Source organism: Schistocerca cancellata, chromosome 8, assembly GCF_023864275.1.
Source record: "Schistocerca cancellata isolate TAMUIC-IGC-003103 chromosome 8, iqSchCanc2.1, whole genome shotgun sequence".
Classification (NCBI taxonomy): domain Eukaryota; kingdom Metazoa; phylum Arthropoda; class Insecta; order Orthoptera; family Acrididae; genus Schistocerca; species Schistocerca cancellata.
In genome coordinates, this window is record NC_064633.1 from 60665521 (window position 1) to 60809699 (window position 144179).

The 144179-nt window shown below is 42.3% G+C and overlaps 1 protein-coding gene across 1 annotated transcript; it reads left to right on the forward strand.

Moving 5' to 3' along the window:
• Positions 1–32902: 32902 nt before the first annotated feature.
• Positions 32903–80180, forward strand: LOC126094931 (leucine-rich repeat-containing protein 52-like). Its single transcript, XM_049909578.1, has 3 exons — positions 32903–32940; positions 61063–61403; positions 77823–80180. Exons 1-3 carry the CDS (start codon positions 32932–32934, stop codon positions 78301–78303), a joined length of 831 nt encoding a protein of 276 aa, XP_049765535.1. The 5' UTR covers positions 32903–32931; the 3' UTR covers positions 78304–80180.
• Positions 80181–144179: the final 63999 nt, after the last annotated feature.

The following is a 144179-nucleotide window of genomic DNA, read 5'->3' on the forward strand; positions in this document are numbered from 1 at the left end:
CTGTTCAAAATTTCAAAAGATTCCTTCGAGAACTAAATTTAAAAAACACAGTCCTTTCGAAATCCCATGTATCTGAGGATCTTTCTGACTGTGACAACAATGAACTGAATAGCCTATTTAGAATGTACTGTGACAGGAAACGTAAAACGTAGATGAAATATCTTAACGAATCTGACACCATATTCTATGACTTACACCACACCACTACAAGAACGCCAAAGAAGGCCATAGGACGAAGTATAGAGAAATACAGAATAGAGATACCTCTAAGGTAGATTGATCTGCTCTGGAAGAGCAGAATAGAAACAGATTAGGAGCTGAAATCCTTAGCGAAAAATTTAGACAGAAACCTGAAAGCTAGCAGAAACCTTGAGAATGTATAGTTACTTCATCTCTGAGTGCGTGGCATATTGTTGGCGACAACGTACAGAAGAAGCGAAACGATTGATAGTTACAATTATTGTTCATTTGTGAACCTATAGAATCATAATCGCGTATTACCCTGATCAACCGTTTTTCAGTTTCTTTGTATCTGATATTCCTATACCTCACTGCAGCAACCTCCAAGTCAGTTTATTACAAATAAGTGAGGAGGAAATAACATCAAGTGTCGTATCAGCTTCACACACTATATAATCGATGGATTCAAGGATATGAAGAAAATTTTGGCAGAGGTCTTCTTAATAAAGCCTCCTCAGTAGTCAAAGCTGTGTCATTTGAAATTGGACATGATGTGTTTGGAAAACGGACGTTCGAAACCACGCTGTCTGAGTATCAGAAAATCTTGTTAAGGTAAGCTGCCGTGAAGTCTCTAAGCACACAAACTTTCCAACTTGCGCGGTAGTGTGGACAAAATACCACCTCCAACAACACACGTAATAACACCGAACAACAACAGTTAATAATCTCAATGAATAAAATGCTGGGGAATCACTTGAAGGAGCACACTAATTGCTGTAGTTAGTTTCGTGTTCCATGGACCATTTGTACGATAAATCGTAATGATGTGGGACGAGTTATTTTACATACACATCGCAAATTAATCTCTAAGTATGGCTACATGCTGCACACTCATTAGCTTTTTAGTTTTCTGTTTTTCGAATTATTAGTATTAATTAGACAGATGTGAGTTAGTAATTGCTACCTACCACCTTTTACACGTTACGATAATAGAATTTCCTCTACAGAGTGGAGGGAATTTTCAACGAGAAACTTTTTCAGTTTCTTTTAAAATTTTTCTGTGCTGTCTGTCAGGAATTTTAAATCACTGGGCTACTGACGAAAAATTTAATTTCGAGCAATGTGCTCCCCTTTTTGTGCTGGTGAATCCTTCATGTGAAGTAATTAACGTTATTTTTCCTCCTGGTATTTTAAAGGTTTTACAACATTTTTCCTTTTCAACTGCAGTGGGTTGCTTACAACAAGCTTCATGAGGGAATGAACATACGATGAAGCAGTGGTTGTAATGCCAACTCCTTAAACAGAGGTCTACAAGACGATCGAGGGTGAGTAGCACATGTTATTCTTCCACACGTTTTACAGCAAAGAGTTAATCCAAAACACTATTCGAGATGACATTTTTTGTAAACCCTCGTCGCCAGCTTCGTAAAGGCCTCGTCGCTACTGCTGTGGTGGCCGAGTTACCACCGTTGTTGGGGTAGGCCGAGCTTTATGGGTTCGTGAAACGGTTTCTGGTGCAGTGCAAAGCTAAGACAGTTTCTTCCTGCTACTATTATACTGCTATGCTCCAGGATCAGGTAACAGGATAGGAGAACGAAGGTTCTACAACACTCCAACTAATCAGTAGCAAAGTCACATAAATTAGTTAAAAATGTGCACTTATCTTTGTGACTTGTCGAATGGTGAAGTCTGCAACACTGCATGTAATACTCGTATAACACGAAAAAGGCCCTCAGTGGCTAAGTGCAAGTAATCGTAGGTAAACTTCACAGTACATAACTAATGTAATTTACAACAACAGTCTGTCCACTTCTAAGAGTTCACTAAACGACGTTGATGATCTGTAACCAAACGACGAGAGCTGCTCTTCTACACTCCTGGAAATTGAAATAAGAACACCGAGAATTCATTGTCCCAGGAAGGGGAAACTTTATTGACACATTCCTGGGGTCAGATACATCGCATGATCACACTGACAGAACCACAGGCACATAGACACAGGCAACAGAGCATGCACAATGTCGGCACTAGTACAGCAATGCAGGCTGCTATTCTCCCATGGAGACGATCGTAGAGATGCTGGATGTAGTCCTGTGGAACGGCTTGCCATGCCATTTCCACCTGGCGCCTCAGTTGGACCAGCGTTCGTGCTGGACGTGCAGACCGCGTGAGACGACGCTTCATCCAGTCCCAAACATGCTCAATGGGGGACAGATCCGGAGATCTTGCTGGCCAGGGTAGTTGACTTACACCTTCTAGAGCACGTTGGGTGGCACGGGATACATGCGGACGTGCATTGTCCTGTTGGAACAGCAAGTTCCCTTGCCGGTCTAGGAATGGTAGAACGATGGGTTCGATGACGGTTTGGATGTACCGTGCACTATTCAGTGTCCCCTCGACGATCACCAGTGGTGTACGACCAGTGTAGGAGATCGCTCCCCACACCACGATGCCGAGTGTTGGCCATGTGTGCCTCGGTCGTATGCAGTCCTGATTGTGGCGCTCACCTGCACGGCGCCAAACACGCATACGACCATTATTGGCACCAAGGCAGAAGCGACTCTCATCGCTGAATACGACACGTCTCCATTCGTCCCTCCATTCACGCCTGTCGCGACACCACTCGAGGCGGGCTGCACGATGTTGGGGCGTGAGCGGAAGACTGCCTAACGGTGTGCGGGACCGTAGCCCAGCTTCATGGAGACGGTTGCGAATGGTCCTCGCCCATACCCCAGGAGCAACAGTGTCCCTAATTTGCTGGGAAGTGGCGGTGCGGTCCCCTACGGCACTGCGTAGGATCCTACGGTCTTGGCGTGCATCCGTGCGTCGCTGCGGTCCGGCCCCAGGTCGACGGGCACGTGCACCTTCCGCCGACCACTGATGACAACATCGATGTACTGTGGAGACCTCACGCCCCACGTGTTGAGCAATTCGGCGGTACGTCCACCCGGCCTCCCGCATGCCCACTATACGCCCTCGCTCAAAGTCCGTCAACTGCACATAAGGTTCACGTCCACGCTGTCGCGGCATGCTACCAGTGTTAAAGACTGCGATGGAGCTCCGTATGCCACGGCAAACTGGCTGACACTGACGGCGGCGGTGCACAAATGCTGCGCAGCTAGCGCCATTCGACGGCCAACACCGCGGTTCCTGGTGTGTCCACTGTGCCGTGCGTGTGATCATTGCTTGTACAGCCCTCTCGCAGTGTCCGGAGCAAGTATGGTGGGTCTGACACACCGGTGTCAATGTGTTCTTTTTTCCATTTCCAGGAGTGTATCTTCCTAATGGGCTTCTGCCCGTTGTCGTCCGGTCATTGGCGGATTGTACTCGGCCGGCAACTGGCCGAGGCGAAGTCGATATCTTCATCCTCAGCGCCGGCCGCGGCGCTGGTGGATCTCGAGCAAGTGGCGAGTGTCTATGGCAGTGTCACCAGTTACCATCTTTGCGCCTGTGGTGCTTTCGCCCTGGCCGTTTCTTGTTCGGACGACGCAGCAACATCGTTGAATGAAAATATGCAAAATACGTTAACTTACTGATATGTCTGTCCCCAAGGTTTGCAATGATTCTAAATCCTAATGTGGTTGACTAGGAGTTATTACTGTCAGAATGTCCCGGTTAACATATTAAACAAATGCTGTTGAAGCAGAATTCAAAACTGTTTGGTGGATTAATATTTCTAGTGGTTGTTTAAGTCTTGTATAAAGGGTGCTGTTATGAGAATATCGTACTTGAAAGTTACAGGTGCAAAATTTTTATTCGGTGGCACGTGTAAGTCCTGTCCTTCTGTGTCCCGTCAGAAAAATAATTTTAATATGAGCACTAGGTGCCATTGTGCTTATAATTTGACCACTTGTGCTCTTGTTCACGACAGTGCCAAACTTAAAAATTAGGCGTACCTATTGGCTGCGGTAGCAAGGTTTAATTGCTGAAACAACTTTTCTGTGCTAATAGTGTTTCTTGGTGTTTTGGATCTAGGTGTCCTGCCCAGATTGCTGAGTCCGGTTACGCGACCAAGTTGGCTAAGCAGCTTGTGCTGCCGTAAACGGCCACACAAAACAAACCTGTGGACTCTTGATTCCTTTTCTTTCTTAAAAAAAGCAAGTTTTTTGCTCTTTATCGTAGTATTAGTAACTACAGTTTGTCCATTAGAGGAAAATTTGCAAAGAGGGAAACGAGTTTATTCATTTTATCAACAGCACGTGGTGGGGGCCAGGACTGACTGTTCAGGTGTAACTTGTTATATGCCAATTTGTTTAATGTGTATTAACCTGAAAGATTTTTAGTAGAAAGTTTGTGCCAAGTTGTTAAATTATTGCTTTCATACTTCTTAATTTGGCCTAATGGAGATGACGATCAGAGCAAGACAATGCTTGTGTGAAGGTTTTCCTTTGTTATTAGTCGTCGTGTACAAATCTTTCAGAAAGAATGACTCGATAAATTCAGTGATCAGGAGTGATGTTTGTTGCTGTTATCTGATAATTTGGTGCTAATAGTTGTCTAAAATTGTTTTTATAAAATTGAGCAATAATGGTATCTAGCTAAAAGCTAAAGGGGCAAATAAAATGAAGGTGGAACAATTACATTGTTCTTTAGCTCCTGTTAAAGCTTTTTTAAAATAAGGAAAGGGAGGGGAAGAGTTTTTTAGGAGTGTGACGTCTTGTAGGGGTGTTGCCTTGTACCTTTATTTAATGCTGATTTACCTGTAATCGGCTCATCATGTTGGATGTTAGTCAGTCACTGTTTATGCTACTGCCAGTGAAGCTTGTTTTGTGTCTTTTGGAATAAATTAGAGACTGAAACGTGGATCCTCTACTGGACTCAGTGTTTCTACTCCAGCATCCCTTGTGCCCCGCTCCCCTATCTACCAGTTCTAAAATGTCCTTTTTTCATGTTAAAATCTCATCAACATGCACACCTAAATTTTTTTTAAAATTCTAGACAATTTATTATTTTTCACTATATGTTACACTTACCATTGGTTTGGTATTTCTATATGTGCAGAACTGAGTATGTTGTGTCTGTTTAAATTTCAGTGTGACACTTTTAAGAACAATGTTTACCTTTTCTTCTGTTGCTGCATGTATGTTTGCAATGATTTTAATACTAGTCTCATCGGCAAAAAGAACTAATTCTGGTTGTTGTATAATAAGCTGCAGATGAAGCAGACCCTGTGGTACCAGACGGGCATGTGACATTCCACCGCTGGCGCAAGTCAGCACAGGAAAGTGGTTTGTGTACGCGTGTGTGTGTTTGTGTGTGTGTGTGTGTGGGCGTGCGCCAGTCGGCTGCATCCACAAAGCGCGATAAGATAAGCAGGCTCGGACAAGTGAAGATGTCTCAGCCATAACATGCTGTGTTACCCAGTCCTGTCACGAATTGAGCCATGTGTGAAGGGAATGGTCCTCAGAGGACTACTTTGCGTAACTCTGATCGCGAATTTTGATTATTTAAACTCAAAAGAACACGTTCTGTTTCCACACAACTAAAGCAACTACGTCTGACTCTGACAACAAATACCGAAGGAAAATAAAACACGAAAACTCATGTAAAAAAATTCGTAAATAATAAAGGAAATGACTGTAATTTTCATTAATTAAAACTTCCGCGCTGAATTGCCGTGGTCCATGTATAAAACGTGTCCTTCCAGACGTTTCCTTGCCTACTTTGTTTCGACGTTGTGTATCCTCGACTTATTTTCAATATAACAACGAGTTTTATGAACAAATTGATGGGGTGGCCATGGGTAGCTCTCTGAGCCCTGCTATTGCTAATCTATTCAGGGAATTTTTCGAACAACAAGTCTACAGTCGGCCAAAAAAAGCCCTTTGAAATGGTATGGATACGTGGATGACACCTTTGTGATATGGAAAAGACACTGGACTCGCATTCGGGAGGACGACGGTTCAATCCCGTCTCCGGACATCCTGATTTGGGTTTACCGTGATTTCCCTAAATCGCTTCAGGCAAATGCCGGGATGGTTCCTTAGAAAGGGCACGGCCGATTTCCTTCCCCATCCTTCCCTCACCCGACCCGGCGCTCCGTCTCTAATGACCTCGTCGTCTACGGGACGTTAAACACTCATCTCCTCCTCCTGATATGGAATCATGCTGAAGAGGAACTAAGTGATTTTTTGGTGCACATAAACAGTTTCAATCCAAAGATACAATTCACCGTGGAGAAAGAGAGTAATGGACAACAAAATTTTAGGATTATTTGCTTATTAAACGGGCAGACGGGACTGTAGGGCACAAGGTATATAGGAAAGACACACACACCAATCGTTACCTACATAAGTATTCGAATCATCATCCTAGGCAGAAGAGAGGAGTCATAAAAACTTTAGTGGACAGGGCTAATAACATCTGTGAGCCAATTTATTTGCAAGATGAATTAAGCCATTTGCGAACGGCTTTCTGCAGAAATGGGTATACTGGCAACGAAATAGATCGAGCATTCCACACTAGAAGAAAAGTGTCCGAAAATACACGACAACAAAGTTTTTCTTCCATTTATTCGTAACATCACGGACCGTATTGGGAAAGTTTTGGCTAAGTTTCAAGTGGAGACAATCTCTCGACCTACCAAGAAGTGAAAGTTTAAGATCGGTGAAAGACACACGACACCCTATAGCTACTCCAGGTGTGTATAAAATTCCGTGTAGCTGTGGCATGGTTTATATTGGAACAACTAAAAGGAGTGTTAATACCCGCCTAACGGAACACAAATTAGGACAAATTAACAAATCAGCTGTAGCGGAACACGTTTTCAAAGACGGTGATCACGAAATAAAATTTAGTGAGACAAACGTGATAGCTAAGACCTCACATTATTATACCCGCATGTATAGAGAAGCTATAGAGATCCACAAGCACGAAAATAATTTTAATAAAAAAGAATAAGGATTAAAACTAGACAAGATATGGCGGTCGACTTTGTGCCAACGAAGTGACAATCGATTAACTGTAATTGATAGAGATGGCACTAGCCAGACATAGTTTTAAAGTCGAAAGCACGTGATGAGTGGTGGCGCCATCTAAGCGCTCTATATAAGCGGGACCGCCAGCGCCTAGCAGCCAGTCGCCGACTCACCTCAGAAGATGTTGCCCGCAGTAGGCAACGAAACGTCAGGAAGGAGAAAAAATTTTATATATGGACCACGGCGTTTCCGGTCCGGAAGTTTTAATTAATGAAGACACCGGCCGTGAAAGCTTACATGTTATGATTTGGCTATACTTTTGTTGAGTTATAACTGTACGCGGCAAATAAACTTGCACTTGATCGTGAGTATGTCGTAATTTGACGTCATATTGGATGCCCACAGAGATTACGTAGCTGACAGCTGTCAAGTACGTAATTCCGGCCTGTAGCGTGCCTTGCACCAAGAGCTGCCGAGCCGCCCAACTGTGATTGGTCGGCGCTCGAATTTAATAGAGGACGCCGCAACTTAGAGGGGCTGGCACATACTTCAACAAAACACGTAAAAGTGCCCTATAAAAAACGCTACACGCATGCATGAGGACACACCCCTCCAAAGTAATACGTAAAATGCATGGAATAACAACTATAATAAAATAAATAAATAACACACAGGTAGTAAATAAGGGTGGATCATCAATGTCAACAAATACAGTAAACACGTTTCTCTTAAGGGGCTCCGGAAAGGCTCAAAATCATGAAAAGTTCAATTTTTACTTTTTTGCGTTTTCTGAATCTGCAGAACCTTTTAATAGATATATAATTTATTCAATTCCGAAGACTACAACTATTTTTAAATTTTTTTAAATGTGTTCTACATGGGCGTGACCCACTGTGGCGCTGTTAAACTGCTGTCAAATGGTGTTATTATTAACGTCCGTGTTCATCAGGTACATTTTAGTGATGTGAGATAAAGTATGTGTTGTGGCTAACCTGTGATGGTTAGCACCTGAACTGTTGAAAAAGTGTATTCACGGAAAAACTCAAAACCCCAATGAAAGTGTAAATAGTGTTATATGGTCGAGAATCCCCAAGATTGTATTTGTTGGAATAGAAACACTTCACTTTGGTGTGTATGATGCTGTTGCGACTTTCAATTATAGCAACATTGTAAGGTGCAAGGTATTTAGAAATATGGGAATGAAGATAGGTTCTAACATGGTACGAGCGATGCTTGCTTTAGACAAGGAACGCCTTCGGGCTGCAGACAGGGCTGTAAAGAGTCTAGAAATACAAGCAAGAGTAAACAGGAGGAGGAACAAGAGGAAGCTGGAGGAGGAGTTTGCAGAGGATGAAGATAATCTATCCTATGGACCTGGAATGCACTAAAAAGTTAATCCAATCTTTGTCGCTCGATTCCCAAAACTTTTATTTTCTCATACTAATTACATGTTTTCTAAGGATCTTCCAAACATATTTGTTTCAAACTTTCAGTAAATGTTACGCAGTACGTTCTGCATAATTTAACAGAGCCTTTTTCCAAAAAACTGTATATTTTTGAATATATAAATATAAAATTGCAAAAAAATGTTGTGAATTTTCATTACAATTGAAAAAAAATCATCTTTAATAACTGAACTAAAATTTTGTAAAATCGCTGTGTTAAGTTGTAGCCCATATTCCAATAAATAATCTGTAAAAAGTTCAACTTCCTACCTCAAATACTTTGTGAGGAAAGATGTAATTTATAAGCGTTATTTTAACATTGCAAGTATAGGGCGTTCCGGAGCCCCTTAAATTACATTGATTTCTAAAGAAATCAAATAATGACGAACGTTTGTCGCAAACGAGAAAGTAATTACAGTTGAAACTACACCAGATACTTTGAGTCGTTACAGGGGGAGAGCGCTTGACATTGCAGCTTATCTTTCTGTAGAGACGACTTGTGGCGTCAGCGGCTACTCGGTGATGCTGGCGGCGTAATTATTTTTGCTTTAAGAGCCATGAAATTACAGTGGATTAGTCCTCTGTCTTGGAATGTCATACTTTAGGCGGTAATATCATTACCCGTCTCATTCCTTCGGTGACAGGTCGGTAGGACGTAGTTGCTGCTGTATGAATCCAGGTTCGTATGTGAACGATAACAACGTTCTTTATTACCTGTGCAGTTTTAAAACAGTATAAAATACCCTTTTTACTCCGCCGATTGCGAAGTTATCGTCCGTTCGTTTTTAGGAATCGCGGCCGTGAATTCCCATTTCTGGCGAAAACAGTAGCACACATCATAAACAACTTAGAAATCTCCACGGCCACAGTTAACGTTCTCGCATGCGCGACAGCTCTTTAAATTGAACACGAGATAATAAATTCAAAGTAAATTAGTTGGTGCAACTCAGTTAAGTGAAAGAGGTACGGTTCTAACCGCGACAGTCAAGAGTCCATTCACAGAATGATTGCCACTCCTGTTTACAGTATTCGTAGCCTAACATTGTGTTTCATAACGTCCATGTCGAAATTTAGGTAATACTGTGACTGAAAAATGAAAAACTGGCCATAAATTTTCATGTGCTTTTGTGTGACTCGATTACACAACAGACACGATTACACCATGACGGTGCAAGCCCACACCGTTCAACTGCCAACTATCGATATCGCTCTCGCATCACAGTGCTGCATATTGCATTGGTTCCACAAGGCGAATTTTAGAAAACCCTTACAAAGATCATCAAAGATTCATTGACTCTTCTGCATACTTAATCGAAAGACATTCGTGTGGCAATATTAATAAAGCTAAACTAATCACATTGAAAGGAGTCTATGGAGTACGTGGGACCCGAATGTGATGATAATACTAATGTAAACTGAAATGAAACTCCAGAATGCGATTTTCACTCTGCAGCGGAGTGTGCGCTGATATGAAACTTCCTGGCAGATTAAAACTGTGTGCCGGACCGAGACTCGAACTCGGGACCTTTGCCTTTCGCGGGACATCCCCAAGGCTGTGGCTAAGCCATGTCTCCGCAATGTCCTTTCTTTCAGGAGTGCTAGTTCTGCATGATTCGCAGGAGAGCTACTGTTAAGTTTGAAGGTAGGGGACGAGGTACTGGCAGAAGTAAAGCTGTGAGGACGGTGCGTGAGTCGTGCTTGGGTAGCTCAGATGGTAGAGCACATGCCCGCGAAAGGCAAAGGTCCCGAGTTCGAGTCTTGGTGCGGCACATAGCTTTAATCTGCCAGGAAGTTTCATATCAGCGCACACTCCGCTGCAGAGTGAAAATCTCATTCTGGAAACATCCCCAAGGCTGTGGCTAAGCCATGTCTCCGCAATATCCTTTCTTTCAGGAGTGCTAGTTCTGCATGGTTCTCAGGAGAGCTTCTGTTAAGTTTGGAAGGTCGGAGACGAGGTACTGGCGAAAGTAAAGCTGTGAGGACGGGGCGTGAGTCGTGCTTGGGTAGCTCAGATGGTAGAGCACTTGCCCGCGAAAGGCAGGTCCCGAGTTCGATTCTCGGTCTGGCACACAGTTTTAATCTGCCAGGAAGTTTTAAAATGAAACTGTTATTTTGCAGCGTAAAGTAAAGCGCCAGCACGACAGGCAGAACGTTAGAGCAGAGAGGGCAGTGAAGAAGTCAGCCAATAGTATGCAGACCGACCCCTCTCTAGGACGACAACGAGACACAGGCAGCTACTAAACGAACAAAACAGAGCCCAGTTGAAGACTAGGAGGTCTACGAGCTCTGTGGCAGCGATTTAGGAACTGTATATTTCACTCGTATTAGGAATTGTATATACTGAAGAGATTTCTTATTTTGTCTGTCACCCATTGCTTGCGACACATCATTGTATTGTCATTTATCTTACGGTAATAAAAATTCATTAATACTATTTGTTTGAACTGTTGTCTAGTGATCCGAAATAGGTTTCCTGGGCACCCCGTATGCGACGAGTAGGCAGGACATTGACGACAAGAAGGTCAACTGATCCCGTAGCGGCATTCTGTTTATTGCTCATGGGCTTTTCTGTTTTACTGGCGCCTTAATTCTACTTTGTCTTTTCCTTGCAGGGGTGTATTTACTTGCTTTAATAGTGTCTCTTCTAGTGTTTTTGCTAATCAGTGTTTTCAGGTGGGTGTTGCAGATTTTTCTTTGCTTTTTTACTTATTGCTTGCCTTGTCTGCATTTGTTTCTTCCAATATGCCCACCCCACCTATCCCGCCCCCTGCTCAGGCGCCACAGCTGCAAGCATTAGATGCATTTCAGTTTCAGAGCCAACAAATTTCAAAGCTGCTAAACACGGTGCAGCAGCTACTGGCGAACGCAGTCCGCCCAATAGAACAACAAACTCACATACAGCAGCTCTAAGTGTTATACCGCATTTTCGGCAGTTTCATGAACAATAAGAGGAATGGCTTGAATGGTTGCAACATTTTGAAGCCCACGTAATATTTGACAACGTACCAGGTACTGTGCAGCTCCCCTGTTTATTTTCCACGGTAGGAAGTGCCGTGTTTAGACTCATTCAGGAGTTATTTCTCAACGCAACTCTGAGTGAATTTAGGTATGATCAGATTATAGATTCGCTAACTAACTGTTATGACCAACACGTGAATGTGGCGGCCGCTATTTACCAATTCTTTAATTGCAAGAAACAGTCAGAACAAACTTATCGAGTGTGGGTGACAGATTTTCAAGGTATGACGTGGAAATGCAAACTGAAAAGTGCTTGCGGCGCTTTATATTCAGATATTCTATTGCGTGATACGATCGTCTACAATGTACCTGGTGTCAGGGAACTTGTGGTATCGATAGCTACGATGCCACGGCTTAGGTTGGCACTACGACAGACTCCGACGACAGCGCCCTCTAGCCGGCGCTGGAGAACTCTACGGACATCGCTACAGATTCTCCCCATTTCATCAGGTGCAGACAGCCAGGAAACATCGCTTCAGCTTAGTTTGCTATTGAGACTTTGCATCAATTACGATGAGGCCACAATGTCGCACCTACGTGTCATCATCTAAAGTTATATAATATGTTTGCATATGTATACACACTAGTCTACATCTACATCTACATTTATAGTCCGCAAGCCACCCAACGGTGTGTGGCGCAGGGCACTTTACGTGCCACTGTCATTACATCCCTTTCCTGTTCCACTCCCGTATGGTTCGCGGGAAGAACGACTGCCGGAAAGCCTCCGTGCGCGCTCGAATCTCTCTAATTTTACATTCGTGATCTCCTCGGGAGGTATAAGTAGGGGGAAGCAATATATTCGACACCTCATCCAGAAACGCACCCTCTCGAAACCTGGACAGCAAGCTACACCGCGATGCAGAGCGCCTCTCTTGCAGTCTGCCACTTGAGTTTGCTAAACATCTCCGTAACGCTATCACGCTCACCAAATAACCCTGTGACGAAACTCGCCGCTCTTCTTTGGATCTTCTCTATCTCCTCTGTGAAACCGACATGGTACGGATCCCACAATGATGAGCAATACTCAAGTATAGGCCGAACGAATGTTTTGTAAGCCACCTCCTTTGTTGATGGACTACATTTGCTCTCCCAATCAATCTCAACTTGGCACCCGCCTTACTAACAATTAATTTTAGATGATCATTCCACTTCATATCGTTCCATACTCATACTTCCAGAAATTTTACAGAAGTAACTGCTACCAGTGTTTGTTCCGCTATCATATAATCATACAATAAAGGATCCTTCTTTCTATGTTGTCGAGCAGCCAAATAGATATGCTATTGCCGAACATTGCTTGGATACTGGTCACCCCATGTTATATAATAACACCGAGATATTGGCATGCACGTCCAGCTATTGGGACAGTGTTATTAGGGTGGCAGTTGAGATTAAATTAGCGAGCAACCTCGTTAACAGGGATGGAGGTTTCTGTTTAAACTCTGTTTGGAATCCGGCTCTCTCCCTTGTCAAAAAACAGAGGGACAGAGTCAATGCTACCTCACCAGCGAATTCATAGTCTCACTACCAATAGCTCTGACTTTGCTCATCTTTGGTGGCACTAGTGTTCAGTGTGTGTGTTATCTTTCCTGCTTCAGTCCTAGAACCGAGGTTTTAAATTTGCATGTACGCCGCCTGTCCGTTGCAGTTTGCCTTGAAAATGGCGGGGTGTTCTCCCGCCGAAATATCGGCGGTCGCTGAAAGTGTTACCTGGCTGAATTCCCGGAAGTTATTTGAAAGTTGTATACGCCAGGAGAAACTCAGGTCTCAAATTCGCCACTGTTATGTGCACGGTGATCCCCCCGTGCCTCTTCCCCCAGATTCACGGATACCGAGGACAGCGCGGTCACAGCAGCCGCCAGAGGGTGACATCACGATCCCGCGTAAGGACGCCATGGAGACGGAGCCTTCGCCTCCTCCACCTCCTCTCATCATACCGATGGAACTGGACCTGCCCACGCCGCCTCAGGAGGCGGACACGTACACCAGGGGACGTTTCCGCCAGAGCGAGGGCCGGATGGCGGGTACGACCGGAAGCCTGACCTCCCCTGCAGCCACAGCTTCCGGTGCAGCGCTGCATCCACACTCCTGGCTTCCCCGCCGTTGTCGAGCTCCATATACGACGACGGTCCGTCGCTTTGTGGTGGAGTGGGGGGTGAGGGGGGATGGGAGGAATGTTCTGCCGTAAAGTCAAGCTCCGGCTCGACAGGCAGCAACGTTAGAGCAGAAAGGGCTCTGAAAAAGACGTCAGCCAACAGCACGCTGACCGACACCTCTCTAGTACGACAACACGACGGCAGTGCCCTCAGCGCGGCCCAGTTCAACACCAGGCGTTCTACGAGCTCTATAGAAACGACTTAACAACTGTGTATTTCACTTGCATTACGAACTGCATATACTGCAGATATTTCTTAAATTGTCTGTCGCCCACTGCTTGCGAAACATCATTGTAAATTCTCGAAGTTAGGTATTGCTGTTTATCTTGTTTGTTTGTTGTTGTCTTCAGTCCAGAGACTGGTTTGATGCAGCTCTCCATGCTACACTATCCTGTGCAAGCTTCTTCATCTCCCAGTACTTACTGCAACCTACATCCTTCTGAATCTGCTTAGTGTATTCATCTCTTGGTCTCCCTCTACGATTTTTACCCTCCACGCTGCCCTCCATTGCTAAATTTCTGATCCCTTGATGCCTCAGAACATGTCCTACCAACCGATCCCTTCTTCTTGTCAAGTTGTGCCACTTCTATTCGATACCTCCTCATACCCATATAATCTTCAGCATTCTTCTGTAGCACCACATTTCGAAATCTTCTATTCTCTTCTTGTCCAAACTATTTATCGTCCATGTTTCACTTCCATACATGGCCACACTCCATACAAATACGTTCAGAAACGACTTGCTGACACTTAAATCTATACTCGATGTTAACAAATTTCTCTTCTTCAGAAACGCTTTCCTTGCCATTGCCAGTCTACATTTTATATCCTCTCGACTTCGACCATCATCAGTTATTTTGCTCCCCAAGTAGCAAAACTCCTTTACTACTTTAAGTGTCTCATTTCCTAATCTAATTCCCTCAGCATCACCCGACTTAATTCGACTACATTCCATTATCCTCGGTTTGCTTTTGTTAGTGTTCAGCTTATATTCTCCCTTCAAGACACTGTCCATTCCGTTCAACTGCTCTTCCAAGTCCTTTGCTGTCTCTGACAAAATTACAATGTCATCGGCGAACCTCAATGTTTTTATTTCTTCTCCATGGACTTTAATACCTACTCCGAATTTTTCTTTTCTTTTCTTTACTGCATGCTCAATATACAGATTGAATAACATCGGGGACAGGCTACAACCCTGTCTCACTCCCTTCCAAACCACTCCTTTCCTTTCATGCCCCTCGACTCTTATAACTGCCATCTGGTTTCTGTACAAATTGTAAACAGCCTTTCGCTCCCTGTATTTTACCCCTGCCACCTTTAGAATTTGAAAGAGAGTATTCCAGTCAACATTGTCAAAAGCTTTTTCTAAGTCCACAAATTCAAGAAACGTAGGTTTGCCTATCCTTAATCTATTTTCTAAGATAAGTCGTAGGGTCAGTTTTGCCTCACGTGTTCCAATATTTCTACGGAATCCAAACTGATCCTCGCCGAGGTCGGCTTCTGCTAGTTTTTCCATTCGTCTGTAAAGAATTCGCGTTAGAATTTTGCAGCCGTGACTTATTAAACTGATAGTTCGGTAATTTTCACATCTGTCAACACTTGCTTTCTTTGGGATTGGAATTATTATATTCTTCTTGAAGTCTGAGGATATTTTGCCTGTCTCATACATTTTGGTCACCAGATGGTAGAGTTTTGTCAGGACTGGCACTCCCAAGGCTGTCAGTAGTTCTAATGCAATGTTGTCTACTCCAGGGGCCTTGTTTTGACTTAGGTCTTTCAGTGCTCTATCAAACTCTTCACGCAGTATGATGTCTCCCATTTCATCTTCATCTACATCCTCTTCCATTTCTATAACATTGCCCTCAAGTACATCGCCCTTGTATAGACCCTCTATATACTCCTTCCACCTTTCTGCTTTCCCTTCTTTGCTTAGAACTGGGTTTCCGTCCGAGCTCTTGATGTTCATACAGTGGTTCTCTTACCTCCAAAAAGGTCTCTTTAATTTTCCTGTAGGCAGTATCTATCTTAGCCCTAGTGAGATAAGCCTCTACATCCTTACATTTGTCCTCTAGCCATCCCTGCTTAGCCATTTTGCACTTCCTGACGATCCCTTTTTGAGACGTTTGTATTCCTTTTTGCCTGCTTCATTTACTGCATTTTTATAATTTCTCCTTTCATCAATTAAATTCAATATTCGTTCTGTTACCCAAGGATTTGTACTAGCCCTCGACTTTTTACCTACTTGATCCTCTGCTGCCTTCACTACTTCATCCCTCAAAGCTACCCATTCTTTTTCTACTGTATTTCTTTCCCCCATTCCTGTCAATTGTTCCCCTGTGCTCTCCCTGAAACTCTGTACAACCTCTGGCTTAGTCAGTTTATCCAGGTCCCATCTCCTTAAATTCCCACCTTTTTGCAGTTTCTTCAGTTTTAATCTACAGTTCATAACCAATAGATTGTGCTCAGAGTCCTCATCTGCCCCTGGAAATGTCTTACAATTTAAAACCTGGTTCCTAAATCTCTGTCTTACCATTATATGATCTATCTGATACCTTGTAGTATCTTCAGGATTCTTCCATGTATACAACCTTCTTTTATGATTCTTGAACCAAGTGTTAGCTATGATTAAGTTGTGCTCTGTGCAAAATTCTACCAGACGGCTTCCTCTTTCATTTCTCTCCCCCAATCCATATTCACCCACTATGTTTCCTTCTCTCCCTTTTCCTACTCTCGAATTCCAGTCACCCATGACTATTAAATTTTCGGTTCCTTCACTACTGAATAATTTCTTTTATCTCATCATACATTTCATCAATTTCTTCATCATCTGCAGAGCTAGTTGGCATATAAACTTGTACTACTGTAACAGGCATGGGCTGCGTGTCTATCTTGGCCACAATAATGCGTTCACTATGCTGTTTGTAGTAGCTTACCCGCACTCCTATTTCTTATTTATTATTAAACCGTCCCCTGCGTTACCCCTATTTGATTTTGTATTTATAAGCCTGTATTCAGCTGACCAAAAGTCTTGTTCCTCCTGCCACCGAACTTCACTAATTCCCACTATATTTAACTTCAACCTATTCATTTCCCTTTTTAAATTTTCTAACCTACCTGCCCGATTAAGTGATCTGACATTCCACGCTCCGATCCGTAGAACGCCAGTTTTCTTTCTCCTGATAACGACGTCCTTTTGAGTAGTCCCCTTCCGGAGATCCGAATGGGGGACTATTTTACCTCCGGAATATTTTACCCAAGAGGACGGCATCATCATTTAACCATACAGTAAAGCTGCATGCCCTCGGGAAAAATTACGGCTGCAGTTTCCCCTTGCTTTCAGCCGTTCGCAGTACTAGCACAGCAAGGCCGTTTTGGTTAGTGTTGCAAGGCCAGATCAGGCAATCATCCAGGCTGTTGCGCCTGCAACTACTGAAAAGGCTGCTGCCCCTCTTCAGGAACCACACGTTTGTCTGGCCTCTCAACAGATACGCCTCCGTTGTGGTTGCACCTACGGTACGGCCATCTGTATTACTGAGGCACGCAAGCCTCCCCACCAACGGCAAGGTCCATTGTTCATGGGGGGGGGGGGGGGGACACTGTTTATTTTAATGTTATAAAAATTCGCCGCGAGGAGTGGCCGAGCGGTCTGAGCCGCCATGTCATGAACTGCCCGGCCACTCCCGCCGGAGGTTAGAGTCTCCCTCGGGCATGGGTGTGTGTATTGTTCTTCGCATAATTTAAGTTACTTTAAGTAGTGAGTAAGACTAGGGTCCAATGACATCAGCAGTTTGCTCCCTTAGAAACTGACTCACATTTGAACATTTGTTATAAAAATTCGTTAATACGATTTGGTTGAATTTTTGTCCAGCGATCCGAGAAAGCAGGTTTCCTAGGCATTATAAATGATGTAAATCTCTGATAGGCTTTAGCCGGCCGCTGTGGGCGAGCTGTTCTAGGCTTTTCACTCCGGAATCGCGCTGCTGCTGCGGTCACAGGTTCGAATCCTGTCTCGGGCATGGGTGTGTGTGATGTCCTTAGGTTAGTTACGTTTAAATAGTTCTAAGTCTCGGGGACTGATGACCTCAGATGTTAAGTCCTATAGTGCTTACAGCCATTTGAACCATTATTTTCTGATAGGCTTCATAAAGCGGGTCGATGACTGTGCACGACCGCAGAGCCAAAGTTACTGGTTCTGGTCTGAGATTGTAGTTTTGGAGTAAGAGAGCGCTTGGCGCACAGTTGTAGGTGGCTGTCTGGATGGAGCCTTAATCATTTTATAGCTATTAAGATCAGCATTTATGTATGTAAAAAGGCCACTAGGAGCCTCTGAGTGATATTTTCTATCATTTGTTTTACAATTAAAAGAAAACAGCCCTCGGTCACTAATTTTTAAGGAGGTTAAGAATTAGTGACCGAGGGCTGTTTTAATTGTAACTATTCACGTTCTACATCTACATTCTACATCTACATTTATACTCCGCAAGCCACCCAAAGGTGTGTGGCGGAGGGCACTTTACGTGCCACTGTCATTATCTCCCTTTCCTGTTCCAGTCGCGTATGGTTCGCGGGAAGAACGACTGTCTGAAAGCCTCTGAACGTGCAGCCATGTACAAAATTTTACATTTATTTTAAGTATTAAGATTGGTACATATTCCAAGTACAAGGCCACCTGGAGCCATTCAATTCTTGATTTTACTGTTAGGTTCTCTTAAGTAATTACATCGCAATATTGCACATACAAGGCCACTGAGTGCCACAGTACAATATTATGAAACAGTGATGTCCTCTGTCATGTCAGGTTATTCTATATCTAATTGGCAGCCTGATGCACACCTATTGATTTAGTCTTTTTCAGAATTCACTTTCAATTTTGGACACACTGATGTAAAGCATTGTTGCCTCATCGAGTCTGTAATTTCATTAGGATAATAAACTTTTCTCATCAGCTAGATTACTCGATGTTGATATAGGTAGAAACGGACATGTTTCACTACCTTACCATTGCTACCTTTTCATTCCTTCCATTATCCGGTCTCCTACCTCTGTTCATGGTACTGGAGCAGTTTATTGCTGGTATTCATACTTCAACATACAACCACTTATCATGACAGCCCACCAGCAGCTAATAGAGTGTAGTAAAACAGAGTAAGTATATTCATGTCGCAGTTCGATGTAGCAGTCAGATGGCGATCCAGTAACAGTAAAAAAGGTAAGGAATAGTTTTGGGTTTTTGCAGGTAACGACTGAGGGCCACGAGACGACACAATCTATGTTTCGTCGAAATAATCAGCAAATCACTTTTAATAAGCAGTATGCGAAGATTGAGAAAGAGAATTAATTTCAAAGGGAAGATTTCATTTGTTATTATTAATCAAGAGGTAGAAATCCTAGGTTCCATAGGTTATTGTAGAAAGGAAGGTTGCGTGACAAAAGAGATATAGACGAGACGGGAAGGTCTCACTTGTAGTGAATTCAGGCTACAGTACATATGACATTACGTGACAGTCAATAACATAAACAAATATTCCTGTAAGTGGAATTTAGTAGTATATTTAGGTATCAAGGACCTTTATACAAACTATGTCACTTTCTGTGGCCTTATCAGATACATTTCCTCTAAATAAATCATAATCTGGTGCTCATATAAATAATTACATAAAGGCACTGTTATATTACTTCACAGGTTGTGAATTCACAGTTTTTGAAATATGAAAGTACATTTTGACAAACTATGTCACTTTCTGTGACTTCAGTATGTTCGGTAATGTGGTCGTCAGTTACGAGTCATATTGTCGGTCGACTATACATTATGTTTGAGTTGTGTAGCACACTTCGTTATTGGTATTTAAGAGAAAACATTTGTATCTTACGCAGAGTGCGAATCGTTATGCTGACATTTGGAGTGATCTGTTTTTCCTATGTATGTATCTGATGTAAAAGATATCATGTTCAGTGCAGAAAAAAAAATTCGAATAGCGAAGTACATATAGTAAGCAGTTTAATGATGTTTCTCCATCCTTAGTGCTGCACTGTGTCACCTGTTATCAAAATAAACCAATACTACATTAGATTCCTTACATACTAAAATCTTCATTCCCCTCTCTCCTTTGTACCTCGTGTAATCTCTCTGCATAGCCTATAATAAAATATTCTTTGTTAATAATCGTCTGTGCACGCATGACTTCATATCTCTCTGCATTAACTATAATAAAATATTCGTGGTTAATAATCGTCAGCTCACGGCATGACTTCAACATCTCTCTGCATCTGTAAAATCGCGTCAGCTCTCGGCATGACCTGTAAAGCATTTATCCATATTTCTCCATATTCAATACTTATGTTATAGTTAAAACTACGTTTATTTTGGTGAACTATGACAACAATTCTGCATGCACGGGTTAAATAATACATCTAATTTCTACTACTGTATGAAAATCATTTGTACGTGTTATAGATTTACATATAAATTAGTCCTGTTAATTGCTTCTCTTACCTAACATAATGTGAAATAAATGTCCTGCGAGAACGCTTCTAAGACTGCTATTAATGTTCAGTGTATTTATCTGCGATCGAGTCGAGGTGACGTAAATAACCCATTAGTAGCTCACTGGGTTCGGGCTTGCTGGAATGTGTCAAAAAGCTCATTGTTATACTCTGTCTATATGTATCCCTGAAAGAAGGTTTTCTTTATGTTTGACATATGATGGTTTCCTCTCAATTTTTTTGTTCTGAGTGTCTCAATGTGTACTACATTAGCGTGCGGAATATTTCGAATTCTGTACGGTCCTGCGTATAGAAGTTCAAAATTCTTGCATCGGTTCTTCCCTTTATGTGATAGTTAATGGGTACGGACTAGTACCTTATCGCCAATCTCTCGTCCTTGCGTAATCTACTTACCTGCTTCTGCTGTCTCTTCCGACGACCTGCAGCTTGTTTAATGTTCGCTAGTGCTATGTCTATTATCTCGCAATGACGAAGTTTACGCTTCTTTGGAAAAGTAAGTTTATTCGGTAGGTCTTTATTCGTCAGTATTACAGTTGGTGAGAGCATCGTAGACTCATTAGGTATTGCATTTATTACTTCCTGAAATTGTGAAATGTATTCGTCTAATGTTGTATGCTTTCTGTGGCAATAAGTTCTACATAGTTTACCGATCTCTTTCATTATTCTTTATGACGGGTTAGAAGAACTGTGATATCTTGATATATAAATTGGTGTTATGTTCTTACTCTCTAACATTTGTTTCCATATGTCTGACCTAAACCGCGGTCCGTTATCGGAAATAACCTTCTGTACATGTCCTACTGTTGATAGAAAATCTCTTACAAATGCTCTTGGATGTCAGTTCTACGGCTACTAGAATATAACTGTAACCTTTACTTGTTCTGGGGATCTGACCGAAAAGATCTACTGGTGCCATGTGTCTTAACTTAACCGTTATAATGGGCTACAGTGGTGGAATATATGATACTGTTGATGATTTAGCTTTCTGACATATCTTGCAGGATGCTATAACTTTGTGAATGTGTTTTTCCACATTGTTGAAGTGACAATTTTGTCGGAGAATTAGAAAGCATTTCCTAGCCCCGTAATGTGCATAGCGTAGGTGCGTATACCATATCAATTTGTTTCTGATCCCTTCTTGAATGCATAAAAGCCAATTGTTGCCGTCTGGGTATGAGCGAATAAACAGGATATTTTGATGAATACTGTGATTGTCTGATTTTTGCGTTGCTCTTGTCTCGCCAAAGCGTTATAATCTCTTTTAGTGTTTCATCTTCCTGCTGTTCTCTCTCTATGTCCTATAATGCTTTCGAAAGCTACTTGTTTGATATACATAATACTATGGTTGTTGTGGCAGAAGGTATTTTCTTTCTCTAGTCGTTTATGGTGAACAGATCTCGATAGTGCGTCAGCAACAATATTCTGCGTGCCTGGAATGTGTGCAATAGTAAAGTCGAACTCTAGTAGATATAATTTCCAACGGCTTAATCTATCATGCGTAAGTTTTGCTGATAATAAAAACTGGATTGCTCGGTGGTCGGTATATACTGTGGTGTGTCTTCCATATAGATAATGACGGAATCTCTTAAATGCCCATACTACGCATAGCGTCTCTAATTCTGTTACAGAATAACTGCGCTCTGCTGGAGAAAGTATCCTGCTTGCAAACGCAATATGTTTAACGATTGTCTTACCTTCCTCCTCTACTTCCTGGAAAATATATACTCTTAGTGCTGTAGTTGAACTATCTGTTGCAATGGAAAAGTTTTGTGTTGGGTCAGGATATGATAACAAAGGTGCCCTTAGTAACGCTTCTTTCAAATTCTCGAATTCAGCTTCGGCGTCTTCATTCCATGACCAAATTGTGTTTTTACTTGTGAGCTGGTGTAGCAAGGGTGTGTCTGATGCTTTATAATGAATGAAATTTCTAAAATAATTAATAAGGCCTAAAAAGCTCCGAAGTTCCTTTTTTATTTGTTGGCACGTCGATATCTTTCAATGCTTGCAATGTGTCGTAGTTTGGTGAAATACTTGTTTGTGAAATGATATGACCTAAAAATTTTATTGAGGCTTTTCCAAATTCAGATTTACGGAGGTTTATAGTTACACCGTTCTGCTCGAATGTATTCAGTAATTGTTGAAGGGTGTGGTTGTGCTGTTTCCAGGTTTCTGCTGCGATTAGAATGTCACCTATATATGTAGTAATTTTGTTTTTAAGATCCCGTGGGAGAACTGTATTCATGCCCCGTATAAAGGCTGCAGACTAAATCGTTAGTCCAAACGGAAGTTTACAAAATTGGTAACATTCACCAAAGCAAAGGAATGCCGTATACTTCCGGCAATTTGGATGCGACTAGATTAGCCAAAATCCTGATTTGAGATCGAGGGTGGTATACATAGAGGTGCCATGAAACTTTTGCAGTAACTCTTCTAACATCTGTGGTCGGTCAGTTTTTGTAATGATTATTTTATTAACCTGACGTGAATGTAAAACTAAACGGAGCGATCCATCCTTCTTTTCGACGATGTGTAATGGATTTATATATTGGCTTGCTGCTGGTTCAATTATTCCCTGATCAATCATTGCTAGTAACTCTTTCTTAACTGCTTCTGTGTGTATATGCGGGATTGGATAGTGTTTTGCTTTGAAAGTCTCGTGTGGTTTCATCTGAAAGTCATATATAAGTCCTGTCATAGTTACTGGAACATTGTTAAAAACTGTTTTATGTTGCTCAAGAGTATTTTCTAATTCTGTGCGTTCTGTGTCGTCTTTTGCTATAATGTCTCCAACCTTGCGTGTAATTGTCTCTAATACATTATACTCCTGTTCCTCTGCCATGTCGTTATTATGTGTATTCGTGTGTAGTGTGAGATAACAATCGTTATCTTCAGAATCTGCAATAATCTAGATCCTGTGCATATTTTGTTCTTCTGAGAATACAGTGTTTTGAAAGCTCACTACCACTTCACTGTCTTCCTTCTGTAATGTTAAATATGACGATTTAAAGTCAATCTTTGCATCGTACTGTACGAGAGAATTCATTCCTAATATTGTATCAGTTGTTAAATGTGGAACTATCCAACAGTTGCTGTGGAAAGTTTGCCCTGCAAAAACAAACGTTAATTGTGTCTGTCTTTGGACTTCAATGCTTTTTCCTGGAAATGCTCCTTTAACTTTAGTTTTTTTTTTTTTAACGGGAATACTGGGTAATCATTATTGCTATTGCATCTGTTAAATGTCTTCGTTAATTACGCACATTGGTGAGCCTGAGTCAGTTATTGCTAAAATATATTGTGACTTTAAATTTATCTGGATTATTGGGTGGCATATAGTTTTCTGCATGATCGGTTTTTCGTGTAACAATGTGTCTCGCACGTTTTTGAATGTAATGGTATTTTTTATCGTTATCTTTTCTCTGTCCTTAACAATAGTGTCGTCATTTAGAGATTCATCACAGGGTATTTCTAGTCATAAATGTTCTGACATTTCATTTTCTGTCGGGGAGTGTTGTGTGTTTTCTATGAGCTGTACTATTCTACCGTTTTGATTATTAGCGGTAGGTGGCGGACGAAATCTTGTGTCTGGTACATTCATACGATGACTTGGTTGTTGTGCACTGTTTGGATTTCTATGAAAATTATCATTGTAGAATGTCCTTTGCGGTCGGTGTTCGTTTTCTCTCCTCCTGTCGTTATAGCTGTGGTTATACGGCGAGTCACGTGTGTTTCTCTGAAAAGGCTGTCTTTGTTCGTTTTGTGTATTTTCCGGCTGACCCGTGTATTTGCTTGCACCTGTCCCATTTTCTGGGCGATGAGTCATGTGAAAATTTGACCGGTTCGGCATTTCCTGTCGTATATGTGTCGTGTTATTTGGATGGCTTTGTTGCTATCTTGAATTGTAATGTACATTGTTGTTATACTGCTGTTCATTAAATTCCTGTGTGTATTCTCGATTAAAATTTTCATTTTTGCTTCGAAAGCGTTTATTACGATTGTTATTGCCAAATCGTGTTTGCTCAAAATTAGCATTGTTTGTCTGGTTTGCGTTATGTCGTGAAAAGTTTTTATTAACAAACTCATAATCTGCCTGGTGTACCTCTAGCAATTGCAGGATGTCTCTAAATGTGTATACGCTGTCCTTTTGATGGCCTAGTAATAATGACACTTTTAATGGTCTGAGGAGTTTTAAATACACAGCTGTATTAATACGGATTGACTGTACGGCTCATTGAGGTATTGGATTTGTTCAACCATATACTCGATAAATTGTGTGATTGTTGAGAAAGTAGGATTCTCAAAATTTGGCACACTAATTAACCGATCTTTAATGGTACTCTCTGTTGTATCTGACCAATATGCTGCTAGAAATGCTTCCTGGAATGCTTCTACTGAAAAACACTGTCTAGCAATTGGTCGCATTCTTCTCGCTGGTTCCCCTTCAAGGAAACTAATAATAAATTCTAGCTTATGTTGAACTGGCCATGGCGGTGGTAGTGCTGCATTGAATTGCTGGATCCAGTCTAGCGGATGTATTTGCGTGATGTCGTTTTTAAATGTTTTAAACTTTCTCACTGAAAGGAAATGCTTGTGGTCGCAACTGTCATGTCTTTGTGTGTAATTATTTTCGTAATGTTGTGCATATGAATTTATGTGTCTTTCTGCCTGATTAAGATCTCTTACTCTCTGAAGTCTACCGACATTATATGTATTGTGCATCTGAGGCATGTCGTAATGGTGTGTGTTCTGTTGAAATTGATTGTTTGCAGTTGTTTCTTGTGTGTCAGCTATCCCTTGCTGTAAAGAATTGATTTTCTGATGTAACAAATTATTACGTGATTCTAGGTCTGCAATTGTTTGTTGCAAATTTGTAATTTGCATATCTTTACAATTAGACATCTGTTGAACTGAGACAGGTGTAGTGTAATGTGATTTACTGTCATTGTTAGTATCTAACAGGTCTATTTTTGTAGTGAGTTCGTTGATCTTTTCTGTCAATTCGTTTCGTAATTTACGATTACTTTTGGTTACTTTCTTAAAATCTGCTTTCAAATTTTCTGAGTCTTGATTGATTTCTATGTGTTCTATTTTGTCAGTTAGTGTCAGAAATTCTTCTGTTAATTTATCCCTAATATTCCGGATTTCAGTGTCTGTAGAAATTTTTTCCTAAATTGTGTGTGATTGGATTTCCGTGAGCCTCTCTTGTATTTGAATATTTGTCTCCTGAACCGTTTCGATTTCTTCCGAAATCGTGTGTATGTGATTGTCCACATAAGTTTTACCCGGAGCAAACACTTTCTTTTTCTCATCCTGTCGCTGTTTAGTAATTGTTTGTAATAGTTCTTTTCGTTCTTTAACCTGCGATCACACCAGTTTGCGGTGACGTATCAAACAGTTTTCTGTGTGATTGTTATAACGTTCATCAATGTGAGCGATTTGTTTGGAAAAGTTCTCTGTCATTGTTTCTCGTATGCTAACCGCGAATGCTTCTTGTTATCTGTTATTTCTTGACTCTTGGCGTGTAATTCTTGGTTTGGTTGTGAACATTTTTCAGCGACTGCTTGAATTTTTACCTTGATTCCTGTGCCCTTCTGTTAAAATTTTGATTCATGAGACAACATTTGTAGCAAAAATGCCATTATTGGATCCGTTTCGGATTGACTTCTGTGTGCATTTGTTGTTAAAGGTTGTACATCTGTGTTCATTTGAACATCCTCAGATAATTGTAATCGTGTCACCTCTTCCGTGGTTTCGGAATTTGCTTCAATAAAACTGTGGTATCTGCTACGCAGATTGTGTAGCTGTGTATCGTTTGAATCTGTTTCAGCACGAAATGGAGTCACACTGTTTGATTGCAATATAGTGGTTTCGTTACTGAAACTATTATGTCTGCTACGTGTAATTTGTGGCTGTGTAGCGTCTGTTGTATTTAAAAACAAATTATTTTGCACTAATGTCTCATTTTCAGTTGGCATTTATGATGCTGATTGTTCGTCAAAAGATTCCATATTACTATTACTCTCGAATGTCTGTTCACCTAACTTTTCACTATCGCGTTTTTCACACGTATTATTTCTATTGCTGAAAAGAATTTCTCGTCAGTATTTTCTACACTTTTATCGCTTTGAGAACGAGTAATCATTCTGCGGGACATTGTCTATAATTAGCGCACCCATAAAATATATCACTGTTCAAAGAGGATTCAACATTGAACAAACACTTTTCAACGCAGAATCAATAGAGCAAACAGAATTGCCGATGGGCTGTAAATTAAAGGTATACACTATTGTATAAGCTTTGCGCCACTTAACACTAGCTTATTCATACAATTGTCAGAGTCAGTATATTCATTTTCACAGTAGATTCACAAAAGAGTCTTACTGACTGGATGTCGCCAAGTGAAACTTTCCCGTCTCCTCTGTATCTCTTTTGTCACGCAACCTTCCCTTCTGCAATAACCTATGGAACCTAGGGTTTCTACCTCTTGCTTGATAATAATAAATGAAATCTTCCCTTTGAAATTAATTCTCTTTCGCAGTCTTCGCATACTGCTTATTAAAAGTGATTTTCTGATTATTTCGACGAAACATAGAACGTGTCGTCGTCGTGGCCCTCAGTCGTTACCTGCAATAACACAAAACTGTTCCTTACCTTTTTTACTGTTACTGGATCGCCATCTGACTGCCACATCGAACTGCGACATGAACATACTTACTCTGTTTTACTATACTCTATTAGCTGCTGGTGGGCTGTCATAATAAGTGGCTGTATTTATTACCAAAGCTGACGTTATTCTTTAATAGCAAAGCTGACGTTATTCTTTAATTAATTTGACTGAAGTTACGTAATTCGTAGTTAAACTTTTTCTTGACAACAATAAAATTTTGCAAAGTTTTACGTTGATGGTTTTTGGGATGGATCATAATCAGTAATGTAATATTGCTCGCAAAAATTAATTATATTCTGAATGAAATGATTTAAAAAAAGTTCAAATGGGACTTTTTACAATAATCTTACAACTAGCATTGCATGCGCAAACATACCTTCAGTAGTCTTGAGTTTCTCAAAATTAATTCAATAATATTAGTCCTTCTTATGATAATAGTTAGCTGATGTCTCTATACATCCGTTTATAATCTCTTGTAAATCATATCTGGTGGCTGGCAGGCATACTGCTCCTCTCAACCTCTCGCTTCAGACCTGCTACCGACTCGCTTCACTTCTCGCTTACTACTCGCTTCCTACGAACGCTAAAGTGCGGTCTCTCCTGCCAAGAATGCTTTCTGGGGCAGACAATCCCTGCTACCAATACAAAATGTATCAATGCGCAGTCTTTCCCGCTCTTTTCTTAAAATGTATCCATACGCTGTCTCTCCCGCCCTTTTTAAAATTATATCAATGTGCGATCTCTCTTGCCAACAATACTTTGGTGCAGACATTCCCTGCTACTACAATTATTTCCAACATGACAAATATTAATTATTCCTACTTAATCCTATTAATAAAATATAAACATCTTTCATAAATTGTGGTTTGACAATAGACAATAGAAATATACACGTCTTACACTACCTCTGTTCGTGGTACTGGAGCAATTTATTACTGGTATTCATACTTCAACATAAGTGACTATATTTGTCTTTTGGATTTATGAAGAATCTCTGCTATGAAGAGCAGTGATGATGCTGGTCATCACATTACTGATATGATAATCGCCAGGTATGGTTGTTGGTAATTTGTTGCTGAGCACCTCTAGTATCTCTGCGCGTAACTGAAGAAAATAATGAGTTCACATATCTTGGACATTGAATTCAATTCACATTGGTCACTACTCAGTTGTCGAACCAGCAAAAAAAAAAAAAAAGGAAATGGACTTGATGATGCAGTCACTTCAACATGTCCAAAGGCTTCAGTCACGACTCTTCCTTTCCCTTGCCCAATCCTCTACCATTATCGTGACGATTAGGATTGTATATAGATTTTGCCTTATAAAATTTACTTCTCAGCAACCTTGTTTACGAGACAATTTACTCATAATGTAACTAGATTATGGTTCATAATAGTGCACCTGAGCACTATCAATTCTTAGTACAATCATGACATCTTAGTTGATAATGGTCCTTAGGACTACGCTGTAATGGTTCTATACTGCTCAAGATTTCTTCTTATCAATAACGGAGATTAATTTACCACACATTTGTTGTACTAAGATACTTTCAAATATTTGCCAAATTTGTTAAACCCCGCTGGAGGGTTGTGAAAACAGTCTTCTGGACTACACTTGCACGTGGGAACCGAATACGATAGTAATACTAATGAAAACTAAAACGAAACTATTATATTATAAATAATGTATGACTCTGATAGGCTTTATAAAGCGGATCGTTGACTGTGTACGGTCACACAGCCAAAGATACTGCTTCTGCTCTGAGACTGTAGTGCTCTCTTGCATTTGGCGCACAGTTGTAGGTAGCTGTCTGTGAGCGAAAGAATATGGAATATGCAGTTTTTGTGGTGTGTTCTGTGAAGCCACCAAGTCTTAGATTAATGTAGGAATTACGAGAACATGTAAGCAGACTTCTTCTCGCAAGCAAAGTAAAGATGTTAAATATTTATGACTCTCGTTTTGCGAGCGTGTTAGTGTAGATGAGTTGGCTGGTAATTGTTAATTATTGAGTAACCCCAGAATGTTGATGAGAAGTTTTGTTAGATATTTCCCTTTTGTAATTTTTGGTGATTTGCATTAGTATGGTTTTTTTAGTGAGGTTAGATAATAGCTCACTGTTTGTCAGTCAGTTGGTAAAAATGATATAATTTTGTAATTTTTCTGAATAATATAATTTCTGTTGTCAGATGTTTTGAAATGCCAAACTTAACTTGGAATGCAAATGCATTAAAAAGTCTGTGCTAGTAATTCACCACAATCAATACCGCCTCTCTGTCCAGTGTATGTGTTTTTCAAAGATGTTGCACTTTTTTAATTTTTTTAATTTGTCAGCAAAAAGAATATCATGTACATTTCAAAGTATTACGGCCAGCATTGCACACCGCTGAGCCTCTAGTTAACATATTTTTGTTTCCTTCATGAGAGACCAGAATATATCGCGTTCCTCCGTTGCTGCCTTAGAGGTAAGACAATTCAGTTTATTTGTTGTGTGCACAGGGACCAAAGTTATCAGTTTTGAACAGGGTGAGAGGATTCGGTGCCTAAGGCGCTGAATGTGTATTGCAGTGACTGTACTTTATTGGTATTATGAGCTGCATTGCTCAGTCAATTCGTATAACGATTTTGCTAAGAATAACACGGAGTAAGTACACCATTTTCAGCTACAACACGCTACACGCAGTAAGTGTAGTTATGTATGCGTTCCACAGTCTCGCATTCATTCAATGTACCACAAAGCAGGTCACGTTTATTTGGTATGTGCACAGAGACTCACTTAAGCATTTTAAAGAACGCTACAACATATCATACTATACGAGAAAACAACAATTATTCCAAACCAATGGTTCTCAACCTTTATTAGACCATTACCCCAGAGTGTAATCAGACATTATCTAGTACATCCGCATTCCCTCCCCCCTCTCCTCCCGCGCCATTTATAAGCTCCCAACACTTCCCCTGCATTATCACTAACTTCCACACCTAAGTAAACTGCAGAATGAAAGAGTTTTCTTGGAACAACTTCATTTTGGAAATGAAGGTGTCGCCACCAGCGCCAAACTTGTGTGAATGCTCTGGAAAGCTAATCATTTGCGTATCACAGAATCTTCTTCCTGTCGGTTAAAGTTCGCGCCTGTAGCACGTCATCTTCGTGGTGTAGCAATTTTAATGGCCAGTAGTGTATGTGTGTAGATGGTGGACTATGCGATCAACCTGTAATCTCCTCTACATTAATGCTACTAATCGAGAAAAAGTAATTATTGATAACTTATATAATCAGTCTTATAAAATGACTGTAGTAATTACGATCTTTTGAAAATAATTTAGTTTCCTAACAGAAGCAGAATGCAATCGTCTAGTTTTTACCTTCAGAAAAATTCATTTTATTCCTCAGCAGGTTTATACCCCCCCCCCCCCCCCCCCCTCTAGTTGAGAACCGTTGCTCTAAACCATCAAAGATGTATGTACAGAGTAAATGAAGCAGAAGGAAAGTAAGAGAATAAAACATTATTTCTCATAATTGGCAATAGCTTCTCAATGTGACACAGTGGTAGAAGAGCCACGTATCTTGCGAAGGGAACCGCAAGGAGGAGACTTCTGGAAAGGGATACGTGGCAAAAGGCTCTCATCGGTGCCTGTTCTGTCGCGTCTTCAGTGCGTCAAACGACGCAGAAACCAGACTCTGTCCGACTAGAGGCGTGCAGTGTCGCCCGACAGTCGCTTTTTCGTCTCTTTGCGAGAGATGCAAAGCGTCGTCAGGAGCGACGGCCTACTGAGGTGTTTAACCCTCAGTCTGTGGAGGGCGCAGTTGAGACCGGATGTGGTTCTGGGACGTCTAAGGTCAGGTTTTTTGTACCGCGGCTTGTGTCCACTCGTTCGGGTTACTGCGAACATCGTTTATTTACCCACTGTTGTGAATGACTAAACGTTGCCCTTTCGTCTAAACTCGAAACTTGGTTCAAATGGCTCTGAGCACTATGGGACTGAACTGCTGAGGTCATAAGTCCCTTAGAACTTAGAACTACTTAAACCTAACTAACCTAAGGACAACACACACATCCATGCCCGAGGCAGGATTCGAACCTGCGACAGTAGAAACTCGAAACTTCGTGATGAGTAAGGTGCGAACACTCCAGTGTTTCACTGTGGAATCAGCCATGTTCGCATTGAGTCCCGGTTTTACGAGGAATCAGAGACCCAGTCATATAAATCTCCCGATCTTAATCGCGCAGAAAATGCGTTTACTTTGTTTACAAATAATTATTGTGCTACCGGTCACGGTTTTCTTTTATTTACATTTTACACGACGCCTTTGTGGAAATTATTCCCATTTCCAAGGGCGTTTTCTCTCTGTCATTTTTACGTAATGTTTTTTATGTACGGAGTTCCGGTTTTTTCTGTTAAGTTCACAGCAGTATATAAAAACTCTCCATTTCTGGTTTGTTATCAATGTTAATGTGTAGCTAGTTGCAAAATTTGGAGGATTTCTGTTTAAAGTTTGCTTATGAGCTATTTGTATGGTGTTCCATAACTGTTAAACAATACACACTGTTTTCTGTTCACAGTATGCACTGAGAGTAACTTTTATAAGCAGTTATAAAGAAGTTTTTAGATGTAGTCAACGTAGATAATGTTCCAGGCCTTCCGCAGTGTATGATATATTTTTGTACAGAATGTCTTCATAATTTGCTTGTATCTGTTTCACAATTTAAGTGCCATTATTTTTATGGAGCTACACTGTAGAAGTATCTGAAGAAATTCACTAATTCATCTCCAAGTTTTTCGTTTAATGTTTTTTCTGCACATTTTCCGTAATGTGAATAAGTATCCAGTTCTTCTAATAAGTCAATTTTATGTAGTTTATTTACTAGTTGGAGTACTTTGACATTTTGCTTTACTTCTGCAAGTGGGTGACCTGTATTTATGTAGACCTACTCGTTTGACTACTGCTGATGTGTGTCTGTTGTGTGTGTAAGCTTTAGTGTGCTCTGGGTACCCGACGTTGAAACTGCGGCCTGTTTGGCACAATACGAATAAAAGAAAATTGTAACTGTTAGCGGAAAACTTATTTACAAACAAACTCTTTGTTTTCAGACTCGTAGGCTTTCACAAACCGTTTGTAATGGATCGAAACACAAAATTCTTTCGTCTATTTGGAAAAAGGGGTGAAAAGTAACCATCAACATCCCCACCGTTTGGTACCTCTGTGGAATCTAATCATGAATGAGCGGATTCAGCCACATATGATACCCGTTGAGGCTTCCGTACTGTGTGTCTCGCGAACTTGAGGCCAGTGTCACTGCTAGTGGCGATATTACCGTCGTGGCTCTTGCGGGTCACTAATTTTATGTCTAATGTGCTTGCATAACAACAGGCACGCTGTCTTAGCGGCGTTTCCTAGAAGTACTGTATAATAAGGTAAACCAGTACCAAGCACCACGGCTAACTAAAGATAAAAAAAAAACACCAGACAGTCATGAAACTCACGGCTGTTGAAGGTCATTCCTCCGTTTTCGGTGTCAATAACAACACACTGTGTCACCCCACCACTGAAGGAAATAGTAAAACTATGCGGCAGAATATTGGCTAAGCAGACCTAGCACTACGGTTCTTCCTGAGATAAGGTTGGAAAGATGGTATAAGATTAAAGTAACCGATTGCTCAATGACAGTCAAAAAAATGGCTCTGAGCACTATGGGACTCAACTGCTGAGGTCATTAGTCCCCTAGAACTTAGAACTAGTTAAACCTAACTAACCTAAGGACATCACAAACATCCATGCCCGAGGCAGGATTCGAACCTGCGACCGTAGCAGTCTTGCGGTTCCAGACTGCAGCGCCTTTAACCGCACGGCCACTTCGGCCGGCGAATGACAGTCCGTATGCATCGTTCCCTCATCGTGTCTTATCTTTCCCGTTGCACGCATGTGTCGCAGACGTTATCTAAGCGCCTTACGTCTCGAAGTTTCTTTGATATGAGTGACAGTATTTGCTGAGCTTCGTGCGCTGTAGATGTTTTTCTGTTTAAGAAGCTACCGCTGCCTGAAAATGTGTATGGTGAGTACTAACTTATTTCATTTTCCATTCGTAAAGAATGTTTACTAAGTGACGTTCCACTTGCGACATCTTCTGGTAGCAAGATCAGGTGACAGACAACAGTGGCACAGTGCATGACGCACTAAATCTGTATTCTGCGGAATTAGGGTACAACACTCCATCTGGCAATGGTGAGCCATGTTAACCTCATTTTGCTTCCCCAAATCACGTCACCCGAATAAAGAGATGATAGCTAGCGTTAACCTCTAATTCACGTTTTCTTAAGTTTGTGTCCTCTGGTAAACTCGACACAGATTGGACATTTATCATCAACTCCCCCATTAACGATTGAGGAGTTCTGCAAATCTTTAATCATAATATATAATGATGTCTTGGTAGGTATTACCCCATCTGTAACAATGGTAACCTACACAAGTATTGCTTCGTTTTGTTTCAACCGGTGTGGTGAAAAGTCCCATTACGAAACTTATAATGTGCATAACAGAATACAGTTTCTCGTAAGAGGACAAGCTATGCGCGTCTAATACTCTGACAAACGTTAAAATTTTTCCTGACTGACTCAAGCAACTTTTTATTCCATAATCTTCGCGCCAACTTTCATTTACAGAATGTTCTATGCAAAATATGTTTACTTTTTAAACGATTTCCGTTTACTTCATTTCGTTCAACGATATGGTACCGTAATGTTATTTTTAGTTTAATAGTTTGAGAACACCAACACTGTTTTCGTAAACATCACTGAAGAGGAAACTACCACCAGCCGCACTTTTTGACGAATTGTTTATTTGGCTGTAAATCATTTTGCCCATCAGTCCATCGTCAGACGGAAAGGAGAATTTCTTGCACACATTTCACATTATTTTAGTCTGTATTACATAATAGAGTAATCGTGATTTTCTTGTTTACAAAGGTTCCTACAGTATATTCGAAGACTTTACGTTTTAATTAATTGAGAAAGGATTTTTCCCAATGCATTACAACGTAGAGGTCTGCGTGAATCATACAGAGCACGTCTAACACATGGCTGAAGATAGACGAGGTGGTGGACACATGTGTTTATATGTAACTTCACGTCAGCTATTGATTTAATTGGATGTTCTCAAAAACCAGATGTTGCAGTAATGACATACGTATACAGCTATAATGTATATAATTGCCAAAAAATTTTGCTTGAGCTACATCGCGTTGGGCGCTATACATTTAATGTTTTAAAACATAGTGGCAATGAGACAATGACAGGACGTTTATTTCCCTCTATCGATGCAACATTACTGAAGTAGTATGTGCATATGGTTCCTTAGCTCTGTTTCGTCACTGAAGATACAGTCACACAGTCAGGTTTGTTGTGAAGGTCGCTATACATTTCCATTTCTTCCAAAAGTTATTCTGTACTTCTTTCTCAGCAAAATGTAGTGTTTCTAAGTTTTCTTGTATACTATTCTCTGTGTAGCTAAGTTGGGCCATGCGAACAGCAAAAGTTAATTTATTTAAATTTGGCAAATATAAAATTTAGGGTACACAGAGCAATGAAGTTTATAAATGCAAGCCATGTTGTGTGGTTCATTTTTAAAATTTGATTTATGAGTTAAATTACTTTGTATTTTATTATTTGTAGAGAAACTAATCTGGATACATCCAAACTGGAACAAGTTAGCAATTTGATATGAGACTTTGGCTATTTATGTTATGTAGACATATATCACTGAGTGTCATGGATGGGGTAATTGTGCTAAGGTGTCACTGCTCTGAATGAATTTCTTTTTCGTGCTGCTGTGAAGAGTACTGATTGTGGCAGACGTGTACCCATTTCTGTGTGCTGTCAGTTTAATTGTGTGAAGTTCTTGTAGTTTACATTCAGTATCTTGGTACAGTCAACCAAACCATTTCTTCTATTCTATTATTGCCATATAATAAGCTATCTATAATAAACTGTTCTGTGTTATCTGATATGATAGTCGGTTTCCTGTATATTTCGATTTCGTATTTGCCATTATTTTTGCTGATGTATTAAGATAGAAAGTTTATAGCAGAGAATTTATGTTTTTGTATAGTTTGTTAAGTTCCTCTGCAAACTTATCTATTTCTTCTTCTATTCCAACAAACAGAATAAGTTTGTTATCCACATATCATTGATAATATTTAATTAATTTGGTTGTTGATGTATTATTTTTGGAAAAAAGAACTATGGTTACCCCATCATTTATGGAGCAGTTGGCCAGGGGACTAGCTAGGTAGCTGTCTATTACTACTCCATCTTCTTATATGCAAAATTTGTAATTGAATATGTATGACAGTACTAGGGTTAGAATTCTGACAATTCAAGTTAATTGGCTCTAAGCAGATTAATTTCAATTAATAGGATTGTTTCATGTACCAGCACATTTACATATAAATTAACTGTACTAAATCAGTAAATGAAGCAGTCCTTGGAGTGGAAATATCTGTAAAGCTTTTTATGAGTTTATTGCTGTTGTTCATAGAAAAAATATCCAGAGCTTTTTAAGTTCTAGATAAGGTATCATTAAGTTTCTTGCCAATTTGTCTAAAATGGGCTCTTCTGTATATTGCCAATTGACCATATTGGACGGTTTGCTTTATACATTTTACATTGTGATTACTCTTCTGGAGGTGTTTATTAATGTGCGTTTAGATATTCCACTTGAGGAGAAGACGAAATTACATTCTTTCAACACTTTCTTAAGTTTTGTCTGTAATTCGAGGACTGGATCACAATTGATTTTCCTTATGAAGTTATTTAAGAAGAAACCTTGTGTCATATTTAGGTAATAATCTTCTCACACTATTACAGCAAAACTTCCTTTGCAAACTTTTGTTATTGATGTTTGATTGTCTTAATGTTGTTTTGTTTCTTTTTGTGAGATGCTTTGATTCATCTGGAGTATTGCATTGTGCCCTTTTCATCTCTACAAGTTTCAGTATAATTTTAGTTTATGGCCTATGGGATTATCCCAATTATTTAGCATAAGTATATCACATACACTATTATTTGTTTAATATTATTTGTGCAATTTTGAAATTCAGTACTAAGTTTGGGGCTGTTTTTCAACAAATTTAGACCAGTGACTCTGAAAAGAATGGATGTTTAACACCAACTGAAAAAATAAATTAATTCATAGCTTAAACCTTGAAAATGAGTCACACAACAAAGCTGGTATTTATAAACTGAAATGCTCTGTAACCCTAACTGTTATAGTGGCTTAACTGGCAGGATATTCAAAATTTTGTATGGAGAACACATGAATGCACTCAGGCTAAGAAACTTAACTAATTCAACTTTTGCTGCTCACATGGCCCAGCATAACGACAGAGAGAATAGCGTGCAAGTAAACTTGGAAAAACTATATGCTGTTGATAAAAGAGTGCTGATGAAGTTGTTGGAAGAAATGGAAATATACTGGCACCTTCAAAACAAACCTTACTGTGTCTTAAGTGACCATACAAAGACACAAAATGTACTTAGATAACTCTCTCTCTCTCTCTCTCTCTCTCTCTCTCTATATATATATATATATATATATATATATATATATATATATATATATATATATATATATATAGGGTGTTACAAAAAAAGTATGGCCAAACTTTCAGGAAACATTCCTGAAAGTTTGGCCTATGTGGACATGTGTCCGGAAACGCTTAATTTCCATGTTAGAGCTCATTTTAGTTTCGTCAGTATGTACTGTACTTCCTCGATTCACCGCCAGTTAGCCCAATTGAAGGAAGGTAATGCTGATTTCGGTGCTTGTGTTGACATGCGACTCATTGCTCTACAGTACTAGCATCAAGCACATCAGTACGTAGCATCAACAGGTTAGTGTTCATCACGAACGTAGTTTTGCAGTCACTGCAATGTTTACAAATGCAGAGTTGGCAGATGGCCATTTGATGTATGGATTAGCACGGGGCAATAGCCGTGGCGCGGTACGTCTGTATCGAGACAGATTTCCAGAACGAAGGTGTCCCGACAGGAAGACGTTCGAAGCAATTAATCGGCGTCTTAGGGAGCACGGAATATTCCAGCCTATGACTCGCGACTGGGGAAGACCTAGAACGACGAGGACACCGGCAATGGACGAGGCAATTCTTCGTGCAGCTGACGATAACGTCAGAGAAGTTGCTGCTGTACAAGGTAACGTTCACCACGTCACTGTATGGAGAGTGCTACGGGAGAACCAGTTGTTTCCGTACCATGTACAGCGTGTGCAGGCACTATCAGCAGCTGATTGGCCTCCACGCGTACACTTCTGCGAATGGTTCATCCAACAATGTGTCAATGCTCATTTCAGTGCAAATGTTCTCTTTACGGATGAGGCTTCGTTCCAACGTGATCAAATTGTAAATTTTCACAATCAACAAGTGTGGGCTGACGAGAATCCTCACGCAATTGTGCAATAACGTCATCAACACAGATTTTCTGTGAACGTTTGGGCAGGCATTGTTGGTGATGTCTCGATTGGGCCCCATGTTCTTCCACCTACGCTCAATGGAGCACGTTATCATGATTTCATACGGGATACTCCACCTGTGCTGCTACAACATGCGCCTTTACAAGTACGACACAACAAGTGGTTCATGCACGATGGAGCTCCTGCACATTTCAGTCGAAGTGTTCGTACGCTTCTCAACAACAGATTGGGTGACCGATGGATTGGTAGAGGCGGACCAATTCCATGGCCTCCACGATCTCCTGACCTCATCCCTCTTGACTTTCGTTTATGGGGGCATTTGAAAGCTCTTGTCTACGCAACCCCGGTACCCAATGTAGACACTCTTCGTGCTCGTATTGTGGACGGCTGCGATACAATACGCCATTCTCCAGGGCTGCATCAGCGCATCAGGGATTCCATGCGACGGAGGGTGAATGCATGTATCGTCGCTAACGGAGGACATTTTGAACAGTTCCTGTAACAAAGTGTTTGAAGTCAGGCTGTTACGTTCTGTTGCTGTGTGTTTCCATTCCATGATTAATGTGATTTGAAGAGAAGTAATAAAATGAGCTCTAACATGGAAAGTAAGCGTTTCCGGACACATGTCCACATAACATATTTTATTTCTTTGTATAGGGTATTACAAAAAGGTTCCATATATATATATATATATATATATATATATATATATATATATATATATATATATATATATATATATATATATATATATATATATATATATGGAAGAGAGTGAAAGAGAGAGAGAGAGATGACTGCCATAGTTAACCGAGTAAATAAAAGAAAACATTCATGTAAAAAAACTTTCATATTACATCACCAGTATGTCTTAACATGTTAAATGCATAGTGTTCTGCATGATCCAGCCTAAGAAAAAGAAGTTTTGCAATATTATACATCACAGCTGTAGAAACATGCTATTACTGCGCCTTCTGTCCGCTCCTGGTAGCTGAGTGGTCAGCGCGACGGAATGTCATACCTAACGGCCCGGGTTCGGTTCCCGGCTAGTTCGGAGATTTTCTCCTATGAGGGAGTGGGTGTTGTGTTGTCCTTATCATAATAATCTCATCCCCATTGACACTCCAAGTCACCGAAGGAGCGTCAACTCGAAAGACTTGCACCGGGCGATCCGTCTATCCGAAGGGAGGTCCTAACCACTTGGCATTTGTTTTACTGCCCATTCTTGTTATTTGGTACAATAAGTCAAGTCATTAGCTGATGTCACATCAAATGTAGAAACAAGTTTCCGACACCTTGTATTTAGTCGATCTCGAGTTCAGCATGCTCCATATCACTGAAACAGATGCTTATGCCGTAAAGCACAATGTACATCTTTTCCTAAAAGAGGTGAAATGTAGAAGCTTTTTGTAAAGAAGAAAATCATGAATATTCTGATATATTATAGAACCGAAACAAAGCTAAATTTGTACAAGAAATCCGTACTACCATCTGGCTATGGACTGCAGCCTGAAACCAGTTATCGAAGAATAAAGCACTCATCGAAACCTCTACTGGTTGCAGTTGTTTCCTTCAAATCCACATTTTTAGCGTTTGCATAAGTCCCTTTATTTCTCTGAGGGTCATATTATCAGCTGCTGTAACTACCCATGTTCCCTTATGATGTCTTCTACAATGATGGAGTATGGATTGTTACAGGGTTATTCTCTGATGTGCTCAGAACACTTTTCTTTGAAATTTTGCGTATTTGTCCAATCTGTTTTATTTCTGTTGGGCTCTTTGAATTTTTCTTCTTTTAGTTTTTCTGATTGTTTATCATAACTTGTTTTGTCTGTCCAGTGTTCTGTCTTCTAGTGGGCCAAATAGCAGTATCAGTATTCCTACGTGAGCTATGAATGGACGTCTCAGCACATAGCTGGAGTCATTTTAATTTTGTAATAGTTGTCATCCACAGTTGAGATTATTCGTCCGAACTTTAACATCACACTTACCCTGTCCAGTGATGACGATGAAAACCTTCCCTGAATCTGAGTGGGCAGGTGCCACGTTGGTAGGCATGCCTCTGAGGGGGCACCGGCATATTCTTTTCATGCCCTTGCCCAGTCCAATAGAAATGTCTGACTGTAATGTCTCAAACTCTAATGGACGTTGAGGTACAATTTTCCCTCCTTTGTAACATTAGCGGCCAACGGTCAAAAAGTGGTCCGAAATCCTATGACACTCCTACCTATGTTTATTAATGAAAACAGGTAATACCAGCTCAACGGCTTACGATATTAGAAGGGATACCAACAATCTGGCGCACTTTTGAGCTGCCTTCTGTCTCGACGAAGAAAAGTGACGTCTTCATCCTTATCAGTAATGTCATTCATGACATCATCGATAACTATGAACTCTTGACGCAGTCAGTGACAAGATCACTCTTATTGATGATGTCATCATTCTGATCAGTAACATTTTCATTCTTATCAGTGCGAAGCCACCTTATCTCCAGACAATCATAGCACGGAACTGAAAATCCAGAATGTCGGAAATAGTTCAATTGCACTCCCTGTATCTCCAACCGATCACAGGACAGCACTGTCCGCAGCTCGTGGTCGTGCGGTAGCGTTCTCGGTTCCCGCTACCTGGTTGCTGGGTTCTATTCCCGGCTGGGTCATGGATTTTTTCTGCCTCGTGATGACTGGGTGTTGTGTGATGTCCTTAGGTTAGTTAGGTTTAAGTAGTTTTAAGTTCTAGGGGACTGATGACCACAGATGTTAAGTGCTCAGAGCCATTGGATCATTTTTAGGACAGCACTGTTTACCTCCAACCAATCACAGATCAGCATTCAAAAACTCGAAGATGGCGGAAATAGTCAAACTTCGTAAGTGGGAGGAATTAACGTAACCTCTGCTCCCCGTATCGACAGCCAACCACACAGTGCACTACTCCATACCTCCAGTTAATTTTAGTAAAAACTCAAACTCCATCCAAACAGGCCTCGGTAGGCGCACCGGCACTGACCGACCGCCGTATCAACCTAAGCCGGTATGGAAGAGCACGTTCACAGCGCGCCGCTCCCCTGGCTGTCGACAGCTTTTGTGGCCTGATCCGCTATTTCTTCCCAGCAGTGCTCAACAGACCCCGACGGCCACCCATCCAAGTGGTAATGAAGCTAGACATCGCTTAATTTCGATGATCTGACGGGAACAGGTGTTACAACCGCAGCAAGGCTATTCGTAGCTAATCTTAGCGCAGTATCCTAAACGAAAGTTGACGAAAGTAGACCAGTTGTATGCATTGTACCCCATGCCGCCTCCTTCTTCCATCCAACCAGAGCATAGTCCGCAAATGATACATAAAACTGGCGTCAGATTTCATTACTTCTAGCTTTCATTTCCCTACCGCCCGCCATTAAGAGCGTAATATTAAAAAAATAGTCACCAATGTACAGTGAAAAACACGTAACACTCGGATTAAATCCAAAGATATTCATTAATACCCAAACACATTTACTTTTTGCGCTTTTCTCTCTCTTCTTTCTTCCATTAAGAACCTAGTATTAAAATGCAAGAGTGATGTGAAATGTAGCCCCATACTGACTGTGCTCTAAAGTTTCCGAAAGAGCTGAATTATTTATCAAAAAATACATCACACACCTCTCCCATCCAGTCAGAGCCCAGTATTACGACAGTGACGTAACGCCGTCTGGTCCGTGGTGAGAAGTATCCTAAGTATTTTTTTATCAAAAAATACGTCAAAGGATCTGAATTATCAAAACTGCCACAAATGTTGTCAACTATGTTTGCATTACTGACTTCCAAAAAATCGTTTATGGGCTGACTCATCAGCCATATCGGTAAATTTCATTCAAAGATACATATCATTCTACTTGGAATACTGAATTCTGTTTACAACATGTTCCCTATAAGTAATTAGAAACCAACATTTGCTCATAAAATGTGAATAATGAGTTAGGAATATGTAGTTTCCGCCATCAGTAATACCTAAAATACTATTCCGTAAACCTAAAAAATGTGAAATAAAATCAATTTCTGTTTTACATATCAGTTGCTTAGTATCCCAGACTGATGGTTCCACTCTTAAAAGCACCATCTGATCCATCTCCATACCATCAGTTGTTCTTACAGTCACCAGCAGGTGTCTGTACTGGTGAAAACGTTTTAAGTTTGATCTATGGACCATACTTAGCTTAAGACACGACAAAGCCGTAAATTAATTATTTTCCACATCTATGTCGTCGCAATATTCTAAACTGTCAGCCAAATCAGTCGACAATGCAAAAGTACAATGTGAATGGCGATTGTCACTGTATTTCCATCTTGTTATTTTCCATCCATAAAACATGAACTTAAACTCTGAAGTATGTGATACGGGGTGAGGAGAGAGCGAAGTTTATATATTACTGAAAATTGTAATTGATAACATGTACTGGAAATAACTGGGACGCATTTGATGTTACTAGGCTCAAAAAAATTACTTTACCTCTGCTGTGACGCTCATCAAAAAAAAATATGCCCCAATATTCTAAAATGCATCAGAAAATGTAATGTTTACACTGCAACAATATCTAATTTTGTACAGCCCATTCAGTCTGATATGTGTGCCCTGTCATTTCCTAACGCCTTTTTTTTCATCACCAATTCAAGATGGGGGAAAAAACACATCGGTGACAAGTATTAGAAAAATGGCTGCTTCTGCATTCAGAGCTATGGCGTACAAAAAAAAACCTGTAATTAGCTACTCAAACATCTAATAAAATTTCCACCACACATGCACAAATGTTTTTTTACGGAACCAAGGAATAAAGTGTTCGACTTTTGAAAGGAATATAGTATTTTATTAAGATATATCACTTAATCTGCAGAGCGATATGCATTTTTTGTACACACACTTACGAGAGACTTCCAAAGACGGTAACAGTGAGTGATATGACATTTCCAAAGACAGAGTAATATCTCGAAAATAATGTTTTGTATCATTCATGATATTTTTGTGAGATTTCTCACTCTCTGCAAGAACAATAAAGCTTCATTAAATATTTCAGCATCTAAATTGTAGTAATTAGTGATTAAAATGGGCACAGCTTGCATGATTACTGCAATGGAAATGGAAATGTCGTGTGGCTAGGGCCTCCCGTCGGGTAGACCGTTCGCCTGGTGCAGGTCTTTCGATTTGACGCCACTTCGGCGACCTGCGTGTCGATGGGGATGAAATGATGATAATTAGGACAACACAACACCCAGTCCCTAAGCGGAGAAAATCTCCGACCCAGCCGGGAATCGAACCCGGGCCCTGAATGCACAATACCTACGAAAATCAGTGCGACAGAAAATTGCTTTATTCCTCAGGTTTCTCACACATTGCGAGCGGAGTGACGTTTCAAATGAAATACTGACAGTTCAAAATTATGAGTGTTAAGTATTAAAATATTCGGAGCTTGCACATTGGCACTACTGATATGAAACTATACGTTAAGCAACACTCTTTTGCGACGGACCTTCGATAGCCATGCCATACTTGTAAGCTGTATGGGCCTTTAAATTAATTGTTTTTCCTCTTCTGAAGTATCCGTACAATTTATTAAAATGCACCAGATTGTACCCTTGTCGTAATGTGCAAGATCTCTATGAAAATTCGACCGGTGATAAAGTTTTACTGCTGTATATGCAAGATTTTACACACTTTCAAAGCCTAATAAATCTTCAAATTTAGTATTTCCAAATCTAAATTGTCTTTATTATATATTAAAATTCTCACAGCTCACTTATCGGCACTACTGATGAGAACTTTAAGTATAGCATCGCTCTTGAGAATTAGACAGGTGTGTTATGACTGAGTGTGCTACTATGATAAAAAGGGAAGTTCATTATTTTAACGATAGTGATTTTTACTTCACAATTAATGAAGTACAAAAATTTGTATACTAATAGCCCATTTTATATGTCAAAACCGATCGTTGACACTGAATTTATTAGGATAAACAGGATTCTAAACACAGTACACGAATAAAGGCAAGGTGCACATTTAACACAAAGAAATATGTGTCTGCACTTCCATCTCATTATGGAAACAAATTTTAAACAGGTGAGCCTTGTCATAAGCTCTAAACATTTTATGGTAAGAGTTGCACGTTTTCCCCTTCCGTATACTACTGAGTATGAGTATAACTTAGTGTTCTCATATGCGACTTCACTTTTAATTTTCCCTCCAATTTCAGACGATAACCGACGATTCTCTAAGTTCCTCTTCAAAATGTAGTATGTTATTTTCATGTGAATTATTCCATAACACTTTCAAAGGCAGCAAGAACTCTTCCAATTCATTTGGGTTGGTACATTTTATCAATTTTTTAGAGGTATCTTCCAACTATCAACGTCATCCTCTTCTTCTTTTTCCTCTTCTCATTCATCGTGATCGTCATCATTTACCTCGTCGTAATCATTATTTTCTTCTTCTGCACCTTCTGCTGTCATAAATACAGTGTTTTTAAAGGCTTCATCTCTCTTATTTTAGAATAGTTGTCCTAATCTCTGAGAAGCAGTTCTGGTGGAAAGCTGAAATCCCCACTTCCTGAACCTCATCTTCCTCTCGTCTGCCAAAACCTTCCGAGATATTTTAGGCGAAGCTGAATTATGGTCTGAGATTGAGAATAATGTCCCATTAATACGTCTGTTAATTAAAGGTAAGTGACCATATAAATACTGGTACTTTACTTTTCTACTCACTAAGTCTGATGGCAATTTGAAGTGCGCTCATCTTCTTTTCCAAAATCTGGTGTGATATTCTACACCCGACGTTACCCACTGCTGGATTACGGTGTGAAACTCATAATAATATCTCATTAATACCCCTGTTAAGTTGTTCCAAGAAAATACATAAATACTGTTATTTTACATTTTTACTCACTGAGTGTGATGGGCGATTGATTCATTACACAATAGGGTCAGATTTTTTAATGTGCTCTGCACATTTCCTTCTTAAGCAGGGTTCTGATTCATATCATCTCCTTAATCTGATTCCTAGTGTGCTAAAAGGTATTTTAAAATTTTCGTCTGCCTTTCTCATCCACAAACGCTCAGCGGCTTGTTATGGCATTTTACAGTCTTCTGCAGTCGAATTTGAAACCATGTGAAACAGAAAAATAGCATTTCATTGGGTCAATAATGGAAAGTGGACAATGATGCTCAGTGATAAATGGTAGTAAGCAATGACTGTCAGTGATCAATGACGCTTAGTGATTAGTGATGGTCAGTGATCAGTGATGATCGGTGATTAATGATGGTCAGTGGTCACTGACGGTCGTTGAACAATGATCGTCAGTAATCACTGACAGGCAGTGAAAAATCGTGGTCTGTGAACAATTATCGTCAGTGATTAGTGAAGCTCACTGATCAGTAATTGTTACTGATGCTAGTGATTAAAAACTTCAGCACTGGCTGTTAAAATTCTTTAATTAAAAATTCACCATCAATTTCGCATCCGCGAAGTTGCATCTTCAAGTGATCTGTACAAGAAATAGAAACATTAGAGAATTGCAGTGACTTTAAAAATAGATGTCATACTATAAAGCGCCATATATCAATGAGAGCTGAGTCCTCACAAGTTTCTTCATTTTTTAAACAGTCACGTTGCGGCAGAGTAAATGCTACGAGTCTGTTGCCACCGTTCGTCGTCGAAATGAAACCAACAGCGCGCTAAATGCCGGTGTCTATGACCAGACTGATTGGGTACGCGCCGAACCCATAAGAGAGGGGAAGCCAGATTAAATTATTTAAATTTCTGACTCCCATGTAGTTATAGGAACTACGAACACCACATCAGCATGTGTCAAATTCGACAGAGAAGTATAATAGAGCTTTGAATGCCTTACCGTTCCGTTCAGAACACAAAAGTACAAGTGGGTCCGTGCGAGATAGCGCCAGCGGGGATCTAGGACCCAAGTGACGCCATCTACGACGAGAAAGGTGGCGGTATGTTTCACATACTGTGTGGTCACTAGAAATTTCTTTTTTCATACATTAATATATTAAAAAAAAGGTGAAAAACTTCAATATACAAGTTAATACCCCTCTAAGAAAACTGGCTAATTACATGAACTTTTATGAATGCCACACTGTACTGTTTTTAAGAACATGCAGTTGACGCTAAATAACGAAAAGTGTGAGGTGATCCACATGAGTTACAAAAGAAATCCGTTGGAATTCGATTACTCGATAAACAGTACAATTCTCAAGGCTGTCAATTCAACTAAGTACCTGGGTGTTAAAATTACGAACAACTTCAGTTGGAAAGACCACATAGATAATATTGTGGGGAAGGCGAGCCAAATGTTGCGTTTCATTGGCAGGACACTTAGAAGATGCAACAAGTCCACTAAAGAGACAGCTTACACTACACCCGTTCGTCCTCTGTTAGAATATTACTGAGCGGTGTGGGACCTTTACCAGGTGGGATTGACGGAGGACATCGAAAGGGTGCAAAAAAGGGCAGCTCGTTTTGTATTGTCACGTAATAGGGGAAAGAGTGTGGCAGATATGATACGCGAATTGGGATGGAAGTCATTAAAGCAAAGACGTTTTTCGTCGCGGCGAGATCTATTTACGAAATTTCAGTCACCAACTTCCTCTTCCGAATACGAAAATATTTTCTTGAGCCCTACCTATATAGGTTGGAATGATCATCAAAATTAAATAAGAGAAATCAGAGCTCGAACAGAAAGGTTTAGGTGTTCGTTTTTCCCGCGCGCTGTTCGGGAGTGGAATGGTAGAGAGATAGTATGATTGTGGTTCGATGAACTCTGTGCCAAGCACTAAAATGTGAATTGCAGAGTATTCATCTAGATGTAGATGTAGATGCAAGCATACAGCGTATCGACAGTATTTCAGGATACATGTTTGTTTCTTAAGAAGGTCAGTTGTGTTAATTGAGAATAAAATTAAATATAACCAAGTCCTACGAAAATAACAGTGTCTTTTAGGGATGCAACTGCTACGTGGGCTGACCATTATCTAATCATTGTCTACCTAGACAAACGAAACCGGATAGGAGGATTTTGTGGCGCCGCTCGGTTTGCGCGCTAAGAGTAGTTTCGGGGAACTTTTTTACTGAAGGGTGAATTTCAACCTCTTGTTAAGTGTTGAGTGTAATGCCCTTATTTTCATAGCGCAGCAGCTGCAAATTTGAATGGAGCCCGGTATTCGAATGGCCTGTTTCGTGTAGATGGGCGCTTAAAGCTGACTTGAGCTCGTGTTGTTAATACGTTCTCTAAACCGTACCCCAAAGCTTCGTTCTTTCTGATCTATGTACCAGAAACCACCAATCGTCACACGTGATGCAATACGCATCTGGTGACTTAAAGTTATCTCGGTTTGTCTCCTCCCACGCCTACATTTTAAGCCATTACTCTTTGGGGCAAAACGTGTCTTGCTTAGTAGTATATCGTATCACCTGTGTTACGAAGTCTGCTTATTATGTACCAAAACGCACGGTACAAATAGACCCTTATATCTGGCTCATCTGCGCTAGTCAGAAATGATACGTGGACAGCAATTTACACGGATAATCCTTAACAAACGACTCTGTGACACGAAGTAAAACTTTGACGATGGGTAAACAGTAGATGAGACAAACAATTGCAATATCTTCTAACACTGTTACTCGAAAGACGTCCAAACAACTGTTGTCAAATGTAGCTCACATCATGCCTCTTACATACAGAAGACCGCTGCACTCACTATCACAAACGACAGCGTGGGCAAGATTATTTCCGAAACACACTAGCAGAATGTGTTCCTTTCTTGACGTCACAACACGTGTCTCCCTAGGATTTCGTGCGATAAATGTAGATGTCACCAGAATGAGATTTTCACTCTGCAGCGGAGTGTGCGCTGACATGAAACTTCCTGGCAGATTAAAACTGTGTGCCGGACCGAGACTCGAACTCGGGACCTTTGCCTTTCGTGGGAAAGTGCTCTACCAACTGAGCTACCCAAGCACGACTCACGTCCCTTCGTCGCAGCTTTACTTTCGCCAGTTCCTCGTCTCCTACCTCCCAAACTTTACAGAAGCTCTCCTGCGAACCTTGCAGGACTAGCACTCCTGAAAGAAAGGATATTGCGGAGACATGGCTTAGCCACAGCCTGGGGGATGTTTCCATAGTGAGATTTTCACTCTGCAGCGGAGTGTGCGCTGATATGAAACTGGCGGAAGTAAAGCTGTTACGACGGGGCGTGAATCGTGGTTGGGTAGCTCAGATGGTAGAGCACTTGCCCGCGAAAGGCAAAGGTCCCGATTTCGAGTCTCGGTCCGGCACATAGTTTTAAGTTGGTTTGTTGTGGTAAATTTTCTGTAACATAAAATTTAATGCATTGTTCCTCCTCAAAGAACTCTCACTTGGAGATGAGTGAGAGCAAACATGCTTTCTTGGATATTGGCGGAGATAAGAAATTACAAAGGGGAATCTCTTCATTCTGACTTAGCCGGCGCATACTGTTTCCACATCTTTTTCAAGATAATCATCTCTTGATTTATATACCGCTGTAAATTTCCACACAACGACGTACTGCCGAGGGAATACAGGTTTCCCCCAAGTATTGAATGATAAGCCTCACTTTACTTTTTCTTGTTGGAAGAAGTCTCTACTTTCTTAATCGATGTCATCATAGGACTTGCAGATGTCTGCACATGTGCACTGAGGTAGTCTCCAAGCGCGTTCTTTATCATTAGTGCCAGTTAGCGAGCTGTGAGTGTTTTAATAAGTAATACAGAAAATTTGAAGCTTCAATCTGCTTGAAAAGTGTGTGAAATCTTACATATAATATAAGTTCACTTTCGCTCGATTTTCCGTAGGGGTCTTGGGTATTGCGATAGGCATGCAAGCTGTATGTATTTTAATAAGCTAAATAGATACATCATAAGAGGAAAAATATTTAATTTAAAGGTCCAAAGACATTGCAATTGTGGAACGCCTATCGAAGGTTACCCGTAAATGAGTTCTGATTAACCCAAAGTTTTTATTAGTAGTGCCAATATACAAGCTGTGAGTATTTCAATACGTAATACAGACAGTTTACATGTGGTAATATTTTTTTTGAAGCAGCATTCTGTTCGCAGTATGTGAGTAAGTTGACATATAACGCAGTTTTATTTAGCCCGAATTTTCGTAGAGATCATGCGCATATTACGATCAGAGGAAAAATCGTCCTGTCGGAGTGCAAAAACGTTGAATATATTCCTCTTCAAAAGACTGACAGAAACGTGGTGAACCAGCTCCCTCAATTCTGATTCCGACTTCCTCACTTCGCGCTTTCTTAGCACAGAACACTCCGATTCCAAATCCTTTAACTCTCTCTCTCTCTCTCTCTCTCTCTCTCTCTCTTTGTAGTTAAGCCTTCATGCTCACTGCAACTCCCTCTCACTGCCACTACCTGTATATGTCTCTCTCCCACTGTTTAATTTGTCTCCCATTGATTTACGGTATATCCCACTGCCAATGTCTCCTCTTTCACTTACAGCGTCTCCTTTTAACTTTTTTTTCCCACACTCACTGTTCCACCATACCTCGGCAGCCAAAAATTCTGGGAATCCTACTTCCTTCCTTCCCCATACTTACGTGTTTAAAAATTTCGGTCCAAACTGCTACCTCAACTACACGTACGTGTTAAAATTTGCCGCTTTCGGGAGCTCCACAGAGGCCGCCCCCCCCTCCCCCCCGTCCCCCAAGCCGGTGTATGGTTATGGTTTCCATTCACCCGTGTTTTCCAGTTCCACTGTATTTTCCCTCTTTCGCTCTCCATCCGTCTCCCTTTCTCTTTTACTGCCACTGTCTCACATTATCAGTACCTCCTCTCCGTTGCTCCCACTGCTGCTGTCTTCATTCATCTCTCTTCTCTTTCACTGCTACTTGCGTCTCCCAATGTCACTGTTTCCTCTCTCTTTCTCTCCCACTGGTGCTGTGTCCTCTCTGTTTCACCGTCACTGTGTCTCTGCTACAACCTTTCAGCATTAAAAAGCGAATATGTTCGCATGCCAAAAGGCGAATTGAAGACTGAGGCAGGAGACTCTCCATTTTCGATCAGAATCTTTTAGAAAGGAAAATATTCACCTTTTTTTTGCTCTGCCAGGAGCATTTGTTTGCTCTGCCAGGAGCATTTTTCTGCTAATTCGCTTCTTTTCCTCCAACAGCAGGTAGTGCTGCTCATATAAAACGAATTCTGTAGGTCACTAAAGTTTTGACAGTTTACGATGAAAATTAATACTTCCGAATTTTTCATTCTATTCTCAATATCTGTTGAGGTGTTACATCTGACTCATATTACTCTGTCGACATTCCCGCTTTGTTGACGCGAGTTTCAACCATCTGCTGCCACAGGGCTCCGAATTGTAGCGTGTAACATGGCTGTGTGTAACGTGACTATGTCGGTGCGTGAGAAAGAACGCGCTGTAATCGAGATTTTATACGTAGAAACCTGAAAGCACGGTTCTTAAAAGGTCGTCCACACCTGAAGCAACGTCCACTTCACCATGGCAATGGCAAACCTCATACGACCGATGTGACATCTGCACTAATCTGGCGCCATGGGTTTACAGTCCCGACTTGGCCACATCCGATTTTCTGGGGTTTCCGAAACTTGAAGAACACTTTCGAGGACTCCATTTCAGTAGTGATAAAAGTGATGATGTCGATAAACTGGTCATTCGTTGGGAGAAATGTGTTCGTCGCCAGGGTGACTATATCGGGAAATACATATGTAGACATGAAGAATGAAAACGTACAGTGTTAATAAAGTTCGCTTTATTTAAAAGGCTTTAAGAGTTTTTACATAAAAAATTCGAAGGCCTTACTTTTGAGCACACCCTCATATGTATATACTTCGATATATACTTCGATTTACCAGTATTTATATATTATGACACATATACACAACAGATAAATATGTATACCATAAGATTAACACAAAATCGTTTCCGTTAATTTTTTGTGGATACTTTGTTCATCGTTCGCAGTTCATTGAAAACGTCCAGCTATTGATATGTATCTTAAAAGAGTAAAAATGTTATTAGAAATATTTTACTGAATTTGCAGTTTTCCCAGTTTGGCGTAATTTTTGGCAACAATTGCAAGTTCTTTTTAGGAATATTAAGACCCTTTTTAGTTTATTTTTTTGTCAATCGGTAATATTGATAGCTAAAAATTATGGTTTCTCCTGAGTACGTACATTGTTAACGGATACAGATTACCGAAAACGGATTTCTATATAAATGCCTGAAGAATGTAGAGCGAAGATTTGAGCCATTTGCCATGGTTAGATATTTAGATAAATTGTGACCCACGGTACAAAATCGGCTGACAACCGGTTTTTGCAATTTTTTTCATAAATATGGTATGTTTGAACCTCTGGATCTAGGTAACGGACACTGAACAGCGAAAAAAGTTTCGAATGTCGAAGAGAATATCATCTGGAGAACATGCGGTTAACAAATCGACGATCTGACATGAACAGAAACGATAGAATTTGTGTATAGTGTGTGTGTGTGTGTGTGTGTGTGTGTATGTGTGTACATATGAATGAATGATCTGTAAGTACTGTAATTGTAACGTGTTGTATGAAACTGTCTTTTAAACAGATAATGGTTAATTATTTATATCACAGATCTTCTTACAATCTTTTAAACTGTACAAAATTTTAACACTGACTTATTACACCCAACATCTCTGTGTGCTAAATAATCTATCATAATGATTTCCTTTTATTGAAGTTACGATACCGTGCAGGTACGTAATTAGACATCAAAGCAAAAACGACATATGAACATGATATTTTTGTTCTCAGGGGTTGAAACCTTAGGGTTCGTATATATGTATAATTATTATTACGACACTGGGTGGTTAGTTATAATTTCATGAAGCGTGTTTAGTTATAGTTTACTCTGTAAAGGAGCGATACTTGCGGTAAAATTTACATCGGAAAATGAAAATAATGACGGAGATGCTTTAACACCTTCATATATGCATAAACTGAATATGTTATCTTAATAATATCTGGGCTGGGAGATCGTGATGACCGAAACTAGTTGTATCGGCTGTAATGGCGGACAACAATAGAGCCAGATCGTAACTAATAAAACTTTAAATAACTTCTGGAATGGGCAGAGTTGTCCTATAAATAAAGAAATTGTTTTCAATACTAACAAACAACATTCTGTATTCTTAAAACAATTTACATAAATTAATAATTATTACACTTATTACAGACCTCTTAGTATGGAACGTAGAAAGAATGCGTTTTGCTAGGTCAGCGGTACTACTCGAAGAGGTACAATGTCTTCTCTTTTATCACACACATGAAAATTAACAGAGTATACATTGTCTTCTTAGGTATTTCTTCATAGATAATAAATCTGTATTTGTCCTTTTGACTCTAGGCACTTCACATTAAAAAATGTTAGTATTTTTCACATATTACAGGAAAATATGAAGCCATTTTTTCAAGTATATTCACAGGGAAAAATACGCCAGGAGATGGCACAAATGCCATCCCTACAACTGATACTGTCCATACTCAAAACTTATGGTTTTTCGAGGTTTTCTCAGGAACCGCTCATCAACAAATGGTGCTTTTACAATCTAACCAAGGACCATCCTGTACCACACCTAGAACCACAGATTTGCTCAATTGGCCTGGGCAGGATGAAGTGTGCAATGTTTAAAATATGTACTGTACTGTAGAGTAGCTACAGTACGTTAGTTCTTCCAGTAGGTATAGAAACGGTCGCTAACCAAAGGGCTATCCAAAATCCTGGATCCCTTATCTCTATGACCAATAGAACTCGCTGCTTTTTGGGACATGCTGGCATGGACCAATAAGCGTGAAAGCTATGTGAACTTACATGCTGAAACATTTAATATGAATCTTCATAGCTTTTGCGAAGTGTGAGAAGTCTCTCATATAATAGGATAAATGATACATACTTTTGTTCATTTTCGAGATATCGACGCTTACATTGTCTTTGGAGATGATACGTCTTTCGTTGTTACCGTCCTTGGTCGCCCCTTGTGAGGGTGCGTACAAAAACCGCTTGTCGTTCTTCAGTCTCTTCTACAGGACATTAACTGGATCCCATTTATTTGCAGTTGTGGTGTCACCGCCAGACACCACACTTGCTAGGTGGTAGCTTTTAAATCGGCCGCGGTCCGCTAGTATACGTCGGACCCGCGTGTCGCCACTGTCAGTAATTGCATATCAAGCGCCGCCACACGGCAGGTCTAGAGAGACGTACTAGCACTCGCCCAGTTGTACAGCCGACGTTGCTAGCCATGGTTCACTGAGAATTACGCTCTCATTTGCCGAGACGATAGTTAGCATAGCCTTCAGCTACATTTGCTACGACCTAGCAAGGCGCCATTACCAGTATAGATATTGAGATTCTATTAATGTATCATCAAGAGCGATGTTCTACAAATGTGGATTAAAGTAAAGTATTCCAGAAGCTACGTACTTTTCTTTATAGCATTCATTACGTATCCTGTTTCAGACCTCACGCCAGCCTGCGTGAGTTTAAGCGCGTGCCTTTCGGCTTCCTCTCATTGTGTCTACGCTGTCTTGTCTAGACACAACAGCAGTAATTACATGTTTCTAGAGATACGTTCACTTCACTCTCTTCTCGCAGCGTGACACATACTTTAAAGCTGACAGTCATGTTTTATAGAAGGAAAGTAACATGATGCAAACACAGTGGTAATCGACATCAGAGATATTTCGTAATAAATACCTTATTTCTTCCGAAAATGGAATTTACTATTCCTTACTTGCTTGAAAAAATCATATTGTGAATGTGTGATGGAACTTTCACCAACTGCGACATGGTCGCGTATACAAACAGTGATCCAATACTGTCAAATGTTTTTTATTTCAGTCTTTGATCACAATGTGAATTCTTTAGAACGGTTTCAGTCCTTAATTACCATCCTCAGATCTTTTCTACACCATGTCCTAAAGTGATGTTTTGACGATGTCATTATGGCCTTAAAACTTTAGGACATGGTGTAAAAAAGATCTCAGGATGGTCATTACGGACTGAAACCGGTCATTTGATGGAACTTTCAGTAGGTATTGGTGTAGTTCATTACTGGTTTCGTTTTTCTATAACGAGTCACCGATTTGTTGTTTTTGCCCCTTGTGATGCATTATCTTTGTTCTCACTCCTAAACCATCGATGAAAAAAAAAAGTTAGAAAATGACACATTACGCATTTGCACAGTGTTGCAGCGCAAATAATACATTTTTTGATGTATTGTAGAATATTGTGACATTTTGAAGACAAGTGTCACAACTGACGTAGAATAATTATTTTGAGCATTCCATCATCTTTCTTGAAGTTAACATCAACTGGGCCCCAATCATTTTTAGTATATGTGTTCGATTACAGTTTTCTAGTGATGCATGAACTTCACTCTTCCGTCAACCCCTAACACATACTTTAAAGTTGACAATCACGTTTTATGGACGTAAAATAACATGATGTAAGTACTGTGGTAATCGACATAAATATTTCACTTTTGCATTGTTGAACTTTTATGCTGCTTTTTATAATATTTTTGATATTGTAGATTAATTAAAGACTCTATTGCGTCTAAAACCAAGTGTGATACGTAAGTCGAACTTAAAACATTTTTACCATTTCAAAATCTGTTGGTGACAGTGAAAACAACCGGTGATAAAGAGATTAAAAATCCGATGCTTTTTAACAATGGAGCCACCTGTTGGGGACACTAAGCAACTGAGATGTAAAACGGGAGTTGATTTTATTTCGCTTTTTTAAGGTTTGCAGAACAGTATTCTACGTGAAACTGATGTTAGACGACTACATATTCTTAACACGGTTCTTTAATTTTATAACGAAATTTTGATTTTGATTTTTTATAGGGAATATGTTATACACTCTTTCAAATATTCCATATCGGGTAACATATAGCCCTCAACAAAACTTATCAATGTGACATGATTCAGGTTGGATACCTGAAAATGTTTTCTTATACGAGTGCGGTTTCGTGTCGTCTCGTTGTAGTTTTTACACCGAATATCAGCGTTGTGTACCTGCCTTTTCGGCGTTGGTATTTTCGTAGTTTTAGCCCCAGATTAGCTGGGAAGTTTTTGGTGTGCGAAGTCCTCTCGTGCCGAGCCTCTGGCGACTGTCAGGCGGACCCATGTCCACCATGGAGGAGTCCGCGAAGCAGCCCTCGCGGCCCTCCGACTCTCCCACTGTCGCCCCTCGGGGTGAATCGCGTCGGACACGCCGCTCACCCCAGCTTCCAGTCGCGCGTGATGCTCCGCCCACCTCGCAGCGGGCGAAGGATCGCTTGAATCGCGCCAGCCGCCACAAATCGCCGATGGATACCACCGGCACTGAAACCGATCCGCGTGAAGACTGTCCACCGTCCCGTTTCAGGGTCCGTTCTTCCGTGTTGTCGTCCTCCGATGACTCACGTGACCGCTTAGTGATTGATATTTCTCGCAGTGAGGCGGCGAGCACATCGGCTCTGTCTGGCCACCATCCGGCTGTACCTGTCAGTGCACCTCTTCCTACGCTGTCCCGCCACCGTGGCGAGTCTTCTGCACACCCTGACCCAGTCAGACAGTCCTCTGGGCGTCGCTCCAGACGCTCCTCCGCACACGCGGGCTGTGGTGACAGCGGATCGTGTTCCGATACCCCCCTCCCGGGAGACGCCGCACCGGATGGTCCTGTGGATGCTCCTGACCCTCCTTCTCAAGAGATCCCGTCAAGCCCTCCAAAGAAGAGAAGATACTCCCCATTGTGGTATATTAATTATACAAAACTGAACACTGAGCTCCAGCGGCTCATCTTCGGCCAATTGCGAGCTGTTTACGAAAAAGATCATGTGAAATACCTGATTGACAGTAGGGGTGACTATCTTACCATTATCGTCTTTTTCAAATGAAAGACAATGCCTTACTTTACCCACCAGACGTCGGGTAGTAGCCGAACGAAAATCGTAATCAAGGACATCAACGACTTGACACCAGAGGTTACGGCAGAGGAGGTCAAGGACGAACTGCTTCGGCTCCATTTCGAAGATCCTTTGGTCCACCAGTATAGCAAGAGGTGTCCTGAGACCCGGGTGTTGATCACCTGCCCTACCCACGTCGTCTCCTATTCCTGGAGGGAGGACATAGAGCGGATTTACCAAATCCGGTATCTTCTGTACACGAAAATCCGGACTGAATGGTACAAGGGCCGCAACAGGCCAGCCATCTGTTGCAAATACCAACGTTTACGACATACTGTGCATTACTGCTCCCTGCCGTTGCAGTGTGTTAAGAGTGCTGACCCACATTTAGTGCAGAACTGCACACTTCCAGCTCTGGAAAAACCTACCTGCAGCTGTTTGGACACGTCTCATGAACCCCACCACATGGCATCCTGGAGGGGGTGCCATGTTTACCAGAAGGCACTGAAGTCTTCTTGTCCTCCCAAAAAGAAACCAACAACAAATCGACCTCCTCCATTGCAATGGAACACAACCAACTATCCTGTTTTGTGGGTCCAGCCTGATGCACCACTCTCAGCTGCCACTCTGGCACCAGTCACTCACTGGTTCTATGGCTCCTGGGCCCCTTTCTTCCCAGACTCCCATGACATCCTTTGCTGCTGCAGCTCAGTCTCGTCCTCATTGTACATCTTCCGTGACAGCTTCTACTGCTCACCGACTACAGGAGCCAGCTGCAGCTCCCCCATTCCATCTGTGGCTCTATCCCAGCCCTCTGCCCCTACCCCCACTCTGCCTATTACTACACTGGCACCTGCCTGCCGCAGGGGCAAGCAGACCACCCAGGACCCTCCCCCAACGGTGGAGACTGATGCGTCCTTCCGGGCGAACATGCTCGAAATCCTCCAGGTCATCTCCTTTCTCATGAAACCACACATATGGGTTGTTATTCGTGACACTGCACAAAAAATCCGTCGGTCAGAGGATGGGATCTCCGAGGTCACCGCCCTAGTGGAAGGGCTTAGTCAAATATTTTTGTATTCGCGAATCGACCACCACACCACCAGCCCCCTCAGGATCTTGTCACCTGCATTTTTAATAGCAGTGGCATAAAACGGATGAAGATAGAGTTGAACCCCTTCCTCCATGACCATCATGTGCATGTTTTACTGGTGACAGAAACACACCTTAAACCGGCAGATGTTTTCCACCTTTGCAACATGGTGTCTTAGTGTTCTTATTTCCTTGACTGCCATGGTGGAGGCATGGTAGTGTTCCTCAACAGAGCTCTTGTCCATACCCAAGAGACTCTCCAGCCAATGGAACACATAGAGGCCACAACAGCTACCATCTCCACATGCCTTGGTGCCATTACCTTTGGGCAGCGTATTTGAGCCCAAACAAGCTTGAAGCAGACCTCCACACATTGGCATTCTTCAACAGGCTCATCTTTGGGGCGCATCTCAATGCCAAGTACCCAGCTTGGCGTTCTCGGGTCTCTAACCCCAAATGTCGGCTCCTCCTTGACCTGTATGATACTTTAGCGCCATTGGTCTATGGCCCACATGTACCTACCCATATCCCAGTCTGTTCTAACTGCCAACCAGGCGTTCTGGATGTGGCCATCTTCAAAAACATCACCACTCAGTTTTCACTGGAAGTTCTCCATGAACTGGCCTCTGACTATGAGCCAGTACTCTTGCACCACAGCAATGCTGTCCCTTCATTCGATGTTCGTTCCACTGTGACCCTCACCAATTGGGACAAGTTTGCTAGGGTACTTAATAACACCACTCTACACAACCTCGATTTGACAACACCGGCCAATATAGTCCATACCCTGAATTACCACCAAAATGCAGACAGCAGTGAAACCCTCCACCTCGGGATTTAACCCCCCTGGACAATTTGCCTCCCCTGTTGTGGGAGCTGAAGGTGGAAGCAGTTTCACGATCCTCAGGACAAACGCCTAATGAGGTGCCTGCAGCATGAATTGAGCCACCGGCTCACTGACTGGAGGTACGAACAATGGGAGGACAGGATGTCCGCTTTCCTCCACCACCATAAGTCTGACTGGACTGTCATTCACACGCTGTGGCGTACTATGCCAGCAACTGCCCATTATATTCGCACAGTAGTGGGCTTGTCATATGATACCCACCAAATTGTGGAAATGCAGGCGGATGCATTTGAGGCCTAAAACCGCTCCCTTGTCCAAGACCTTTCTTTGGACTAACTACAGGACGAACATGAAGTCCTGGCAGCTGTTGCTGCTTTCTGCAATTGCCCACCCCAGTCTGCCCTCTTCTTACATCCATGGCAGCATATCGTTCAAGGTAAATGTGACTGGTCGGCCTCTGGATTGGACGGAATTTTAAATGAATATCTTTGCCACTTTCCCTGCAAGCCACTCATCTTGTTCATCAAGATTTTAAACTGTTGTCTCACGTCTGGCCTTTTCCCCCCCTCAGTGGAAATAAGCCAAGCTGATTGTGATCTCCAAGAGGTTCAAGGACCCTACAGTCCCCAGCAACAACAGGCCCATCAGCCTCCTAAATACTATGGCGAAAGTCTCCCCTCAGTGGAAACAAGCCAAGCTGATTGCATGCCCCAAGAGGTTCAAGGACCCTATGGTCCCCATCAACAACAGGCCCATCAGCCTCCTAAATACTATGGTGAAAGTCCTTGAATCCTTAATCCTTCACCGGCTTTTCCAACCTCTGGCGGCCTCTGGGACTATCCGTCCCGAACAGTTTGGATTCACTTTGCATTTCTCTGCCGAACTTCAGGTCCTACGGATCACTGAACGCGTCAGCAATGGCTTCAACACCGCCAAGTCGTCAGATTCCGTTTTTCTGGACTTGCAGAACGCCTGCGACAAGATCTGGCAAGACACCCTAGTACACAAGATGCTGACGCAGACCCCTATACCAGAAGTTTGTGTCAAGATCGTGGATGACTTCTACCACAGTAGTACTTTCCTAGTGGCTCAACGAGGAATGCATTCTGGCATTTGCCAATTGTCGGCAGGCACTCCACAAGGGTCGGTGTTATCTCCCATCCTTTTTAATATCTATGTAAATGATATGCCAGTCATCCCCGAGTGCCACCTAGCACAATATGCTGACGACACAGCACTATATACCACTGGACACATTACTGTCGCCGTCGTCGCCCTCCTCCAGCGACAGGTGGAGGCCATCAACACCTGGTGCTGGACAAACAAAATAGCTCTCAATGCCGCCAAAACTGCGGCACCCAGCCCTCCGCCACAGTATTTCGATCGCAGGCGTGCAGTTACCCTGGTCCCCAACAACCACCTATCTCGGGGTCCAGATGGACCACAAGTTGCTCTTCCACTGTCATGCGGAGTATGTTGCCAACAAGGGGCAAAAGCTGCTCAGGGTTTCGTACCCACTCTTCTGCTGTAGGGAACTTAACCTGCATGCCAAATTCTGCATCTACCGAACAGTTATCCTGCCTGCCCTCACGTATGGCTCTGCTGCATGGGCCACGATTAGTGGCACCAGGATGCGAACGTTGTAGCGCCTGCAGAACAAGGTGCTAGGTGGAGCCTGCACGCCACGCCACTCACGAGAATTGTCACTCTCCACGAGGAAGCTGATATCGTCCCCCTCAAGACGACCATACACAACAATGCGCAGCTGCTCTATGAGAAAGTGGTTGGCCTGTGGGACACTGTCCCTGGGGTACGCCTCGTTGGGACCTCACTTCCACATCGACATCCGGTTCCCCTAACCATCCAAGAGGAATCGTATTCTGACCATGGATAACGATAGGCCTGGCACGCCCACCACCAATGCATCCTTTGCGGGACTAGCCCCCATTCTACATCCAACACTTTCCCATCCTACCTGCCCACGTTGGCCTAAATTTTTCTGCCTGACTGATGTAGTAATGTCACCGTGGGAGGGTGGTACGGGACTCCAAGTCCCACCGCCACACCTCCAAAGTATATTACAGTAATGCAGTGTCACTGCCCTGTGGATAAATTTACTGCCTCACCAACACAGTTAGACCGCATATCACAAAAAATGAGCTGGACTGAACATATCACAAAAAAAAAAAAAACAATGTGACTGGTGAGTCAGCTCATAAACGATTTTTCGGAAGTTATTAATGTAAACATAGTTGTGACAATATTTGTAGTATTTTAGGCAATTCAAATGCTTTGACGTATTTTTTGATAAAAAAATACTTTGGAGATCTGTCTGCACAGAACAGGTGGGGTTATATTCCAGTAGTAATACTAGTCTCCCACTTGAGGAGAGAGAGGTGTCTGAAGTATTTTCTGATAAATAATTCGGCTCATTCGGATACCTTTGGGCACAACCCATATGGGGCTACATTTCAGTTGGCTCTTTCATTTTAATACTAGGTTATAATTGGAGCAAAGGAGAGAGAAGTACACAGGAGGTAAATGTCTTTCAGAATTAATGAATATATTTGTCTTGAATGTGAAGGTTGCATAATGTTTACTTCATATTTGACACTATTTTTAATACTACACTGTGATTGGTTGGAGATAGGGACGATGTACACATCGAAAAAAATGTAATTTGACACCATTTTTACATAGCATTTAAATATCATGCTGTAGTTGGTTGCAAAAAAGTTGCGGATTTAGTTGTACTGTATGTGGTCAGTTTCCATTAACTTGGATTTTTAATACTGTACTAAGATTAGCTGGATATAAGCAGTACTGCAATGTGTGATTGCCTGGAGACGGAAGAAGGGTAGTGGATTCACAATTTTTTCCACTAATACAATGTTACTGTCTCTGCCATCTTCCAGTTTTTATACTGCGCCATGACTGGCTGGAAATAAGGAGTACTGCACTGTGATTGGATGGGTTAGGGGAGGGGGAGGTTTTTTTAATATTTTCCACTAACACATTTGCAGAATTTCTGCCATCTTGGATAATACTGTGCTGTGATTGGCTGAAGATAAGGGGGAACACTGATAAGGATTACAGTGTAACTGATAAAGATAGTGACATCACTCACAAGGAAGATGATGTCACTGTTATAGGTCGCGGGAGAGAGGACAGTACAAAAGTGCCCCAGATAGTTGATATCCACACTACTTACAAGATGTTCGTTTAGTCATCACGTTCACTGTTTATTGGGGCTGTAAATGTATCAGCTGGAGAACCTTTGGTCTGTAAACATCACAGACGCCATAGATCAACCGAAGTGGGATTGGTGTGTCGGTTTGCCAAATTGTACCTGCGTCTCATTGATGGCAAAAGCAGGCTTGTATAGACCAAAAACTGGAAGATGATGCAGTGTCATGTCTACAACAATTACATTCATGAATACGTCAGTAACGTGTAGCTTACATTACTTCCGTCCAGCTCATTAAATGCCCCTTATCATTTATTGTTTCTCACATCCAGTATTGGGATTTGGCTTCAGTATGTAAGATATAATAGTTGCATTAAGTTTGTTTCTTATATTTGTAGGCTAAAACTGCATAATCAATTCAACACCCCTCTGAGTGTTTGAAAGATTTTCTTATACGAGCTTAGACTATTGCATATCTCCTTTATGTCACTGTGTCGTCTGACACCTGACACCTTTTACAGTGGAATGCACTATAAAGCTATGCACGCAGAAAATATTTAACCTAAATATACATACTTCTTCTTTGTTCCAGTGGATTTTCGAATTTTTGGTGTTGTTGCCATGGATATCTGGTGGCACAACAATGAATATGAATATGAGCTGCGGGTGGTACCCATCGCAGGACTACGAGCGTGTGGCGATGGAGTGTTCTGGGCCGTTGGTGACGAAAGTACCGACGATGCTGTCTAGCGATCTGAAATTGTTGCGTCTTACTGGGACCAGCATCACGTCGTTGGACAGCACCAGCTTCGAGGGGCGTAGCTTGGCCGAGCTCACGACCCTCTCTGTGAGCGGCGGTGCGCTGGCCAGAGTCGCGGCTAACGCTTTCTGCCCGTTGCCCGCCCTGGCGAAGCTCGACTTGTCTCATAACCAGTGAGTGCTCGTTACTCTCCTCTAATGTGACGTTTGATGAACCACTGTGAATCTCCTTCAATTATTATTCACTTATGGGAAACGTAACCTATGCCTTAAGTTTCTTCATTGACGGGAACATCTTTAAGCTAATATTTTTATGTTGAATCCCTCGTTTAGAGAAACATTTTTTAATCTCCTTAACAGTGGAGGAAATGCAAGTAATTCGTCTTACTACAGTAATGAGATTTTACGTCAATTGTTAAAATGAGTTTCATTCACCATGTTGACCGTATGCTCGAAAGAAGTTACCGTCTCTGCGCCATAGATGACGTTAACAACTAGCCAATGCAATCAATGTTAAGGACATAACTGTTATGTTAGTGAATGTAGCCTCTTTATCAATTGAAATAGATTTATAAACAACGAATGCAGAATTGTTCTATTTATCAATAGATTTAAGATTGAAGTTCTGAGAAATTCGACTTGTAGAATATCATTTTCAGAACAAGATATCAATTTTCCGGAATAAAAAATTATGTTAGTACCAGAACTTGCTACATAGACGTCGTTGACCACTTTCCACATTTTATTAGCCTTTCCAATTATACCAAATAACTTATTTACCAGTACTTTTCTTTTCAGGAAGCATCTTGAACAGTTAGTGTAGTACGTCTACATCTACTTTACCACTCGGCAACTCACACATATACACCTGGTAAAAGGTTCACTGAACGACCGTCACACCACTTACAATGAATCGCTTGTTACACAGCCCCACAGCCGCAAGTTTCAATATTTATCTTTTCCTGTAGTTTCATAGTAATATATGTTGTGTCTAGACAAGACAGTCTAGACACAAGGCGGAGATACCGAAAGGGCACGCGTCAACTCACGCCGACTGGCGTGAATTCTGGAACAGGATACGTAATTAATGCTATAAAGAAAAGTACGTAGCTGCGTTCATACTTAACTTTATTCCATCATTGTGGTACATCGCTCTTGGTTATACAAGTGAGACTCTCTCCAGATATGGTTAACGGCGCCTTGCTAGGTCGTAGTCATGGACTTAGCTGAAGGCTATTCTAACTGTCTCTCGGCAAATGAGAGAAAGGCTTCGTCAGTGTAGTCGCTAGCAAAGTCGTCGTACAACTGGGGCGAGTGCTAGTACGTCTCTCTAGACCTGCCGTGTGGTGGCGCTAGGTCTGCAATTACTGACAGTGGCGACACGCGGGTCCGACATGTACTAATGGACCGCGGCCGATTTAAGCTACCACCTAGCAAGTGTGGTGTCTGGCGGTGACACCACAATATATTTCTTCAATTCCGTGCTTGTTTTTGTGTTTAAGCGGTTTAATCTCGCGATTTTATCTCCAAGTGTAAATTTAGGCAATCTGCAGCGCTCTTTTAATGTTTGCTGAACAGCCAGCTACACAGTTCATTAAGGCATCAGTGTCCTTTGGTGCCACGTCAGGAGGGTAGGAGGTTGCATATCTACGTTTCTGTCTGGTTTTATAGTTTACTTCTTCAGTTCAGCAAGAATGGGTAGGATGTTTGCATGCCGTGTCAGACGCAGGAGGAGCTGGCCGCAGTTCGCCAAGGGTTGAATGTCATTTTAGTTAAGATCAGCTGCCTTCAAGAGGCTGCTTCGGGGTGTAACGGTGGCGAAAAATCTGGCGCGTCGCGTGGGACACATCACGTCTCGCTTGTTTCGTCCACGAGCTCTGCTGCTGAGGCACCTCCTGCTGCACCCGACAGGGCTGGATTCACCCTCACGGCAGGGTAACGCGTTCGCGTCGCTCGAGGCGGAGGGCCAATGTGGAGGCTGGCCGTCTGGCTTCGACTATTCGCCCTGTGAGCGAATAGATGGTCATTCCTTCAACAGGGTCCCGGCAGGAACACACGGGCAGACATATGCTAGCTATCGGAGTTCCAAGATACTCGTGTTTCGGAGCCCCTCTGGAAGATTGCGTTCAGGCCTGGAAAGAAAGCCAATGTGGACTGCTAGAGGGCCTCATGCGAGATGTGGAGGAGGTCTTATCTGCGGCTATCGAGAGTGCAGTATTCTGCAAGTGGTAGATCACGTCGACACCAAAGGCGCCAGTCATTTGGGTTCTGAGGCCATCCTCAGTTCATACGGGCTTCGGGCGGATGTGGTTAAGGCTGCTCGTCTCGGCCGCGGGGTGCGAGCAGAGCTTGCAGTTTTCAACATTGTTCCCAGAGCTGATGGGTTTCCTTTGGTTTGATGCCGAGTGGAGGTCTCACCCAAACACATCGTCGACTCTGTGGCAGTCGGATCCGCGTGGTCGGATGGGGAAGGACTCCTCTTGATACGTCAGGGGTGCACTACATGAAGTAAACAGCTACTCGGGTAGCAGGGTACTTGTGGAGTGCACAAGAGGGTTTTTTAAGAGTAGGTAGTAGTTTGTGGTACTCTGATGGACACCCACCAGTTGAAATGCAGATGGCGAAATCAGACCGCGTTCAGAGACACTCGACTGCCAGTATTTTGGCAGTAAATTGTCGAAGTATTCCTAAACTTAACTATCCTCCAAAATAGGTCTCGTGCTCAAATTGTTCTTGGGATCTACAACTGACTGAAACCCAAAGTAGTACGCTTTAAGATAGTTAGGGAGTCATGGTATGTATATCGGAAATACAGCTTGTCTAGATGACAAAAATATTCTCTTAATTGAGGTAGGATTTGAGTGCAATACAAAAGTCATCTCTTCACGTATAACAGATCTACGTCAAACCAAGTTAATTTTGGGATGTAATTACCGGCCACCCGATTCGGCTGTGACAGTTTCAGAGACATTCAAACGAAACCTACGGTCAACAGCACGTAAATACGCAAATGCGACGTTATTTGGAGGCGACTCCTACCTACCAGGTACGGAATGGGTCATCTATCGGCTGACCGCAGGGGGTATGGACAGACAGTCTTGTCGAGTAATTTTTAACACTTTTTTGAAAACTGTCTTTTTCAGCTGCTAGTTTTGCAGCCCTCGTGCAGACCTTACAGCTACAAAGAGGCTGGACCTCATCGATGGTACTGGCATATAGACGGGATTGGTGATGACGATGTCATCATAGCGACTCTTGTTACGAAAGTTAATAATTCAGTTAAGAAGGCTAGGGAAATGGTTCTGCTAGAAAGAGCGTAGAGGATGTCTAAACACTTTGTAAATCGTACTGTGGAACAAGGACGAAAAAGATTCATCATAGTTTAACAACGAAATTCGGAAAATGCTGAGGAAGCAAAGACTGTTGTGCTGTCGGTTCAGAAGAGAACGTGCAAATGACGACAGGTAACATTTAATACAAATACGGACTTCTGTAAAAAGATCTGTGCGCGAAGCTTATAACAAGTACCATCCTCATGCCTTAGTTAAACATCTTGCCAAGAATCAAAGAAAATTCTAATCCTACGTAAAATCGCTAAGTTGGTCTAAGGCTTCCATCCAGTCAGTTGTTGATCAGTCAGGTGTGGCAGCAAAACTTAATAAAAGTAAAGCCGAAGTTTTAATTTTTTCATTTAAGAAATCATTCACGCAGGAGAGCTGTGAAAACATACCATCGTTTCACCATTGCACAGAGTCCCTTATGTACGACGCAGTAATAAGCATTGCGTGCGTAGAGAACAACTGAAAGAAAGGAAAACAAATAAATCGCAGGTCAGGATGGAATACCAGTTTGGTTATACAAAGAGAACTCTACGGCATTGGTCCCTTACTTAGGTTACATTTTGGGCGAATCTCTCCCCCACAGCAAAGTCTGAGGCAACTGAAAAAAAAGATCACTCCTGTATATAAGAAGAATAAAAGAACGGACCCGCAAAATTACAGACCAATATCCTTAACAACGCTTTGCTGCAGAATATATTCTGAATCTGAATATATTGAATTTTCTAGAGTCCGAAAAGCTTATGTGTTCCAATGAGCACGGTTTGAGAAAGCATCTCTCGTGTGAAACTCAGCTTGCCCTTTTCACACACGATATACTGTGAGGTATGCATGAAGGGCAACAGGCAGATCCCACATTTTTATATTTGCGTGAAGCGCTTGACACGGTGCCCCACTGCATACTGGTTACGAAGGAACGACCATATGGAATAAATTCCCACATATGAGAGTGGCTCGAAGAATTCTTAAGCAATGGAGCCCAGTATATTGTTCTAGACGCTGGGGTGTCAGCAGAAACAAGGCTGTCGCCACGGATGCCTCGAGTAAGGACCGCTGTTATTTTCTGCAAACTCAAATGACCTGGCGGGCAGGGTGGCCAACAGTCTGCGGTTGTACCTCGATTATTCTGTGGTGTACGGCAAGGTGTCCAAGTTGAGTGAGTGAGTGTAGTAGGATAAAAGATGTCTTAGACAAAATATCTAGCTGCTGTGATGAATGCCAGCCAGCTGTAAACGAAGAAAAATTTACGTGAACGCGGATGGGTAGGTAAACAAGCCAGTAATATCCGGGTACAGTGTTATTAGTGTCGTCCATGATACAGTCACATCTTATAAATATCTGGGCGCAAAGTTGCAAAGAGGTATAAAATGAATCAAGCATGTGAGAACTGCGGTAGGAAACGCAGTAGGTCAGCTTCAGTTTATTGTGAGAATTTTAGGAAAGTGTGGTACATCTGTGAAGCAAACCACATGTAGGACACTAGCGTGTCCTATTCTTGAGTTCTGCTCGAGTGTTTGGGATCCGCACCAGTTAGAATTAGAGGAAGACATCGAAGCAATTCAGAGGCTGCTCGATTTGTTACCGTTAGGTCCCACCAAAACGCAAGTGTTACGGAGATGCTTCACAGACTCAAATGGGAATTCCTGTCTGAAGGTGACATTCTTTTCGAGGAACCCTGTTGAGGCATCTCATAGAAACGGCATTTGAAGCTGACTGACGAACGATTCTACTGCCGCCAGCATACAGTGTGCGTACGGACGGCGAAGATAAGATACGATAAATTAGGGCTCATAGGGAGGCACATAGACAATCGTCTTCCTTTCGCTCTATTTGATAGTGGCACAGAAAAGAAAGTGACTAGTTGTGGAACAGGGTACCCTCCGCTACACACAGCACGGTGGCTTGCGAGGTATGTATGTAGGTGCAGATGTAGAGTATCGGTCGTTACACTGTCCACCAGCGGCCGGGAAAAAAGAAGTTCCCTGCAAGCCCTCAATTCTCTTATTTTGTTTCAATGATCGTATCTTCCTGTGTGGGTGGGTGTCAACAAAACATTTTCGTAATCGAATAACGCGTTTGCTCTTTCGTTTGCACCCCAACACGCGTATCATATCCGTGACAGTCTCTCCCCTGTTTTGCAATAATGCGAAACGAGCTGCCTAACTTTGAACTTTTTCATGTCTTCCGCTAATCCTACATGGTAAAGATTTCATACCACGCTCCAGTACTCTAACAGAGGAAGGGCACGCGTAGTGTAGTGGATTTGAGGGATCATCTAACTGTTCTGCCAATAACACATCGTCTTCAGTTCGCCTTCCCTACAAAATGCAACAGTTCGAAGTCAAGTTCTTCGTAGGACTTATCCGTAGCGATTTAGGTGAACGTGATTTATCGTGCAACATGCTGTGGTTCAAATGGTTCAAATGGCTCTGAGCACTATACGACTTAACTTCTGAGGTCATCAGCCGCTTAGAACTTAGAACTATTTAAACCTAACTAACCTAAGGAAAACAACACATATCCATGCCCGAGGCAGGATTCGAACCTGCGACCGTAGCGGTCGCTCGGCTCCAGATTGTAGCGCCTAGAACCACACGGCCACTCCGGCCGGCCAACAAGCTGTGATTGTCTCCTAAATCACTTATGCAGAACAGGAACATCAGAGAGCCTGTAACACTTCTTAGAGAACGCTATATATCGCTTCTGTTTTACTCGATGACTTTCCGTCAATTACTACGAACTCTCACCTTTCTGATAGTAATTCACGAACCCAGCAGCACGATTTAGTAAAATAAATAAATAAATAAATAAAAATATTTCCATCAATTACTACGAACTCTCACCTTTCTGACAGTAATTCACGAATCAAGTAGCACGATTAAGTCACCAAAGGCATGAACGTTTATCAGAAGACGCCAGTGAGCAACGATATCAAAAAGATTTTGGAAATCTAGAAATATGGAATCAATTTGAGATCTCCTGTCGGTGGTACTCCCTATTCCATCATGATAAAGAGCTCGTAGTGTCGCACGAGAACGATACTTTCTGAAGACGTGTTGACTTTCAGTCAATACATCTTTTTTAGGTAATTCATAGAAATCGAACACAGTATATGTTCCAAAATCGAAATGCCAGTAGCCGTGAATGATATGGGTCTGCAATCCAACTTCCTATCTTGATATTCATGATTTGGATGTGCAGCTCCTTGTGTTGACCCTGTTTGCAGTTAAAATTGTAGAATGTGAAGTCCACCAGATATGCAAAACACCTCTTTTCTCTGTACCCAAACATGTTTCAGCACCACTGTGCCATCATCAGTGGGTTTCCGTTTTATTTATTCTGTAATGTGAACATTTTTATTAAATTATTACAAATGTAAGTGGATGTTAAGTTCAAACAACAGTTCGTTTCTTTTTGTTAATACCTTTACACTTGGTGTGCATGTTTTTTTTTTCAGATCACTTGTATATTATTTACTATAGGTATCTTGACATCTGCAACCAAACGATGTTGATGAGAAATTTTGCTGGAAGTTAACCTACCATCTACAATGTAATTTGGTTTATCGCCATATTTCGCGCATATATTCGTTTTTACTTACATTTTTGTGTTGCAAACCCATTTCATATCGTGAGGCACAAGTAAATATAGCAAGTATTTTCCACAAATAAGGTCGTAAAACACTTCTCATTTCTCCAAAACACCAGAGAGTTCGGCGCCAAATTCGAATTTTGTTTACGTTTTATCTCTCTCTCTCTGTGTGTATGTGTGTGTGTGTGTGTGTGTGTGTGTGTATGTGTGTTTTTTGTACGCTTCTTAGCTGTTTGTGTTGTCTTTTACATGGTGTTTCTTTTGTATGTAAATGGTGAGTCTTTCCAGATTGTAGTGTATCCATTTTTCGTGTGGTGTGTGTGTGTGTGTGTGTGTGTGTGTGTGTGTGTGTGTGCAGACTATCTGTTTGTGTTGTCTTTCTTGTAAAGTTCCTTTAAAGTGTTAAATAGTGCGGCCTTCAACAGTCTAGTGTATTCACTTACTACACTCTGCAAGGCCTCCCCCCATGAACCATGAACCTTGCCGTTGGTGGGGAGGCTTGCGTGCCTCAGCGATACAGATAGCCGTACCGCAGGTGCAACCACAACGGAGGGGTATCTGTTGAGAGGCCAGACAAACGTGTGGTTCCTGAAGAGGGGCAGCAGCCTTTTCAGTAGTTGCAAGGGCAACAGTCTAGATGATTGACTGATCTGGCCTTGTAACAATAACCAAAACGGCCTTGCTGTGCTGGTACTGCGAACGGCTGAAAGCAAGGGGAAACTACGACCGTAATTTTTCCCGAGGGCATGTAGCTTTACTGTATGATTAAATGAAGATGGCGTCCACTTGGGTAAAATATTTCGGAGATAAAATAGTCCCCCATTCGGATCTCCGGGCGGGTACTACTCAAGAGGATGTCGTTATCAGGAGAAAGAAAACTGGCGTTCTACGGATCGGAGCGTGGAATGTCAGATCTCTTAATCGGGCAGGTACGTTAGAAAATTTAAAAAGGGAAATGGATAGGTTACAATTAGATATAGTGGGAATTAGTGAAGTTCGGTGGCAGGAGGAACAAGACTTTTGGTCAGGCGAATACAGGGTTATAAATACAAAGTCAAATATGGGTAATGCAGGAGTAGGTTTAATAATGAATAGGAAAATAGGAATGCGGGTAAGCTACTACAAACAGCATAGTGAACGCATTATTGTGGCCAAGATAGATACGAAGCCCACACCTACTACAGTAGTACAAGTTTATATGCCAACTAGCTCTGCAGATGACGGTGAAATTGAAGAAATGTATGATCAAATAAAAGAAATTATTCAGATAGTGAAGGGTGACGAAAATTTAATAGTCATGGGTGACTGGAATTCGGTAGTAGGAAAAGGAAGAGAGGGAAACGTAGTAGGTGAATATGGATTGGGGCTAAGAAACGAAAGAGGAAGCCGCCTGGAAGAATTTTGCACAGAGCACAACTTAATCATAGCTAACACTTGGTTTAAGAATCATGAAAGAAGGTTGTATACATGGAAGAACCTGGAGATACTAAAAGATATCAGATAGATTGTATAGTGGTAAGACAGAGATTTAGAAGCAGGTTTTAAATTGTAATACATTTCTAGGGGCAGATGTGGACTCTGACCACAATCTATTGGTTATGACCTTTAGATTAAAACTGAAGAAACTGCAAAAAGGTGGGAACTTAAGGAGATGGGACCTGGATAAACTGAAAGAACCAGTGGTTGTACAGAGTTTCAGGGAGAGCATAAGGGAACAATTGACAGGAATGGGGGAAAGAAATACAGTAGAAGAAGGATGGGTAGCTTTGAGGGATGAAGTAGTGAAGGCAGCAGAGGATCAAGTGGGTAAAAAGACGAGGGCTAGTAAAAATCCTTGGGTAACAGAAGAAATACTGAATTTAACTGATGAAAGGAGAAAATATAGAAATACAGTATATGAAGCAGGCAAAAAGGAATACAAACATCTCAAAATGAGATCAACAGGAAGTGCAAAATGGCTAAGTAGGGATCGCTAGAGGACAAATGTAAGGATGTAGAGGCTTATCTCACTAGAGGTAAGATAGCTACTGTCTACAGGAAAATTAAAGACACCTTTGGAGATAAGGGAGCCACTTGTATGAACATCAAGAGCTCAGAGGGAAACGCAGTTCTAAGCAAAGAAGGGAAAGCAGAAAGGTGGAAGGAGTATATAGAGGGTCTATACAAGGGCGATGTACTTGAGGACAATATTATGGGAATGGAAGAGGATGTGGATGAAGATGAAATGGGAGATGCGATACTGCGTGAAGAGTTTGACAGAGCACTGAAAGACCTGAGTCGAAACAAGGTCCCCAGAGTAGACAACATTCCATTGGAACTACTGACGGCCTTGGGAGAGCCAGTCCTGACAAAACTCTACCATCTGGTGTGCAAGATGTATATTCAGGAAGAATATAATAATTCCAATCCCAAAGAAAGAAGGTGTTGACAGATGTGAAAATTACCGAACAATCAGTTTAATAAGCCACAGCTGCATAATACTAACACGAATTCTTTACAGACGAATGGAAAAACTAGTAGAAGCCGACCTCGGGGAAGATCAGTTTGGATTCCGTAGAAATACTGGAACACGTGAGGCAATACTGACCTTACGACTTATCTTAGAAGAAAGATTAAGGAAAGGCAAACCTAAGTTTCTAGCATTTGTAGACTTAGAGAAAGGTTTTGACAATGTTGACTGGAATACTCTCTTTCAAATTCTAAAGGTGGCAGGGGTAAAATACAGGGAGCGAAAGGCTATTTACAATTTGTACAGAAACGAGATGGCAGTTATAAGAGTCGAGGGACATGAAAGCGAAGCAGTTGTTGGGAAGGGAGTAAGACAGGGTTGTAGCCTCTCCACGATGTTATTCAATCTGTATATTGAGCAAGCAGTAAAGGAAACAAAAAAAAATTCGGAGTAGGTATTAAAATCCATGGAGAAGAAATAAAAACTTTGAGGTTCGCCGATGACATTGTAATTCTGTCAGAGACAGCAAAGGACTTGGAAGAGCGGTTGAACGGAATGGACAGTGTCTTGAAAGGAGGATGTAAGATGAACATCAACAAAAGCAAAGCGAGGATAATGGACTGTAGTCGAATTAAGTCGTGTGATGCTGAGGGAATTAGATTACGAAATGAGACACTTAAAGTAGTAAAGGAGTTTTGCTATTTGGGGAGCAAAATAACGAATGATGGTCGAAGTAGAGAGGATATAAAATGTAGACTGGCAATGGCAAGGAAAGCGTTTCTGAAGAAGAGAAATTTGTTGACATCGAGCATAGATTTAAGTGTCAGGAAGTCATTTCTGAAAGTATTTGTATGAGGTGTAGCCATATATGGAAACATGGACGATAAATAGTTTGGACAAGAAGAGATAAGAAGCTTTCGGAACGTGGTGCTACAGAAGAATGCTGAACATCAGATGGGTAGATCACATAACGAATGAGGAAGTATTGAATAGCATTGGGGAGAAGAGAAGTTTGTGGCACAACTTGAGCAGAAGAAGGGATCGGTTGGTAGGACATGTTATGAAGCATCAAGGGATCACCAATTTAGTATTGGAGGGCAGCGTGGAGGGTAAAAATCGTAGAGGGAGACCAAGAGATGAATACACTAAGCAGATTCAGAAGGATGTAGGTTTCAGTAGGTACTGGGAGATGAAGAAGCTTGCACAGGATAGAGTAGCATGGAGAGCTGCATCAAACCAGTCTCAGGACTGAAGACCACAACAACAACAACTCTGCAAGACCACACTATTTAACACATTAAAGGAACAAAAAAGACAACACAAACAGATAAAGTCTACCCATACACACACACACACACACACACACACACACACACACACACACACACACACACACGAAAAACGGTTCCATACAATCTTATTTGTGGAAAATACTTGCTATATTTACGTGTGCATCACGACACCCCACCATGATGCGGAGAAAAAGGGCTTGCCACACGAAAACGTAAGTAAAATCGAATGTAGGCGCTAAATATCGCGACGAAGTACATTACATTCTAGATGGTACGTTAACTCCCAGCAAAATTTATCATCAACATCGTTTGGTTGCAGATGACAAGCTACCTATAGTAAATAATATACATGTGACCTGAAAAATCATGCACACCAAGTGTAAAGGCATTAACAAAAAGAATCGAACTATTATTTGAACTAAATATACACATAATTTTGTCATAATGTAATAAAAATGTTCACATTACGGAATGAATAAAACGGAAACCCACTGATGGTGGCACAGTGGTGCTGAAACATGTTTGGGTACTGAGAAAAACCGGTTTTCCGCATATCTGGCGGAACTCACATACTGCAATTCCTTTGTTGAGTGTATGTGTGACCTGCGTAACTTTAGGTACAGATATTCCATCGTTAGAGTGATTGTATATAATTGCTAAGTATGAAGCTATTATATCAACGTTGTTTGTTCTGCAATCTAGACTGGAAGACTTGCCTTTATTAAGTGGTTTGAGTAGCTTCACTACACAGAAGATATCCGTTTCTGAGTTACTCATACTGGTTTCACTTTTTTTTCGAATTCTGGAATACTTACTTCGTTTTCTTTGGTGAAGGAGTTTCGGAAAATCTTATTCGTAACTCCTCTTTCGTGGCACTGTCATCATGAACGTTACCATCGCTATCATGCAGTGAAGGTATTGACTGTGTGTTGCCACTGATGTATTTCAAATAAAACCAGAATCTCGAATTTCGAGATAGAGTTTCGTTGTGGAAGCTATTAAAATCGATTCGCATCGAAGTCCGCCCTAAATACCGAGCTCTTGTAAGACTTCGCCAATCTTGGGGATTTTGCGTTCTTTTTAATTTGGTATGCTTTTCTCCTTGCTTCCGTAACAGAGTTCTGTCGTGCTTTGTGTACCACAGATGATCAGTTCCTTTTCTTATTCATTTCTTTAGTCCCGCCTGATATTCATTTATTAAGTATAATTCTCTCAATTGCTTCTGATACTATTTGCTTGAATTCAAGCCACTCCTCGTCTACGCTTACATAGTTAGTTCGAAAGGAATGGAGACTGTCTCTTAGGAAGCTTTAAGCGATCTTACGTCCGATATTTTTAAAAGATAAATTCTGCGTTTACTTCTGGTGGGGATGGATATTACAGTATTCAGTCTCGCCACAACCACTTGCAGTCACTAATCCCTGTATCCGTCATGCAGCTATCTATCTGCCCAGGAGTATATATTACTATGAAGTCAAATGTTTTTTCACAAGCGTTTACGCTCCAAGTGGGTTTCGTAAACAAAATGTTGAAAACAATTTTCGCATTTAGTTTAGTTTCAGTCTGTTTTACACCCACCAGAGACGTTGAGCACACATTTTCTCCAATACATTGAAGATAGGTTGAAGTCGCCACCAACTATAACAATATAAATGGGGTACTTTTTTGAGATAATACGCGAGTTTTCTTTGAACATTCCAGCAACTGTACCATCACCGGCAGGTCGTTGGTAAAAGGGCCAATTATTAATTTAGTGTGCTTGTTAAGCCTCAACCCATACTAACCTACAGAAACCATCTACTTCAATTTCGCCACAACGTAAATTGCTTGTAACAGCAACTAACACACCAATACCAACTGAAGTTTATCTAACCTTTCTGAACATCGTCAGGCCCCTTGTAAAAATTTTGGGCTGACCTTACCTGTGGCGTTAGCCAGCTTTCAGTGCCTATAACCTACTTGAGCTCCAGTCCTCTCTCCTCCACCCCCTTACCTAAGTGGTCAGTGCGTCTGATTGTCATGCAGTGGACCCAGGCTCGATACCCGATCAGCTCATTTGATCAGGACATTGCTATATACTTTTACACACATAGTACCACACAAGGAAGCTTTTCCTAAATGTTACTTTTCTTACCACTTCATAATGTGGCTTGATATTCTTAGAAATTAGGCAAACAAGTCTGTGTATTAGTTTTTTAACATTTGTCTTGGAAGTGCCGCAACAACTCTTTTTTTTAAAATTTATTTGTATTGTACATACCAGTTTTTATTTCACACAAATATTGTCATAAATTTAGCAGTAATAAATGCACTTCCAAAAATTCTGTACCACAGGAAGTTGTGTTGTAGTATGTAAAAAGTCAGTAGCAAATTTCACCTTTTTTTCTTCTATGGTTCACCAGAAAATGTTCCTTATTCAATGAAAAATGAAATGTACTGGAAATCCATAAAAAGATTTTAGTATCATTTATAACCGAAAAAAGGATCTTTTGGTAGCCATAACATTACATCTGGTGTTCATGTAGATCTTTAGCTTTAATCTTCTAATACGAACCTTCTGGGGTGCCCATTTCGCAGTATCCTTCACTCACATTTCAGAACTAGAAATACGCAGACCAACAGTCTCCTTCAATTACTTTTCAGTGAAGGAACATGTATCAAATTCCAGTCTCATAAGGGTTCTGATTCTTCCAATGTCACCATCACTGAACGCCAGACAAGCATCATATGAAGAAATTTTAAAAACAGTAAATGGGCAAAATGTTGTCTTTGGACGTCCCCTCTACATGAGGTTATCGAAGCCTTCTTTCGAGTTTCGTGTTCCACCATGTGTGCATTTCTTTAATAAAACTTAATTAACTGCATCGTAAATGTGCTCAGGCACTTCTATTCTCTACAGATATCTTCTATGATGGCAAGAAATCATAAAATATGACAAACAAGGACAAAATCTTGTACAAAAGGGAGCATTGCACTGTGTATTTGTTGGAACAAGACGGCTTTTACATCATTTGTATCACAAATTAAACTCTGAAAATTGGACATAATATTTCTAGCATGGCACGAACTATACGGTGGAAGAAAACTAAACATTTTTGACTGATTTTATACACAACCTCCCCCTCAAGGGGCCCCATTACCTCCAACACTGGAGCTTCCAACTACCAGTGTACTCACCTTCTGTGAATTCCTAGATCTCGCAGGCCGAGATGCTTCGTCTGAAAAAGGACAAGCGACCTGATCTGCCTCACGATCTTTACCCACCACTGACAGCGCCTGAAATTTGTTTGTCAGACGAACCAGTGAGGCCTTTCCATCGGCCTCCATAAAGGTCTTTCGCTGCCTGGCGTATCTAGGAACGACCTACTACTCGACCAACGTGTGAGATGTCAGCCTCAGTGCGGTCAATAACCGTGGCGGCCACATTAGTGGACCAATCGGAGGAGACACGGATGTGCCATACGTCCCTTGGATCCCTACACATGGTCCCCCACACCGATGCCCTTTTGCAACAGCCTCAGACAGCATGATCGAAGACAGCACTGCTTGGAACTGTGAGCGAAGGATCACCAAATCATCCTGCATTCCTCAAGAACTACACGAATTTAACTGCTAAGCACATGTATGTCGAAATAAGTCGGTTTTAGTTAGAAGCTCATATAAATAAGTCAGAAATGAATGGTGTACTCTCCTGCTGGAGCAGGAGCAACCTCTTTACTCAGAGCAACCGCTTTACTGAGCTGTCCAACCAACACTGACTGTTCAGCCCAAAACAAATGCCTGTGGAGCTGCAGACGGCGGAACTATACACTAGACTGTGCCTAATAATCCTGCAAACACGCAAGAAAGTTACGAATTAAGCAACTAAGCACACACATAAATCAAAATAAATCGTTTCTGGTTTGGGGCTGGTGGATCTAAATCGCAAATCAATGTCGTACTCTCCTGTGGTGATACTTCGAACAATGTCTACAAAAATTTCAAGTGTATATCATTCGTCCTGAAAACAAATGAAAGAACATGTCATTTGCCTTCTGTGAAATATACGTTCTCATGCAATTTATTGTTTCTAAGGTAATTCTTATGAAAACCTTATAATGTTCCACAAATTTCAGTAATTTAATTACGATATACATTTCTCACTTCTTTGGACATTTCATACTGATTTCCTAATTACAAAATATCTTTTTAATTAAATTATCTTCAAATATTGGTAAATTACAGGGGTCGCCAGTTTTATGGAACATTCAAAGAATGTAAATAAAAATCATAGCCTAACGTACTCTGATATTCCTGTTTGCATGCAACTCGAGTTTATAATATGGTGATTAAACTCTTTTAAGGACAGAAGAGGTGAAAACAAAGTAAAGCTGGTCACAACAAAAATGCCAAAATGAAAACTCAGATTTGATGCAGACCTCCTCTCTAGTTTATACTATGCAACTCTCTTCATCTCCGACTAATTACAGCAGACTACAACCGTCTGTACCTGATTACTGTATTCATGCCTTTGTCTCCCTCTACAGTTCTTACACTAATGCTTCCCTCCATAACGAAACAAACGATTCCTTGATGTCTCACGAATTTCAGTGATGGGTTTCAATACTGAAGAAACGTTAACCGATGTGTATGGACATAAAACAAGGTTAGGTTATACTACAATCGTATTCCGACTACAAACACCTTTTCAGTGCAAAACCTACAAAAATGTAATTTTAGCTTGGCATGGAGGATGTTATGTAAAGCTATGCCATGGAGGAAGTTATACCACATGTTTCATCATTTATCGTAGAAGATATCTGTACCCTATCTGGTACTGTTCATAGACCTGTCAAATTAAAAGCGACTGCGTGTAGCCAAATCTCTCATACCCCTAATAATTGTGGACGAGTAACAAATTTTTAACATTAAACATTCAACACGGTAGTACTAGCATTGTTAGCTGTGATAAATTAGCTAACGAATATCTGATCCTACTTATTAGTCTTTTTCTACTATGCTGGCGTTTGTACACTTCCGGGTATGACATACTTCTGAAGAGTAATTAATATTCCTCAAGAAAATGAAAAACAAAAACCTAAACGTGTAGTGAGACACGAAAGAACAGAACCAAACTCCAATTCGTCCATATTGGTTTGGTCTTGCCCCGTATCCTTCCTCACCATTCTACAACCGATCTTATTTTTCACCACTAATGACTTAGATACCCAATGAAAGTTAAATATTGTTCCCTTATTTAAGAAGGAGATAGAAGCATCAATTGACAACCAAAGTAAAAACTGAAGAGACCTTAGATACAACAAAGGAAATAATAATTCTTTGGTTGTTATGGTCTAACATCAGCCACGTTGTAGATCAACTCACGGGATTAGGTTCCACCAATTACATAAACAATAAAATATTTTTGATTTCATGGTTCTTGTCGGAACATGTTTCAGCTTAAGTGCGCTGTCACAAAACATGTCTGACCAAGGGAAGTAAGAGTAGAAAAATTATAAGGTCTTATTAAACAGACGGAACCCAATCCCGAAACTACAGAGGAAGAAACGAGTCAACTGAAAAGGCTATGCAGACGATAGTTGTACAAGACATATGATGTGTATGATACATTAATTTGACACACAGAAGAAATGGCTGAAACTAAATTTCTGGGAAAATATGAAACTGGAATTTGTGGGTCAAGTCTGTGAGACACTGGTAGTAATATGTATGCAGAGAAGAGGGGAGAGTAAGGTAACTGCTCAAACAGGCCATTGAAGCGATGTATTTAATGAAGCTACCTAGTGAATTTTGTTTCATGTAACTGACTCATAATTGAATTATACCCAGCAGATACTATTTTACTTTCATTCAAAATCTTTTGGCCATTAGCACTATAATATCTACGACTATCATTTAAATATATGTATGTTTCTTGTTTCAGATTGGATTTTCTAGATGCACTGAGCTTCAAGTGCAACAAGCATTTGAGAACTGTAAACCTCTCTGACAATCCCAGTCTGCATCACTTGCCTCTATTGGTCAGTTCATCAATAGAGACCATGTATATAGAGAATTGCAGCCTGACGAGCGTTGATGTTGCTGTAGTGAAGAGAATGACAGCGCTGAAGACCCTGTCATTGAGTGGCAATCGTAATCTACACTGCCTGTCTGAGAAAAAACGGCTGGAGGACGCTCTGCCTGATCTCTCCGTCATCTGCGAAGATTCTGTAGAGTATCGTCCCTCTCAGCCCACCACTAGTGGTCGAGAATCCCCTCCACTAAATTTTCACAATAACACACAGTCAACAATACATCTAACACGAGATGATGTTGGAAATTCTGCATCTCAACTTCAACAGTCAGCATGGACTATTACCGTTGTAGCTGTTTTTGTCTTCACAATCACTGGGGTCCCAGTCTAAAGGCTGTCTGAAGTTATCAGTCTAAGGACTGGTGCTATTAGATGTGGCATAGTTTAGCCATTTCCTAACCTTTGAGCTACGTAAATTTAAACTCCTATATCAGACATTGATTCATAATAGTAAGCCAATTCATACTTAATGTTGGGTTTAAAACTGCATCAAATACTCATTAACATTCAAGTGAGAATGGATATCCAATGACAAGACTGAAATTTTGTTGAATCTTGATGATTTCAATGTTAAATTGCCTTTCAATGATAATTAGCACTGTTAGTGACTCACTACAGAATTTTATTCTGCCACATGTACTATATATTGGTTCCTGTATGTTTCACACTTTGCAGCCAATATTTAGTTTTAAAACTGTGTTAGAGATTAATTAGTACTCGAATGAGGCTAAATTATAAGGTTCGAATTTATTAAATCTTTTAGCTATCGGTTGGTGGCAAAATGACGATTGATACTCAGGTATGAGATTCTAAATGCTGTTAAATTTAGTTTATTTCTCATACGATTGCAAATGGTTGATGCTGTTTCTAGCATTCGATTATATTTTAGTTACCTTTTGAGTAACAGGGTATAGTCAATTTTTAAGCTGAAACATTGTCTTTGATGTGCATTGGTAATGTAATAACAATACACATCTTGCTGTTTCTAGCATTCGATTACATTTTAGTTACGTTTTGAGTAACAGTGTATGGTCGATTTTTAAACTGAAACATTGTATTTGACGTGCATTGATAATGTAATGACAATACACATCTTGATTAACTTCTCATGATCGAGATTCACAATCATAGAGAATTTTTTGAAGAACATCCCATCCGCCGTTGACTGTAGAAATTATTTATTTCACGATTGCAATTTCGGCTTTTGAGCCATTTTCAAGTGGTGTTGAACTCAATCTGCCTGAGTTGTGAATATATTTTTGCTCCAATGGCCTTAGTTCACACGTAAACTGTGTGTCAGAACATTAATTTGTAGCGATTTATGTGAAAAATGTTAACACTGGTAACAGTTCACGCAATTTACATAATTTAAAGCCACAGAGCTTTGCACTCGTTTCATGTTGCTGTACTTCTACAGCGAAGATGCATATTTTTGACGATGACATACGGTATGTGTGTCTCAGAGGATTCTGAAGTCTTGAATATGCTAAAACAAAATCTTTAGCAATACCACTTGAAAATGGCCCAAAGGCCGAAATTGCAATCGTGAAATAATTTCTACAGTCAACGGTGAACATGCCGCCTTTTAAAAAATATTAACATCTGGTTAGTATTCATAAGTGGATACATAACCAACGATTGTTTTAATATTCTATTCGAGATTGGTTGCTGTAAGCAGCCAATTCTTTACCAAAAAATGTATTGATTGCAGGTAGTATGTAATTGTAGGCATAAAGCTGATGTACAGTTTTACTGGCTCCTACAACAATTATTCATAATTATAAGCCTAAATTGTAAACAAATAGTTACAATTCTGTTATACATTGCTTAGCAGACAAGTGAGTGTGCAAGGTATTGTATTAATAAGTCTGGGAACAACACTTGGTTATTATTGATTAGGAGATATATATTCAATACCAGAGTCATGATTGTACTATAAATTGTTCAATTTTATAATTAGTATAACTAGCCATAATATGTACTGAATGTCAGGTTGCATTGAAATAAAGATATTCAACCTAAGAAGCAATTAGACATTGGTTACCATATTGACAAGGCTATATAGCGAATGTTTGAGATTTTACTAATTTTATGAAAAATGCTCAAATTACAATATGGAGCAAGTTTTGACACTAATAATTTTACTTTATGTTACCAAGTATCTCATAAGCATGTATTGCTAATCCATCAAATATAAGCTCACACCACACAAGAAAGTACAACTGATGTAGAATTCTGAATGCTTTTACATGTTTGACATGATTTGAATGTCGAGTACATCCTATGTTTATCATAAAAATTTTGTTTGAGATTAATAAAATCTTGTTGTGTTTACAGAATTTATGAATGGTTTAAGTTAAGATGTTTTCGTCATGTGGCTTTCAGCCATCTTTTGAAGTTAATTAATTAAACTGCTGGCTGCTCTGTCAGTTGCCCTTAACTTGCCACCAAACTAAGCTGATATATGTTTTGCATTCTATATGGATTTAACGATTTTTGCCATCTTGAACAAATAATTAATGATCAATAAGTTTCATTTAATTTACGTCTATGGCCACAAACTTTTTGTTAACAGATTACCGGTTTCAGACTATAATGACCATCATCAGATCTGTTTTATAAAAACAAAGTCCTAATGTACTGCAGCCATAGTGGCATTGTCAAATGCAAAATCAGCACCAGCATCATCAAATATATATAAATATGCTGGTGCAGATTTTGCATTTAACATTTGACGGTGCCACTATGGCTGCAGTACATTAGGACTTTGTTTCTATAAAACAGATCTGAAGGTGATCATTATAGACCGAACCCAGTAGTCTGTTAACAAAACGTTTGTGACCATAGGCGTAAATTAAAGGAAAGTTGCTGTATATACGGGTCACTGTTTTATTTGCGACAATGTCGCAGCTTGTGAGATTAAATGATCACATCCACAGTCGGTTTCCAGTATACTGCTCCTCAGTATGGCAGTAAACTGGCAATTATGTGGTCCTTCACCTCAGTGGGTAGGTTGCTTTGAAAGTTTAGTTAACCTCAAAATAAAATTGGCGACTCGATGACAAGTTCAACAACGAGTTCATCACTTTCATGATGGGGCACATATACCCACTCTGTAGCTATGTGCCATCAATTGGAGCAGTGCGCCTGTTTCACTAAAATTGACTCAGATCACCGTCTCTTCCATTACAACAATCTCTGAAGTAAGTGAGTTATCTTACATATAGTGGATTTGGTTTGAAACTTTATCACAAGGCTCACCATTGTTAAGCATTGTCCCGTATTTTTCACCATATTAAAAATACTCTTAAAACAAAAATTTAACTTTGAAAATCCTCATTTAGCACGGGCTTAGTTAGGCTTAACAGACACACATGTGCCATCTCACTGATTATCAAAACTGGCAAATTTTAAATTTTGTTGGTAAAGAAAGTGTGTTTTTGATCATAACAAAAGACAGTGTTTGTCCTTGTAATTTTTCGAACATATGTCAAAGAAATTTTAACTATGAAAGACTAAGAAGGGGCCTGGAATCTTCAATGATATTTATAGAATATTAATTATTCGTAATCTCATTTTTTGGTAGAGGCTATACACGAAGGTGCATTAGCCCATCCCAACATGTAACGAACTGTGATTAATGAAGCTTTCGTCCCTATAGGTGTGATACTGACATATTTGTATGTTGATAAGATGTTCAGAAGTTCTCAGCAACGCACACAACTTGCAGCTCACCATACACAGAAAATCATCGACTAATACGCCGATAATCTGAGAAGTAAATCGAAAATATAACGCAGACTATAGAATCTGGAAAGTGAAATAAACATGTAGAGACAAAAACTCAAGTCCTACATTAACAAAGAAACTAGACTGCTCATCAACAGCATAAACACTGATTATTAAAGAAAAGAACTGTTTATTCGTTTAGGAATAACACTTTGTATCAATAAATATTTTTACATGGCATTTTCATATATGCACCACCTTTAGAATATACATATACATAGTTGAGCTTACTATTATGAACATGGCATGTTGCATTGCATTGCATGCTTCAGGGGTTCACTCATGAAATGTGTTAATGATCAGTTTGCAACATTTGTTCCAACACAGTTGCCTCCAAGCTCTTCAAGGTGCAAATGCTGTTGTGATGATACCTCTGACCTTGCTGTTCTTTAAATTAGAATTGGACAATTACTGATAATTCACAAAAAAACTAATAGTCCAATAAAAAACGTTTCCGTTACTACTCGTGAAATACAGGATTCAAGAACTTACTGTAATACATATTTTAACTAACTACGAAAATCACTTCAGCAAGTACACAACTAGAATGAATATGGTAGCAGCCATGAATATCACCTCACAATTGACGACTGACAGATGACTACACTTACTGGAAAGGATAGCCTTCTGCATGCCAACAAATCGTCTAACGAAACACAGAAAATAGGTGGTGTGGGATATAAAATATTGTTTGACAATACATCACTCTGAGATCATGATCTCCTTTCGTTTTTCAATGCAGCCTCACTCGTGATAGGTACGTCACAGTGGTTGGGAACAAAATTTCTGTGTTCCGACTAAACTTGCGTTCTTTTCGGTATATTTAATTTAAATACGTACAGCTTTGTTATTCCTAGCTCTCATGAGATTAAGATTATAAGATGACAGAAGTGCTGCCCTAAACTCAGTTTATTATGATCAGGTTCAGAATGTTTTACTGTTCACGTGTATAACACGTAGATACGCAACTCTCATTTATTCACCGTAATGACTTCGATACATCAATGCTGCCCAGTGAACCACAAACATTGGCAAAGTGTGTTGGGTCGCATGCCTCAACGAAACGATACAGACAGCCATACAATAGCTGGCGCCACACTGAAGGGGTAGCTGTGGAAAGGTCAGACGGACATGTGCTTCTGAAGAGCGGCAACAGTCTTTCAGTAGTTGCAGTGGCAACAGCGTGAATGATGAATTGATCTCGCCTTGTAACAGTAGCCAAATTGGCCTTGCTCTGCTGGTACTGTAAACGGCTGAAAGCAAGGGAAACTACAGCTTTCATTTTTCCCTGGTACATGTAATTCTGCTCTATAGTTAAATTATGACGGAAAAATATTCCAGGAGTAAAACAGTTATCTTTTGCGCCTTCAGGCGCGGATTACTTAGGAGGATGTCGTTATCAGTAAAAATAAAACTGGAACTCTACAGATAAGAGCGGGGAATGTTAGATCTTCAATCGGGTAAATATCTAAGAAAATTAGAAAAAGGTAATGGAAAAGTTGAAGATAGATATAGTGGGGAGAAGTGAAGTTTAGAGGCAGGAACAACAGAATTTGTGCACAGGTGAGTACGAGTTATAAATACAAATCAAATGAAGGTAATGCAGGAGCAGATTTAATAATGAATAACAAAATGACAACAGGTTAAGGCACTATGAGCAGCATAGTGAAGCCATATTGCAGCCAAGAGAAATGCAAAGCCACCACCCACCACAGTAGTACAAGTGTACATGCCAACTAGCTCTGCAGATGATGATGAGATTGAAAGCATATACAATGAGAAACAAGAAATTATTTAGTTACTTGAGGGAGAGGAAAACTTAACTGAGTTCGGTGGCTGGCAATCGGTAGTAGGAAAAGAAAGAGAAGGGAATCTAGTCGGAGGATGTGGACTGGGGGAAAGGAATGAAAGGGGAAGCCACCAGGCAGTGCTTTGCTCAGAGCATAATTTAATCATCGTTAACACTTGGTTTGGCTCTGAGCACTGTTGGGCTTAACATCTGATGTCATCAGTCCCCTAGAACTTTTTTTTTGGGTCATCAGTCTACTGACTGGTTTGATGGGGCCCGCCACGAATTCCTTTCCTGTGCCAACCTCTTCATCTCAGGGTAGCACGTGCAACCTACGTCCTCAATTATTTGCTTGACGTATTCCAATCTCTGTCTTCCTCTACAGTTCTTGCCCTCTACAGCTCCCTCTAGTACCATGGAAGTCATTCCCTCATGTTTTAGCAGATGTCCTATCATCTTGTCCCTTCTCCTTATCAGTGTTTTCCACATATTCCTTTCCGATTCTGCGTAGAACCTCCTCATTCCTTACCTTATCAGTACACCTAATTTTCAACATTCGTCTATAGCACCACATCTCAAACGCTTCGATTCTCTTCTGTTCCGGTTTTCCCACAGTCCATGTTTGACTACCATACAATGCTGTACTCCAGACGTACATCCTCAGAAATTTCTTCCTCAAATTAAGGCCGGTATTTGATATTAGTAGACTTCTCTTGGCCAGAAATGCCTTATTTGCCATAGTGAGTCTGCTTTTGATGTCCTCCTTGCTCCGTCCGTCATTGGTTATTTTACTGCCTAGATAGCAGAATTCCTTAACTTCATTGACTTCGTGACCATCAATCCTGATGTTAAGTTTCTCGCTGTTGTCATTTCTACTACTTCTCATTACCTTCGTCTTTCTCCGATTTACTCTCAAACCATACTGTGTACTCAGTAGACTGTTCATTCCGTTCAGCAGATCATTTAATTCTTCTTCACTTTCACTCAGGATAGCAATGTCATCAGCGAATCGTATCATTGATATCCTTTCACCTTGTATTTTAATTCCACTCCTGAACCTTTCTTTTATTTCCATCATTGCTTCCTCGATGTACAGATTGAAGAGTAGGGGCGAAAGGCTACAGCCTTGTCTTACACCCTTCTTAATACGAGCACTTCGTTCTTGATCGTCCACTCTTATTATTCCCTCTTGGTTGTTGTACATATTGTATATGAGCCGTCTCTCCCTATAGCTTACCCCTACTTTTTTCAGAATCTCGAACAGCTTGCAACATTTTATATTGTCGAACGCTTTGTCCAGGTCGACAAATCCTATGAAAGTGTCTTGATTTTTCTTTAGCCTTGCTTCCATTATTAGACGTAACGTCAGAATTACCACTCTCGTCCCTTTTCTTAAAGTCAAACTGATCGTCACCTAGCGCATTCTCAATTTTCTTTTCCATTCTTCTGTATATTATTCTTGTAAGCAGCTTCGATGCATGAGCTGTTAAGCTGATTGTGCGATAATTCTCGCACTTGTCAGCTCTTGCCGTCTTCGGATGTGTGGATGATGCTTTTCCGAAAGTCAGATGGTATGTCGCCAGACTCATACATTCTACACACCAACGTGAATAGTCGTTTTGTTGCCACTTCCCCCAATGATTTTAGAAATTCTGATCGAATATTATCTATCCCTTCTGTCTTATTTGACCGTAAGTCCTCCAAAGCTCTTTTAAATTCCGATTCTAATACTGGATCCCCCATCTCTTCTAAATCGACACCTGTTTCTTCTTCTATCACATCAGACAAATCTTCACCCTCATAGAGGGTTTCAATGTATTCTTTCCACCTATCTGCTCTCTCTTCCGCATTTAACAGTGGAATTCCCGTTGCACTCTTAATGTTACCACCGTTGCTTTTTGTCACCAAAGGTTGTTTTGACTTTCCTGTATGCTGAGTCTGTCCTTCCGACAATCATACCTTTTTCGACGTCTTCACATTTTTCTTCCAGCCATTTCGTCTTAGCTTCCCTGCACTTCCTATTTATTTCATTCCTCAGCGACTTGTATTTCTGTATTCCTGATTTCCTCCTTTCATCAATCAGCTGAAGTATTTCTTCTGTTACCCATGGTTTCTTCGCAGCTACATTCTTTGTACCTATGTTTTCCTTCCCAACTTCTGTGATGGCCCTTTTTAGAGATGTCCATTCCTCTTCAACTCTACTGCCTACTGCGCTATTCCTTATTGCTGTATGTATAGCGTTAGAGAACTTCAAACGTATCTCGTCATTCCTTAGTACTTCCGTATCCCACTTCTTTGCGTATTGATTCTTCCTGACTAATGTCTTGAACTTCAGCCTATTCTTCATCACTACTATATTGTGATCTGAGTCTATATCTGCTCCTGGGTACGTCTTACAATCCAGTATCTGATTTCGGAATCTCTGTCTGACCATGATGTAATCTAACTGAAATCTTCCCGTATCTCTCGGCCTTTTCCAAGTATACCTCCTCCTATTGTGATTCTTGAACAGGGTATTCGCTATTACTAGCTGAAACTTGTTACAGAACTCAATTAGTCTTTCTCCTCTTTCATTCCTTGTCCCAAGCCCATATTCTCCTGTAACTTTTTCTTCTACTGCTTCCCCTACAACTGCATTCCAGTCGCCCATGACTATTAGATTTTCGTCCCCCTTTACATACTGCATTACCCTTTAAATATCCTCATACACTTTCTCTATCTGTTCATCTTCAGCTTGCGACGTCGGCATGTATACCTGAACTATCGTTGTCGGTGTTGGTCTGCTGTCGATTCTTATTAGAACAACCCAGTCACTGAACTGTTCACAGTAACACACTCTCTGCCCTACCTTCCTATTTATAACTAATCCTACACCTGTTATAGCATTTTCTGCTGCTGTTGATATTACCCGATACTCACATCACCAGAAATCCTTGTCTTCCTTCCACTTCACTTCACTGACCCCTACTATATCTAGATTGTGCCTTTGCATTTCCCTTTTCAGATTTTCTAGTTTCCCTACCACGTTCAAGCTTCTGACATTCCACGCCCCGACTTGTAGAACGTTATCCTTTCGTTGATTATTCAATCTTTTTCTCATGTTAACCTCCACCTTGGCAGTCCCCTTCTGGAGACCCGAATGGGGGACTATTCCGGAATCTTTTGCCAATGGAGAGATTATCACGACACTTCTTCAATTACAGGCCACATGTCCTGTGGATACACGTTACGAGTCTTTAATGCAGTGGTCCATTGCCTTCTGCATCCTCATGTCGTTGATCATTGCTGATTCTTCCGCCTTTAGGGGCAATTTCCCACTCTTTGGACAAGAGAGTGCCCTGAACCTCTATCCGCTGTTCCGCCCTCTTTGACAAGGCCGTTGGCAGAATGAGGCTGACTTCTTGTGTCGGAAGTCTTCGGACGCCAATGCTGATTATTTATCAAAATTCAGGCAGTGGCGGGGATCGAACCCGAGACCGAAGACTTTTTGATTATAAATCAAAGACGCTACCTCTGGACCACGGGTACCCACTGCCGAGAACTTAGTGATGCTTAAACCTGACTAACCTAAGGACATCACACACATCCATGCCCGAGGCAAGATTCGAACCTGCGACCGTAGCGGTCGTGCGGTTCCAGACTGAAGTGCCCCAGCTCACACTTGGTTTAAGAATCGAAAAACAAGGCGGTGTACAGGGAAAAGACCTGGTGTCACTGTAAGGTTTCAGACTGATTATATAATGGTGAGACAGAATTTTCGCAGTCAGATTTTAAAGTGTAAGAAATGTCCAGTGGCAGACGCTGACTCTAACCACAATTTATTGGTTACGAATGGCAGATTAAAACTGAAGCATTTGCAAAAAGATAGGAAATTAAGGAGATGGGAATTGGATAAGTTGAAAGAACCAGCGGTAGCATAGTTTCAAGGGAAGAATTAGACAATCATTGACTGGAGCAGGTGAATGGAATACTGGACAGTAGAATAAGAATGGGTAGGTTTGAGAGATGAAATAGTGAAGGCAGCAGAGGATCAAGTACGTAAAAGGACGAGTCGTAGCAGAATCCTTGAGTATCACAGGAGATACTAAATCTCATTTTCGAAAGGAGAAAACATAAAAATGCAACAAATTAAGCAGGCTAACGGGAATAGAAACGTTAGAAAAACTAGACTGAGAGGAAGTGCAGGATGGCTAAGCAGGAGTCTCTAGAGAACAAATGTAACTCTATAAAAGCTTGTAGAGCTAGAGGAAAGGTAGATACCGCCTATTGGAAAATTAAAGAGGGCTTTGGAGAACAAAGAAATAGCTGTAAGAAAATTAATAGCTCAGACAGGAAACCAGTACTGAACAAAGAAAGGAATATATAGAGGGGCTACTCAAGAGAAATCAAGTTAAAGGTAACATTACAGAAACGGGAGAGGAAGTAGATCAAAATGAGATGCGAGAAGAATTTTAGAGAGCAGTGAACGACCTAAGTGGAAACAATACCCCTACATTAGATGGCAATCCCTCAGACTGGCAGATATCCTTGAGAAAGCCAGCCACGACTAAACTACTCCATCTCGTGGGACACGGAAATACTCTCAGATTTCACTATGGATGCAATAATTTCAGTTCCAAAGAAAACAGTTGTGCACTGCCGTACTAGCAATTTAACACGTCACAGGCGCATATCCCTGGCATGAATTATTTAAAGAAGATTGGAGAAACAGATAAAAGCTGACGTCGGGGAAGATCAGTTTTGGTTCCAGAGAAGTGCTACAACAGGTGAGGCAATGACGACCTTGCGATTTATCTCAGAAAATAGGTTAAGGAAAGGTACACTTACTTGTATAACATTTGTAGATTTGCAGAAAGCTTTTGACAACGTTGACTGGACTACCCTCTTCAGATTTCTGAAACTAGAAAGAGTAACATGCAGTCGGCGAAAGATTATTTACAACATTGAACCGTGATTCATTTTCAGAGAATATTCTGAAGAATTTATTTTATTTACTAGCGATTCATCAAGAACATTAACACATTTAATCACACTATGTAAGCATGGAAGTAGCTGCCAGGTAGTAACTGATGAAATCATAACCAAATATCTCTTAACAAATGGGTATTTTATTCACTTTTTAGTGTCTAAAAGCATTTTTTTAAAGAAAGATTTACAATTATAATCAGAAAGCACAATGTAAATATCAAAGTTTCAATCTATTCAGAGGCAGAATGAAACAAGTTTTGACTGTATGAGCTTTTGGGCAGAGAACCTTGCCGCTCCCTTTTGACACGGCCGTAGTTACGACTGCTCACAACAGCCTCTGAAAGACTACACTGGTGCAAATCTGCAACACACCAAATAAATTTAAACTAAGAATTTTAACAATTTACACAAGCACACGAACTATTCACCCCCCGTAGGAGGGATGGAAATGCTACGAACACTAACAATTAAAATATTAACCTTGCCACTGAAGGTGCAACTTGATTTTAACTTCTAAGAAAAGTCTTATGGTGGAAGGGTGGCAGCTCTATATACTCAAATGATCATTTAAAAAAAAACCATGAAATGCAATCTTATATAAAATTCTACAAGGTTGGCGAAACAATACTTAAGATACTCTACAGTATACAGATACCGCCTCTGAAGATCATAGGCAATAATACCAAAGTCTCCAAAGATCAAGACATATTTCAGGTACTAGGCCGTTACACTCCAAGCAATAAATTCGTTAACACACCAAATCCGACAAGTATGACAGATGCAGCTACTAACGTACGGTAGATTGATAGGGAGATTACCGAACAACCCGAACCGCAGGTTGCTCTAACCCGCCCCTACTCCACCAGGGAAAAACGGGCCACCCTATTTGTAAACAACCACCTTCCCGCGGGTGGGCAAACGGAAAAGAATGGTGGGACGACCTCAAAGCAAAACGGCTGGTGACCTCACCAAGAAAACAAGTAGAATTTAACACGAGTAAATCAAACAAGATATCACCAATCACTTAACTTCTAATGAACGGCGATATCTTGAGAAGACCTGGCGCAGCACCCCCAAATCGCTCTCTCACACCGTCCGCTGCCAGCCGCTTCAACGGACGCAGGAAGGCGCGCCGATCTCCCGTCTCACGGCGTCGCAGCTCGCACCGGCCTGACTGATGTCGTGGGTTGACTCCTGTTGCTCTCGTGTCGACAGCGAAGCCACTATCCCTCGCTATACGCCGCGGCACACTGGACTCACGTGGCGACCTCACAAGACGGACAAGTCATCTTGTGTCTCAGTGCGTGACCGACCAACCGATCGATCCAACCGCCAATGACCATTGCCTGAGCAAACTCGAGCAGACTGGCGGCCTAACGCGCAGACTCAGATGCAGGAACTAAGCCCCGACCGGGCGACTACTCGCTGAGTTCTCTTACTGGCGGAGTGAAAAGACTCTCATTTTGCCGACTTTAAAGGTTGATCTGAACGACAGACATACTGGCACTCCGAACGACAGACAGACACTAACTGCCTAACAAATGCGGACGAGAGACAGACCCAGACTGACCGACTGGCGAGCTCATAGCGTCCCTTAAATGCACGTGAACAGGCAACCTTTCCCCTTTACCACCAGAGGGAGACACCAAAGCTGTGATTGCCACAGCGGCGCCACCGCCAGAAACGGGGGGCGACTGCTTCACACTACGCGCTGCGTCGCGCTCTTCAAAACAGCAGTTTTTACCACGGCTCAAACATGTACGGAAACCAAACGGCAGTTACAACAGTCACTGGCCTGAAAGGGAAATGGTGGTTGAGAAGAGAGTAAGACAGATTTGTGGCCGATTCCAAATGTCTTTTAATCTGTATACTGAGCAAACTGTGAAGGAACGGAAATTGGACTTCAGGGAGAAGAAATAAAAACCTTAAATTTTTGTCACTGACATTGAAATTCCATCATGGACACCAAAGGACTTTGAAATGCAGTTGAACGGAACGGACAGTATCTTAACAAAGGCAAACGAATGGTAATGAATTGTAGTCGAGTTGAATCAGGTGATTGTGTTGAAGGAGAGAAAACTCCAGACGGAAACCAAGATACGAGAACAGTAAAGAGATTTAGATTACTCGGAGATGCAGAGATTCGCACAGGGTAGAGTAGCGTGGAGAGCTGCAACAAACTAGTATTCAGACTATAAACCACAACAACAATACCAACAGTGTTACAGATAAAAGAATTTAAAATTGAAATCAAGTTCTGCTAATGCACCTGCATCCATAAGCTTATCCATACGCAGCAGTATGCAATATGTACCCTCGGCTCATGGGAGGTTCAAGGTCGCATATGCCTGTAGCATTGATGTTCAGCGACATAGACACTTTTCATTAATACAGAATGTTTGCTCCTGTGTGAAATTGGGAGGTAACGTCTGATAGGACTGTACATCAATAGTTTAAGCACTAATTTCCCTATAATTTCACGTCGACTGACCCGCTGAACCGTCCGAAGATGCTCTCTTTGTTTGCAGAACAGTTTTCTACCATGGCAATTAAACCACATTGGGTCTTCCACATCCCTTAAGGCTTTGCTCGAAACGTACTTTTCTGAGGCTTGTTGAACGCTGCTGTTGAGTTTTTGCCTTTTGCACTCCATATCATTGTCCTCAGACACTCTGCGGTTTGTATCCTACCATTCTTGCTAAGGAAAACAGAAAAAGTCTTGGACTGTTTTGAGCACCAATTTAAAGGTACTAATCAACACGCCTGTAGTCTGGTAACGCAGCAGAATCTCAGCACGAATTATCCAGGAGTAACTTTTCACATCGATGTGAAATGAATTTAGCACATAAATTCGCTTGTAGAGACAACGAATGGTGGACTTCAGTTTATTAGAACTGTAGGAAAGTGTAGGTCACGTACAAAGGAAATCGCGTGTAGAACAGTTGCGCGACGAATTCTTGAGTACAGTTCGAGTGTTTGGGAGCACCAAAAGGTCACATTATTGGAAGATGTCGAAGCATTTTAGAACCGTGCAGCCTGCTAAACCCGCAGGGCAGGACAAGTAGAAGGAATTGTGGAAGGGGGGCCAGAATGAGCGGCTGTCAGTTACACTCCAAACATAACACTTTATTTAGTTGTCCAAACATTACAATCCAGCTTCTAAGCTCGACTATCGTCGACAGAAATTTTCTTTACTCCTAAAGCAGCTGAAACCCCTTGAATGAAATACAAATGCTTTTACTTTTATTTGAGGAAAAAGGCTCTAGGGTTTAACCTAAAATAGTATTTAAGCCCAAGCGATGTGCGAATGACTAGTCAGCTAGATTAAGTTTTTTAAAAGCGGCTGAAGGGCCATAAATTTAAAACGACAGAAATACAATAACTTGCAGAAATCCCAAGCTTTATGACCAATAAGAAACATTACTTCAAAACGGCTCAAGGCCTTTGATTTTTTAAAAAAAGATGCAACCATTTTTCCAAGCCAGAAGGCCCAAAGGTTTTAACCTTAAGTAGTATTTACGCCCAAGTGATGTAAGACTTGGTAAGTAAGAATCCAAAATTTTAAAGTGGCTGAAGTCCCATCATTTTAAGAACAACACAACTATAATAAATTTACAACAAGCAGAAGACCCACAGCTTATCTTGAAAGAATGTAATACTTCATAAGTAAGATTCTTAAAACTTAGAGCGGCTGAAGGCTGATGCTTGTAGAAAACAACAGAATAATTTTTCAACAGGCAGAAAGCCTTCGATTTTAAAAACGCAGTTACAAGTATACAAATTCAAACCATCGGCTATGAGCCATTTAAAACACATAATTAAACGCCAATAAGAAAGGCAGTATAAGCAACGGCGCTCAGAAGTTTCCAGGGGGATCAGTCTGCCCTTGAAATCTTAACGTTCGTTTAGGTGAGACAAGAAGTCGGCCCAACTATACTCGATCTGCCGGCAACACAACCAAGAGACAGTCAGGGACCCGCCAACAAGACGACTTCCTAACCATCGACCAGTATATGAGGATTCCAAAGCCAAAACGTTACAGACACAACTGCCCACAACCAAATATACTGTAACAGTTCTGTCACTAAATGTAACACTTCTGCTACTAAATGTAACTGAGTTTTCTCTTTTGATGCTAGTCAGTTGTCAGGATGAGCATTACTGCAATGGGCATTTAATTCTAAAGCATTATGTCAGGGTGAAAATCCTGAAATTACTTTTTCTGTCTTAACAACATGTGGGCAGGGTGGGTTCTTCCTTGGCTCTGGTATGAGGTAGAATGAAACAGCATTTTTACGTAACTTTTATTGAAGATTTGTACAACTGTTTCCTTACTCGATGTTCTGGCTCGGAGAGCGGCAGCTGTGTCGTTTGCGAAGCCTTCTGCTGCGGCAGCGGCGGACTTGGTGCGTCTGTGTATGATGTAGTCTCTTCTTGCATGACGGTCTTCAGCACCGAAACTGACTGAAAACAACTGCTACTCTTCTCTTCTTCCTTCTTCTCTTGTCGGGCCCACTGCGTCTCGCGTATTTATCCACTTCAGTTCGCTGGAGGTGAACGACTTCACGGTCATTGCCTCTTCTGTCACGTTGAAAAGCTTCTCGAAGAGTCTTCTTAACGTCGGTTATTGGCTCTTGGAATGTAGGCGAGGGCCTCTGCTCACATGTGACAACTGATAAACACGTGAGCCTGTCGGGCGATGCCCTGACGGCTGAATCGACAGCGTCCGCTAATGTGGAACTCGCTGACTTCACGGTCATTGTCTCTTCTGCTCTGGCCGCTGTTTGCCAGTATGTAACTCTCTAAACTAAACCATGTTTTTCATTTGTATTCTAATTTCTACTTCACTTTGATTTCACTAATTTATTTACTTAAGTAACACTCAACAATACTTTAAGCTGTCGAAAACTGCACACCAGGCTGGACAGTGACAACAGGTGAGGAAAGGACACTGTCTGAATTTATGTCAGCCATCGGGGCATATAACCGGAACACTAACGGCAACAAGGTAGAAAATTCCACAGGTGCACTTGAATTTCAAACCGACAAATATAGTTAATTCCACCACACGGCAGCTAAATCTTCACCAACTCGAACACTCGTTGTTGCTCCCAGGAATACCGCCAACAGCGAACCACCAACCAAGGGGACAACATGAATAGCACTCAGAACAGCCACCACACGCTCCGACACTACGTAGAGACCGCCAGCGGGCCCGGCCGACTGCACCACACGGAGACCTGCTTGCTGACCGGCTCCAACCGACTGACTGGCTGCACACCGCCAAGCCAGAACTACAAGCACCAGACCAAAGATGGTATACGGTGCAAATATCGATACACACCACTGTTGCCACACGTAGAAAGAGAAGAACCACGGCATAACCGCAATAACCACGGGAAACCAAACACAGAGTAGCAGCCAATTTTTAAAGCAACGCACAAGACGGGGTCAGCACGGCTCAAGCTTCTCGTAGTTTTGATTAACAAATGTGTAGAAAATGCTCCATGATCTCGAATGTCAGTTCCCTGGAAGGAAGACGACACACTTATCGCAAAACATTATTGAGAAAGCTTAGAGATCCAGCATTCTGCATCTACAGAAACGGCTGTGAAGTACACGGTGGGTCCCATTGTACCCATTATTAGGGTTTCTTCCTGCTGCAGTCACGTATGGAGTGCAAGAAGAATGTTTCTTTAAGTGCGTCCATGGGTTGTCTAGTTATGTAATCCTGTCTTCATGATCCCTATGACAGCGATATGTAGAGTTTTGCTGTATGTTCCTTGAACAGTCACTTAAAAATTGTCCTTCAAACTTTCTAAGTTTGCTTTGTCGAGACACTTTATGTCTAACTTCAATCTTCAGCATCCTTCTAACACTCTCAGATGGGTCAATCAAATATGTGAACATTTCAGATGCCCTTCTCTGTATACATTCTATATCCCATATTACTCTTATAATAACATTATTTGTTTATGGTTAATTTAAATTTTTATAATTTTTTTGCTTTAATATTTTCACATATTGGTACTATATTGTCTGTAGATGTAAAGTAAAGTGTGCTATACAGGAGTTTGAAGATCTTTGCATTGTATGTGAGTAATGTATGAAAATACTATGTACATTGTTTACTACCTTAAATAACATTATGATGACATTTTGTATTTAAAATATTTGTGTGTATACATTGTTCATGTTCATCTGACAATCTGACAATTTAGTAAATGGTCACGCTTAGGAACAATGGAAGAAACAGCGTTATGTAAAAATGTGCTTATGTTTGAAACGAAAGTGGCTCTGGGGAGTGGAAAAGGTGGCAAGGGTGAATTGGCGCCCTACCTAGAGCAAGCGCGAGAAGTAAGTGACACAGTCTGTAGGCAGCAGTGATTGAGGCAACACCTTTGTGGAGCAGCAGAAGTTTTGCCTGCAAATTTGCATAAAAATTGCAGAGTATTCGAGCTGCCAATACAATTACATCAAAAAGCACCGCGCAGAGGACACTTGTCTCTAATGTTAGGGAAAATGAAGAGTCGTAAGTAGACGTCAAGTAAGAGATGCAGATTTACACTTTGCTGAAGAATCATTCCGTGACCACGAATCTACGGGTAACATTTCTGTCATTTATAAACCTGGTTTGAAGGAAAACGAATTTGTGCGATTGATAGAAATCCACAAAGATTATAAAGTTTATGAAATGCAAGCTGAAGACGTCAGGGAAGATAAGGAAGACAGTTCTGATGAAGAGGAACACCAACAGAGGTGGAGAACCTGCCTGCTACAAAGTTAAACAAGAGGAACTCGTCACTATAGAACTAATTCAGAAATGCTTGAGTTATGAGACTAGTGACGATCTAGAGTTCTCAAAGAAATTGAGAAGGGCTTTCATGTTAGAAGCTGACAGTGATAGCGCAGATGCCGACTTAAATGAAAATGAAGAAATCAATCAATCTAGTGATTTAGAATCGGAGGAACCGAAGCTTACTGAGAAACTTTGTCTGATAGAAATGAGAATACCAGAGAATGAGATTATTTCGTGTGAAAAGTTGCGGAAACTGGAGAGTAAACAGGAAAAGTAAGTTAATCAAGGGGAAATAAAATCTGTAAATGATGAGACTTCTGGAGATGCAGTAATGTCAATACAGGATACGGAAGACATAGCGGATCCTAAGAAAAAGGAACCATCAAAGGAAATGATTAGTAAACAGCAAGAAGAAAAACACCACCTGACCAACTAAAATACAGCCAGTCATTCATTAGTTGTATTTTATTTTCATGCAGTATCCCGATATTGTAATCCTTCATGTACACCGTTCAGGTGTTTGTTTATTTTCTTCTCTGCAGTTACGAGAGATGTTTACAAAATAGCTTGTTTTAGCAATTAGCCACCAGACGGCGGTATTGTCTTGAAGTTGCCGTGGTGCACAAGTCACATGATGTTTCAGTTTTGTGTTGACTGTAGCAGAGGACACACGGCAGCCCCTAGTGGCTTCCACCTCTGTTGCATTTTATTTTAATTCTATCTGACGCTGTCAAGTATGACCGCAGCTTTCGTATTTTTTGGTACGTTATGCTGTAACATTTAGTTTTAATTTTGTCCGAAGAAGGTGTCCCCTGTGACACCGAAACCTAGGTTACGAATTAATTGTGTTCGCGACTGAGGGGTGTGTTTTTCAAAATTTTATATGTAAAAATATTAGGAGATTCCAAAACGAAAATGAAGTGTCGAAATCAGTGAAAGTAAGTTTGACAGTAATGATTGTCAACAGAGATCAAAATTTTACAAAATGTTTGAAAGGGTACTGTTTATTAGAAAAGGGGAAAATAGTGAAGAATGGCAAGTCTGTTGGTCATCACAGTTTGAAAGAGAATTAATTGATTACTTTCATTTGGCACATGGACATCGTGGAGCGAAAAAGTGCCATCAGAAAATTGCAAGTATTGTCAAAATTGGGAGTAATGTTTTGAAAAAGATTACAGAACATTTAAAGTCATGCAGTGTTTGTCAAAGTCCAAAAGTGGCTAATAGTACCAACAGAGGTGCTATGCAGAGTCTAAAACTACTAGATAACTTAGAGCTACTATCTGTGGACCTATATGGGTCCCTACCTAAAACCGCTGGAAATTTCACCTACATTCTAGTTATTTTGGATGTATTTTCAGAATTTATTAAGCTGTATCCAATCAGAAAAGCCACATCTCAAGCAGTTTTCCAAAAATTGATGGAATATTTTATGAAATAGAAATATGAAGAGAGTACTATCTGACAATGGCTCGAAATTTATTGCAAAATTATGGTTAGAGGGAATGGATCCAAAAGGAATACAAGTAACACTCATTTCAACCTACCATCAATCTAGTAATCCAGTAGCACGGTATATGCAAGAACTAGGAAGACTACGCAGGACATACTGTCACCAAGACCATAGAAACTGGGGCAAGTTTATTCTAAAATTTGAAGTAATCATGAATTCATTACGACAGGAAACCACTGGTTTCACACCTGAAGAATTATGTTAGGCCATAAGACTAAAAGTTTCATAGAAGAAGTGTTAGAATACCCACCCAGTAAAGAAATAGATATGATAAAGGGAAAGGTAATACTGAGAGAATTAAGTAGACGAAAATCAGAAGCAAAGCCAAGTGGGACGATGTAAAGATAAAATTTTCAAAATTTAACATTGGTGAACTAGTACTTGTTAAAGCTCACGAACAATATAGTCAGGTAAATCACGAGATTTCAAAATTTAAATACGTTTACTAAGGTCCTTTTGAAATTCAAGGAATACTACACCCTAATGCGTACTTTCTGATTTATCCTAAGTCCAGAAAGCCTCTAGGAACTAGAAACATCATTGACCTAAATAAGTATATAGCCAGAAATGTGTAAAGATTTGTAACTATTATTATTATCCAATGTCTGTATTATGTATAAATGTCTGTCGAGATTCAGGTTCTGAGATACTTTTGTATAAATGTGCTACGATGGAAAATTGAAGCAACTGTGTCACTTAGAGGACAGTTAAGTCAAATAATGCAGTGTATAACAAACCCATGGTTTTGATGAAAAAGGTCTGCCAAAAATTATGTCAAAATAAAAGGGGCAGCCTAAAAGGAAGAATGCACAAAGTGATCTTAAAGTATATGTAAAATGTACTGCTTTTGATCTCATACAGAGGTAGTGTATCCTGTTGGTTCATAGGAGCCAAGAAGGACTGCCATAATACCCATACTGGAGGCATCAAATTGTTCTGTTAAAGTGTAGTAATTTTGTATTATTAATATTAAAACGTTGATGTGTAAAATGTGTTTTTATGGTGTAACTTGTAACAGACTTAAGTGTATAGTGTTTGTTCAGGAGGACAATGCTTTAACGTAAACGAAGCAATGAAACCTAATATTTTTGGGTATTTCAATTTTGTTCACCTGTAGGGACACATTATTGAAACAGGGGCATTCTTTTGCTTTAAAATTTTCGCATATTGGTAATACATTACCTGTAGATGTAAAGTAAAGTAAGTTACACTGGAGTTTGATGTTCTTCGCATTGTATATGAGTAAAGCATGTAAAATACTATGTACATTGTTTATTACGTTAAATAACGTTCTGATGATATTTCGTATTTAAAATATTTGTGTGTATACATTGTTCATGTTCATCTGACAATCTGACAATTTAGTAAATGGTCACGCTTAGGAACAATGTAAGAAATAGGTGTCATGTAAAAGCCAGTGTCCTTTTGATTGAAACGAAAGTAGCTCTGGGAAGTGGAAAAGGTGGCAAGGGTGACTTGCTGCGCTACCTAGAGCAAGCGCGAGAAGTAAGTGACACAGTCTGTAGCCAGCAGTGATTGAGGCAACACCTTTGTGGAGCAGCAGAAGCTTTGCCTGCAAATTTGCATAAAAATTCCTCGGATAAAGACTGCAAACGGCTTACGGCGTAGCTACTAGTTGTTGGGCTACTGTATGTAAAATTGAACGACGCCAAGAAGAGAAATTGAGCCCATACCCGCTAGATACTTGCAGGTCGTACTCTGGGTAGTGTAGCCGTCATAATTGTTCGCTGCGCCCAAGTCTGCAGCCACCAGGTAAGATTTTTGTATTTTTACTTTTGTACAGCGTGAACCATTAATTTAAACTGTGTTTTCAATAATCATTCTTTAACTTTAAAGAAATTGGTTCGCCCTCTTATTTCATCCTAATCATAAAGCTATATAGGGCTCCTTCCTGGTGTTTGATTAATCCGAGTATCCTGTTTTCCATTCTTATGAAGTATCAGGTTAATATAAAGAAGCACCATTTAAATTGTTTATGTGTATATAATAAAAAAGTTTTCTTAACTATTGCAAAGTGTTATGGTAAAAGTTTGCTTACGTAAAAATTCAATCAGAGTGAAGCCAAGTTACTAGAATCTGTTAAATGAATATACAGAATTAGTTCACAGTGTTAATAGTTTTTGAAAGTAAATTCCAGTAAGAAATACGTTTTCTTGAAGTGAAATGTTCAGTATAACAAGTGTGTGCTTTATATCAAAGTATTTTAGTGTTTAAGTCTGTTGATTATTGAAAGTGCTTTTCTAAAGGTCTCCACTGGCCAAAGTTTTTTAGTTTACTTCAAGTTTTCTGCTGTGTTTTTCTCTTTCAAAAACGTAATGTATAAGGGTGTAGTCCAACATTGTTTAAGTGGAGTAATATTTGTTTGAAGTACCAAGTTAAACAGTAGCAAGAAAGTGGGTAAATCATACTTTTGCTTTTCCAATACTTCACAGTTTCATTGCCTGGATAGGCTGGCGACCATTAGTAGGCATTTTAAACCACTAAATGAGCTTGGAACTGAGTTGTCCTAGGTTAAGCAAATTATTATTCATACTGCGTTTCTATCTGACAGCTGGGTAAGATCATAGTAAAGGAAACCGCTCTCCGGTCGCTGTCGGGATTCCAGACCTCGGAAGCGCTACCACTCCGTCAAGTAACTCCTGCGTTGGCCTCGCGAGGCTGCGTGCACCCTGTTCCAGTCCACCTGCCGAGGATAAATGCCGGGCATTACAAGGAATCGAACCCAGGTCACCCGCATGGCTCTCACAACTGTTGTACTGCCTTGACGACATGAAAAATACCACAGTTGACTAAAGACGGAACAGAACAACATCACCTCATTGCACCACCGCACCACTGAAGGAAACAGTAAAACTATGCGCCAAAACAATGACCAAGCAGATATACCATCATGCTTCTGTCTGACAATAGTTGTAAAGGTGGCGTTATTAATTATTATTCATTGTTATTATTCATTCTACTGATAAATGACTAATACTCAATGTTTTACGTGGATCGTGTCATTAAGAGTAACAAGAAATTTATTCATGGGGATGGGGACGAAACCGTAAAGTTGTCATTTTTGTAGTAAATAAGTCAACAAGTTTCGAGTCGTCTCACGCCACGAAAAGTAAATGTTGTAGGTCACACAAAAAACTATTATATTCCAGAGAACTGATGATTATCCATCTAATATTTGTGATAGCTTAATTATTTTGTCTCTTAAAAGGTAAGCACAGTTTCTTACAAGGGAACCTCCCCATCGCACCCCCCTCAGATTTAGTTGTAAGTTGCTACAGTGGATAGGCCTTGAAAAACTGAGCACAGATCAATCTAGAAAACAGGAAGAAGTTGTGTGGAAGTATGAAAAAAATAAGCAAAATATACAAACTGAGGAGTCCATGCGCAAGACCTGCAACATCAAGAAGACTCTGCGATCAGGGACGCCGTGGTCCCGTGGTTAGCGTGAGCAGCTGCGGAACGAGAGGGCGTTAGTTCAAGTCTTCCCTCGAGTGAAAAGTTTAATTTTTTATATAATCAACTTCGCTCTCCAAAATTCCAGGACATGTTCAGATTTGCATGGACATATACACGATTTGACGGTCTACACACGGAAAAATTTGAAAACGTTAAAAACATATGTTTTGACAGAGCACAGGGATAACTGTGCGACTGTGAAACTGTTGCATTCATTTGTTGCAGTTTATGTGACAAACTCTTATGTTTTCATCACTTTTTTGGCAGTCATTATCACATCCACAAGAAAACCGAAATCGGGCAAGGTAGAAGAGGTAGAAGAATCTTTTTACCCATTCGCCAAGTGTACAAGTTAGGTGGGCCGACAACATATTCCTGTCATGTGACGCACATGCCGTCACCGGTGCCGTATAGAATATATCAGACGTGCAGACGTGTTTTCCTGTGGAGAAATCGGTTGACCTATGACCCTGCTATCAAATGTTTTCGGTTCCCATTGGAGAGGCACGTCCTTTCGTCTACAAATCGCACGGTTTTGCGGTGCGGTCGCAAAAAACAGACACTAAACTTGTTACAGTCAACAGAGACGTCAGTGAAAGAACGGACAGATCATAACTTTGCGAAAATAAAGAAGATAAAATTTTCACTCGAGTAAAGACTTGAACCAATGACCTCTTGTTCCGCAGCTGCTCAAACTAACCACGGGACCACGGCGCTCCAGAGTTCGGACTGTCCTTAATGTTGCCTATCTTGCGCATGGACTACTCAGTTTGTATATTTTGCTTATTTTTTCATAGTTCCACACAACTTCTTCCTGTTTTCTCGATTGATCTGTGTTTAGTTTTTCAAGGCCTGTTCACTGTGCCAGCTTATAATTAAATTTGAGGGGGGTGCGATGGGGAGGTTCCCTTGTTAGTTACATTCAGAGTACCTGTTCCTGTACTGTTAAACTGATTATCCATGAGTAACATATTTTTAAAATTGACGACCCGAAATTAAATCCTTCTATGTTTAAATATGACAATTAATGAATAAAATGGCCTGCATCTGATACGAGTTTAGGTCACCACAAAAGCACAGCTGCGCCGAAAGAAATGGTGTAATTTATCACAGACACTGTGGTAACCAACCAAACATACACTACTGGCCATTAAAATTGCTACACCACGAAAATGACGTGCTACAGACACGAAATTTAACCGACAGGAAGAAGATGCTGTCATATGCAATAGATTGGCTTTTCAGAGCATTCACACAAGGATGGCGCCGGTGACGACACCTACAATGTGCTGACATGACGAAACTGTCCAACCGATTTCTCACACACAAACAGCAGTTGACCGGCGTTGCCTGGTGAAACGTTGTTGTGATGCCTCGTGCAAGGAGGAGAAATGCATACCATCACGTTTCCGACTTTGATAAAGGTCGGACCGTAGCCTACCGCGATTGCGATTTATCGTATCGCGACACTGCTGCTCGCGTTGGTCGAGATCCAATAGCTGTTAGCAGAATATGGAATCGATGGGTTCAGGAGGGTAATACGGAACGCCGTGCTGGATCCCAACGGCCTCGTATCACTAGCAGTCGAGATGACAGGCATCTTATCCGCATGGCTGTAACGGATCGTGCAGCAACGTCTCAATCCCTGAGTCAACAGATGGGGACGTTTGCAAGACAACAAGCATCTGCACGAACAGTTCGACGACGTTTGCAGCAGCGGGGACTACCAGGCTGCGGTTACCCTTGACGCTGCATCACAGACAGGAACGCCTGCGATGGTGTACTCAACGACGAACCTGGGTGCACGAATGGCAAAACGTCATTTTTTCGGATGAATCCAGGTTCTGTTTGCAGCATAACGATGGCGACATCGCGTTGAACGCACATTGGAAGCGTGTATTCGTCATCGCCATACTGGCGTATCAACTGGCGTGATGGTATGGGGTGCCATTGCTTACACGTCTCGGTCACCTCTTGTTCGCATTGACGGCACTTTGAACAGTGGACATTACATTTAAGATGCGTTACAACCAGTGGCTCTACCCTTCATTCGATCCTTGCGAAACACTACATTTCAGTACGATAATGCACGACCGCATGTTGAAGGTATTGTACGGGCCTTTCTGGATACAGAAAATGTTTGACTGCTGCCCTGACCAGCACATTCTCCAGATCTCTCATCAACTGAAAACGTCTGGTCAATGGTGGCCGAGCAACTGGCTCTTCACAATACGCCAGTCACTACTCTTGATGAACTGCGTTATCGTGTTGAAGTTGCATGGGCTGCTGTACCTGTACACGCTATCCATGCTCTGTTTGACTCAATGGCCAGGCGTATCAAGGCCGTTATTATGGACAGAGGTGGTTGTTCTGGATACTGATTTCTCAGGATCTATGCACTCAAATAGCGTGAAAATGTAATCACATGTCAGTTCTAGTATAATATATTTGTCCACTGAATACCCGTTTATCATCTACATTTCTTCTTGGTGTAGCAATTTTAATGGCCAGTAGTGTAATTACCACAACAAATGCTAAAGCTATAGTATCGTCGGATTGCAATCAGCCACGTAACACTGCACTTGACTAAACGAGAGGTTGGACGGAATTACGGAAAATCACTCGTAGCAGTGGTGATGTTTTGCGGGAGGCTCGAAGAGTAGTTCTTCCGGTGCTCAAGAAGACAATGGTATTATGGGTTTCTGGATGTCGTCGGTGAACTTAAACAGTCCTTCATCAAGTCATTCACCTTGGACAGCCATTTGGGTGCGCCGTTGTCTCTAGTGAAGTTCGGCTTTCTTTTGTAATATTCCCTCTTACAGCAATGGGCGAAGCTGCTTGCTGTGTACACATGTACACACACTGCACATGTGGTGCCGTGCTGAGCTGCCATTGCTGGTACAGCACTAGCTGAATCAGCACTGGTGGCCGAGCACTGAACGTGGCCCCCACTGTGGCACGGTGTCTTCTGCCCTGCGGCACGTCATGGCGGCACCCAAGGCCAACAGTGGACGAAAGGCTGGAGAGCGGCGGCAGGTGGCTGCAGGTCTCCGGTGGCAGGTACGATGGCCACCAGTCTCATAAAGGCAGTGGCACAGTGTTGGCCTCCGGGCTCTGGGAAGTCAGGCGAGGCCCCCTGGTTCGGAACTCAGCAGCTGCAGTGGTGGCGCCAGCGCAGTTACTGCGTAAACTCCAAGACTGTATCAGTGCAACTTAAGGTGACGATTGCCACACGGCAAGTGCCATGCACGGCTTCATCTTGCTGATCGTGACGTAGTCGGCTGGACTGAAGTTCGGGCAAGGCACTGCATTTCTGCGTCACTGCAGAAATGTCTGGAACAGGAATAGTGACTGGCAACCATCTATTGTGTATGCCAGTGCATCAAACTGCAGAAATCTGACAACATGGAAGCAGGCATAAGGCGAGAAATACTGTGGTCAGCTTCTAAGCCGTTACAACTCCTCCCCATCAAAAAAAATCGATCCTGAATTTCTATGAAAACTCTCTGCAACACAAGCACTAGCTCAGTTTGATTTATTTACACTAGTCATTCCCCCACTTCAATCACAATGACAAATATCTCTTTGTACTATTCATACTATTTTTATCTCAGAGCCAATGAGTCTCTGTGTTTTCATTTAAACTATCTTCACATAAACTCTCATTTTTAGCGATGTTAGCAACGTGTTTTCACATTGTGGCAAGGGTATGGGAACCAGGAAGGCATTCTTAATCACTTTCTATGTTCATATTAAAATTCTCTTTTCCCACAATCTCATATCATATCACATAAAAAAAATTAAAAATCCTAAAACTTCGTACTCACGTTATAGGCCAGTTTAAATGTTTTATTTGTCATGAAGGCACTCTTAGTAGTCGTCGAAACCTAGGTCCAAAAGACTTCATTTTTGCGACCGAGAGCTGTCATTGCTTTAATTTTACGTTGTAATGGTCGCTGACAACGTAATCATGTTTAAAACTTTAAAACTTTATACCACATAGCTTACGACTAAAGTCAAATAAAAGTGTCATCTGATGCTACCTCATACTCTGCATATTTACAAACACAATCCCATGCTCGATGTATTCCTTGACTTCTACATTTCCTTTTTCGTTTATTTCTATGCACAGTATCTTGTTACCTTACCACGATGACCCAGCAAGTAATGAAAACAATCTATAAATTGAAAGTAATCGGTAGCAGCAATATCATTGTCGCGTTTGACTGGGAAGGACTCCAAGAACACAGTTGATAACATCTTCGTACAACATACTTCATCCTCAAAACACACCAATAAATGTACACAATACTTCATCGTCGTATTTTTCATGATACTTCATAATGAACCACACTGTCTAAACTCAAAGTTACCACACATTTCGAGAGAATATAGATAATCTAGTTCCTTTGCTTTATGAACTTCCCGATGTCACGGACTAACCTTTCAGGTCACAGTCGTGTTTCAACTATACTCCTGTGCCCATGATGCACCTTTACCTCTCACCCTGGAAACCACTTCGTAGGTCACACTAGCTTTTTAGCTTCCATACTGTACCCAGAGTACACCTCTGAGAAACTACACAGAAATTACATATCGCTGACTGAGTCTATGCTGTCATGTGCAGTTGTCCCGGCAGACCTGGAGCGTTTCAACTGTCAACGTCTCGCAGACGTGTAATGCCTCAGCATGTTGTTGCTTTGGAAGACTGTGACATTCTATAGAGAAATGAAATCTGATCCAGTTACATCTCTCTTCTTACTAAAAGTGCAAAGATACAAATACTCACATATTCCACGTGCATCAGTCAAATGTAAAAGGTCCTCCAATGTGTTACATATACTTCCCTTTTTAGAGTAGTTGTGTTATTTTACAGTTCACTGTTCTGATGTCTAAGATAGGCACATTTTCGGCACTGGCTTGGGTAATGCATTTTCGATGGTAAGCACAACAAAATAAGTCAGATTTGGTGCACAATGCTGCGAGCTCTGGTAAATTACGTTCTGTGCGTAAACAGGTGTTAATGGCTCGGGCTGAGTGGGAAACAAAGACAGTGAGCAACGAAAATACAAAGATATAATCCTACATGACACAAAGAATGCTAAGATACCAGGATACAAGGATCGCACTACTGAAAAGCAAAAGTCCAAGCTGCCACCTACATGTGTTGCTGTCAAAACTGAATCACCAGTTACAGTCTTCAATCATCGGAATGAAGCGTACATTATTCTTTGCATCCAGTCCATCCCACTTCTGACTCCAGGAATGTAGCGGATCGGTTGTAAGAACGACTGCTCCTTAGTTGGTGGAGGCCATCTTTCTTTTCTGAGGATGATCCCCACCTGAATATATTGGTTTCTTTTCGTCGGTTCAGTGGACTAGTTGCATGCCTTACCAGAGATGTAATGTGCTAAAGAAAAGCAATGTACATGAAAGTGATAAGCATAACAGTTGATACTAATCGATCAAAGTAATTGTAGTACAGAACAACAGGATTTGTTTTCGAATAGAGTTGATGAAATAGTGCAAAACAATCTTTATGCACTGACTGAAAAGTTATTTAAAATGATTTCATGCTGACATGCACAAAATACTACAATCAACTCATATTTACAATGTGAATCACCTAAAACTTGCATCGCAAACATTGCAGAAATGGAAAGTGCAATCGATGCGCGATTTTGAAAGAATGAATCGGTAGCCAGGGGCACGTATTTTTAGCCAATCAACAGATTGTAATAATACTTATTAAGTGTATTTTTTGTGCAGATATACACTTTTTAATGCGATAATGCCTATTGACATTAACAGACCGACAGTAGGATAAATTAGAGTGTCAGTTGTAGGATTCTAGTGTTACTCGTTTACGAGATATCATATTTTGAAAAGTTCCCACACTGAAATATGTTTTTTGCCATTCAACCTGCTACGTGCATGTTGTTATGGTTGTGTACATTGTGCCTGTGGATTCCTTGAATGCATAGTAGTTTCCAGTCGCGATGGAATTTCTTTGTTGCAACGGCAACGTGAGGGTGTGAGGGGTATAGTAAACGAGCAGCTGTGCAACCTGAGGGTGTGAGGGGTATAGTAAACGAGCAACTGTGCAACGTGAGGGTGTGAGGGGTATAGTAAACGAGCAGCTGTGCAACGTGAGGGTGTGAGGGGTATAGTAAACGAGCAGTTGTGCAACGTGAGGATGTGTGGGGTATAGTAAACGAGCAGTTGTGCAACATGAGGGTGTGAGGGGTATAGTAAACGAGCAGCTGCGCAATGTGAGGGTGTGAGGGGTATAGTAAACGAGCAGCTGTGCAACGTGCGGGTGTGAGGGGTATAGTAAACGAGCAGTTGTGCAACGTGAGGGTGTGAGGGGTATAGTAAACGAGCAGCTGTGCAACGTGAGGGTGTGAGGGGTATAGTAAACGAGCAGTTGTGCAACGTGAGGGTGTGAGGGGTATAGTAAACGAGCAGTTGTGCAACGTGAGGGTGTGAGGGGTATAGTAAACGAGCAGCTGTGCAACGTGAGGGTGTGAGGGGTATAGTAAACGAGCAGCTGTGCAACGTGAGGGTGTGAGGGGTATAGTAAACGAGCAGTTGTGCAATGTGAGGGTGTGAGGGGTATAGTAAACGAGCAGCTGTGCAACGTGAGGGTGTGAGGGGTATAGTAAACGAGCAGTTGTGCAACGTGAGGGTGTGAGGGGTATTGTAAACGAGCAGTTGTGCAGTCGACAGGAGCTACTGGACTCCCAGGAGATTTACCATGTGGTGACGGAAGCCACGTTAGTCTCCTGGAGATAAGTGAGCATTGACCCTGCAATTTTTAATCGCGACGCAATTTCTGTGTCGTGTCGTGAATGTGAGGTGCAGGGGTTACACTAAACGCGTAGTGGTGCAGCGGGTATAAGGTACTGGACTCCAAGGAGAGGATCCATCCGGAGCCCGTACCCGTGTTAGTCTCTTGGAGAGAAGTTGGCACGGATGCTGTTGGATTCAATCGCGATACAATTTCTGTGTTGCATCGTCAATGTGAGGTTGCAAGGGATACGGTAAATGAGCAGTAGTTCATCGGATATAATCTACTTTACACATAGGAGATGTTCTATGTGGTGAATGTACTTGCTTTAGTCCCTTGGAGAGAATTCGGAAGGGACCCTATTGTTTTCAATCTCGATGCAACTTCTGTGTCACATCGTCAATGTGAGGGTGCGAGTGATACGTAAACAGGCAATGGTGCATTGGATACTAGGTACTGGACTCCCAGGAGAGGTTTCATGCCGTTACCGTAGCAACGTTAGTCACTTGGTGAGAAGACGGCATTGAGCCTGTATTATGCAATCCGAAAGCAATATCTGTAGTGCATCGTCAATGTGAGGGTGATAAGGTCACAGTAAAGGAGGAGTGGTGCATCGGGTGTGAGCTACTGGACTCCAAGGACAGGTTCCATGTGGTGACTCTAGATACGTTAGTTTCTTAGAGAGAAGGAGGCATGAAGCCTGTAGTTTACAATCACGATGCAATTTCTGTCTCGCATCATCAATGTGAGGGTGAGAGGGTTACTGTTTTGGTTGGCAGGAGAGTCAACACCGTGTTACTAGAAGGAGGCCGAAAGGCACGCGTTTTAGCTCACGCAGGCTGGCGTGAGGTCTGGAACAGGACAAGGAAATTAGAATTTAGAAAAACGGACGTAGCTGGTGGAATACTTAACTTTAATCCGTTAATGGTTATCGTCGGTCTTGACGGTACATGATTCACTATCAATAGTAACTGATAATGGCGCCTTGCTAGGTCGTAGCAAATGACGTAGCTGAAGGCTATGCTAAACTATCGTCTCGGCAAATGAGAGCGTATTTTGTCAGTGAACCATCGCTAGCAAAGTCGGTTGTACAACTGGGGCGAGTGCTAGGAAGTCTCTCTAGACCTGCCGTGTGGCGGCGCTCGGTCTGCAATTACTGATAGTGGCGACACGTGGGTCCGACGTATACTAACGGACCGCGGCCGATTTAAAGGCTACCACCTAGCAAGTGTGGTGTCTCGCGGTGACACCACAGTTACAGTAAACGAGCAGTGGTGCATCGAATACAAGCTAGTGGACTCGCAGCAGAGGTTTGATGTGGTAGCCATAGCCGCGTTAATCAACTGGAGAAAAGTTAGCATGGAACGTGTAGTATTCGATCTAGATGAAATTTCTGTGTTGCATCGCCAATGTAAGGGTGCGAAGGTTATGGTGAATGGGCCGTGATGCACTGGGTATAAGTTGCTGGACTCCCTAGAAAGGATACATGCTGTAACCATAGCTGCATTAGCCTCTTGAAGAAAGGTCGGCGTCAAGCCTGTATCTTTCAATCACGGTGCAATTTCAGTGTCGCATTGTCAATGCACAGACGCGAGGTTTACAGTAAATGGGCAGCGATGCATCGGGTGAAAGCTAGTGGACTCCCAGGAAAGCTTACATGCGGTGACCGTTGCCTCATTAGTCTCTTGGAGAGAAGTTGTCATGGAGCCTGTAGTTTTCAATCAAGATGCAATTTCTGTGTCGTATAGTCATTGTGAGGGTATGAGGGTTAGAGGAAACGGGCAGCGGTGCATCGGGTATATCCCACTGGTCTTAAAGAAGAGATTCCATGCGCAGACTGAAGCTGGGTTAGTCTTTTGGACACAAGTTGGCATGGAGCATGTAGTTTTCCATCGCGATGAAATTTCTGTCTCGCATCAACAACATGATGGTACGAGAGTTACAGTATACTGGCAGTGGTCCATGGGGTAAAAGCTACTAGACACGCAAAAGAGGTTCCATGCGGTGCCCGTAGCCGCGTTAGCGCCTTCGATTGACGTCCACACGGAGCCCTCAGTTTTCAGTTGCGAGGCAATTTATGAGGCGCATCGTAAATGTGAGGGTGTGTTGGTTACAGTAAACGGTCAGTGGTTATCAGATAGAAGCAAATGGACTGCCTGGAGAGGTGACCTGCGGTGACCGTAGCCGCATTAGTCTCTTGGAGAGCCCTTATTCTTCAATCGTGGTGCAACTTCTGTGTCGCATCGTCAATTCGGAGGTGTGAAGGTTCTTGTAAACGGGATGTGCTTAATCGGGTTACATAAGATGTCTGTAACTGCGTTAGTCTCTTGGAGAGAAGTCGGCATGGAGACTGCCGATGCAGTTCCTGTGTTGCATTTTCTATGTGAGGCTGCGAGGGTTACAGTAAATGGGCAGTGGTACATCGGGTATAAGCCTAGGCACAACCAGGATCTTTTCCATGTGGTGACCGAGGACGCATTACCCTCTGCGAGAAAAGGAGGCATGGAGCCAGAAGTTTTCTGTTGCGATAAAATTTGTGTGTTTCTTCGTCATGTGAGGGTGCGAGGGTTACAGGAAACAGGCAGTAGCGCATCAGGATAAGGCACTGGGCCCACAGTAGAGGTTTATACAGTGATTGTAATCGCTTTGGTCCCTTGGAGAGACGTCGGCACGAAGCCTGTAGTTATAAATCTCAATGCAATTTCTGTGTCGCACCGACAATGTGAGGATGCGCAGGTTACAATGAACGGGCGGTGGTGCATCATGTATAACCTAAAGGTCTCCCAGCAGAGGTTCCATGCGTTGACTTTAGCCTTGTTAGTCAATTGGCGAGAAGTCAGCATGGCACGTGTAGTTTTCAATTGCGATGCTATTTCTGTGTCGTTTCGTCAATGCGAGGATGCTGGAGTAACAGTAAACGGGTACTGGTGCATCAGATACAACCTAATGGACTCCCAGGAGAGGTTCCATGCGATGACCGTAGCCGCATTAGTCTCTTGGAGAGAAATAGGCCTGGAGCCTTTACTTTTCAGTCGCGATGCTACTTCTGTGTTGCATCGTCACCTGTGACAGTAAAAGAGTTAGAGTAAACAAGCAGTGGTCCATCGGATATAAGCTACTGGACTTCCAGCGTGGACCATGCAAAGAGAGCGAAGGCGCATTACTCTCTTGGAGAGAAGACAGCACGAACCTGCAGTATTCAATAGCGATGAAATTTCTGTGCCGCATCTTCAATGTCAGGTTTACGGTAAACGGGTAGTGGTGCATCGGGTGTAAGTTACTGGACTCTCAGGAGAGGTTCGATGCGATGAGCGTAGCTGCTTTAGTTTCTTGGAGAGAAGTCTGCATGGAGGCTGTAGTTTTCAGTCATGAAACAATTTCTGTGTGGAAACGTCAATGTGAGGGTGTGAGGATATAGTAAATGCACAGTGGTGAATCGGGTATAGGTTACTGGACTCCCAGGGGAGGTTCCATGCGGTGACAATAGATGCGATAGTCTAATGGAGAGAAGGCGACATGAAGCCTGTAGTTTTCTGTTGCTATGCATCGTCAATGTGAGGGTGCGAGGGTTTCAGTAAACAAGCATTGGTGCATCGGATATAAGCTACTGGATTCCCAGGAGACGCTCCGTGCAGTGCCTGTAGAGGCTTTAGTCTCTTGAACAAACGTTGCCATGCAGCCCGTAGTGTTCAATCGCGATGCAATTTCTGTGACGCAGCGTCAATGTGAGGGTTTAGGGTTATAACAAATGTGCAGTGGTGAATCTGGTATAAGGTACTGTACACCCAGGAGAAGTCCCATGTAGCGACCATAGTCGTGATAGTATTATGGAGTGAATGCGGCTTGGAGCCTGTAGGTTTCAATTGCTACACAATTTATGTGCTGCATCGTGAGTGAGAGGATGCCATGGTTACATTAAACGGACGGTGGTGCATCTGGTATAAGGTACTGGAATTCCAGGATAGGTTCGATGTGGTGAACGTTGCCGCGTTAGTCTCTTGGATAGTAGTTGATATGCAATCTGTAGTTTTCAATCGCGATGCAACTTCTGTGTCGCATCGTCAATGATGGAGTATGATGGTTACAGTAAACAGGCAGTGGCGCACCGGGTATAAGGTACTGGACTGCCAGTAGAAGTTATATGCAGTGACCGCAGCCGCGTTAGTCCCGTTGGAGAGATGTCGGCATGGAGCCTGTAGTATTCAATCGTGAGGCAGTTTGTGTGTCACATCGTCAATGTGAGGGTGCGAATTTTACAATAAACGGGCAGTGGTGCGTTTTGTGTAAGTTTCTGGACTTCAAGGAGAGGTTCCATGCGGTGCTACAAGACGAGTTAGTCTCTTGAAGAGAAGTTGGTATGTAGCCTGCAGTATTCAATCGCGACACAGTTTCCGTGTTGCATCGCTATTGTGAGGGTGCAAGGGTTACAGTAAACAGGCAGTGGTGCATCGGATTCAAGCTGCTTGGCTCCCAGGAGAGGCTCCCTGTGATGATTGTAGCCACGTTTGTGTCTTGGAGAGAAATCGTGGAGACTGCTGTTATCAATCACGTTGCAATTTCCATGCCACATCGTACATGTGACGGTGTGAGGGCGACAGTAAGCACGCAGTGATGCATCGGATACAAGCTAGTGGACTCCCAGGACAGGTTTCACGCGTTGGCCGCAGCGGAGTTTCTGTCTTGCAGAGTAGTCTGCATGGATCCTGTAATATACAATTGTGATGCAATTTCTGTGTCGCATCATTACTGTAAGGCTGCAAGGATTATAGTTAATGGTTAGTGGTGCATCGGGTATAAGCTACTGATCTCCCATGAGAGGTTCCTTGTCGTGACCATAGCTGCATTAGTATGTTGGAGTGATTGTGCCATGAAGCCTGTGGTTTTAAATCGCAGAGTAGTTTCTGTGTCGCATCGTCAATGTAAGTGTGCGAGGCTTCCATTAAACGAGCAGTGGTGCATCAGGTATAAGTTTCTGGACTCCCGGGAGATTTTCAATGCCGTAACCGTAGCTGGGTTAATCTCAAGGAGATATAGACGCATGGAAGCATTAGTTTTCAATTTCGATGCAAAGTCTGTGTCGCATCATTAACGTGGAGGTGCGAGGGTTACAGTAAACGGGCTGTGTTGCAGTGAGTATAAGCTACTGGACTCCCGGGAGAGGTTTCATGCGGTGCCCAAAGCCGCGTTCGTCACTTCTAGAGAAGTTGGCATGTAGCCAGTGGTATACAATCGCGACGTAGTTTCTATGTCGCATCGTTAATGTGAGGGTGCAATGATTACAGTAAACGGGCAGTGGTGCATCGTCTATAATCTCCTGGTCTCCCGAGTGAGATTTCATGCCATGGCTATAGCCACGTTAGTCTCTTGGAGAGAAGTCGACATAAACCCTGTAGTGTTCATTCGAGATGCAGTTTCTGTGTCGCATCGTCTATGTGAGTCTGCAAGGGTTACAATAAACGGTCAGTGGTGCATCATATACAAGCTACTAGGCTCCCAGGAGTGATTCAATGTGGTGACTGTAGACACATTAGTCTCTTGGAGAGAAGTTGGTATTGAGACTACACTTTTCAGTCGCGATGCAATTTCTGTGTCGTATAGTCAAGGTGAGGATGCTAGCGTTACCATAAATAGGCAATAATGCATCGCAGGAGTAGTGGTTCCAGGTGGTGACCGTAGCCGAGTTAGTCTCCTCGAGAGAAGTCGTCATCGAGCCTGTAGTATTCAATCGCGATGAAATTTCTTTGTCGCATAGTCAGTGTCATGGTGTGAGGGTTACATAAGTGGGAAATCGTGCATTGGGTACAAGGTAATGGGCTCCCAGGAGATGATGTATGTGGTGACCATAGACGCGTTAATCTCTTGGATAAAAGGGGTCATGGAGCCTATAGTTTTAATTTGCGATGCAATTTCTCTGTCGTATCGTCGATGTTAGGGTGCAAGGGAAACAGAAAATGGGTAGTGTTGCATTGCATACAAGCTACCGGGCTCCCAGTAGAGGTTGCGTGTAGTGGCTGTAGCCTCATTTGTCTCTTGGAGAATTGCAAGCGCGGGAGTTGTAGTGTTCAATCACGATGCAATTTCTGTGTCACATCGTCTATGTCAGGGTGCGAAAGTTACAGTAAATGCGCAGTGGTGCATCGCATACAAGGTATTGGAATCCTAGGAGAGGTTCAATGCTGTGACCATAGCTGTATTTGTCTCTTGGAGAGATGTCGGCATGACGGCTCTAGTTGCCAATCGCGATTCAATTTCTGTGTCGCGCCATCAACGTAATGGTGCGAGGTTTACAGTAAGCGGGCGGTGGTGCATCAGGTATAAGCTAGTGAACTCCCACGAAAGGTAACATGCGCTGATCGTAGCTGCGTTAGTCTCTTGGACACGAGTCGTCATGGAGCCTGCATTATTAAATCGCGATGCTTTTTCTATATCGCATCGTCAATGAGAGCATGCGATGGTTGCAGTGATTGGGCCATGGTGCATCGCATATAAGATACTGGACTCCAGGGAGAGGTTCCATGCATTGACTGTAGCCACGTTACTCTCTTGCAGAGAAGTCGGCATGAAGTCTGTAGTTTTATATCACCATGAAATTTCTGTGTCCCATTGTCAATAAGAAGGTGCGAGGGTTACCGTGATTGGGCAGTGGTGCATTGGGTATAAAAAATGGTTCAAATGGCTCTGAGCACTATGGGACTTAACATCTATGGTCATCAGTCCCCTAGAACTTAGAACTACTTAAACCTAACTAACCTAAGGACGGCACACAACACCCAGCCATCACGAGGTAGAGAAAATCCCTGACCCCGCCGGGAATCAAACCCGGGAACCCGGGCGTGGGAAGCGAGAACGCTACCGCACGACCACGAGATGCGAGCATGTCATTGGGTATAACAGGAGGGTTTCCGTGTGGTGACCGTAGCCATGGTAGTCTCTTGGAGGGATGTCAGCATTCAACTGCTAAGAATTTCTGTGCCGCATCGTCAATGTGAGGCTGCAAGGGCTACAGTATACGGGCTTTTGTGCTTCGGATACATGCTACTGGACTCCCAGGAGAGGTTCCATGTGGTGACCGTAGCTGAGCCGTGTTGCAGCTCGCGTTGGTGCAGTTGGTAGGTTGGCATCGTGTAATAGGGCTAGTGGCGTTTTGTTTTCTTCTTGTGTTTACTGGCGCCACTACATTTCCTAGCGTTGTCTGTCCGCAAGTGTCAGCAGCAGCGGGTATCGATATCTAGTTCGGTGGTACTCTCTTTGGAAGGGTGTAAGTTGTTTTCTGTGTCGGGTGTGTCGGGGTGGTTCGGTTGGGACGGACCAGCAGTGAGTTCCGGCAGCGCGAGGATACGCTGGAACTGCTGGCGGCATGCAGGCACTGTCGGATCGAGGGGCTGTAACTGCAAGGGCCACAACTTCGTTGTCCAGCGGACCCAGGACGTTTGAGTTGAGTGAACATTAACCTAGTAGCGAAAACTCCACTATTTGGGATCAAGCCGTTCGTTCGCACGTTGCTGCTTGCAGGGTCACTGAGATGAAGAGAAACGAGTGGAGTATTTGGAGTTGGCGAAATTAATTATCCTTCCTAAACTTCTCATTATTAAAAATTAAATTCCTTGTGTTATTATTGGTGAAGTTCAACCAGCGGTTTTTTTTCTGCCTACGGGCTGCTCCCCCCCATGAACCATGGACCTTGCCGTTGGTGGGGAGGCTTGCGTGCCTCAGCGATACAGATAGCCGTACCGTAGGTACAACCACAACGGAGGGGTATCTGTTGAGAGGCCACACAAACGTGTGGTTCCTGAAGGGGGGCAGCAGCCTTTTCAGTAGTTGCAGGGGCAACAGTCTGGATGATTGACTGATCTGGCCTTGTAACAATAACCAAAACGGCCTTGCTGTGCTGGTACTGCGAACGGCTGAAAGCAAGGGGAAACTACGGCCGTAATTTTTCCCGAGGGCATGCAGCTTTACTGTATGATTAAATGATGATGGCGTCTTCTTGGGTAAAATATTCCGGAGGTAAAATAGTCCCCCATTCGGATCTCCGGGCGGGGACTACTCAAGAGGATGTCGTTATCAGGAGAAAGAAAACTGGCGTTGTACGGATCGGAGCGTGGAATGTCAGATCCCTTAATCGGGCAGGTAGGTTAGAAAATTTAAAAAGGGAAATGGATAGGTTAAAGTTAGATATAGTGGGAATTAGTGAAGTTCGGTGGCAGGAGGAACAAGACTTCTGGTCAGGTGACTACAGGGTTATAAACACAAAGTCAAATAGGGGTAATGCAGGAGTAGGTTTAATAATGAATAGGAAAATAGGAATGCGGGTAAGCTACTACAAACAGCATAGTGAACGCATTATTGTGGCCAAGATAGATACGAAGCCCACACCTACTACAGTAGTACAAGTTTATATGCCAACTAGCTCTGCAGATGACGGAGAAATTGAAGAAATGTATGATGAAATAAAAGAAATTATTCAGATAGTGAAGGGAGACGAAAATTTAATAGTCATGGGTGACTGGAATTCGAGTGTAGGAAAAGGGAGAGAAGGAAACGTAGTAGGTGAATATGGATTGGGGCTAAGAAATGAGAGAGGAAGCCGCCTGGTAGAATTTTGCACAGAGCACAACTTAATCATAGCTAACACTTGGTTTAAGAATCATGATAGAAGGTTGTATACATGGAAGAACCCTGGAGATACTAAAAGGTATCAGATAGATTATATAATGGTAAGACAGAGATTTAGGAACTAGGTTTTAAATTGTAAGACATTTCCAGGGGCAGATGTTGACTCTGACCACAATCCACTGGTTATGAACTGTAGATTAAAACTGAAGAAACTGCAAAAAGGTGGGAATTTAAGGAGATGGGACCTGGATAAACTGAAAGAACCAGAGGTTGTACAGAGTTTCAGGGAGAGCATAAGGGAACAATTGACAGGAATGGGGGAAAGAAATACAGTAGAAGAAGAATGGGTAGCTTTGAGGGATGAAATAGTGAAGGCAGCAGAGGATCAAGTAGGTAAAAAGACGAGGGCTAGTAGAAATCCTTGGGTAACAGAAGAAATATTGAATTTAATTGATGAAAGGAGAAAATATAAAAATGCAGTAAATGAAGCAGGCAAAAAGGAATACAAACGTCTCAAAAATGAGATCGAAGTGCAGAATGGCTAAGCAGGGATGTCTAGAGGACAAATGTTAGGATGTAGAGGCTTATCTCACTAGGGGTAAGATAGATACTGCCTACAGGAAAATTAAAGAGACCTTTGGAGAAAAGAGAACCACTTGTATGAATATCAAGAGCTCAGATGGAAACCCAGTTCTAAGCAAAGAGGGGAAGGCAGAAAGGTGCAAGGAGTATATAGAGGGTCTATACAAGGGCGATGTACTTGAGGACAATATTATGGAAATGGAAGAGGATGTAGATGATGATGTAATGGGAGATACTATACTGCGTGAAGAGTTTGACAGAGCACTGAAAGACCTGAGTCGAAATAAGGCCCCCGGAGTAGACAACATTCCATTGGAACTACTGACGGCCTTTGGAGAGCCAGTCCTGACAAAACTCTACCATCTGGTGAGCAAGATGTATGAGACAGGTGAAATACCCTCAGACTTCAAGAAGAATATAATAATTCCAATCCCAAAGAAAGCAGGTGTTGACAGATGTGAAAATTACCGAACAATCAGTTTAATAAGCCACAGCTGCAAAATACTAACAAGAATTCTTTACAGACGAATGGAAAAACTAGTAGAAGCCGACCTCGGGGAAGATCAGTTTGGATTCCGTAGAAATACTGGAACACGTGAGGCAATACTGACCTTACGACTTATCTTAGAAGAAAGATTAAGGAAAGGCAAACCTACGTTTCTAGCATTTGTAGACTTAGAGAAAGCTTTTGACAATGTTGACTGGAATACTCTCTTTCAAATTCTAAAGGTGGCGAGGGTAAAATACAGGGAGCGAAAGGCTATTTACAATTTGTACAGAAACCAGATGGCAGTTATAAGAGTCGAGGGGCATGAGAGGGAAGCAGTGGTTGGGAAGGGAGTGAGACAGGGTTGTAGCCTCTCCCCAATGTTATTCAATCTGTATATTGAGCAAGCAGTAAAGGAAACAAAAGAAAATTTTGGAGTAGGTATTAAAATCCATGGAGAAGAAATAAAAACTTTGAGGTTCGCCGATGACATTGTAATTCTGTCAGAGACAGCAAAGGACTTGGAAGAGCAGTTGAACGGAATGGATGGTGTCTTGAAGGGAGGATATAAGATGAACATCAACAAAAGCAAAACGAGGATAATGGAATGTAGTCGAATTAAGTCGGGTGATGTTGAGGGTATTAGATTAGGAAATGAGACACTTAAAGTAGTAAAGGAGTTTTGCTATTTGGGGAGCAAAATAACTGATGATGGTCGAAGTAGAGAGGATATAAAATGTAGACTGGCAATGGCAAGGAAAGCGTTTCTGAAGAAGAGAAATTTGTTAACATCGAGTATAGATTTAAGTGTCAGGAAGGCATTTCTGAAAGTATTTGTATGGAGTGTAGCCATGTATGGAAGTGAAACATGGACGGTAAATAGTTTGGACAAGAAGAGAATAGAAGCTTTTGAAATGTGGTGCTACAGAAGAATGCTGAAGATTAGATGGGTAGATCACATAACTAATGAGGAAGTATTGAATAGGATTGGGAAGAAGAGAAGTTTGTGGCACAACTTGACCAGAAGAAGGGATCGGTTGGTAGGACATGTTCTGAGGCATCAAGGGATCACCAATTTAGTATTGGAAGGCAGCGTGGAGGGTAAAAATCGCAGGGGGAGACCAAGAGATGAATATACTAAGCAGATTCAGAAGGATGTAGGTTGCAGTAGGTACTGGGAGATGAAGAAGCTTGCACAGGATAGAGTAGCATGGAGAGCTGCATCAAACCAGTCTCAGGACTGAAGACAACAACAACATACGGGCTGCTAAAGCCCCAGTTACCAGCCCCGGAGTTTAGCGTATTTTCGTTGCAGTGTACCTTTCCTCGCCTTGCCGCTGCATCCGGTAAGATGTGTAGTTCGACAGCCTCCTTGATTGTGGTTCGGATATTATTTTCTTTTGCACTACATTGATCGTTGTGGTTCCTTTTGCTTCTGGATGTTTTAAACACCGGATTCTGAAGACGCAGTGCTGTCCAAATGGTTCAGATGGCTCTGAGCACAATGGGACTTAACATCTGAGGTCATCAGTCCCCTAGAACTTAGAACTACTTAAACCTAACTAACCTAAGGACGTCACACACATCCATGTCCGAGGCAAGATTCGAACCGTCACCGTACCGGTCACGTAGTTCCAGACTGAAGCGCCTAGAACCGCTCGGCCACATCGGCCGGCGTAGTGCTGCCTGCCGTTTCCGCCTTGCCTGGGTCATTCCGTCGTTGTTTGGTTATCAGACGTTAGGTAGATTTTGCAAGAGTGTTGAGCTGCGTTGAAATTGTCACCAGTTTGAGTTGCCATCCGGTTAAGTGATACAACTCTTGGCTTCCTCTCTCATCGTTTACGAAGTTGAGCGACTTTTCCAGGTCGATCTTTGGAGCACTGTCTGAGGCCAACTTCCCTCTTGATTTGGTTGGATTGTGATGATTGTTTTTCTTAAAATGTATTTTACTTTCGAATTATTACTGTTTTGACCTTCAGCCGACAAAGAGGTTGAATTTCTTGTTAATAAGGTCTTCAGCCATGAGTGTAATTTGTCTTAAGGAATTTTAATAGGACAAAATGTTGATGATTGTTCTTTAAATATCTCTCCAAGAAGTTTAATTGCTTCTCAAAAATTTGCTATCCAGGCCTTCAGCCGTCAAATTATTTTTTGAGTTATTACTATAGGGGCCTTCAGTCGATAAATAATTTGAATTTCTTGTCAATAAGGCCTTCAGTCGATAAATAATTTGAATTTATTGTCAATAAGGCCTTCTGCCCTGAATGCAATTGGTCTTAAGAATTTTTAATTAAATACTGTCACTTAATAGTGAAATTTTGAGGACTGTTTTTTTTAATATTTTAGTATCTCTTGCCGTATTTTAACTGGTTCTTAAGAATTTGCTATCCACGCCTTCAGCTGTCAAATTGTTTTTTGAGTTATTACTACTGGGGCCTTAAGTTGACAAATGATTTGAATTTCTGGTAAATAAGACCTTGAGCCGTGAGTGCAACTCGCATCGTCTATGTGAGGGTGTGAGGGTTCAGTAAATGGGCTGTTGTCGTACAGATACAACCTACTGGACTCTGAATAGAGGTTCCATGCGGTGACCGTAGACATGTTAGTCTCTTGGTCATCATGCAGCCTGTAGTTTTCTGCGTGATGTGATTATTGCATCTCATCAACAATGTGAAGGTGTGAGGGTTACCTTCAGGTGGAATTGGTGCACGGGGTATAAGCCTCTGGAGTTCCAAGAGAGCTCCTTGAGGTGACGGTAGCCTCGTTAGTCTTTTGGAGAGAAATCGTTATCAAGCCTGCACTATTCAATCACAATCCAATTTCTGTGCCGCGTCGTCAATGGGTGAGAGGGTTACAGTATACGGGCATTGGTGCATCAGGTTTAAGCTAGAGGACTCCAATGAGAGGCTCCATGCGATGACCATAGCCACGTTATACTCTTGGAGAGAAGTCGTCATGGAGCCAGCACTATTATATCGCGATGCAATTTCCGTCTTCCATCGTCAATGTGAGTGAGCGAGGGTTACAGTAAACGAGCAGTGGTGCATCGGATACAAAGTACTCGAATCCCAGGAGAGGTTCCATGTGGTGACCGTAGACTCTTAGAGAGAATTCGTCATGGAACCTGTAGTGTTATATCGTGATGCAATTTCACATTCACACCGTGAATTTGAGGGTCTGAGGGTCACAGTAAACGGACAGTGATACCTCGGGTATAAGCTACAGGACTCCTAGGAGGTGTTCAATGGAGTGACCGTAGATCATCTCCTAAAGTCGGCATAAAGACTAGTTTACAGTTCTGATGCAATTACTGTGTCGCATCGTCGATGTGAGTGTGTGAAGGTTACAGTAAATGGGCTGTTGTGCTTCGCATACAAGCTACTGGACTCGCAGGGGAGGTTCCACGCGGTGACCGTAGCCACGTTGGTCTCTTCAAGAGAAGTCAGCATGGTGCCTCTATTATTCAATCACGATGCAATTTCCGATTCGCATCATGAATGCGAGTGTGCCAATACAGTAAACAGACAATGGTGCCTCGGGTATAAGCTACTGAATTCCAGGTAGAGGTTCGAATCGGTCACTGTACCCACGTTAGTCTCTTGGTGTGAATTCGGTATGGAGCCTGTAGTACTCAATCGCGGCACAATTTCAGTATCCCATCGTCAATCTGAAGGTGTGAGGGTTACAGCAAATGGGCAGTCGTGCATCGTGCATCGAGGTTCCGTGCAGTGACCGCAGCTGTGTTGGTCTCTTGGAGAGAAGTGATCATCTAGCCTGTAGTTTTCTTGGCGATGCAGTTGCTGCAGCGCATCGACAATGTGTGGGTAGGGGTGTTACAGTTAAGGGACATTGGTTCGTGGGGTATAAGCTACTAGACTTCCAGTAGAGCTACCTGCGGTAGCCTCGATACTCTCTTGGAGAGAAGCCTGCACTATTAAATCGCGATACAAGTTCTATGTCACATCATCAATTTGAGGGTGCGTGGGTTACTGTAAACGTGTATTTGTGCAATCGGCATAGCCTAGAGGACTCCCAGGTGAGGTTCCATGACGTGACTGTAGCGGTGTTAGTCTCTTAGAGAGAATTCGTCATGCAGCCTGTAGTGTTATGTTGTTGTTGTTGTGGTCTTCAGTCCTGAGACTGGTTTGGTGCAGCTCTCCATGCTACTCTATCCTGTGCAAGCTTCTTCATCTCCCAGTACCTACTGCAACCTACATCCTTCTGAATCTGCTTAGTGTATTCATCTCTTGGTCTTCCCCTACGATTTTTACCCTCCACGCTGCCCTCCAATACTAAATTGGTGATCCCTTGATGCCTCAGAACATGTCCTACCAACCGATCCCTTCTTCTAGTCAAGTTGTGCCACAAACTTCTCTTCTCCCCAATCCTATTCAATACCTCCTCATTAGTTATGTGATCTACCCATCTAATCTTCAGCATTCTTCTGTAGCACCACATTTCGAAAGCTTCTATTCTCTTCTTGTCCAAACTATTTACCGTCCATGTTTCACTTCCATACATGGCTACACTCCATACAAATCGTGTTATATCGCGATGCAATTTCTGTATCGCATCGTGAATGTGAGGGTGCGAGGGTCACAGTAAATGGGCAGTGATGCCTCGGATATAAGCTACAGGACTCCTAGGAGGGGTTCCATCCAGTGAGTGCACCCGTGTTCATCTCCTGGAGAGAAGTCCGCATAATGACTGTAGTTTTCAGTTATGATGCAATTATTGTGTCGCATCGTCGATGTGAGGGTGTGAGGGTTACAGTAAAAGTGTAGTGATTAATCAGGTATAAGCTACTAGACTCCCAGGAAAGCTTCTAAGAGGTTACAATAGCTGCGTTAGTCTCTTGAAGAGAAGTCGGCATGGAGCCTATAGTTTTCAATCCAGATGCAATTTCTGTGTCACATCGTCAATATCAGGGTGTGAGGGTTACAATAAACGGGCAGTGGTGCTTTGGATCCGAGCTACTGACCTCCCACTAGGGATTCCATGCGTGGACTGTAGTTGCTTTAATCTCTTGGAGAGAAGTCAGCATGGTGCCTGTAGCTTTCAATCGTGATTCAAATTCTGATTCGCATCGTGAATCCGAGCGTGCCAATATGGTAAACAGACAATGGTGCATCGGGTATAATCTGCTGAACCCTAGGGAGAGGTTCGAATCGGTCACTGTAGCCACGTTAGTCTCTTGGTGAGACTTCGGTATGGAGCCTGTAGTACTCAATCGTGACACAATTTCAGTGTCCCATCGTCAATGTGAGGGTATGAGGGTTGCAGCAAATGGGCAGTGGTGCATCGTGTATCAGCTACTGGACTCCTAGGAGAGGTTCCAAGCAGTGATCACAGCTGTGTTGGTCTCTTGGAGAGAAGTCATCATCTAGCCTGTAGTTTTGTTGGTGATGCAATTACTGCATCGCATCGACAAAGTGTGGGTAGGGGTGTTACAGTTAAGGGGCATTGGTGCATGGGGTATAAGCTACTGGACTGCCAGTAGAGCTACCTGCGGTGACGGTAGCCTCGATAGTCTCTTGGAGAGAAGTCAACATGAAGCCTGCAATATTCAATCGCGATGCAAGTTCTGTGTCACATCATCAATTTGAGGGTACAAGGGTTACTGTAAACGTGCACTGGTGCAATCAGTATAACCTAGAGGACTCCCGGGTGAGGTTCCATGCGGTCACCATAGCCACGTTAGACGCTTGGAGAGAAGTCGTCTTGGAGCTTGCACTATTGAATCACGGTGCAATTTCCATCATCAATGTGAGTGTTCAAGGGTTATAGTAAATGGGCAGTGGTGCATCGGATACAAGATATGGGAATCACAGGAGAGGTTCCACGCGTTGACCGCAGCCAAATTAGTCTATTGGAGCAAGGGTGGCATGAAGCCTGTAGTTTTTAATCGCTATTGTATTTCTGTGTCACATCATCAACGTGATGGTGCGAGGGATACAATAAATGGGCAGTGATGCATCGGGTGTAAGCTACTGGACTCTGGGGAGTGCTTCAATTCAGCGACCGAATCAACGTTACTATCTTGGAGACAAGTCATCATGAGCTTGCACTATTCAATCGGGAAGCAATTTTTGTGTCGCATCGTCAGTGTGATGGTGTTAGGATTACGGTAAACGGGCAGTGGTGCATATGGTACAAGTTATTAGACTCAAAGGAGAGAGTCCATGCGGTGACGACAGCTACATTAGTATCTTGGAGAAACGTTAGCATGGAGTCTATAGATTTCAATGACGCAATTTCAGTTTCGCATCGTCTATATGAGTGTGCCAGGGTTACAGCAAACGGGCAGTGGTAAATCGGGTATGAGCTACTGGACTCCAAGGAGAAGTTCCATGTGGTGACCGTAGCTGCGTTTGTCTCTTGGAGAGTAGTCAGCATTCAGCCTAAAGTTTACAATGGCAATGCCATTTCTGTGTCACATCGTCTATGTGAGGGTGCGAGGGTTAGAGTAAATGGGCAGTGGTGGATCCGATGCAAGCTTTTGGACTCCCAGGAAATTTCCATTCAGTGACCATAACCACCTTAGACACTTCAAGTGAATTCGGCATGGATCCTGTAGCTTTCATTCGCGATGCAATTTCCGAGTCGCATCGTCAATGTGAGGATGGTTACAGTAAATGGGCAGTGGTCCATCAGATACAACCTACTGGACTCCCAGGAGAGGTTCCATACCATAACCGTAGCCACGTTAGACTCTTCGAGGGCAGTCGGCATGGAGACTGTGGTATTCAGCCACAATGCAATTTCTGTGTTGCATCGTCAATGTGAGATTGTGAGGGTTACAACGAATGGCCAGTGGTCCATCGGGTATTAGCTACTATAAACCCAGGAGAGGTTCCATGTGGTGGCTGTAGCAGCGTTTCTCTCTTGGAGAGAAGTCAGCATGGAGCCTGTAGTTTTCAATCACGATGCAATTTCTGTGTCGCATCATCAGTGTGAGGGTGTGGGGGTTACAGTAAACGTTCAAAGGTACATTCGATACAAGCTGTCGACCCAGGAGAGGTTCCATGCTGTGACCGTTGCGACGTTAGTCTCTTGCAGAGAAGTCGGCGTGCAGCCTGTAACATTCAATCAGAATGCAATATCTGTGTCTCATTAACAACGTGATTTTTCGATGCTTACAGTAAACGGGTAGTGCATTGGGTATAAGCTAATGGACTCCCAGGAGAGCTTCCATGTGGTGACCATAGCGGCGATAGTGTCTTGGAGAGGAGTCGTCACGGGGCCTGTAGTGTTCAATCGCCATGCGATTTCTGTGCCGCATCCCGAATGTGAGTGTGCGAGGGTTTCAGTAAACGAGCAGTGGTGCATCGGATTCAAGCTACTGGACTCCCTGGAGATGTTCCATGTGGCGACCGTAGCCGTGTTAGGATCTTTTAAAGAAGTCGGCATTGAGCCTGAAGTTTTCAATCACGATGCAATTTCTGTGTAGCATCTTCAATGTGATGGTGCGAGGGTTACAGGAAACAAGCAGTGGTGCATCTGTTACAAGTTACTGGACACTCAGGAGAGGTTTCATGCAGTGACCGTAGATGCGCCATGAGCATAGATGCACAATGGCCGAATGACTGAAACATTGTCCTTGAGGCTTACGGAATAACCCAGCACCCGCCTAATGGCGAGACAAGTGCTGAGGGCGGCATTAGTCCCTTCAGGACACTTCGGCAGGGAGCCTGTAATATGCAATGGCGAAGGCACTTCTGTGTCCCGTCGTCAAAGTGAGTCTTCTTGGGTTACAGGAAACCGGCAGCTGTGCATCTGTTAAAACTTACTGGACACCTAGGGGGGATTCCATGCAGTGACTGTAGCTGCCCGAACATCACTCATGTACACTAGAAGATTGAATCTGGCAATGTCGTCTAGGCTTAAGCAATTGCCCAGCACCAGCGAAATGGCAGAGCAGTTCCTGAGGACGGTATTAGTGCAGTGACTAGACGTCGGTAGACCACCTGTAGTATGCGACCGTGAAGCAATTTCGATGTCCCAGTGTCATTGAGAGGGTGCGAGCGTTACAGGAAACCGACAGCAGTGCATGTGTTGGGAGCTAATGGACTTCCAGGAGAGGTTGCATACAATTACTATAGCCGCGCCATTATCATAGATGTACCATAGCATAATGACTCTGAGAATGTCCTCGAGACTAATACAAAAGACAAGCATCCGCCTATTGGTGAGCCAATTCCTGAAGGCGACGTTGTCTGTGGGGGAGACGTCAGCAGAAAGCCTGTAGTACCCAGTTTTGAATATATTTCTGCGTTTCATCGTCAATGTGAGGGTGCGAGAGTTACAGAAAACTGGCACCGTTGAATCAGTTACAAGCTGCTGGAGTACCAGGAGATATTTCATATGGTAACCGTACCCACACCAGTATCATAGATGTACTCTAACCGAAAGGCTCTGACAATGTCCTCGAGGCTTATGCAATAGTGCAGCATCGGCGTAATGGCGAAACAACTCCTGAGGGCGGGGTTTGTCTGTTGGAGAGACGTCAGCAGAGAGCCTGTAGTATGCAATAGCGAAGCAATTTCTGTGTCCCATAGTCAATGTGAGGGTGCGAGTGTTGCAGAAAACCGGCAATGATTCAGCGGTTACAAGTTAAAGGATGTTCAGGAGAGGTTCAATGCAGTGACCGTAGCCACACCAATATCATATATGTACACTAACAGAATGACTGCGACAATGTTCTCTTGGCTTAAGCAATAGCCCAGCACCCGCCTATAGGCGAGGTGTACCCTAAGGATGGCATTAGTCTCCTGGAGAGACGTCGGCAGGGATCCCGTACAACAAATTCGCAAAGCAATTCAGTAACGCATAACCAATGTGAGTGTGCCAAGGTTAATTAAACGGTCAGCGGTGCATCGGTTACTAGCTAGCACAGAACAGGTTCCATGAGCTGACCATAGTCGTGCCAGTATAATAGTTGTACACTAGCAGAATGTCTCGGTTAATGTATTCGAGGCTTATGCAATAGTCCATCACCTGCCCAATGGCGACCCAATTCCTGAGGACGCCATTAGTTCCGCGAACAGACGTCGGCAGACAAACTGCAGTATGCAGTCGTGAAGCAAGTCCGGTGTCCAATCGTCAATGCGATCCTGCGAGGGTTACAATATACAGGCGACGGTGCATCGTCTACAAGCTCCTGGACACCCCGGAGCGGTTTCACACGATAACCATAGCCGCGCAGGAATCATACATAAGCGCTAGATGAATGACTCAAACCATATCCTCGAAGCTCATGCAATAGGCCCGCACAAGCCTGAGGGCGTGGCAACAACTGAGGGCACCATTATCCTCTTGGAGAGACGTCGGCAGGGAGCCTGTAGTACACAATCGCGAAGTAATTTCTGCGTCCCATCGTCAAAGTTACGGTGCACTCGCAGCAGCAGTTCAATGCACTGACCTTAGCTGCGCCAGCATCACAGATGAACTCTAGCAGTATGACTCCGGGAATGTCCTCGAGGCTTACGTAAGAGCCCAGCACCCACATAATGGCGGGGCGATTTCTGAGCCCGGCGTTAGTCTCTTGGAGAGACGTCGGCATAGAGCCTGTACTATGGAATTGCGAAAGTTTTTCTGTGTCCTATCGTCACAGTGTTGGCGAGAGGGTTATAGTGGAGGGGCTTCAGTGCATCGGTTGCAAGCTACTGGACTCCCAGGAGAAGTTCCAAGCGCTTACTGTAGCCGCGACAGTATCATAGATGCACACTAGCAGAATGACTCCGACAACGTCCTCGAGGCTTAGGCAATAGCCCAGCACACGCTTAATGGTGAGGTAATTGTGGTGTTACCACCAGACACCATACTTGCTAGGTGGTAGCCTTTAAGGGGCTCCGGAAAGGCTCAAAATCATGAAAAGTTCAATTTTTACTTTTTTGCGTTTTCTGAATCTGCAGACTATTAACTTTTAATAGATATATAATTTATTCAATTCCAAAGACTACAACTATTTTTAAATTTTTTTTGAAATGTGTTCTACATGGGCGTGACCCACTGTGGCGCTGTTAAACTGCTGTCAAATGGTGTTATTATTAACGTCCGTGTTCATCAGGTACATTTTAGTGATGTGAGATAAAGTATGTGTTGTGGCTAACCTATTTTCAGAGACTTAGCAGCACCTGAACTGTTGAAAAAGTGTATTCACGGAAAAACTCAAAACCTCAATGAAAGTGTAAATAGTGTTATATGGTCGAGAATCCCCAAGACTGTATTTGTTAGAATAGAAACACTTCACTTTGGTGTGTATGATGCTGTTGCGACTTTCAATGATGGCAACATTGTAAGGTGCAAGGTATTTAGATATATGGGAATGAAGATAGGTCCTAACATGGTACGAGCGATGCTTGCTTTAGACAAGGAACGCCTTCGGGCTGCAGACAGGGCTGTAAAGAGTCTAGAAATACAAGCAAGAGTAAACAGGAGGAGGAACAAGAGGAAGCTGGAGGAGGAGTTTGCAGAGGATGAAGATAATCCATCCTATGGACCTGGAATGCACTAAAAAGTTAATCCAATATTTGTCGCTCGATTCCCAAAACTTTTATTTCCTCATACTAATTACATGTTTTCTAAGGATCTTCCAAACATATTTGTTTCAAACTTTCAGTAAATGTTACACAGTACCTTCTGCATAATTTAACACAGCCTTTTCCCAAAAAACTGTATATTTTTGAATATATAAATAAAAAATTGCAAAAAAATGTTGTGAATTTTCATTACAATTGAAAAAAAAATCATCTTTAATAACTGAACTAAAATTTTGTAAAATCCCTGTGTTAAGTTGTAGCCCATATTCCAATAAATAATCTGTAAAAAGTTCAACTTCCTACCTCAAATACTTTGTGAGGAAAGATGTAATTTAGAAGCGTTATTTTAACATTGCAAGTATAGGGCGTTCCGGAGCCCCTTCAATCGGCCGCGGTCCATTAGTATACGTCGGACCGCGTGTCTCCACTATCAGTGATTGCAGACCGAGCGCCGCCACACGGCAGGTCTAGAGAGACTTCCTAGCATTCGCTCCAGTTGTACAACCGACTTTGCTAGCGATGGTTCACTGACTACATACGCTCTCATTTGCCGAGACGATAGTTAGCATAGCCTTCAGCTACGTCATTTGCTACGACCTAGCAAGGCGCCGTTACCAGTTACTGTTGATACTGTAATTATGTACCGTCAAGAGCGACGTTCACCATTAATGGATTAAAGTTAAGTATTCCACCAGCTACGTCCGTTTTTTCTAAATTCTAATTTCCTGGTTCTGTTCCAGACCTCACGCCAGCCTGCGTGAGCTAAAACGCGTGCCTTTCGGCTTCCTCTAGTAACACGGTGTTGGCTCTCCTGCCAACCCACAACAGCAATTAATGAGGGCAGCGTTAATCTCTCGGAGGGACGTCGGCAGAGAGAGTGTAGTACTCAATGCCCGAGAAACTTCTGTAAACCATCGCCAATGTGACGGTGCAAAGGGTTCTAGAAAGCGGGCAGCGGAGCATCGGTTAGAAGCTGCATGTGAAGTTCCATTCAGTGACCGTAGCCGAGCCAGTATTGATGTAATCTAGCAAAATGACTCTCACAAAGTCCTCGAGTCTTATGCAATAGCGCAGCACCCTCCACTAACGGCTTTGCAATTGCTGAGAGCGGCATTAGTGCTTTGGAGAGACGTCGGCAGAGAGCTTGTAGTATGGAATCGCGAAGCAATTTCTGTGCCCCGTCGTAAAATTGAGGATGCTAGGGTTGCAGAAAACTGGCAGCGGTGCATTGGTTACAAGCTTCTTGTTCCCCAGGAGAGGTTCCATTTGCCGACCCTAGCCAGGACAGTATCATAGGTGGACACTAGCAGAATGACTCCGACAATGTACTGGAGGCAATTAGCACGCGCTAATTGCAAGGCAACTCCTGAGACTGGCAATAGTCTCTTGGAGAGACGTCGGCAGATAGCCTATACTACGCAATCACTAAGCAATTTCTGTGTCCCATCGTCAATGTGAGGATACGGGAGTCCCACAAAACAGCGAGCAGTTCATCAGTTAAAACCTGCTTGTCTCCCAGTATCATAGATTTACTCTAGCAGTATGACTCCGACAATGTCCTCGAGGCTTATGCAGTGGTACAGGATCCGCTAATTGCAAGGCAACTCCTAAGGGCGGCATTATTCTCTTGAAGAGCCTGCAGTAGACAAACGCAAGGCAATTTCTTTGTCACATCATCAATATGAGGGTGCGAGTGTTACAGTAAATGGGCTGCGGTAAATCTGTTACAAACTACATGACTCCCAGGAAAGGTTCCATGTGGTGACCTTAGCCGCGCCAGTATCATAGATGTACACTTACGGAATGACTCCGTGCTTCATTATGGCATACTATAGGCTCCCTGCCGACGTCTTTTCAAAGAGACAAATTGCCTCCCCATGAGGCGTGGGCTGCGCAATTGCATAAGACCCTGAGGACTTCCTCGAGTCGTATGCAATAGCGCAGCACAAGCCGAACGGCGGGGCAATTTCTGGGGGCGGCATTAGTCTCTTGGAGAAACGTCGGCAGGGAGCCTGTAGTATGGAATCGCGAAGCAATTTCTGTGTCCCGTCGTCAAAGTTATGGTGCGAGGGTTACAGGAAACCAGCAGTGGTGCATCCGTTACAATCTGCTGGTCTCACAGGAGACGTTCCATGCGGTGACTATAGCCGCGCGAGTAGATACACACTAGCAGAATGACACCGTGCTTCATGATTGCATACTAAATGCTTTCTGACAACGTCTCTCTAATGCCACACTCAGGTATTGCCCTGCCATAGTGCCAATTCCTGAGTGCGGCACTAACCTCTTTGAGAGACGTCGCCAGAGAGCATGTAGTATGCACATGGAGCTACGGTCACCGTAGGGAGCATCGACTGTGAGACCAATAGCTTGTAACAAACCCACCGTTGCTGGTTTTCTGGAACCCTCGTCCCCTCACATTGACGATGGCACACAGAAATTGCTTCGCCATCGCATTCTACTGGCTGTCTGCCAACGTCTCTCTAAGAGTCTAATGCCACCCTCAGAAATTGGCTCGCCAGTATGCGGGTGCTGGACTATTGCATGAGCCACAAGGACATTGTCGGAGTCATTCTGCAAGTGTACATCTGTGATACTGGCGTGGCTATGGTCGGCACATGGAACCTTTCCTGGGAGTCCAGTAGTTTGTAACGGACGCACCACTTCCCATTGACGATGGGATGCAGAAACTGCTTTGCCATTGCATACTATAAGCTTCTGCCGACGTCAGTTCCTGTAGGCGTCATTAGTCTCTTGGAGAGACGTAGCTAGGGAGCCTGTAGTATGCAGTCGCGAAGCACTTTCTGTGTGCCGTCGCCAATTTGAGGATGCGAGGGGTACAATAAACCGGCAATGGTGCATCGGTTACAAGTTGGTGGACACTCAGGAGCGGTTGCATGCGGTGACAGTAGCTGCGCCAGTACCGTAGATATTCACTAGCAGAATGACTCCATGCTTCATGATTGCATACTAAAGGCTCTCGGCCGACGTCTCTCCAAGAGACTAATGCCGCCCTTAGGAATTGCCTCGCCATAGAGCCTAGGAGAAACATCTGCAGAGAGCCTGTAATATGCAATGGTGAAGCAATTTCTGTTTCCCATCGTCAATGTGAGGGTGCAAGGGTTCCAGAAACCTGGCAGTGGTGCACCGGTTACAAGCTGCTGGACTCCTAGGAGACATTCCAAGCGGCGACCGTAGCCGCGCCTGTATCATAGATGTTCACTAGCAGAATGACTCTGTGCTTCGTGACTGCATACTAAATTCGCTATGCCGACATATCGCTCCAAGAGACTAATGTCGCCCTCTGGGATTGCGTCGCCATTATATTAATAATACTGAATGTGGGAGTATCTCTGTTAAGGTTTCAAGACTAAACTGCCGGACCAGTTTCTATGAAATTTGGTGTGGAGATAACTTGAACCCTCAGGAAGAATCCTTTTCATAGTGTGTAGTAGTGTAGTACGGATATTATTAAGTCTGGAAAATATTTACTCTTTGCCTTCAATACCACATCGCACTGCCTACACATGCCCCCCTGCATTCACTGCTCTGCAGTGGCACCGCATGCTGCGTGTCCTACATCACTGTGTGTTGGGGCAGCCGGTTGTGGGGGCTGGGCCATAGGTATTGGTGGTGGTAAACTAAGCTTACGCAAACAGGCAGACATGCGAGGGCAGCTGACATTATTGTACGTGCAATAGCTAACTTACTGCCAACTAGCCGTAAGAAAACTACTGAGACGCGAGCACAGCTGCAGGTAGCAGCTAGTATTACGTATTACCCACACTTCTTTCCAAGTGATGACTTACAAAATTATTCCATATGACTTCATTGAGTGAAAATATGAAAAATATAATAGGATGTTGATTCATTTGTTTCCAAGAGCAGTCATATCAAGAGCCACAATAGCTAACTTAAGTCCTCGTATTTGAGCAGCTCAGTAATACTGTCGATTTTTTATTTAAAAAATTACGAGCATTCTGACACCATTTCATTTATTACCTCAATAATGGGTACAGCCATTTGTTGTACAGAACAAAATATTTGATTTCCACAAAAATTAATGTTTCTTCGTCAACGGGAGGATTTTTAATCAAATGTTCATTTACAAAGGTTGAATGAAAAGTAATGCCTGCACCTTCGTTATCTGAGTTTGGATGGGAATATTTTAATAAATGAAACGCAGAAATAATCCTTAGAATGTGATCTTTAATTACCAATATTCACTTTTCCACGTTATCACTAGCCACTTGGATACATGTCTGCCAACTATGAACAAGTTTTCTGAAGCCGTCACGGATGAAGTCGACACTCTGTTTCCGCAACCACAGTCTGACAGTTCTCTCAGCGTCTTCATCAGAAGGATAATGATGTTTCGTCTCCTGTCACAACTGAATGGAGATGGGCGTCACCTTCATTCTCGTAGCACGAGAGGACTTCCTGGAAAATTTCAGGTCTGTGCACTTTCATTTCAGGAGTCAGCATCCGGGGTACCCATCGCGCACAGATCTTCCGATAGCCAAGCAAAGCAATAATGTGACCCACACGTTCTTGTGAAATGCCATTGCGCTTGCAGATTCTCTCCCAGTGATACGACGATCGTCCTGAATCAATCTGTCAACATTTTGCTTGTGAAACTCGGTGGTTGCTGTCACACGACGTCCAACTCTTTGTCTGTCACGCAGGTCAGATGTTCCCGCCTCCACATCTTTACACTTACTCGGCCAACGACGCACAGTACTCACATCGACACAATCACCATAAACTGCTTCCATTCTCCGATGAATCTCCTTTGGGGTGACATCTTCTGCTGTCAAGAATTCAATGGCTGCACGTTGCTTAAATCGTATTCACCGACCGTCTGCGCCGGGTTCCACACTTTACACTGTAACAATACAACCGTTCAATGCTAAGGCTTCCCGCCACCTGGATCTGTAGAGAACAGGCTATCGAACAAGCCAGTACCTGCAGCATACCAATGATGCCAACTGTTGAAGACTTACGAAGGTGGAGGCATTACTTTTCAGTCAACCCCTTCGACCATAAATATAGTAGACTGGCCCTGACGTCATTTTCGTGGCTCCAACATCTCAGGGCTAAAGTCACGTGACTGTTGGCAAAACATGGTTGTTTCGTGTTGCGCTTTCGGCTGTACTCAGCGTTTTGTCGGGGGAAATGGCATTACATTTCACGTGTAAGTGTTCCTATGATGGTGCAGATGCGTTTATGGAAATCTGCTGAAGTGACTTTTATGTTTTTTACACTTGAAATAGAGTATCACGTAAATTAAAGTGTTGAAAGTGATGCCTGTAAAGTCAGACTCATATTCCATTTTCGAAAGTATCTGTGAGAATTCGGTTACAGAAGTAAGTATAACTGTTTCTCGTTCCTACTCATAGGTTCCCTAAGGATGAAAACCGAAGGCTGCTTTGGATACAGGCCCTGAAATGGAAAAACTTTAAGCCATCTGCACATACGCGCCTTTTTGTATATACAAGTGAGATTATAATAAGGTTAGAGCACCTATAGTCGACACATGAAGAGAATTTTTTTCTACCTTCTGATACTATTAAATAAATGTAGGCTCCAAAATTATTTTCTGAAACTTCAAAGTCTCACCTTTCATCTAAAATGTCATTTTTTTTTAAACTGATAGTTCAAACTTTTGTAAAAATAGTAGGAACTGAACCTTTAGAGTGCACCTAAAATTGATACTCTAAAATGGACCTGCTCCTAAAGTCGACAATTTTGGCACCTATAGTTGACGTAATTCCCATATCCCATTTTTTTTTATAAGTGACTAGAGACCAAAACGCGGCGAATCCAATGTTAGAAGTTTTCACACGAGCCCACTCTTACCGTTTAAAAGAATTTTAACGACATTTTAATTAGTTTATAGTAATTTCGTCCCGCTGGCCACCAGAGGGGCGTTCGATGTATTTGTTAGATTTTATAAATGGTACTATGAACAAGTCCAGGTCAACTGTAGTTCTGACATAATTTTTCGCAAATAAAAAAGTAATTTTTGTTGGAAGCGTTTTGCAGTCAACTGAGAAATGTGCGTAAAATACGATACAAACATAGGATGACAGACCGCTGATTTGAAATCCCGCCACGTTTTTCCAACAGTCACGTGGTTTATGTTGGAGCCACACCAGCCCTATAGCTTCTGCACAGCAAGGCCAGTCTACTAGTATCTATGGTCGAAGGTCAACCCTCGTTTTTGAACTTCGTTCACTGACAAAGCCGTGTGTGGCTCGCGTTCCACCCGTCCATAACTTGACGTCGTGTAGTAGCGGCAGCGGCTTCTCGATTCCTTCTTGTGTTAATATTGCCACTGAGTTGCTAGTATTTCTTGTCCACGAGTGACAGCAGCAGGGGTTATCGATAGCCAGTACTGTGGTACTATCTTTAGTGCCACGGCTAGTATACTGGGTCGTCGTGTGTGTCAGCAGTTCGGCTCGGGACGGAGTAGCGAGAAGGTCCGTAGCGAGAGAGCAGGCCGGGACCGCTGGCGGCGTGCAGGCACTGCCAGACCGAGGGGCTGTAGCCGACGACCGAACCCAGGACGTTTGAACTTGAGTGTACCGTGTCCAGTACTGAAACCTCCACTGCTTGAGGTCTCAATGTTGTTTACGTGTTGCTTCTCCCAATGTCGCTGAGACCATCCGCAACAAGGGGAGTCTGTCAGGTTGGCGGAAGCTATTAGCAGCCTTCTACCCCTTGAAATTTCCTGGCAGATTAAAACTGTGTGCCCGACCGAGACTCGAACTCGGGACCTTTGCCTTTCGCGGGCAAGTGCTCTACCGTCTGAGCTACCGAAGCACGACTCACGCCCGGTACTCACAGCTTTACTTCTGCCAGTACCTCGTCTCCTACCTTCCAAACTTTACAGAAGCTCTCCTGCGCCTGAGTCGTGCTTCGGTAGCTCAGACGGTAGAGCACTTTCCCGCGAAAGGCAAAGGTCCCGAGTTCGAGACTCGGTCGGGCACACAGTTTTAATCTGCCAGGAAGTTTCATATCAGCGCACACTCCGCTGCAGAGTGAAAATCTCATTCTTCTACCCCTTGATGTTAGTTTGGATTTAGTATTATTCTTATTAGTGAAGTGCAACCAGCGGTATTTTCTGCCTTGTGGCCGCTAACGCCCCAGTTACCTGCGCTGGGGGGTTACCGTACCTTTCTGGCAGCATACCGTTCTTTGTCTCGTAACGTGCTTAGAAACACCCGTGACAGCATTTCTGTAATTTGTTCTTTGTTGGATCTTATCTTCTCTAGACCCCACTTCTTCATCATGGTCGCCTTCTTCAGTTTTTTTTTCATTCTTATTTCTGTTTCTGCCATAAGTATGTTGTGGTCGCTATTAATATCTGCACCTGGTAATGTGTGCACCTTCTTGATTCCATTCCTGTATCTTTCTTCTACCAGTATAAAATCGATTTGGTTTCTGTATTTATCCCCTGGTGATTTCCAAGTATAGAGCCTCCTCTTGTGGTTCTTGAGCCATGTGCCGCTATCAGCTGCCTTTCCCTGCAGAAGTCAATTAGCCGTTCACCTCTGTCATTTCTCTTTCCAAGACCATGAATGCCTACCGTGTTTCCCTCTTTTCCTTTACTCACAATGGCGTTCCAATGTCCCATTACTATTTTGCAGCATTTTTTATTTTCGTCCATTATTCTCTCTATTACATTGTACGTTTAGTTGTGTTGTGTTAGGCGAGATCCCTTATTTGTTTGGTGATGTTGCCGAGCATCATAATCAGGAGCCTATCGGCTGGGGAACGTTAGGATCGATACGTGATCAGGAAGAGCATTTTGTATAAAAGGGTGGGAATTGCCAAGGAGTTGAAAACCTGTTTACCAGACACCCTGGTACGCCCCGTTTTCCATTACTTTCACAACATGTTGATTGGCGGGCACTAGGACCTATAAGACCTTGCTGAAAATTAAGGAACATCTGACTTGGCCATCTATGGACCGAGACGTTAGAGACATGGTTTCTCGGTGTCGGGTATGTCATGTGGCCATACCTAATAACGCTCTTCAGCATGGTTTCTTGAGTTCCGAGCGCGAATCCCGCCCCATTCACAAACTCTGTATCGATTATGTGGGACCCGTACCTGCCACCAAGAGGGACCATCGGTATGTACTGGTTATTATTGACGCGTTTTCAAGGTTACCTGGCTTCATCCGAGTCGTAACCCTACTGCTGCTACCACTATCTCGCATTTAACAAACGTTTCTAGTGTTTTTGGACCCCTAGGCAAATCGTTAGTGATAATGCGCCGGAGTTTCTTTCCTTCTGTTTTCAATACGGTGTTAATCACATGACTACCACGCCGTACTACCCGCAGTGTTCTTTTGTGGAGAGGGTCAGTCGTAATCTCAAATCCGCATTGATTATTTTCCATCAGATGACGCCCAACAAGTGGGAGTCTAGTCTGCCTTGGCTTAGCTTCGCCTTCAATACCGCCAGCCATGAGGCTTTGAAGACTACTGCGGTTTCCTTGATCTTTGCTTACACTGTTAATTCCCCCCTTTCGATCTTACGGTGAATTCAGGATCTAATTCCTGAGGATATTACCCCGCAAATCGTCAAAGAAAACTGGAATCGTGCCAGGCGAAATATTCTCAGGGCCCACAACAAACAAGCTCAGCGCTATAACCGTAATCGATGGGTCTTTAAGAGTAAGCCAGGAGACCAGGTGTATAGCCGTAATTTTGCCAGGAGAAAGGTGAGTGTTGGAAACCTTGGTTAAGTTCACTCCCCGTTTCCTGGGTCCCTGTAGTATTATGCGTATTTTGGGCCCATTTAATCTTCTGGTTAAGAACAACCGCGCCGGTAAGCAATACCGGGTCCATTTTAGTCAAGTTACCGAAACGTCAGAAAAATCATCAGACGAAAGTCGGCCGAACAACCCGAGACAGAAGCAAATAGGCATTTTGTCAACATCAAAGTTGTTGAAAAATTGTATTTATCAATTACCAATCACTGTAATGCTACCGTATTGTGACAGGAGCATACTACCTGCACGTTAGTGATTTAGCTTCTACGGAATTAGAACATATTGTCTTCTGGCGATGCAAGCAGCGTTCATACACACGCGGATACGTTCTACACTCATGTAGTAAGCAGTTTTATACACTGGTTCGTAACACAAGAAAAAAATTTCAAGCTTTTTGTGCCCAAAGCTTCCTACCGGTTTCAGTTATAGTTGTAAAACGGGAAAAGCCTCATTTGTTTACGGATTTCACGAAAGCTCGCTTTGAATAAGGTTGTAATTAATCAGTATCAATATCTGTTGCTGAGCTAATACGGTAGTCTCTGTGCGGTGTCTCAATTTCGTTTATCGAACGTCATTACTTTTGTTTCCTATGGGCAGTGAAAACGTATGTGAGGCTCTGTTATCCCCTGCCCCCCCCCCCCCCCCTTGATGCACACTTTCATGAACACATTCTGCACTGATATTTACATAAATCGCCGGCCGGAGGGGCCGAGCGGTTCTAGGCACTACAGTCTGGACCCGCGCGGCCGCTACGGTCGCAGGTTCGAATCCTGCCTAGGGCATGGATGTGTGTCATGTCCTTAGGTTAGTTAGGTTTAAGTAGTTCTAAGTTCTAAGGGACTGATGACCTCAGAAGTTAAGTCCCATAGTGCTCAGAGCCATTTGAACCATTTTTGAGCCATTTACATAAATCAACAGTTATCTACATCTTGGATGAGGCCTGTCCAGAAAGTGACAATACTGACACCATGACACTCAACAAGGTTGCCAGCACTGCTTCGAGGAAAAGTTGTTGGCAGTAGAATGCAAACTCACTCGGCTGAAATCTTGCTGCAATGCCGTGTTGAAATATTTGTCTATTCGAAACACCGCCAGCTACGATCTCAGGTGCGTAATCAAATTTTCTCTACCAAAGACATACGTGCGGTTCCACATTTTTAAGAAAATCTAAACTGTTTACGTAGAGTATGTGATGAATGGTACTAATGTGTATAAATGCTGTCGTGATACTGAAGCTGGCAGAACGCGTGGTCATGGTTAATAAGAGTGGGCTTTCCTCAACCGTGGCTCTTGACATTGTGAACAAGAGCGAAGGAATGATTTGTGATGATCGTGAACTGACTTCAGCTGAGATGAACCCTATGTTTACTCAAATCTCCAGGTCTACTCTGCATGAAATCATTTACGGAAATACTTGATTCTCGAAAATGGTTGTGTGAGGTGGGTACCGAAACAGATCACAGTCAACATTATCGTATCTCCACTGGAATTTGTTGATCAATCACAACTAGAACGTGAACAATTGCTCGAGTCTGTTTGGACTGTCAACAAAGTTGGGTGGCCCACTACACGTCTAAAATTAAAAGGTAATGAATGAAGCGGTGACATCCGTTTTCACCATCAGCGAAAAAAAAAGCGAAACAATTGTTTAATCCAGAAACATCACGGCGTCTGTCGTTTGGAACCGTAAGGGGATTATTCTGATATAATTTGTACTTTGAAATCCTAAAACAACACAGAGTACGATAGAGAATAAAAAAGGAAAACACAGACGAAGGGAGTGTGCTTGTCGCATGACCCCATGTAAACAACTCCAGAAAGCAACTTGGGTGTTTTGAATGGGACATGATCAACGACTCCGCTCACAGCACAGGTGTAGCAGTTTAAAATTACTTCTTTTCACCACTCTGAAGCTGTTTATGGGTGTGCAAATGTTTTATACCGACGATGAGGGCCAGAGTACAGTCAAACAATGGGCCAGGAGGGGGTTGGAAACTTTCTTTTGACGAAAGTATCAGAAAAGTCATCGTTCGGCTCACAAAGCCAAGAACAAAGGCGACAGAGGTGGAGAAATGTCGATACGAGAATATACTTTATTGTGCCTAGATTTCCGATGGCGTCACCCAATGAAATCCTGCAGTGTTGCCAGCTTTTTCCGATAATCCTTTTCCCAATCCTCTCTCGAGACAATCTACAAAGATCCATTTGCGCTAAGACTGAAACGGCAGTATGTCAGTTGTCCTAAGTATAAATGGTGGGAAATTCAAATAGCCTAGTTGTTCTAAGTTTAAAATGAGCAGGACACTTAGAAGATGCAACAAGTCCACTAAAGAGACAGCTTACCATAAGAAGGAGGCTCCTGCTCATACAGCATTTCGTTCTGAAGATGACCACAGGCGTGGTCGAAACCGGTTATCAGAATCAATAAATTTGTAATGAAGACTAATTTTAATAGTAACTATTAGTAATAACATTGATCACTGTCTGCTCCCACGATGTATTGAAAAGTAATTAACATCTTTAAATGTTTAAACAATTTTCCCACCACTCTGACCTCACACTTGTGCTAAATGTCTGATTGTATGAAATGGCGCGATACTGAAAAATCCACATGGCTCAAGAGTTCTGTTTATTGCAAAATTATAAACATCTAAAATCCAAGACGATGCATCCTATGGGCAGGAAATTAAATATATCGAAAATGGCAGAAGTATGTCACTTGTCTTACTAGGTCTTCCTCCAAACAGTTACGTAAGTGCCCGTCCCTCTTCCTGGTGGCGCTGTCGCTCGTGAAAAGCGTGATCGGTTTGCGCCCAGCGATGTTTCTGCAGTGGACGGGAGTCCGCTTCTGGTGTCAACTGTCGCTAACTCTTCTCGTGTGGTATCTCAGGTCACCACAGATAGGCCAGCCGGAGTGTCAGAGCGGTTCTAGGCGCTACAGTCTGGAACCGCGCGACCGCTACGGTCGCAGGTTCGAATCCTGCCTCGGGCATGGATGTGTGTGATGTCCTTAGGTTAGTTAGGTCTAAGTAGTTCTAAGTTCTAGGGGACTGATGACCACACCAGTTGAGTCCCATAGTGCTCAGAGCCATTTGAACCATTTTTTCACCACAGGTTGGATCCTGTACGACTAGAAAACCATGATCTACATCTACATGATTACTCTGCAATTCACATTTAAGTGCTTGGCAGAGGATTCATCGAATCACAATCATACTATCTCTCTACCATTCTACTCCCAAACAGCGAGCGGGAAAAGCGAACACCTAAACCTTTCTGTTCGAGCTCTGATTTCTCTTATTTTATTCAAAAATGGTTCAAATGGCTCTGAGCACTATGGGACTCAACTGCTGTGGTCATAAGTCCCCTAGAACTTAGAACTACTTAAACCTAACTAACCTAAGGACAGCACACAACACCCAGCCATGACGAGGCAGAGAAAATTCCTGACCCCGCCGGGAATCGAACTCGGGAACCCGGGCGTGGGAAGCGAGAACGCTACAGCACGACCACGAGATGCGGGCTCTTATTTTATTTTGATGATCATTCCTATCTATGTATGTTGGATTCAACAAAATATTTTCGCATTCGGAAGAGAAAGTAGGTGTCTGAAATTTCGTAAATTGATCTCGCCGCGACGAAAAAGTCTTTGCTTTAATGACTTCCATCCCAACTCGCGTATCATGTCTGCCACACTCTCTCCCCTATTACGTGATAATACAAAACGAGCTGCCCTTTTTGCACCCTTTCGATGTCCTCCGTCAATCCCACCTGGTAAGGATCCCACACCGCGCAGCAATATTCTAACAGAGGACGAACGAGTGTAGTGTAAGCTGTCTCTTTGTGGACTTGTTGCATCTTCTAAGTGTCCTGCCAATGAAACGCAACCTTTGGCTCGCCCTCCCCACAATATTATCTATGTGGTCTTTCCAACTGAAGTTGTTCGTAATTTTAACACCCAGGTACTTAGTTGAATTGACAGCCTTGAGAATTGTAATCGAGTAATCGAATTCCAACGGATTTCTTTTGGAACTCATGTGGATCACCTCACACTTTTCGTTATTTAGCGTCAACTGCCACCTGCCACACCATACAGCAATCTTTTCTAAATCACTTTGCAACTGGTACTGGTCTTCGGATGACCTTACTAGTCGGTAAATTACAGCATCATACACGAACAACCTAAGAGAATTGCTCAGATTGTCACCCAGGTCATTTGTATAGATCAGGAACAGCAGAGGTTCCAGGACGCTTCCCTGGGGAACAACTGATATCACTTCAATTTTACTCGATGATTTTCCGTCTATTACTACGAACTGCGACTGACAGGAAATCACGAACCCAGTCGCACAACTGAGACGATACCCCATAGGCCCGCAGTTTGATTAGAAGGCGCTTGTGAGGAACGGTGTCAAAAGCTTTCCGGAAATCCAGAAATACGGAATCAACCTTTGATCCCCTGTCGATAGCGGCCATTATTTCGTGTGAATAAATAGCTAGCTGCGTTGCACAAGAACGATGTTTTCTGAAACCATGCTGATTACGTATCAATATATCGTTCCCTTCGAGGTGATTCATAATGTTTGAATACAATAAATGCTCCAAAACCCTACTGCAGACCGACTTCAATGATATAGGTCTGTAGTTCGATGGATTACTCCTACTACCCTTCTTAAACACTGGTGCGACCTGCGCAATTTTCCAATCTGTAGGTACAGATCTATCGGTGAGCGAGCGGTTGTATATGATTGCTAAGTAGGGAGATATTGTATCAGCGTAATCTGAAAGGAACCTAATCGGAATACAGTCTGGACCTGAAGACTTGCCCGTATCAAGCGATTTGAGTTGCTTCGCAACCCCTAAGTTATCTACTTCTAAGAAACTCATGCTAGCAGCTGTTCGTGTTTCAAATTCTGGAATATTCCATTCGTCTTCCCTGGTGAAGGAATTTCGGAAAACTGCGTTCAATAACCCCTCTGGTCCAAATGAACTGTTCGTTGACTTGAAATGGTTGTGTTTGGCTGCTCGGAGACCATCTGCAGTCATTCATAGCTTTCGTGTTCCCAAACAACGATGAAATTTTCATGAAAGACAACGCTCCACGTCGCTGGGCCGCAGTTGGCGACGACTGGTTGGAAGACCATGCAATGTTTATTTGAGTCTGGTTAACAGTTCTTACAATTATAGCCACAGTCAGATATCGATTCGGTGGAAATATATATTCTCCATCGTGGGCGGCAGTATTATTCTTTTAACTAACACAGATACTTGCCGTAAGTATGCTATCGTACAAATGAAAGTTATCGCTAGTCGTTTCCGGTAAGAGTCCTACTAGTACAGCATGGCAAACATAAAATACGCCACGCTTATAGTCTTTTGGTCCAACTCCTGCACACAATCGCGTGTTGGACTGTGTGACATGGATTAGGATTAGAAAGCTGTTGGCAAGTTTGCTGAGATACATGCCATCAAATGTTTATGAAAGTCTGCTGTTGTGCCGTTTCGGTAGTTGACATTTTTTTCCAAAAAAATGTTCAAATGTGTGTGAAATCTTATGGGACTTAACTGCTAAGGTCATCAGTCCCTAAGCTTACACACTACTTAACCTAAATCATCCTAAGGACAAACACACACACCCATGCCCGAGGGAGGACTGCGACCTCCGCCGGGACCAGCCGCACAGTCCATGACTGCAGCGCCTTAGTCTTCTCGGCTAAACCCGCGCTGCTTTTTTCCATCCTTCCGACAGAATGCATGGTAACATCGAAGTGTTGTAGAATGGACATCAGTGAAATGTGTTTGTGGAGACCACAACATATCACACAACCGGAGGAATTTAGTAGCTTTTGCTGACTATTTGACGCGTTCACAGCAATTAAAATTCACTCCCAGGTTGGAAATGACATGCAAAGATGCAAGTGGTTAAGTCGAACGGAAAGCTTAAGAAGTGGTGCTGCCCAACAGGGAGTGCTGGATGATGCGTGTTGTCTGAGACTTCAGTGAAATAGCGACGCCCTCCGACTCTCAACTGAAAAGAGTGATGTGGCATTCGCTGGCGTTGTTGATGGATTAAAAGTTTCTGGCCATGGTACTAGACCGGTGTTGAGTGGGGCTTCACTCTCCCGGTAGAGTGTTTTCTCAGTGAAATATTTTAACTAGATACTGTAGGGCTATTTTCCAATATCATAGGTATTTTTATTCATTTTCAACACGTTTTTCTGAAATTCCTTATGGATGTCTAAAGACAGTGCTTCCTTCTATACAACAGCATTGACATCGACCAATCTCATCGTGCTGCTGATCGTTTATTGCGACGTTGTAGGGGTAGTACTTAAGATGGCGCGGGGGGGGGGAGGGGAGGGGGAGGGGGAATGTAAATTTTTTAATATGTTCTGTTCTTCTTGCTGCTTGTGTAATGAAAATAGTAAATGACTGATGGCGAAGCGACTGCTGCTTCAATCAGAGTTCGATTCGTGAGACCACATTGCCGGCAGCAAGGGAATCAAAAAGGAAGAAAAAACAGCACTGTTCATATGGCTCCCCAATGCCTAGTTGGATTTCAAAATATTCGCTTCGCCACAATCCGGGAGGCAGCTAACGCATCTATAGCATTTAACCTTAAAATGAAAGCAGTCACAAGTTTTCTAAAATTGCAGGCAGGCATTTATAGCGAAATGATGTTTGCTTCTCGCTTTTCAAACATATTGAATTTATTCCAGAGAAAAAAAAACTTAATACCTTTTCACACTGTTCACAACAGTTTATTACAAAAACAATATCTGCCTATGTACATCGACCAGTAAACACTTGCTCGCTTACCCTTTAGCAAAGCCACAAAAGTTATTGAAAGTGATTCACCACACTTCTAAGCCAAAGTTTTGTAATCGCAAACTAAGCATATTTTTAATTGCAGATCGCCATCAGAGTCAACTGCAGAACAGTTCTCGATGTCCATACAAACTCGCCTAACTCAGTGTTATTCAAAGTTCGACAACGGGCAAGATTTCTAACTCATTTCGATCGACACTAGCGAAACATTTCGAGCGCCAACCACCCGTTCGCTCGACTCGGGTTTCTTCTAAGTATGAACAGTCGAAATTTTTTCCGGCAGGTGTGGCCGAGTGGTTCAAGGCGCTACAGTCTGGAGTCGCGCGACCGCTACGGTCGCAGGTTCGAATCCTGCCTCGAGCATGGATGTGTGTGATGTGCTTAGGTTAGTTAGGTTTAAGTAGTTCGAAGTTATAGGGGACTGATGACCTCAGATGTTAAGTACCATAGTGCTCAGAGCCATTTGAGCCATTTCGAAACTTTTACAAGTCCCGACAGAGTACTTAGAAAATATTTCGGTTACATACGCGAGGCTACTTCCAGCTGCACATACGACCTGAAGCTCAACTGAGCTCTCAAATCCTAGTGTAGTCGCGCCCGCGCAGGGACGGCCACCTGTACTCACATCCTCGCAGTGAACGTAAGCGTAATCAAGTATTTACGACTCTAGAAAACATACATAAACTATGAATTTATTGTTCACAGACGTGTTACACATGAATTTGGACGTAAATTTCACCAGGTTTTTAATGATACCCTTTCATTTTTTGTAGCTTTAAAGTAGTGTTTTTGCTTGTATGGACGCTAGTTTGCGTCATCGTCGTCGTCGTTGTTGTTGTTGTGGTCTTCAGTCTAGAGACCGGTTTGATGCAGCTCTCCATGCTACTCTATCCTGTGCAATCTTCTTCATCTCCAAGTAACTACTGTAACCTACATCCTTCTAAATCTTTTTATTGTGTTCATACCTTGGTCTCCCTCAAAGATTGTCACCCTGCGCGCTTCCCTCCTATATTAAATTGATGATCCCTTGATGTCTGAGAACGTGTCCTGCCAACCGGTCCCTTCTTCTTGTCAAGTTGTGCCGCAAATTATTCTTCTTCCCAATTCCATTCAGTACCTCCTCATTAGTTATGTGATCTACCCATTTAATCTTCAGCATTCTTCTGTAGCACCTGTAACATTATGTGATTGTCTTATCATTTTAAATCATTCACTAATCGAGCAGTCGCTCGGCAACAGCTACA

Coding starts and splice junctions, on each gene's coding strand:
- LOC126094931 (XM_049909578.1), top strand. Junction 61,404..77,822: donor CTCGACTTGTCTCATAACCA/GTGAGTGCTCGT, acceptor TTCTTGTTTCAG/ATTGGATTTTCTAGATGCAC.